At 45.0% G+C, this 106,829-nt stretch overlaps 2 long non-coding RNA genes across 5 annotated transcripts in view; both read right to left on the minus strand.

Moving 5' to 3' along the window:
• Positions 1-7,874, minus strand: part of LOC137375963 (uncharacterized) — a 174,368-nt gene extending 166,494 nt beyond the window's left edge. The window contains exon 1 of one of the 3 annotated variants that reach the window (XR_010976105.1): positions 7,651-7,874. This is a non-coding gene — a long non-coding RNA (uncharacterized lncRNA). The remainder of the gene's footprint in view (positions 1-7,650) is intronic. The other 2 variants (XR_010976104.1, XR_010976106.1) reach the window with 2 other exon arrangements.
• Positions 7,875-36,046: 28,172 nt separating this feature from the next.
• On the minus strand, positions 36,047-106,533 carry LOC137375639 (uncharacterized). Of its 2 annotated transcripts, none has more exons than XR_010976053.1 (3): positions 106,384-106,533; positions 89,705-89,814; positions 36,047-36,206 (listed from the first exon to the last, which is right to left on the minus strand). It is a non-coding gene; the product is annotated as an uncharacterized lncRNA (long non-coding RNA). The 2 variants fall into 2 exon arrangements; XR_010976052.1 differs by lacking the exon at positions 36,047-36,206 and adding an exon at positions 88,214-88,314.
• Positions 106,534-106,829: the final 296 nt, after the last annotated feature.

Raw genomic sequence — 106,829 nt, forward strand, 5'->3', positions numbered from 1 at the left:
CGCTGGTCTCCCGCGCTGCTCTCCCCGCCCCCCGCGCTGCTCTCCCCGGCCCGCTCCACTCTCTCACTCCGGCCATTGTATTCTGCCACATGTTTGTTAGGTTTCATCTCTGTGATTCTTTGAGCAGCGCCATCTTTAGTCCTGGCAGCTGCTACAGTCGCAAGTTGTGACGTTTTCGTGGCACATGCTGTATTTGCGCATGTGCCAAAACAGCGCCACCTACCGATCGCGTTGTCAACAATTGCGGTCATATTAAAATGTTATCACTTTTTTTTCTCTTCTGTATTGAGTATCTGATTGGATAGGTTATGATAAAGTCTTGGCCGGTAGGATTAAGGAAAATCCCAAGGCGTTCTACACTTACGTGAGGAACAAGAGGATGGCCAGAGTGAGGGTAGGGCCGATCAGGGATAGTGGAGGGAACTTGTGCCTGGAGTCGGAGGAGGTAGGGGAGGTCCTAAATGAATACTTTGCTTCAGTATTCACTAGTGAGAGGGACCTGATCGTTTGTGAGGACAGCGTGGAACAGGCTGATATGCTCGAACAGGTTGAGGTTAAGAGGGAGGATGTGCTGGAAATTTTGAATGATATGAGGACAGATAAGTCCCCAGGGCCAGACGGGATATACCCAAGGATATTACGGGAAGCGAGGGAAGAGATTGCTGCGCCTTTGGCGATGATCTTTGCGTCTTCACTGTCCACTGGAGTAGTACCGGATGATTGGCGGGTGGCAAATGTTGTTCCCTTGTTCAAGAAAGGGAATAGGGATAACCCTGGGAATTATAGACCAGTCAGTCTTACGTCGGTACTGGGCAAATTATTGGAGAGGATTCTGAGAGACAGGATTTATGATGATTTGGAAAAGCATGGTTTGATTAGAGACAGTCAGCATGGCTTTGTAAGGGGCAGGTCATGCCTCACAAGCCTTATTGAATTCTTTGAAGATGTGACAAAACACATTGATGAAGGAAGAGCAGTGGATGTGGTGTATATGGATTTTAGCAAAGCGTTTGATAAGGTTCTCCATGGTCGGCTCATTCAGAAAGTAAGGAGGCATGGGATTCAGGGAAAGTTGGCTTTGTGGATACAAAATTGGCTGGCCCATAGAAGTCAGAGGGTGGTAGTAGATGGAAAGTATTCAGCATGGAGCTCGGTGACCAGTGGTGTTCCACAAGGATCTGTTCTGGGACCTCTGCTCTTTGTGATTTTTATAAATGACTTGGATGAGGCTGGGTTAGCAAGTTTGCTGATGACACTAAGGTTCCTGGAGTTGTGGATAGTGTGGAAGGCTGTTGTAGGTTGCAACGGGACATTGACAGGATGCAGAGCTGGGCTGAGAAGTGGCAGATGGAGTTCAACCTGGAAAAGTGTGAAGTGATTCATTTTGGAAGGTCGAATTTGAATGCGGAATACAGGCTTAAAGACAGGATTCTTGGTAGTGTGGAGGAACAGAGGGATCTTGGGGTCCATGTCCATAGATCGCTCAAAGTTGCCACCCAAGTTGATACGGTTGTTAAGAAGGCGTATGGTGTGTTGGCTTTCATTAACAGGGGGATTGAGTTTAAGAGCTGCGAGGTTATGCTGCAGCTCTATAAGGCCCTGGTTCGACCACACTTGGAATATTGTGTTCAGTTCTGGTCGCCTCATTATAGGAAGGATGTGGAAGCTTTAGAGAGGGTGCAGAGGAGATTTACCAGGATGCTGCCTAGACTGGAGGGCATGTCCTACGAAGAAAGATTGAGGGAGCTAGGGCTTTTCTCATTGGAGCGAAGAAGGATGAGAGGTGACTTGGTAGAGGGGTACAAGATGATGAGAGGCATGGATAGAGTGGATAGCCAGAGACTTTTTCCCAGGGTGGAAAGGGCTATCACCAGGGGGCACAATTGTAAGGTGATTGGAGGAAGGTTTAGGGGAGATGTCAGAGGTAGGTTCTTTACACAGAAAGTGGTGGGTGCGTGGAATGCGCTGCCAGCGGTGGTCGTCGAAGCAGATACATTAGGGGCATTTAAGCGACTCTTGGATAGGTACATGGATGATAGTAGAATGAAGGGTAGGTAGTTAGTTTGATCTTAGAGTAGGTTAAAGGTTCGGCACAACATCGTGGGCCGAAGGGCCTGTACTGTGCTGTACTGTTCTATGTTCTATGTTCATATAGCAATTCAACAAGCTATATTAATTGTCATCAGCTGTCTAGTCCCTAAGCTCTGGAATTCCCTTCATAAACTTCTCTACCATACCACCTCTCTTTATTCCTTTAAGATGCTCCTTAAAACCTAACTCATTGACCAAGCTTTTGGTCACCTGTCCTAATGTCTCCTTCTCTGGCTCAATCTCAATTTTGCTGGTTAATTACACTCCTCTCAAGCACCTTGAGCTGCTTTACTATGTTAAAGGCACTATATAAATGGAAGTAGTTGTTATTGTTGAGGGGACAAGAAGCCATTTAGTACTGAGGAAAATCATATTTTAAATGCTGAATCAGCCTTACAATCTCTCTTGTACGTCCCTAAAATGCTCTTCCCTTCCAATCCAGTATTCATCCAGAATAATTCACCAAATATTTTTCTTATTCAGTTTGACAAAACCTCTTTGGCAAAGCCAACAAAATTTCCAGAATTAATACAGAATAATTTTTGCTCTGTAAACTCCAGATTTCAAATGAAATACAAGCCATCTGTGAGGAAGACCCTGATGCATCACATGTCACAATCAATCCTAGGAGTTACAACCAACCGGACCTATTGTAGAAACAGTATATGCAAAGCGTTCCCATTCTATATTTCCTTTTTAAAAATTTATTCTTTTGTGGATGTGGGTGCCACTGGCAAGGCCAGCATTTGCCCATTCCTAATTGCCCTTGAGGAAGTCATGGTGAGCTGCGTTCTTGAATTGCTGCAGTCCGTGTAGTGAAGGTACTTTCACAATGCTGTTAGGTAGGGAGTTCCAGGATTTTGACCCAGTGATGATGAAGGAATGGCGATATATTTCCAAGTCAGGATGTGGCATGGCTTGGAGGGGAACCTACAGGTAGTAGTGTTCCCATGTTCCTGCTGCCCTTGTTCTTCTAGGAAGTAGAGGTCACGGGTTTGGAGGATGCTGTCTAAGGAGTCTTGGTGAGTTACTGTGGTTCATCTTATAGATGGTACAACTGCAACCATGGTGCACTGGTTGCGGAGGTGGTAAATGTTTAAGGTGTTGGATGGGTTACCAATCAAGCGGGCTACTTTGTCCTGGATGGTGTTGAGCTTCTTAAGTATTGTTAGAGTTGCACTCATCCAGGCAAGTGGTGAGTATTCCATCACACTCCTGATTTGTGCCTTGTAGATGGCGGAAAGGCTTTGGGAAATCAGGAGATGAGTTACTCACCACAGAATACCCATCTTAGGACCTGCTCTTGTAGCCACAGTATTTATGTGGCTGGTCTAGTCAAGTTTCTGGTCAATGGTGACCTCCCAGAATGTTGACTGAATGTCAAGGGGAGGTGGTTACATTCTCTCTTGTTGGAGATGGTCATTGCCTGTGTGATGAAAATCACACCTGCCAAGAATAAGGCATATTAATTTTGTCATATGGGACATCAGTTTTAAACTGTTGCTGGACTGAAAAGATGACTTGTTTAAACAGATCACAGCAGTGGCTGAAAACATACTGCTCATTTGCATTCTGGGAGACAGTTGCCTGGAGAACACAATGGAACTGCTCCCTGGTTCAATTAACCAGATGGATTTTGATCACAAGTCATTGACTGTGTGAAAGTCAGCATTCCATCCCCCTACTGACGATGTCTCCTAAGATTGAAAGAATCCACAAAACCGCTGGGCAGGTTGTTTAAAAAAATGCTAGTCAGATGACTGGCCTGCTGGCCTAGGTTTGGTTTGAATTGTGTTCACAGAACAGTTTGGGTTAGACTGCAACTGAACGTGAAGGAAGACAGCATCTCCGTCTTGCTCTCTCTCTGTCTTACAAAAAGCAGAGATTGCAACTGGGTTTCAAGAAGACAGAAAACCATGGAAACAAGTTTGAAAGTGTGCACTGGGCCCCAATGAGATGGCAAGATTTAAATGCAATCAAAGACTCTACATTGAACTCAAAAGACAGTAAATAAACTCCAGTTATTGCTTCAAACCTTTCCCCTTGATACTGTGTCCTTTTCTGTCTCTATCTGCATGTGTGTTCATCGTGTATGCATGCTAGCATGGTCGTGTCGTGTTTTTTTAGTAGTTTTAACCAAATTAGAGTTTTAAGGTTAATAAGTTTAGACCTTTCTTGTTTTAATCTAAGAAAACCTGTCTGGTTGATTCCTTTGATTTCAATTGGAGAGCAGTGAACAAGGATTCACTGAAGGGAAGCTAAAAACACAATGTTTTAAAAATTAAATCCTGTTACGGCCAAACCAGGAAAAGGCTGAGAGGGAACCCCTAGACCCCTTTCTCACCTGGTCGTAACACCTGGCATTTGCATGGTATGAATGTTTCTTTCCACTTATCAACCCAAGCCTGAATGTTGTCCAGGTTTTGCTGCATGTGGACACAAACTGCTTCATTATCTGAGGAGTAGTGAATGGAACTGGAAACTGAGCAATCCCCACTACGGATCTTATGAGGGAAGGAATGTCATTAATGAAGCAGCAGAAGATGATTGTGCCCAGGACACTGGCCTGAGAAACTCCGGCAGCTTTGCAATAATGGATATAACTGCCTTACTTCATTGCACTTGTGTTGTATGCTTAAATATATTGGATGAATATCGCCAAACATCAGGGATCACCTCGATCTACAATACATACAGTTTTTAGTCTATTGTATGAATTAAGTGAGCGATGTTATCACCTCTAAGTCACACTATAGGGACAAATTAAACTTTGCCCGCTCGTTTTAAACAAAATGGGCAGACAGTTAGAATTGCCCATGTGACTCACCTGTCGACATTCCACAACGGCCCTGCAGGTTTTGGTTTTATCCTGCTTTTTTTAGTAAGTGAGTATGACGCCCACTGGAGACCAGTCGGGCCCTTATTTAAATACACACAACGGGCTCCGATGACAGCAAGTGTTATTTTATTCGCGGGTAAGCGGTTGTGTTTTTGCTGCCAGATCCACCCAGCAGGAAGAGGCGTCGAGTTGAAAAGAGGCCCAAACAGATAAGTCTCTGTATGCTTTTCTACTTTCCATTTGGAAGCAGGAGTACTCCTCCAGGTCCCATAAAGAAAGTCAGGGCCTGCCTTGCTCAGCGCAACCCCTCCATCATCAATTTACTGAGTGCTAAGGACAGTTCATTCGATCCTGCCCACCTGCTAGCTGCCGCTTCCCATTGGTTTCAGGCAGGAAACTGACTAGGGACACGCAGACGATAAAACATTTGACAACTTTTAACCGATCACTAATCAAAGGATGAGCAGTGTGAACTTTAAAAGAATTAGTAGCAGAGAAATCCTGCACAGTGGTGCTGCAGCACTTTCACCTGCCATTTACACCTGCTGCTGACCCTGTCCCAAATCTTACCGACAGGGGAATTTGATCAATAGGAATGGTTGTCCATCTTAGCATGGTAACAAGAGTGACCAGAGCATAGAACAAGCACACACTAGGCTGCCTTGAGAGAAGACAGAAGCTCAGAATGGGTCAAAGTTTAAGACCTGAATTTTTAAACTGTAACAACATGTAGCATGTGGATCGAACAATGGCAATGAATCATTCTCATATCAATTCCTGTTCATCTTGCAAACTTTGGCTCCACTTTACGCCACTGGGTCAATGGGGCGCATTTGTGAGGATTCGCTAAGTAGCCCTGGAAATGCCCCAAATTGTTAATTGATTGTAGCATGGAACGCTTTTGATATGCTGCAATATTGATAAAAGAATATGGTCATTCTATTGAAGTAAGTACCTGAAGCAGCCAGGAATAACTGCTCTGAAAACTTTTGCCATACTGTCAGAATAAATTCACACTCCAGCGGATTCCATGCTTGTTGCATGATAACTTTGGTTAATTATTACTTAAATGATGCAGTAAATGATTGGTCATTTAGATGGGTGGTATGCTATCATGCCATTAGTAAACCTGTCAAAGCATCCTGCAAGACGTTGACAGAAAACAAAGCCCTTTCAAATCATCTGAAGCTTGTAAGCATTTTCACAATTTTTTTTAGAGATCATCATGGTGGTACACGGTGATGTTCTATAAAGTGGTGAGAACAGTGGAAGCAGATTCAATAGTAAATTTCAAAAGGGAATTAGACAATTATTTGAGAAGGAAGAATGTGAAGGTTACGGGGAGAAAGCGGGAGAATGGAACTGAGTGAATTGCTCTTTCAGAGAGCCAGTGCTGACACGAAGGGCCGAATGGCCTCCTTCTGCACTGCAAAAATTCTGATTCGGAGGAACATAGAGACAGATTAGGCCATTTAGTCTCTTGAACCTGGTTCCCCATTCAATGACTGATGTGGATATATTCTTGAAATGTAAAATTTTGCAGAGCTCTGGGGAAAAAGCAGAGGAATGGGACTAGTTCTTATAAAGAGCTAACACAGGCATGATGGGTTAAATAGCCGCCTTCTGTAACAGCCCGCTTTGTGCTGTTAATTTCCATCATTCTATGAATATAAATGGTAGACGGCAACCTTGACTGTGCAGTTTCCCAGCATAGCAAGGTAACGATGTTCAGGTTTTCCACTGGGAAAAGTGTTGAGCAAAGACGCTGAAGGGAAATAAAAATTCGGGTCGACTACCCCCGCTGCCGCATTCGTGCATTTCCCAACAGCTGGACTAAACCTAGCCTTTATATAGAGACCCCAGAGTGGCTACTATCTCAACGGAGAAGTGTGTGATAGAGGAAAACCTACTGACGACTAAGAAAATGAAATACGTTAAAAAGTAGGAATCACAGAACAAAATGTAAATGTTGGAGTGGGTTGGAATCTGAATATGTTTCAAGGTGAACACTAAGGTGTCGATTTGAGCTTACAATCATCGGCGTTTAGTTTGCAGTCTCAGCCATGTTTCTATGAAGACATAGGAAAATCAGAAGCAGATGGAAACACAAACCTGCAGGATGCGCAGTGTGGAGGAATAGAAAGTGGGGAGGACATTAGTTCAGAGGGGAATCTATATTTTTATTTCGTTTATTGACAGGAGTTAAAATCTCACTACACAAATTTGGCCATTCTTATTTCGCATTTAGAATCTGGGATCTTTCTAAATCGAAGGGACCAGCTCAACAAAGCGAGGAAGCATCGAGCACAGAAAGTGAAACTGAAAGGAAATAACATATACATGAAAAGAATAGAAAATCTTCTTAAATTGTGAACTTCGAGATCCCCCCCCCCCCCACCCCCCCAGAACAATTTCACCATTTTGAGTTACTCCTATTGTTTCCGTCCTCCTACCTACATGAATTCATTCCGCTTTTATGCCCATCGTCAAACAATTTACATACCTTGGTACTTCCAAGGCGAAACAATAATGGATCCCGACCCATCGAAAGGAAACATAGTTTTCCGTTTTGCTCCCGACAAAACAAAATGAGCATGTGTTACTAACCAAACCTGTACATAAATACTGGGTCATATAAAAAAGCTAGAAATACATCAAATTGAGTAAGGAATCTCGTCACTTTACTTTCAGTGCAGAGCACTGAAAACGACGTCTTTTACCTTTCTGTAAACCTTTGCGCTTTAATCTCACATCATGGAGCGACATGTCCCTTTATCCATATCAACATGCGTAATTCCAAACGCGCTGTTACATAAATCCCAAAGCGTTTGCACGGATCTTCTGTAAAATTTGTAACTGGCGAAACAGAATAGCTGCCTTGTACTTTCCAACAGACCTAACGTCTAATTCTACTTTCACTTCCACTCTTTAGCCTGTTCACAACTTTCACTTTTGCCCTCCTGCATAACAAAGACAGTCGGGGCTGCGCTTGAACGCATTGTACGTGCATACGTTCTGTATCAATAAATATCACTTTATTTATGCATCAATTAAGATCTCGTTAAGAAGAAAATCAAAAAGGGACAAGGGGCTAAATTGGATAGACCACGAAAAAGGACGCAGGGCCTGGGTATCCCTGGAGAAGGTGCATGCAGTGTTCACCTGTAGGCTTGAGGCCTTCAGAGGGTCTGGAGTGCATCATCACGACTGAGAATGATATTAGTTTGATAGTTAAGTTTCCTTTATAGTTCATTTTTTGTTACCATATGGTACTGGTGTCCTTTCATTAGGGATATCGAGTCCCTTCCTTTAATTTATTTGGTGTTTCAAAAGAGGTAGAAAAAAAAGGCATGGAGGTCTGATGCCGCTTGCTCATGTCAATGATGCAGCCAGCACTAAACGTGCTGTGGAGTGGCTACATGCATCATGGGAGACCTCAAATCATAACTTGCTAACACCAATTAAAGCTAACAAGCACATCTGAAAGGGGAGGTGAATTATGGCTGGAGGAGGCCTGGCAGTCATACTGGAAGTGAATTTGACCTGGGAAACGGTGAAGAATGACATAACCTGGCAGAGAACGGACTCCACGGTTTTCAGACACTGCACTGGAGGCCTTGGGTGATGGAGGTGGACAGGAGGAGAGATGTCCAGTATCCCCAGGGTGTCCTCCAGACATATGCTCAGAAGACACTGAGAGCAGATAGCCACAGAGGTCAATGCCAGGAGTCTAGCCCTGAGAACCTGGATGGAGTACTGCAAGAGGTTCAATAGCACCAGACGAGTAGTCAAAATAGGTGAATGTTATCTTCAAATATCCTAGCAACTGCACCTCTGGCCTCATACTGCTCAATTCACCACACCCCACCACTCATCTACCACATGTCTCTAACAGGTCTCATATCTAACATTCATATGCCTTATACTCACACTCTTAGCACTGTTGCAAGCTTCATACCCACATCTCACAGCTTGCACACACTACCAGCTATTCAAACATGATATCCACATGACCCAAACAGATTGCACAGTACACGCTGACACACCTCCCCCTCCCTGACAGGAGAAGGTGGTGCTTAACCAGAGGCAACAGGGCCTAACTGGCGGGGCACATGGAAGAGATGGTGCTGCCATTATTAGAATGTCCATTGCTGAGGCTGTGGCCTGTGAGAGGGTGGAAACCATTGAAGATAATGGTATCCTCACACCAAATCTTCCTCTCACACCCCACTTTCTCCTCATCCAACAATCTCTCCTGATTTATAAGCTGCAGATGGTGTAAGTAAGCACGTCATACTTTTCTAAAAGCAGAATACTGCGGATGCTGGAAATCTGAAATAAAAACAGAAAATTAACTCTGCTTCTCTCCACACAGATGCTGCCAGACCTGCTGAGTATTTCCAGTATTTTCTGTTTTTACCTCTTACTTTTCCCCGCTTTCCTCACCACAACTTTACCCTTGCGCCGTTCTCTTTTCAGATACCCAAGAAATGCAACCTGGCCAAGCAGTGGAGGTATGGCAAGAAGACAGTGATGATGAAGATGCACTATCTCTTGATTTCACACTCGCTGCGAGTAGCTCAGTTACTGACAATGCGTAATTCAGAGGATAGCATAGAGGCAGGATTGGTATGAGGTGAAACACTGGGCAAGAGTAGGCTGCAGCCATGGGTAGAGGACAAGGATAACACAGGTGACAACACGCCAGAGGGCAAGTACACACATGGGTTCTTCCACTTCAATGGGGCCTCCGACAGAAGAAGGCTGATAGATATGCACAACAAAATGCTTGGTGCATTGGGACGCCTGCCAGAAAGGCTGTTGTCAATGTCATGAAGCATGAAGGAGTCCAGGACCAACTTGGCGCAAAGCTTGAAGCCCATCCTCTCCTGGATATGGTGGCCATCTCAATTTGCACACTTGTGGACACAACCACGATATAGCATCTGATGGGCAATGTCACAGCTTCCATTACAATACAAGCAGCAGCCACCCAATGTCGGAATACTGCAGTGGAAGCTCAGACTACTGTCATGCAGGCCCAATTTCCTGCCATACAAACTCAGACTGAGTGGGAACGGCACAGTTTAAAAGTGCAGCAGCAGCGGGAAGGAGCGATACTGAGTGATACCGGCACAGTTTAAAAGTGCAGCAGCAGCGGGAAGGAGCGATACTGAGTGAGACTGGCACAGTTTAAAAGTACAGCGGCAGCGGGAAGGAGCGATACTGAGTGGGACCGGCACAGTTTAAAAGTGCAGCAGCAGCGGGAAGGAGCGATACTGAGTGAGACCGGCATAGTTTAAAAGTGTAGCGGCAGCGGGAAGGAGCGATACTGAGTGAGACCGGCACAGTTTAAAAGTGCAGCGGCAGCTGGAAGGAGCGAGACTGAGTGAGACCGGCAGTGTTTAAAAGTGCAGCAACAGTGGGAAGGAGCGATACTGAGTGGGACCGGCACAGTTTAAAAGGGCAGCAGCAGCTGGAAAGATCGAGACTGAGTGAGACCGGCAGAGTTTAAAAGTGCAAAGGCAGCGGGAAAGAGCGATACTGAGTGGCACCAGCACAGTTTAAAAGTGCAGCGGCAGCGGGAAGGAGCGATATTGAGTGAGACCGGAAGTGTTTAAAAGTGCAGCAGCAGTGGGAAGAAACGATACTGAGTGGGTCTGTCACAGTTTAAAAGTGCAGCGGCAGCGGGAAGGAGCGATACTGAGTGGGACTGGCACAGTTTAAAAGTGCAGCGGCAGCGGGAAGGAGCGATACTGAGTGGGACTGGCACAGTTTAAAAGTGCAGCGGCAGCTGGAAGGAGCGATACTGAGTGGGACCGGCACAGTTTAAAAGTGCAGCGGCAGCTGGAAGGAGCGATACTGAGTGGGACCGGCACAGTTTAAAAGTGCAGCGGCAGCTGGAAGGAGCGATACTGAGTGGGACCAACACAGTTTAAAAGTGCAGCGGCAGCTGGAAGGAGCGATACTGAGAGGGACCAGCACAGGGAGCGGAGTTTTGAAAAAAAAGTCAACAGTGCCATCAGAGGAAAGCTGCAAGATGATTGGTTGGTGAGTAACTGCTGTTATGGAATAGCTTTAAATAGCTGGCTTAGTAACTAAGGTAAGAAAGGTCTACAGTTTATTTTCAGATATAGTAAGTAGTGTTTTTTAGGGAGTTCTGTAGTAATGAGGACCAGGGAAGAAGGGCCCTAGAGTAATTGATATTATTTGATATTAAGCATCTTCCAAAAGGTTTAATTTAAAGGGTTAAGTCATGGCAGGAGAGCTCAAAGCCGTGGTGTGCTCCTCGTGCTCTATGTGGGAAGCCGGGAACAATTCCAGTCCCCGGGACCAACACGTGTGCGGGAAGTGTCTCCAGCTGCAGCTCCTGGAAGCCCGGGTTTCAGAGCTGGAGCAGCGGCTGGGGACACTGTGGAGCCTCCGCGAGGCGGAGAGTATTGTGGATAGCAAGTATAGAGAGGTGGTCACACCGCAGGCTCAGACTCCACAGGCAGGAAGGGATTGGGTGACTACCAGGCAGAGTAAGAGGACTAGGCAGGCAGTGCAGGGATCTCCTGTGGCTATTCTCCTGCAAAACAGATATACTGCTTTGGATAGTGTTGGGGGGAATGGCCTCTCAGGGGAAAGTAGCAACAGCCCAATTCGTTGCACCACAGTTGGTTCTGCTGCACAGGGGTGGAGTAAAAAGTGTGGGAATGCAATAGTTATAGGGGATTCAATTGTAAGGGGAATAGATAGGCGTTTCTGTGGCAGCAAAAGAGACTCCAGGATGGTTTGTTGCCTCCCTGGTGCTAGGGTCAAGGATGTCTCAGAGCGGTTCCAGGACATTCTGAAGGGGGAGGGTGAACAGCCAGTGGTCGTAGTACACATTGGTACAAATGACGTAGGTTAAAAAAAAGGATGAGGTCCTAAAATCAGAATATAGGGAGTTAGGAAGTAAGTTGAAAAGTAGGACCTCAAAGGTAGTGATTCTCAGCATTAATACCAGTGCCACGTGCTAGTCAGATTAGAAATAGCAGGATATATTGGATGAATACATGGCTGAAGGGATGGTGTGAGGGGGAATGTTTTAGATTTCTGGGACATTGGGACCGGTTCTGGGAGATGTGAGACAAGTACAAACTGGATGGATTACACTTGGGCAGCACCGGGACTGATGTCCTAGGGGGAGTATTTGCGAGAGTGGTTGGGGAGGGTTTAAACTAAAATGGCAGGGGATGGGAACCTTTGCAAGGAGTCAGAGGAGGGGAGAATCAAAGACAAGAACAAAAGACTGTTAGGGGAATAAGAAAAGTGATAGGCAGAGAAATCAAGTTCCAGAATCAAACAGGGCCACAGGGAAAATTGTGGGAAGGGGACAAGTAATGTTAAAAAGACAAGCCTTAAGGCTTTGTGTCCTAACGCGTGGAGCATTCGCAATAAAATGGATGAATTAATCGCGCAAATACATGTAAACAGGTATGGTATAGTCGGGATTATGGTGACATGGCTGCAAGGTGACCAGGAATGGGAAATGAACATCCAGGGGTATTCAGTATTTAGGAAGGATAAACAAAAATTAAAAGGCAGTGGAGTTGCATTGCTGGTTAAAGAGGAAATTAACGCAATAGTGAGGAAGGATATTAGCTCTGACAATGTGGAATCTGTATGGGTAGAGCTGAGAAACATTAAGGGGCAAAAAACTTTAGTGGGGGTTGTATATAGAACCCCAAACTATAATTGTGATATTGGGAATGGCATTAAACAGGAAATTAGAGATGCATGCGATAAAGGATCATCCGTAATTATGGGTGATTTTAATCTGCATATAGACTGGGCAAATCAAATTAGTCACAATACCATTGAGGAGGAATTCATGGAGTGTATGGTTTTCTGGACCAATATGTTGAGGTACCAATGAGAGAACAGACCATCCTAGACTGGGTATTGTATAATGAGAGAGGAATAATTGACAATCTAGTTGTGCGAGACTCCTTGGGGATGAGCGACCATAATAATGTAGAATTCTTCAAGATGGAGAGTGACGTAGTTGATTCTGAGACTAGGGTCCTGAATCTTAATAAAGGAAACTACGAAGGTATGATCAGCCAGTTGGCTGTGATGGATTGGGAAACATTACTTAAAGGGATGATGGTGGATAGGCAATGGCAAACATTCAAAGAGAGCATGGATGAACTGCAACAATTGTTTATTCCTGTATGGCGCAAAAGTAAAACGGGAAAGGTAGCCAAACCATGGCTTACAAGGGAAATTAGAGATAGCATTAGATCCAAGGAAGAGGCATACAAATTTGCCAGAAAAAACAACAGACCTGAGGATTGGGAGCAGTTTAGAATTCAGCAAAGGAGGACCAAGGGATTGATTAAGAAGGGGAAAATAGACTACGAGGATAAGCTTGCGGGGAACATAAAAAGTGACTGTAAAAGTTTCTATAGGTATGTGAAGAGAAAAAGATTGGTGAAGACAAATGTAGGTCCCTTACAGTCAGAAACAGGGGAATTTATTATGGGGAACAAAGAAATGGCTGACCAACTAAATGCATACTTTGGTTCTGTCTTCACAAAGGAGGACACAAATATCATACCAGAAATGTTGGGGAACACAGGGTTTAGTGAGAGGGAGGAACTGAAGGAATTCAGTATTAGTAGAGAAATGGTGTTGGGGAAATTGATGTGATCGAAGGCCGATAAATCCCCAGGGCCTGATAATCTACATCACAGAGTACTTAAGGAAGTGGCCCTAGAAATAGTGGATGCATTGGTGATCATCTTCTGGACTCTGGAACAGTTCCTGCAGATTGGAGGGTAGCTAATGTAACCCCACTATTTAAAAAGGGAGGTAGAGAGAAAGCAGGGAATTATAGACCAGTCAGCCTGACGTCAGTAGTGGGGAAAATTCTAGAGTCCATTATCAAAGATTTTATAGCAAAGCACTTGGAGAACAGTGGTAGAATCGGGCAGAGTCAGCATGGATTTACGAAAGAGAAATCATGCTTGACAAATCTACTAGAATTCTTTGAGGATGTAACTAACAGAGTTGATGTGGACAGCCAGTGGATGTGGTTTATTTGGACTTTCAGAAGGCTTTCGACAAAGTCCCACATAAGAGATTAGCATGTAAAATTGACGCGTATGGGTTTGGGGGTAGTGTATTGTGATGGATAGACAATTAGTTGGCAGACAGGAAACAAAGAGTAGGGAGAAATGGGTCTTTTTCTGAATGGTAGGCAGTGACTAGTGGGGTACCGCAGGGATCGGTGCTAGGACCCCAGCTATTCACAATATATATGAATGATTTAAATGAGGGAACTAAATGTAATATCTCCAAATTTGCAGATGACACAAAACTGGGTAAGAGGGTGAGTTGTGAGGAGGATGCAGAGAGGCTTCAGGGTGATTTGGAGAAGTTGAGTGAGTGGGCAAATGCATGGCAGATGCAGTATAATGTGGATAAATGTGAGGTTATCCACTTTGGTAGCAAAAACAGGAAGGCAGATTATTATCTGAACAGCTATAAACTGAGAGAGGAGGATGTGCAATGAGACCTGGGTGTTCTCGAACACATGCTGCTGAAGGTAAGCATGCAGGTGCAACAGGCGGTAAAAAAGACAAATGGTATGTTGGCCTTCATAGCAACAGGAGCAGGGATGTCTTGCTGCAATTATACAGGACCTTGGTGAGGTCATACCTGGAATATTGTGTGCAATTTTGTTCTCCTTATCTGAGGAAGGATGTTCTTGCTATCGAGGGAGTGCAGCAAAGGTTTACCAGACTGATTCCTGGGATGGTGGGACTGATGTATGAGGAGAGATTGAGTCGGTTAGGATTATATTTGCTGGCGTTCAGAAGAGTGAGGGGGGATCTCACAGAAACCTATAAAATTCTAACAGGACTTGACAGGGTAGATGCAGGAAGGATGTTCCCAATGGCGGGGGAGTCCAGAACCAGGGGTCATAGTCTAAGGATACGGGGTAAACCTTTCAGGGCTGAGATGAGGAGAAATCATTTCATCCAGAGAGTGGTGAACCTGTGGAACTCGCTACCACAGAAAGCAGTTGAAGCCAAAACATTGTATGTTTTCAAGAAGGAATTAGATATAACTCTTGGGGCAAAAGGGATCAAAGGATGTGGGGGGAAAGTGGGAACAGGTTACTGAGTTGGATGATCCACCATGATCATAATGAATGGCGGAGCAGGCTCGAAGGGCCAAATGGCCTACTCCTGCTCCTATTTTCTATGTTTCTATGTTTCACATGACTGTATATTACAGTGTGCAAAGGGGCTTGCAAGTTGTCACAGCAGTCCAGCAATCTTTTCTCTAGCAGATTACTACAATTGCTGAGGCACCACCCCAGGGAGAGTGGCAGTGGCTCCATGGAGCATGAACCTGCTGTCCTGTCTCAGGAAAATAGCATTCATCCTCTCGCCTCTGCTGCTCCGCCATTGTCCTTGCTGTTGAACTTGACTAATTTTCAGGGTTATGGTAATGAACTGGGATGTGGGATTAAAAGCAGTCCGCCTCAACTTTCCTGCTGTTTTGGTGCCATCCCAGGCTTCACTTCCTCTTAGATAAGACGACAGCTTCCCTCTGTGCCTCCCTTGGCTTCTTCAAAAAAGGCGCATTGAGGGATTTGGTGCAGGCTTCTTATGAGCAACAACTCCAACTGCCTCATCCTACTCCCTCACTGAATGCATCGCTCGGGATAATCTTGCCAACCTCCTTCTCATTCAACTCACCCCTCCCATTGCTGACCCTGTGGAAACTGCCAGTGAATCAGCTCCCATCGCTCTTCTCCGTATCTCGTTCAAGAATATCCGTTCACTTGTGGACAAGGATCTTGCCATCCGTGAGCTTATTGTGGATGATTACATCAACATAATGGCATCAATGGAAAGCTGACTGAAGAGGGATGACACTTTGCCCCTAACTGAAACCTCCCCACCTGGCTATACCTTTAACCACTTGCCCCGTCAAGACCACTGTGCTGGTGTAGTGGTGCCTCTCACCAAATCACACCTCGGTTTGCCCCTTACTGCTCAGGCAATTTCTCCACCTTTGAACATCTCAGTTTGTTCCATCCCTCACCTTTCATTTAAAATCCTCATTCTCTATCACCCCACCAGGTACGATAAAGATTTCCTCACTGAGATATCTTCACTGTTTTCCTCCCTCGGCCTCTGCACCGAATGACTTCTCATCTTCGGTAATTTCAGCCACCATCTCAATTCATCATGCCGTCTCTCTTCTGCTATCACAGCCCTCTTAACTTTGCTTAATCCTCCTCCATGTAAACTCCCTAACTCATATTCAGACCCACCCCATTGATCTTGCCATCTCATATGGCCTTGCTACTCCTAACATATCAATCTCAGATAACACTATCACTCTCCATGCACATCCCCCTCCCAACCTTACCTTCTTCTGTGTCCACCCCTCGAAAAAAACTACCCCAAATTGACCTACAACTGCACTTTCAAAATCACAACAGCCTAGCTATTGGCCCTCTGTTCACTACAACATTTCAGCAGCTGCTAATTTTCTCAACTGCACCCTCACCTTCACCTTTGATGCCCCAGTCTTCAATAAAACCATTACTCTCTTTCACCCTGGCTACTCTCCCTGGTATGGCCCTCATTTCCACTCCCTTAAGTCCATGGGATGCAGACTTGAATGAATATGGTGGACAACTGATTTAGCCATTCATTGCCAGATCTGGCTGGACCACATAAAGGACTAGACTTCTTTTCTCTACCGCAAACCATCTTCTTAAACTCCTCTCCCCATCTCCTCCACCCTCACCTCTAACAATAAGTGTGAAGAGCTCATGGACTCCTTTGTCATTAAGATTGAGACCAATCGATCAACTGCCTCTGCTTCTGCCACTTCCCTCCCGTCCATGAGTCCACCTGGCCAAACTTCCACTAAAGCACCTCCCGGATCTAGAACTAAAGTTGCATATTTTTCTAGTTTCCCTTTTATCTTCCCTCATGCCCTCTCTGAGATCATCTTGTCATAAGACACACCTCCTGCTCACTTGACCCTATTCCTGTCAACCTGAAAAAGACCCTTTTATTTAGGTTTAAAACACTGGTCTTAGATCCACACTTCACTCCTTCAAACTGAACATGAAATTCTATCATGTTATGATCGCTGTTGCCTAGAGACTCCTTTACCATGAGGTTATTGATTAATCCTGTCTCATTGCACATTACCAGGTAAAGAATGGCCTGCTCCCTCGTTGGCTCTAGCATGCACTGCTCTAAGAAATTATCCTGAATACACTCTATGAACTCATTTTCCAGGCTGCCTTTGCCAACCTGATCTGCTCAATCTACATGTAGATCAAAGTCACCCAGGACTATTATGGTACCTTTCTTACACACCCCATTTATTTCTTCCTCTATACTCTGTCCTACAGTGTAGCAATGGTTAGGGGGCCTATAAACTCGTCCCACAAGTGCCCTCTTACCCTTCCTACTACTTATCTCTACCCTAACTGAATTTATATCTTGCTCTTCTGAGCTAAGGTCATCTCTCGCTACTGTACTAATGATATCCTTAATTAACAAAGCTACCCACTACTTTTTCCTTGCTTCCTGTCTTTTCAAAATGTTGATCAATATTCAGGTCCCACTCTTGGTCATCTTGCAGCCATGTCATACATACTTATTTCTAGCTGTGTGTCTCTAGTCTCACTAAGATTTTTGTGTTGGTCAATTTCACAGTAGGGGGTTCAACCTGAGAATTTTCTCGGTTCCCTTCTTCCCCTAGTTCCACTTCACCATTGTTTCCATCCTCCACTGCTCTCACAACCTGGCATATATTCATTGGTTTGTCCTGTTCCCAATCATTATATTTCTTCAACATGTTGTTATGAAAGTGATTCTGTTTTGTTAAAAAAAATTTTTTTTAAAGGAATTTATAGTTAAATTAAATAAATGTTAGATCATTTTTTTTAAATCAAGGGGACAGTGAGGGAGCCGGATTGGCAACAGTGTTGCTGGTTGCCACATGGCTCGGGTTAGGCTTCAAACAGAAATCCTGGCAATTGGGGCACTCCTTTGATTGGACAAACCCAGTAGCAGGAAGAGCACACCTGGGATGGGTAGGAAAAACATGTCACCAAACTTTTTGGTTGTTAACCAGTGCGTGTGTGTTACTTTGTGGAAGGAGTTAAAAATCAAGTCTGCTGCAGGAGGAGAGAATCCCAAGGAAGAACAGAAGACTACAAAGCAGCTCGCTTTAAAACAATTCCCTAAAAGATTTTGTGACGTTCACTGTTTCGATTCATCGAGAAAGGTGTGCTAAATTACTTTCAACACCACCTGAAGAGAACTGTTCTGGAAGTGACCTGACTGCGTGTGCTCGGAGGTTGGGCTGTGTGCCAGTTTGATCATCTGCTATTTTTCCAGGGGTGGGCAAGTGATCTGCCCGGGTGTGTTTCTTTTGTCTGTAATAGAGCTCCAATTTAAAAATCTTTTTTTCGGTTAACTGGTGTATATGTGGGTGTGTGCGTGTGAAGGGACTAAGCTAAAAAGGCACTTTAAAATTTGGTTAAGGTCGAAAGGGGACTTTTAAAAATTTAATGTTGAAACTTTAAAAATTCGATCTGTGTGTTTATGTTTACGTTATTACTAGTTAAGCAGTCTGATTTTTCTCCTTTGTTTTATCATCACGAAGATCCAATGGAATCCTGCCCTTTTCCCAGCAGGCCATGAAAAACTCATGGAGCTTGGTGTATCGGCAGGGCCACCATGCTTCAAGGCTTCGAGTGCAATTCCATTGACTCTGGGGGCTTTGTTTTCTTCATCTGGTTGATGGCAGTCACAGTTTCCTCCAGAGTTGGGCTCTCATCCAGTTCTTCTTTGACAGGCTGTTGTTGGATGCGATTGATGGCAGTATCATGCACTGTGCACTTGGCACTGAAGAGAGTTTCAAAGTGCTTCGACCAATGATCCAGGACTGCCTCCTTTTTGGTGTGTAGGGTCTTGCCATCGGCGTTCATCAAGGGGTTTTGGGTTTGATGTGCTGGTCCATAGACAGATTTTAGTGCTTCATAGAAATTTTTTATGTCGCTAGTATCAGTGTACAGTCGAGTTTTTTCCACAAGTGCGATGCACCAGTCATTTTGGATGTTCCTCAGTTTACATTGAAAGATGCTGCATTCTTTATGGTAGGCTGTCTTTTTCTCCAGGTTGGCCGGCTGAGCTGATGAGCTGATAAAGGAGCAAAATCAGACTGCTATAATTAACGTGGGATCACCTTCCTTTCTATTGCTGGGAAGATCCTGGCTAGAATACTTCGGAACAGGCTTGTGCCTACCATTGCGGAAGAAAACCTCCCAGAGAGCCAGTGCGGTTTCAGAAGAAACAGAGGCACTGCAGACATGGTATTTGCACTCAGACAATTACACGGAAAGTGTTGTGAGCAAAACAAAGGCCTGTACATCACTTTCATAGACGTCACCAAGGCATTTGACACTGTGAGCAGCGATGGCCTTTGGAAAATCCTTATAAAACTTGGATGCCCACCCAGGTTCCTGGTCATGGTGAAGCAGGTTCATGAAAATCAGTATGGACAAGTCATGCAAAACAGCAACCTCTCGAGTCCCTTCCGAATCTCCAATTGTGTGAAGCAGGGATGTGTGCTGGCCCCCACTCTATCCACCATCTTTTTTAGCATGATGCTGCAGCAGGCAACGGAAGACCTTAAGGAGGAAGTTTACATAGACTTCTGGACTGATGGAGGCCTTTTCAACCTCAGGCGTCTTCAGGCTCACACAAAGACACAAGAAAAACTCATCTGTGAACTTCTTTTCGCTGATGACTGTGCTCTCCTGGCCCACAGTCAGTCAGACCTGCAACATATAACAACACATTTTTCCAAGGCGGCACAACTCTATGGACTAAAAATCAGTTTACAGAAAACTGAAATCCTGCATCAGCCTGCACCCCAAGAGGAATATAGACCACCAAGCATTGTCATTGAGGGAACCGAAGTGAATGCTGTCAAGTAATTTACTTATTTGTGGAACGTCATTTCGTTTGATGCCACCATAGACAAGGAAGTGGACAATAGGCTTTCAAAAGCAAACAGTACATTCGGCAGACTCTACAAGCATGTGTGGAGCAACCACAGCCTCAGAGCACAGACCAAACACAAAGTGTACAAAGTCGTAGTCCTCACCACCCTTCTGTATGGCACCGAGTCATGGGTCCTATACCACTGTCATGTACGCCTTCTGGTGCTCTTCCATCAGCACTGCCTCCGCAGCATCCTCAAGGTCCACTGGCAGGACCGCATCACAAACATTAAAGTCCTGGAAACAGCCAACATCACCAGCATCAGGGCCATCCTCCTGTAAAACCAACTGCGTTGGGCGGGTCACGTTGCTCGGATGGATGATAATCATCTGCCCTGACCTCTTACTCCATCTTGTTTTGCAGCATAAAGGTGTCAGTTTTGAATTCAATTCATCAATTCATTTTACAGTTCATAATTTCTCCTAGTGTCTCTACCTTTCTTTCCTCCTTTAAGAAGTTCCTTATAATCTACTTCTTTGACCGAGCTTTTGGCCATCTTCCCTTTTAACACCTTATGTGGTTCGGTGTAAAATTGTGCTCTATAATGGCCCTGTGAAGTGTCTTGGGATGTTTTATTATGTTCAAGGTACTTTATAAATACAAATTGTTGCTGTTGTTGTACATAGCTCATTAAATGATGGGCTGCATGGCCTCCTGTGTTGTGACTTACTTTCATTCTATGAAATGCTGTAGTTCGCAATGTTTCCAGAATTTAAGCAACTTCGGTCTTAGGAGCTAGCTTGGTTGAGATGGTTGTCTCATTTTCCTCTGGGATTACAGTTTTATCTAGGTGGGACTTCGGGGTGATGATCTTCCATCTGCAGAGGTGTTATTCATTCTTTTTTGACCTGCTGCTTCTAGGTAAATTCAGCATACATGCTAGTAACTATCTGGTCCAGTTGTCTTAAATCTCACTTCATTTGATTTCAGGGGGAAAACAAATGCCACACTTATATCTACCTGTATCTGGATGGTATAGGTATACAATTTTACTGCTGTAACCTCTCTCCGTGTTAGAGAAATTTTTTCTCCCTTTTACAGAGTTACCCCTCTACACATTCTAGACAGGGAACACCTCCTACCAGTTATGACAATGACAACTAAGAGATTGAGAACTAAAGATGAAGTAGGAAAACCAAGAACTGAGTCAAACTGGAGTTTCAGTGCTAAAACACCATCTGTGCAAAATTGGGCTCATAGTGCTGCTGGCTGTCAATGCCACAGGAACTCAGAGCTCCAATTATGGTGGCTGATCCATTTCTGCCCATTTCCGAGGCTATCCATGCATTGCATCATCATGAGGGCAGTAATGCAGATGTACCGTGCATGTGCCAGAAGCATGCAGAGTGGGAAGATCGTGACTTCACTCAGTGTCTGACTTGCCATTTTGGGCCTTGCACGCCCTCAAACACCAGCTGCATACGGGACCCTTCACTAGCATTATTTAAAAGGCTCACCATGGGACTTTTGACTTTCTTTTGCTATTGCAGAGTTAGTGCAAGTGCTATGTAGTATGTTGTTGGGGAAGTTCTGAAATGTTGTTGGAATCAGAAGGCAGTGGTGATGGACTTTAGCAAGGAGTTCAGAGGAGTTTGAAGGCCTGTCATCAGAAAACTCACTATCACTCGTGGAGGCTATAGTTTTAGTCCCTCTTGGGCTGCAACCTGACAGGGAGTTGGAGCAGAAGCAGCAGAGAGGGGACAAAAGCAAAATACTTCAGATGCTGGAAAATTGAAACAAAAACAGAAAATGCTGGAAATACTCAGCCGGTCAGATAGCATCTGTGGAGAGAAAAACAGAGTGAGGACAGGGGAGCTTTGCGCAGAGGGAGGAGATGGAGGGCTCTCAATAGAAGGCCATACACACCAAAAGAACACTTCTGCTACCTTCACCTCAGCCAGGCGCAATGTCTGAAGTGGCTAAGATTCACAAAGGAGGTGGTCACTGAATTGTGCCACCTCCTCCAACTGGCTCTGCAGCCACAGAGTAGGGTGAGGACAGCATTGCCAGTGGAGATCACAATGGCCCTCAGCTACTACAACCCAGGACCCTTCCATGTTGGAACCAGCAAAATCACAAGCAAGGGTTATCACTCCCTGAACATGCAGTTGGTGGGCAACCGTGCACAGAGCATCATGTTAATGAATGCTGGTTATCCTGGCCACAGCCATGATACTTTCATCCTTTGCCAGTCAGCCATTCCCACCATATTTGAGTGCCACAAAAAAAAGAGAAGGCAGCTGCTTATTGTCAAGGGATATGGCTCATGACACCCCTCCACCACTTGACCACATGTGGACAGTGGGTGTACAATGAGAGCCATGCTACTGCCAGGAACATCGGGGAGCAAACCATTAGCATTCTAAAACAAAGGTTCCACTGCCTGGACCACTCGAGGGGTGCTCTACAATACACACCAATGCTTGTCTGCAAATTCGTGGTGGTCTGATAAGTAGTACAAAACCTGACTCTCATGCGGGTGCAGCCCTTGCTACCAAGCTTTCAGCCTTGGCAGGAGGAAGAGGGGGTGGAAGAAAGGTAAGAGTAGGAAGGGAGGTGGCATCAGGACCTGACTGCTGTCTGCGAGTGGCTAATCAGGCTTCAATTCCTCAAAAATTAACCCCACATCACTGCTGTGCCACAATTCCCCACCTTTCCATCCTTCTGCTATGCACCATCACAGAGTCCTCCTGGTTAGCACTGCAGCCTCACAGCTCCAGCGACCCGGGTTCAGTTCTGGGTACTGCCTGTGTGGAGTTTGCAAGTTCTCCCTGTGACCGCGTGGGTTTCCGCCGGCTGCTCCGGTTTCCTCCCACAGCCAAAGATTTGCAGGTTGATAGGTAAATTGGCCATTGTAAATTGCCCCGAGTGTAGGTAGGTGGTAGGAGAAAGGTGTGGATGTGGTAGGGAATATGGGGTTAATGTAAGATTAGTATAAATGGGTGGTTGTTGGTCGGCACAGACTCGGTGATCCGAAGGGCCTGTTTCAGTGCTGTATCTCTAAATAAATAAATAAATAAAATCATGAAACAAAAGACACCATTAAAAAATTCCATAACAACTTTATCCAACAACATTTCCAATAATACATATAAAACTGAACTATCCACTCTTGTGTGCATTCCCTTAGTGCCTGTCTTGTGTGTGTCTTTGCCTGGCCTAATGCTTCTACACAGTGCTACCTCAGTGGTTGAAACATGGAAGGCTGCTACCTTTCAATTGGGGAGACTGAAGATGGCCCAGCAGGATGCCCTTGAGCAGCTCTGGGACTTGAGGGCCAGGCTTCATACTGCACCACCTTGGCATAGGCGGCAGCAGTCTGGGCTGGTTGGCTGAGAGACATCAGCAGGGACACTGGGAGAGTAGCAGTGTTGGGAGCATGACTACTGTCCTCATGAGAGAGGGCAGCAGGCTAATGCTTAACAAAGATACTGCCATGCCCCCTCCCCCATGGCGGTGGCTTAGCAATCCTGGTAACCTGCTGGAGCACAGAATGCTGTACAGCAGTGAGATCCTGCAAGGCCCTGTGAGCACTAAGGTCATGATGCCTGCATGGCACCAACTGATTTTGCACGACAACAAACATGAATGTCAGTCTATGCTTCCATTGCAGCACTTAGAAACTGGGTGGCTTCTGTCTGTGCTACAATGGAAGCTGAGACATCGGCCATCAGATGCTGCATCACGTTTGGTCCATAAATAGTGTTATGAAGTTGGCCACTGTTACAACTGACCACTCCAGTCAAAGCCCCCAATCAAAATATACAATTCTGATTGTGGTGGGAAGAACGCACTGATAATTCAATCCCATCGCTCCACAGATCGCCTAACATATCATTTAAAACTTTCCAAATTAAAGAAAGACCCAGCCAAATTGTACCATCTATTAACCCCCGAATGAGGCTAACCAAACCAGGTGTCTTTAAATCAACAAATTAACTCTTTAATTAGAAGAACTAAATTCTTAAACACTATGAAGATATAAACAACATTTAAAATAGAAAAAATTAGAGTCCTTGCAAATTTACAGTCCAATGTTGTTTGAAATCCTCACAGAATGTTGCTTGAAGTCCTCACAGAATGTTGCTTGAAGTCTTCCCAGTTATCCGATGCGGGAAGAAAGGTTCTTCCACAGTAGAACAGTCCATAGTCTAACTTCAGCAGTAGGCGATGCTTTCCTTCTGCAACGAATTTCAACAATTAGCGACTTGCAGACACTTTCAATAGAATCAAGCTGACTTTAGAGTTTTTGAGGGATAAAAGATTGTCGTAGACTAACTTCCCTTTCTTCCATTTAAATTGCCAGAGATCTCTGTTTTGGCTTGATTTTTTTTAGAATTTTGAGAGATAATAATTAAACAGACTAAATTCTTATTCCTTCAGTTTAAATGGTTGAGAGCTCTCTTTCCAGGTGCTGTCACCACAGCTGTCTGTGTCCTCTGTGTCTGTGTTCTGTTAGAACAAACTGTCTTCAACTAAAAAGCCAGTTCAATATTGAACTGTAACAAATGTATCGCTTAATACTCACTCCCAGTGGTTGTATCTATGGTAACGAGAATGCACTCTTTGAATCGCAGTCTCCAATGGCTGTTTCCAAGGCAATGAAAATGCACCTTCCTATAACTCCTGAGGCTTGCTGGTCCTTAAAGCAATACTGATCATTTGCAAGCCTTAAATGCAAACCGCATATTCCCGGAAGAAAAACCACAGGACCATGACACCTCCGCTCCTAGCGGAATGAAATGCCATTCCTGAAATGCGTCTCATTACAATGGGTGAAAAAAAATACAAATTGAAAAAAACGCTAACTTTTTTTCACGCATTACAGATATACACTTTCTAAAAAAAAATGTTTAGACTACAGGAACAACATCCACCAGAACATTTTGGCTTTAAATTTTCAAAAGGTTGTTCCAGTTAACCCATTTCAAATTTACAAGCATAGTCTTCCAATTGTTTAGTGTTTTCCTTCCAAGTGCCCATATTGTCCATCACCTCAGCCAGGTGAGCTGCACAGCTAGGAGCACTGACCACTATTCTCTATTCACTATTCTCTGAGAAGTTTCTCGAGTACCCCTTAATCTATGTGGCATCACTTGACACTGGAAAACCCTGTCCAGTGTAACAAATGCTGATTTTATTTTTTACTCTAGGGTGTCAAAGGAATTTGACAGTATCCTTCCAACACATTTGTCTCTTCAAGACACAGTGTGTTGCCCACTCTGTCTATACAGTCCTTTAAATGAGAATTTGGGTAGGAGTCTGCCTTCTTTACCACAGTGACCTTTCTAGGGTCTATGCAAGTTTGAGCCGTCCCACCAGGTATAGTCATCAAGACCATCTGCGAATTCCAGTTGTCCTGACTAGGTTCATCTAAATGGCCCTTCAGCATGCATTGTACCTCTGCTTCCACTTGGGCCTGTCTGTCTGGATCTAAGCAGCAAGGATGTAGTTTTAAAGGAATGGTTCCCCCTATACCCACATCATGTGTGTCTAAGGTTGTACATCCTGGCTTATCCCGACAAACTTTTTGAAACGTTGTGACAACTCTGGTTAGGACTTCATGCTGTTTTGCCTCTAAATGTAAAAGCCTATTGTTTAATTTTCCTAGTCATTCTGTATTCACTAATCTGATAGTTGGAGGTTCAAGCTGAGAATTTCCTAGGCCTGCTTCTGCCTCATCCTCACTATCCATTTCCTTCTCCACAGTCCCAATTACCTGACATACCTGCACTGGCTTCTTCTCCTCCCTGTGGTAATATGGTTTAAGAAAATTAATGTGACAAAACCGGTTCTTCATCCAGCGATCAGGGGTATCAATCAAGTAATCTACCTTACCCACCCTTTTGATCACTCTATATGGGCCACTGAAGCATGCTTTCACTGGTTCTCCCTGTGATGGTAACAACACTAATACCTCATTGCCTGGTTTTATGGTAGGTTGTAGTTTTCCCACCGTTTGACAGGTGTGGCATGCCCTCCAAAATTGTGTCACATTCTTTGTAAGACCTGGCCAGTATTAATGCTTGCTTATGTGTGATTTGGTCTTCCAAATTCCCCTATGTCCTGAAAAGGGAATGTCCTGTGCTAACTTTAATAATCCTTGTCGCTATTTAGGTGGTACCACTATCTGTTCAACAACTGTCCAGTCTTCGTCGGCAGGTCTATGAGGCGGTCTCCATTTCCTCCTCAAAACCCCGTTTGCCATATAATAGCCTTCCAGAACTCCTTTCACCTCAGCTTCTGACAGAGCCGTCTGTGTTATTTTGTAGATCTCTGGATCAGCTTGCTGCGCTGCAACGATAGATGATCTGTTAAACATCTCATTTGGATTATCTAAATTCCCAAATAAGGTTTCAGATACTTGACTATCTATTTGTGGTTCCCTTTTTACCTCCGACAATGGATCCTGTTTAGCCATTGCTCAGGTAACTACACACACAGGAAATATTCCCGGAACTTGTTCCTGTAATTGCTCCGTTTCCTTAATTTCACTTGATTCCTCGGTAACTATAGGAGAAACTGATATTTTTGATCCTGCCAAATCATTTCCTAGGAGTAGATCAATTCCCTTTACTGGTTAACTGTGGACAACACCTACAATTACTATCCCAGATATTCAGTCACTCTCTAGGCATACTTTATACAAAGGTATGATATATACACCCTGCCAATTCCATTAACTAAAACTTTAGCGTTCAAGGTGCTCTCTGGTAGAAACTTCATATCTTTCCCCAGCAAGAGTGTTTGGGTTGCTCCTGCATCCCTGAGTATAATGATAGGGTTTCCTGCCTCAATTACAGGATACGGAGTTACTCTCCCCTTTGACAGAAAATCATTATAACTCTCATTATTCTTAACCTCTACACTCCTTTCAGTTTTAGTATCTGGTTTTACATTCACAGCTGTCATTAAAGCTGTAGCCTGGTCTGCTATACTCTCAGTCAGAGTCTTTTTCTCTGCACTAACTTTGCATACCCCAACAAATCGTATGGGTTTACCTCACGATTTCCAGCACTCTGAACGAAGATGACCCATTTTGTTGCAATGATAACACTTTGGCTTGCGAACCTCACTTCTACCCTCAGCACCTTCCTTTCTGACCTGAGGAGGTGATCCTGGGGCATTCCCAGCTGTTCTTTCTTGTCCTCGGCTACTTGCCTTCCTTTCACTCTCCCACTTGCTATCCTTCTCGGGTTTATGGGGGTGGCGGACAAAATAATTTGGCTTATTCACAAGCTCAAAATCATCAATAACCTCTGCTGCTTGCCTAGCTTTCAAAACTTTCAGGTTATCTATATGAGTTCTCACTACTGAACGAATGGAGTTTTTAAACTGTTCTAAGAGAATCAATTCTCAAAGGTTCTCATATGTGGTTTCTATCTTTAATGCCCGTATCCAATGGTCAAAATTCATTTGCTTCACCCTCTCAAATTCCAAATATGTCTGTCCAGTATGTTCCGAAACTTCTGACGGTAAGCTTCAGGGACTAACTCATACGCAGAGAGAATAGCCTTTTTGCCATCTCATAATCTGCAGAAGCCTCTTCAGAAAGCATGGCATACGCTTCATGAGCTCTGCTGACCAGCGTGTCCTGCTTGAGCAATGTCATGTCCAGCTTTCTTTCGGTCATTTCATCTGTTTGGCTATTTTTTCAAAAGATGTGAAAAATGCCTCTACGTCCCTTTCCTCGAACCTAGGAAGAGCCTGTATAAATTTAAACAACTTCTCACTGGGTCCTGATCTAAATTCAGATTCTTCCTGACCCGAATTTTCCCTAGATTTAATACTACCCCATTGTCTCAGTTCCATCTCTTTTAATTTAAATTCCCTCTCTTCTCTTTCACTCTCTCTCTGAAGTTTAAGTTTTCTTAATTCTTTTTCTGCCTCAAGTTTTTTCATTTCTAACTGAATCCTAGCCAATACCACTACATCACTCGGACCTACTACCTTCTTGTTCCTTGTATTGCCCTTCATCTGTATCATCATCATCATCATCTTCTTCTACTAATTCCAGATGTTCGGCTATTGTGTCAATTATCTCTTTTTTTGGCACCTGATTTCAATTGCAACCCCAATTTCACTGCCAATTCTTTTAATTTGCTCTTAGTTAAAATTATCAAGTTACTCAGGAAAATATTCTGCTTTCCCAAAAATTCTGCTACAAACATGACCAAAACTCTTGCTACAACCAAGAGCGAGACCGGGCGGACCTGCGAGGAGACAGGCACCGGTGAGCGGGAGTTCCAGCAGTTTAAAAGAGGCTGCGAGAAACCAGGGAAAGGGAGCGAGACCGAGGGTACCTGCGAGGAGACAGGCACCGGTGAACGGGAATTCCAACGGCTCACATACTGTCACAGACTCTCACAGGGACAGCGAGAGATTTCCACGACTGACATCACAGTTCAGAAAGTGATGCGTTGCAAGGGGAGGCTGCTGATTGGTAAGTAGGAACAGGTGAGTATTTCTACCCTTTTTTACTACTTTCAATAGCCGAAGTAAAAGTAAAGGTAGGGAATTTAGATTGTAGTAGGTAGTGTTCGTAGTAGAGTAGTAGGAGTAGAATAAAGTCCCTAGTGTAATTAGTACTCTAAACTAAAGGGAGTAACAAAGGAGCTTAATCTAAGGCTAAGTCAAGGCAGGAGAGCTCAGCCCCCATGGCATGCACCTCCTGCGCTATGTGGGAAATCAGGGACACTTCCAGTGTCTCTGGCAACCATGTTTGCAGGAAGTGTGTCCAGCTGCAGCTACTGGCTGACCGCATTGCACAGCGGGAGCTACGGATGGACTCACTGTGGAGCATCCGCGATGCTGAGGACGTTGTGGAAAGCACATTTAGTGAGGTGGTCACACCACAGGTAATGGCTGCAGAGGCAGAAAAGGGATGGGTGACCACCAGGAGGAGTAGTAGGTGCAGGCAGGTAGTGCAGGGGTCCCCTGTGGTCATCCCTCTCTCAAACAGATATACTGCTTTGGATACTGTTGGGGGATGGCCTCCCAGGGTAAAGCAGCAACAGCCAAGTTCGTGGAACCATGGATGTCTCTGCTGCACAGGAGGGGATGAAAAAGAGTGGGGGAGCCATACTGATAGGCGATTTAATCGTAAGGGGAACAGACAAGCGTTTCTGTGGCCACAAACGAGATTCCAGGATGGTATGTTGCCTCCCTGGTGCTAGGGTCAAGGATGTCTCGGAGCAGCTGCAGGACATTCTGAAGGGAGAGTGTGAACAGTCAGAGGTCGTGGTACACATTGGTACCAACGACAGAGGTAGAAAGAGGGATAAGGTCCTGCAACAAGAATTTAGGGAGCTAGGTAGCAGATTAAAAAGCAGGAACTCAAAGGTTGTAATCTCTGGATTAAACATAGAAACATAGAAGATAGGAGCAGGAGTAGGCCATTTGGCCCTTCGAGCCTGCTCTGCCATTCAATATGATCATGGCTGATCATCCAACTCAGGAGACTGTTCTGGCTTTCGCCCCATACCCTTTGATCCCTTTAGACCCAAGAGCTATATCTAACTCCTTTTTGAAAACATACAATGTTTTGGCTTCAACTGCTTTCTGTGGGAGCGAATTCCACAGGCTCACCACTCTTTGGGTGAAGAAATTTCTCCTCATCTCAGTCCTGAAAGGTTTACCCCGTATCCTTAGACTATGACCCATGGTTCTGGACTCCCCCACCATAGGGAACATCCTTCCTGCATCTACCGTGTCAAGTCCTGTTAGAAATTTATAGGTTTCTGTGAGATCCCCCCTCATTCTTCTGAACTCCAGCGAATATAATCCTAACCGACTTAATCTCTCCTCATACATCAGTCCCGCCATCCCAGGAATCAGTCTGGTAAACCTTCGCTGCACTCCCTCTATAGCAAGAACATCCTTCCTCAGATAAGGAGACTAAAACTGCACACAATATTCCAGGTATGGCCTTACCAAGGCCCTGTATAATTGCAGCAAGACATCCCTGCTTCCGTATTCGAATCCTCTTGCTATGAAAGCCAACATACCATTTGCCCTTTGTATCGTCTGTTGCACCTGCATGCTTACCTTCAGCGACTGGTGTACAAGAAAACCCAGGTCTTGCTTCATATTCCCCTCTCCCAGTTTATAGCCGTTCAGATAATAATCTGCCTTCCTGTTTTTGCTACCAAAGTGGATAACCTCACATTTATCCACATTATATTGCATCTGCCATGCATTTGCCCACTCACACAACTTGTCCAAATCAACCTGAAGCCTGTCTGCATCCTCCTCACCCTCTTACCCAGTTTTGTGTCATCTGCAAATTTGGAGATATTACATTTAGTTCCCTCATCTAAATCATTCATATATATTGTGAATAGCTGGGGACCTAGCACCAATCCCTGCGGTACCCCACTAGTCACTGCCCACCATTCAGAAAAAGACCCATTTCTCCCTACTCTTTGTTTCCAGTCCGCCAACCAATTTTCTATCCATCGCAATACACTACCCCCAATCCCATGCACTTTAATTTTACATGCTAATCTCTTATGTGGGACTTTGTCGAAAGCCTTTCGAAAGTCCTAATAAACCAGATTTACTGGCCCCCCTTCATCAACTCTACTAGTTACATCCTCGAAGAATTCTAGTTGATTTGTCAAGCATGATTTCCCTTTCGTAAATCCATGCTGACGCTGTCCGATTCTACCACTGTTCTCCAAGTGCTCTGCTATAAAATCTTTGATAATGGACTCTAGAATTTTCCCCACTACCGACGTCAGGCTGACTGGTCTATAATTCCCTGCTTTCTCTCAACCTCTCTTTTTAAATAGTGGGGTTACATTAGCTACCCTCCAATCTGTAGGAACTGTTCCAGAGTCTATAGAATCTTGGAAGATGACGACCAATGCATCCACTATTTCTAGGGCCACTTCCTTAAGTACTCTCGGATGCATACCATCAGGCCCTGGGGATTTATCGGCCTTCAATTCCATCAATTTCCCCAACACCATTTCTCTACTAATACTGATTTCTTTCAGTTCCTCTCTCTCACTAAGCCTTGTGTTCCCCAACATTTTTGGTATATTTGTGTCCTCCTTGGTGAAGACAGAACCAAAGTATGCACTTGGTTGGTCAGCCATTTCTTTATTCCCTATAATAAATTCCCCTGTTTCTGACTGTAAGGGACCTACATTTGTCTTCACCAATCTTTTTCTCTTCACATACCTATAGAAACTTTTACAGTCAGTTTTTATGTTCCCTGCAAGCTTGCTCTCGAACTCTATTTTCCTCTTCTTAATCAATCCCTTGGTCCTCCTTTGCTGAATTCTAAATTGCTCCCAATCCTCAGGTCTGTTGTCTCTTCTGGCAAATTTATATGCCTCTTCCTTGGATCTAATGCTATCTCTAATTTCCCTTGTAAGCCATGGTTTGGCTACCTTTCCCGTTTTACTTTTGCGCCAGACAGGAATAAACAATTGTTGCAGTTCATCCATGCGCTCTTTGAATGTTTGCCATTGCCTATCCACCATCATCCCTTTAAGTAATGTTTCCCAATCCGTCGTGGCCAACTTGCGCCTCATACCTTCATAGTTCCCTTTACTAAGATTCAGGACCCTTGTCTCAGAATCAGCTACGTCACTCTCCATCTTGATGAAGAATTCTATAATGTTATGGTCACTCGTCCCCAAGGGGTCTCGCACCACCAGATTGTCAATTATTCCTTTCTCATTACACAATACCCAGTCTAGGATGGCCTGTTCTCTAGTTGGTTCCTCAATGTATTGGTCCAGAGCTTTGAGCTTTCCTGCCATGACTTAACCCTTTAAATTAAATTAAACCTTCTGGAAGATCTTCATGTCCAATAATGCCAGTTACTGTAGGGCCCTTCTTCCCTGGTCCTCATTACTACAGAACTCCCTAAAAAAAAATCACTACTTACTATATTTGAAATAAACTTTCAACTTTTAAACTTTTCTTACCTGAGGTACTTACCCAGCTATTTAGAGCTATTCCCTAACAGCAGTGACTCGCCAACCAATCACCTTGCAGCTCTGCTGTGACATCACTGTCCGACTGCTCTTCGCTCCTGAAGGTAAGAGACTGGGCCTCGATCCTCGGATTTGATTTATAGGCTCCGCTGTCAGCGTTCTGCCCACAGGTCTGCTCTGCTCCTCTCCGCTGCACTCCTGAAGGTAAGAGACTGGGTCTCGATCCTCGGGATTGATTTATAGGCTCCGCTCTCGGCGTTCTCCCCACAGGTCTGCTCCGCTGCTCTCCACTCCACTCCCAGAAGGTAAGAGACTGGGCCTCGATCCTCGGGTTCGATTTATAGGCTCCGCTCTCGGCGTTTTCCCCACAGGACTGCTCTGCTCCTCTCTGCTCCGCTCCCAGAAGGTAAGGTAATTACTCCCAGTGCCACGTGCTAGTGAGTATAGGAACAGGAGGATAGAGCAGATGAATGCGTGGCTGAGAAGGTGGTGCAGGAGGGAAGGCTTTAGTTTCCTGGATCACTGGGTCTGTTTCTGGCAAAGGTGGGACCTGTACAAGTTTGACGGGTTGCACCTGAACTGGAACGGGACCAACGTCCTGGCTGGGAGGTTTGCTCTTGCTGTTGTGGGGTGGGGAGGGTTTAAACTAATTTGGCAGGGGGATGGGATACAGAGTGGAGTCACAGTAGGGGGTGATGCACAGTCAAAAATAGAAGAGAAACTGAGTCAGTCTGGAAGGCAGAGCAAATATAGACTTGTTAAGGCACAAGTGAAAAATGCAAGGCTGGATTGCATCTATTTTAATGCAAGGAGTCTTACTAGTAAGGCAGATGAATTGAGGGCATTGATTAGCACATGGCATTATGAATTATTGCTATCACAGAGACATGGGGTCGAGGGAGGGGCAGGACTGGCAACTCAATATTCCAGGGTATAGAACCTTCAGGCATGACGGGAGGGGATAAAAGAGGAGGTGGCATTGCACTGTTGATCACGGAGTCAATTACTGCAGTAAGGAGGGATGATATCTCAGTAAGTTCCTCAAATAAGGCCACATGGGTAGAACTTAAAAACAAAAAGGGGGCAATCACTTGGCTGGGAGTGTACTACAGGCCCCCAAACAGTTCGGGAGAGATAGAGGAGCAGATATGTAGGCAAATCTCAGAGAGGTGTAAAAGTAATAGGGTAATAATGGTAGGGGATTTCAACCTCCCCAATATCAACTGGGATAGTCATAGTGCAAAAGGCTTAAAGGGGGCGGAATTCTTAAAATGCATACAGGAGAGCTTTTTGAGCCAGTACGTAGATAGTCCGACAAAAGAAGGGGCAGTACTGGACCCAATCCTAGGGAATGAAGCCGGACATGTGGTAGAAGTATCAGTGGGGGAACATTTTGGGGATAGTGACCTTAACTCTGTAAGATTTAAGGTAGTTATGGAAAAGGACAAAGATGGACCGGAAATAAAGGTACTGAATTGGGGGAAGGCTGATTTTAAGATGATAAAACAGGATCTAGCAGCTACTTGTAGGAAAGTCTACATCAGATCAGTGGGAGTCATTCAAAGAGGAAATAGTGAGAGTTCAGAGCCAACATGTACCCATTAAGGTGAAGGGTAGGACCAACAAGTCCAGGGTTCGTTGGATGTCAAGGGATATAGAGGATTGGAAAAGGGAAAAAAAGGAGGCTTATGGCAGATTCAGAGCGCTGAAAGCAGTGGAGACACTAGAGGGGTATAGAAAGTGTAGGGGGGTACTTAAAAAAGTAATTAGGAAGAGCGAAGAGGGGACATGAAAAAACTCTGGCGGGCAAGATGAAGGAAAAGATCAGGGAGGGGGACTGTGATATACTTGAACATATTAGCATTGAAAGGGAGGAAGTATTAGCTGTTTCAGCGGGCTTAAAAGTGGATACATCCCCGGGCCCAGATGAGATGTATCCCAGGCTGCTATGTGAGGCAAGGGAGGAGATTGAAGGGGCTCTGACACAAATTTTCAAATCCTCTCTGGCCACAGGAGAGGTACCAGAGGACTGGAGGACAACCGATGTGGTACCATTATTTAAGAAGGGTAGCAGGGATAAATCAGTTAATTACAGGCTGGTGAGTCTAACATCGGCGGTTGGGAAACTATTGGAAAATATTCTGAGGGACAGGATTAATCTCCATTTGGAGAGGCAGGGATTAATCAGGGATAGTCAGCATGGCTTTGTCAGGGGGAGATCGTGTCTGACTAACTTGATTGAATTTTTTGAGTCGGTGATGAAATGTGTAGATGAGGGTAAAGAAGTTGATGTAGTCTATTTGGACTTCAGTAAGGCTTTTGATAAGGTCCTGCATGGGAGATTGGTTAAGAAGGTAAGAGCCCATGGGATCCAGGTCAATTTGGCAAATTGGATCTAAAATTGGCTTAGTGGCAGGAGGCAGAGGGTAATGGTCGAGGGTTGTTTTTGCGAGTGGATGCCTATGACCAGTGGTGTACTGCAGGGATCGGTGCTGGGACCATTGCTGTTTGTAGTGTACATTAATGATTTAGATGTGAATATAGGAGGTATGATCAATAAGTCTGCAGATGACATGAAAATTGGTGGTGTCGTAAATAGTGAGGAGGAAAGCCTTAGATTACAGGACGATATAGATGGGCTGGTAAGATGGGCGGAGCAGTGGCAAATGGAATTTAATCCTGAGAAGTGTGAGGTGATGCATTTTGGGAGGACCAACAAGGCAAGGGAATATGCAATGTATGGTATGACCCTCGGAAGTAAAGAGGGTCAGAGGGACCTTGGTGTACTTGTCCATAGATCACTGAAGGCAGCAGCACAGGTAGATAAGGTGGTTAGGAAAGCATATGGGATACTTGCCTTTATTAGGCGAGGCATAGAATATAAGAGCAGGGAGGTTATGATGGAGCTGTATAAAATGCTAGTTCGGCCACAGCTGGAGTACTGTTGCCTGGGCTGGAGCATTTCAGCTATGAAGAGCGACTGAAAAGGCTAAAGTTGTTTTCCTTCGAGCAGAGAAGGCTGAGGGGAGATAAGATTGAGGTGTACAAAATTTTGCGGGACATTGATAGGTTAGATATTTCCCTTAGCGGAGAGGTCAATAACCAGGGGGCATAGATTTAAGGTAAGGTGCAGGAGGTTTAGAGTGGATTTCAGGAAAAATATTTTCACCCAGAGGGTAGTGGGAATCTGGAACGCACTGCCTGAAGAGGTGGTAGAGGCAGGAACCCTCACAACTTTTAAGGAGTATTTAGATGAGCACTTGTAATGCCATAGCATACAAGGCTAGGGGCCAAGTGCTGGAAAATAGGATTAGAATAGTTCGGTGCTGACCGGCACAGACACGATGGGCCGAAGGGCCTGCTTCTGTGCTGTATAACTCTATGACTCTATGACACTAATGCCATAACAATGGTATAGACTGTACTTTATTATACAAGAGATCTGGTTCTTTTAATTTCTTTGTAATTGGTGTCGGATTTAGATCCCAACAATCGAGTTTCCAATTGATGAGATCCCAGACTTGAGAGCAATTAATGTGATACCAAATGTAAGACCCCAATTTAAATATGTTATCCCAGAGACGAATAATTACTAGAATTCCAAATGCGAGCCCTCCAAATTTGTCTGATTCAGAACCCGGACACATGCCACCGAATTAAATATGATTCAACTGCAAGCGAGCCCCCAATTAAGATATGATTCAAATCCCGAGAAACCCAATTAATATGTGATTCAAATCTTGAGTGAGCCCCCTATTAATATGTTATTCAAATCCCGGACGAGCCCCCAATAAATATTTTACGACCGACCACTCCGGTCAAAGCCCCCAATCAAAATATACGATTCTGATTGTTTTGGGAGAAACGCACTGATAATTCAATCCCGTCGCTCCACAGATCGCCTAACATATCATTTAAAACTTTCCAAATTAAAGGAAGACCCAGCCAAATTGTACCATCTATTAACCCCCGAATGAGGCTAACCAAACCAGCTTTCTTTAAATCAACAAATTAACTCTTTAATTAGAAGAACTACATTTTTAAACACATTTAAAATAGAAAAAAATAGAGTCCTTGCAAATTGACAGTCCAATGTTGCTAGAAGTCCTCATAAAATGTTGCTTGAAATCCTCACAGAATGTTGCTTGAAGTCCTCCCAGTCATCCGATGTGGGAAAAAAGGTTCTTCCACAGTAGAACAGTCCATATTCTAACTTCAGTAGTAGGTGATGCTTTCCTTCTGCAGCGAATTTCAATAATTAGTGACTTGCAAACACTTTCAATAGAATCAAGCTGACTTTAGAGTTTTTGAGGGATAAAAGATTGTCACAGTCTAACTTCCCTTTCCTCAATTTAAATTACCAGAGATCTCTGTTTTGGCTTGACTTTTTTTTTTAGAATTTTGAGAGATAATAATTAAACAGACTAAAATCCTATTCCTTCAGTTTAAATGGTTGAGAGCTCTCTTTCCAGGTGCTGTCACTACAGCTGTCTGTGTCCTCTGTATCTGTGTTCTGTTAGAACAAACTGTTTTCAACTAAAAAGCCAGTTCAAAATTGAATTGTAACAAATGTATCGCTTAATACTCACTCCCAGTGGCTGCATCTATGTTAACAAGAATGTACCCTTTGAATCGCAGTCTCCAAATGGCTGTTTCTCAGGCAACAAAAATGTACCTTCCTATAACTCCTGAGGCTTGCTGGTTCTTAAAGCAATACTGATAATTTGCAAGCCTTAAATGCAAATCGCATATTCCCATAAAAAAAGACTATGGGACCATGACACCACCACTTCCACAGTGGAAAGGATGGGCTCCAAGCTCTATGTGAATCCCTTTGCAAAGTTGCAGCTGGACTCCTTCATGGTCCTTCACAGTGACAACAGGCTCTCTGGCAGGCCTACCAGTGCACCAAGCATCTCTGTGCATGCCCATCAGTGTTCTCCGGTACGCTGCCCCATCAAAGTCCTCATCGAGGTCCACTTCAGCAGGACCCGTTGCCACCTCGTTTTCCAGGGAGCTGGCACACATTCTATCCTTTCTTACTGACCTGGTTGCAGCCGACTCATGTCTGGTGATCATGTGCAGATCCTGCCTCTATACTACCCTCTAAATCCTGCACAATGCCAGTCTCTGTGCTGCTGGCTGTAAGTGTCAGATCAACTGATGGTGGTTCTTCACGAGACGTGTGCCCTTGCTCGCACCCTTCATTGTGTGACTGCACTGACTGGTCAGGCAGCAGTTCTTGGGTATCTGCAAGCATAAATGCAGACGTGGAGGGTGGTGTGAGTGAAGGGGAGAGGTGGGGTGGAAAGCATGTGGTCCATGATTACTACATCTGCAGCTTGCACTTCAAGTCAGATATTTTGTAAGAGAGAGGGAAGAATGTCAGTGTTTGTGTTGCAAGGTATTTGAGTGATGTGCCTGTCACAGCTGAATAACTGAAGGTATGTGGAAGCTGTGAGATGTGGGTCTGAGGATGGCAGCAGTGGTAAGTGTGTGAGGGTGACGTGGAGCATCTGAATGTTAGGCATGAAGCCTAATTGCTACAGGTTGCTGATGGCTGCATGATTGGGCTGTGGTGTACTGAGCAGCATGTGAGGTTGGTGATATGGTGGGGACAGATGGCATTTGAAGATTCATTCACTGCCCTGGACACTCATGTGAGGTTCTTTATCTTTTTGTGGCACAGTAGGCAGATCCTGGGGGCCACACAATATGAGCCTGGAGGGCCCCCTGGCCCCCTGAGGAAACATGAATTCTTTTCTCCTTCCTCCCTCCTGGACTAAGGCCTCCAGCATCGCATCAGAGCACCTTGGAGTCCTCTCTCTAACCTGCTGCTGTATTGGTCGTGTTATTCCTGCTCTGAGACATGTTTTGATACAGTTCCAACAGTTGCTGCAGCCTGAATGCCTTTATGAAGTGCAGGCTAGCTGTAACTAGAGCTAGCCACGCAAACAGCTGGGCCCCATACTGAACAAGCAGCCAGCAATCACATATCGTGATTCCCAAGCCTGAAAATTGGCACTATCGAATTTTTAGCCTCTTTTCTATATCTTTAATTTTTAATGAAACTTCATCAATTCCACTGACCAAACTACGTGACACATGGTGGAAGAATTTTCCTCATTTTTGTATCAGTTACCTCACACAACCATGTTGGTATCCTGAATGACTTCTGGTTATTTATATGTCAGTACCCAGACTTGTCAGGTGACACTTCCACTCTTTTCACTTTGAGGGGGTGATTTTTACAGCGTGTTCAGGCGCTAAAGAGCCTTCCGAGGTGGCTAAGATGGAGGTCTTGAGCTGAACCATCTGTTTAGCCCAGGTTTAGTGGAAGAAGTCATCTTGATAAGAGAATTTAAGCCTGAGCTAAGATCACGCAGAAGCTTGTTAAAAAGCTAATTACCACTTAAAATGCATACTGGCACTCATTAAAGAGGCTGCACAACATTTTGGTACGTGGGCGGCACAGTGGTGCAGTGGTTAGCACCGCAGCCTCACAGCTCCAGCGACCCGGGTTCAATTCTGGGTACTGCCTGTGTGGAGTTTGCAAGTTCTCCCTGTGTCTGCGTGGGTTTCCTCCGGGTGCTCCGGTTTCCTCCCACAGCCAAAAGACTTGCAGGTTGATAGGTAAATTGGCCATTATACATTGCCCCTAGTATAGGTAGGTGGTAGGGGAATATAGGGACAGGTGAGGATGTGGTGGGAATATGGGATTAGTGTAGGTTTAGTATAAATGGGTGGTTAATGGTCAGCACAGACTCGAAGGGCCTGTTTCAGTGCTGTATCTTTAAATCTAAAATCTAATGCTTGTCCTAATGTCCTCTTCTAACAGTGGTCTGCTGTTTGGGAGTAAACATGACTGATGTCGATTTCAACTGCTATTTAAAGGGAAACTCACCATTTCATGTCCACTTGCCGTCAGAGCTGTGAAGAGGATCGCAGAACCACATCAGAAGACTTTCTGGGACACATTTTCAAGACCTCATCAAATTTGAACAATATCTATTCCAGAAATTCTTTGAGGACTTCAGCTAAAAAGAGTAAGTGCTGAGCTACTCCATTGGATACCTTATTGGAGTCACCAGGAGAAAGGGAGTGCTTGGTCATGAACATCTTGCCAGGGGTCTCCCTTGGTATAGGTGAGAAATGGGAGTAGGACAAGAGGTCAGGCAGAGCAGCAGCACCTGCTGTAGGAGAGAGGGATGGGCGGGCGAGGTGGTGTCCTTCGCTCTGTGGGTAGAGGACATCCCTCCTCCTCTGGATCCACCACCAGGACCTCCAGTCCGAGAACCTGTGTGCCCTCTCACTCTGTCCCTAAGCCACCCTGCAATGTACTTCTGTTTGTCGGATAGTGCACTCCCCACCTTTAGTAGAAGTGGGTGTGAGGAACCCACATCTACTGCTCCACAAAAATTGCATCTATTAACACTTAAGTACTAAACCTGCAAGTGTCTGGTTTAGCAGTTCCAGACAAGTTTAAATTATGATAATCAGCAATTAGAGCCAAAAGTGTGTGCCAAAACGAAACTTTCAATCAGGCATTTATTTGCACAGCACCCATTTAGTGCCTGTTTTCACCCTGCGGCTGACTTTCACTAGTGCCACTGGGCTGGAATAGGGCAATAACACCTCAAATATTGTGGGGTTGAATTTACAGCCTTGTTTTAACTCCCAATATGCCTGTTGCAATTTCATTTTGGGCCTTGCGAAGAACTGCTAGAATGCCTGCCTCTTTCAGATATGTAAGGTATGTAAATCGAAATCCTATAATTACATAGGAAGCTGACAGAATTTCGAGGTACCAAAGAATGTAGCGTGTGAAATCTAACCAGCAATCCTTATAGGGACCACTGCAGGCTGCTCAGAAAAATGCCAAAGATAAATTAAATATTTTATGGGGCTAGGAAGAGCCATCGAAACTCTAATTGTCACGCTGCCTCTCCACGATCTCTCTCGATTCCTCCACTGCCTCTGTGCCATCAGACTGCTTGTCCAACAACCAATCTTGGATGAGTCATAATTTGTTCCAGCTAAATATCGGAGAAACCAAAGTCATGGGGCCATAATGTAGCCAGCGAACAAATGGCACCTGCCGTTTGTCAGGCATGCGTGTTTAATTTCCATGAGACTTTACACTACAAACTGCTATAAATGGGAGATCAAAATGGTACAGCACCCTCTACAGGGCATTTGGGATCTGTGTGAATAGGGCAAGCAACTTTGTATCTCCTTAACCAATCAGATTGAAAGATAGAGGATTGCACAGGATAGAGTTTTAACTAGGAAGGGTAACTTAAAATAACCAATTCAATATCAAATCAGGTGCAGAAAGCAAAATAAAGAGATGCAAAGAAAGATTGGATTAAAGAAGAGAAAAAGGAGACAGAAAGAAAAAGTTTAAAAAACTCCAACAACATGCTACCCTCATCGATCTTCCTTGTTACCTCCTTGAAAAATTCAATTGAGTTTGTCAGACATGACTCCCTTAACAAGTCCATGCTGACTGTCATTGATTAATCCTTTCTGTCTGATGATTTATACTGCCCCTCAGAATTTTTTCCCCATAATTAACACACCACTGAGGTTAGGCTGACTGGCCTCTAATTCCTCAGTCTATCCCTTCCTTTTTAAACAACAGTACAATGTTAGTGATCTTCTTGTCCTTTGGCACCACATCTGTAACCAGAGATGATTGGAAAATGATGGCCACAGTCTCTGTTATTTTCTCCCTTGCTTCTCTTAGCAGCCTGGGATTCATTGCATCTATTTAAGGAACATAGGACTTGGGAGCAGGAGTACGTCATTCAGCCCTATGAGCTTGTTCTGCCATTCGATAAGATCATAGCTGATCTGGTTATGGTCTCAACTCTATTTTCCTGTCTGGCCCCCATTTCTCTGACCTTTGTCCCTGCACAGCAAGTGAGAATCTGGCTTCTTTGGATTGAGGTCTATTCCCTGCACACTTTGCTCATCTCAGAAATCCATGCTTGCCAGTCTAACTGCAATACAATCAGATCCATGAATCAGTTAGTCCCTTCATTAAGAAGACTACTGGTATGCTCAAGCAATGATTTCACTGCCTGCACTGGTCTGATGGTTTCCCCAAATGCAGCACAGAGTGTCCCATATTGTAATGGCTTGCTATATGCTACCTAACTTTGCTGCGCAACTGAGGCAATACATGGAGTCACCATTGAGTGAGGAATGTTGTATTATTGCCTTTAAGAGTGATGTCCCTTTTGTTGCAGCAGCTTTTTCGGAAGCAGAGATAGTGCGAGCGAGTTAACAGCTGGGAAGTCAGTTTCAGCTTAAAGTAGATTACCTTTTGTTTCAGCGGACCAGGGGACTGCTGGGTAAGTAAAAACCTATATATTTGGGCAGTGGCTGAACCCGAGACACTACATGTGTAGTGTCTCCCACCCGCCCTCCTCCTCTAACCAAAAAAAAAGGACTCTGGTGTGTTGATAAGGTAAGCTTTTTTATTTCTTCTGTATCGTGTGATTGGTTAAAAATTTACTTTTTTTTTTACTTTTCTTTTTTTGATTTATCTATTAATTGGTTATTTGAAAAAGACCATAGCAGAGAAGTATCAGAAAGTATTTAACTCATAAATTTATATAAAGTAATAAAGTAATTAACTAAGTAGAGATGGCTGGGCAGGTGATGTGCTGTAGCTGTATGATGTGGGAGCTGGCTGTCCCCATTGTGAACAGCAGGGACCACATCTGCAGCAAGTGTTGGTTGCTGGAAGAACTCTGGCTCAGAGTTGATGATCTGGAATCTGAGCTTCAAACACTGCGGCACATCCGGGAGGGGGAGAGTTACCTGGACGTTTTGTTTCAGGAGGCAGTTACACCTGGTAGATTAAGTAATTCAAATTCAGTTAGTGATCAGGGACAACAGGGTGTGATTGCAAGTGAGGCAGGCAGGGGGATCCTGAGTTCAGGAGTGGAGGAGCCTCAGCCTTTGACCTTATCCAACAGGTACGAGATACTTGCTCCCTGTGTGGATGAGGAAAAGGGCTGCGGGGAGGATGAGCCAACTGACCATGGCACCATGGTGCAGAAGGCCATTCAAGAGGGGGGAGCAAAAAGACAAGTGGTAGTTATAGGGGATTCTATAATTAGGGGGATAGATAGTATCCTTTGCAAGCCGGATCGGGAGTCCCGCATGGTGTATTGCCTGCCCTGTGCCAGGGTGCAGGACACCTCTGACCGGCTTGAAAGGATATTGGAGCAAGAGGGGGAGGATCCAATTGTTGTGGTCCACATTGGGACTAACAACATAGGCAAGGCTAGGATGGAGGACCTGTTTGGGGATTATAAAGCACTAGGAACGAAATTAAGGAACAGGTCCTCGAGGGTCATAATCTCCAGATTACTGCCCGAGCCACGTGCAAATTGGCTTAGGAATAAGAATATTAGGGAAGTAAACACGTGGATAAGGGAGTGGTGTGGGAAAGAGGGGTTCCATTTCATGGGGCATTGGCGTCAGTTTTGGAACCGGGGGGATCTGTACCGATGGGACGGTCTCCACCTGAACCGATCTGGAACCAGTGTTCTAGTGAAACGGATGAATAGGGTGGTCTCTAGGACTTTAAACTAGTGACCCGGGGGGAAGGGAAAGGGAAAACGACAGGGAGTATGATGGTAAATATATAGGTAAGCAGCAGGTTAACATGTGCGCAGGAGGGTTTAAGTTCAAGGCAGACTATGAAAGAAGCAGAAAGGAAGGATAACTCAGGAGTTATTATTAGAGATGCTGGAAATCATGAGGGTAAGAAAGCTAGCATAAAGGCACTTTACCTGAATGCTCGGAGCATTCGTAACAATGTTGATGAGTTAACGGCACAAATCATCGCGAATGAATATGATTTGGTAGCCATTACGGAGACATGGTTACAGGTTGGTCACGACTGGGAGTTAAATATCCAGGGGTACCAGACTGTTCGGAAGGACAGACAGGAAGGTAAGGGAGGTGGTGTAGGTCTGATATTCAAGGACGACATCAGGGCGGTGCTGAGATTTGATATAGGTTCTATGGAGAATGAGGTTGAATCCATTTGGGTGGAAATTAGAAACTCTAAGAAGAAAAAGTCATTGATAGACGTAGTCTATAGGCCACCAAATAATAACATCACATTGGGGCGGGCAATAAACAAAGAAATAACTAATGCCTGTAAAAATGGTACGGCAATTATTATGGGGGATTTTAATCTACATGTAGATTGGTCGAACCAGCTCAGTCAGGGTAGCCTTGAGGAGGAGTTTGTTGAGTGTATCCGTGATAGTTTTCTTGAACAGTATGTCATGGAACCGACGAGGGAGCAAGCTATCCTAGATCTAGTCCTGTGTAATGAGACAGGAATAATTAATGACCTCATAGTTAGGGATCCTCTTGGAAGGAGTGATCACAGTATGGTTGAATTTAGAATACAGATGGAGAGTGTGAAGATAAAATCCAATACCAGGGTCCTGCGCTTGAACAAGGGGGACTACAATAGAATGAGGGAGGACTTGGCTAAAGTAGACTGGAAACAAAGATTTTATGGTGGGACAGTTGACGAGCAGTGGAGGACTTTCAACGCAATTTTTCAAAGTGCTCAGCAAAAGTATATTCCAGTGAAAAGGAAGGACTGGAAGAAAAGGGGTAATCTGCCATGGGTGTCGAAGGAAATAAGGGAGGCTATCAAATTGAAAGAGAAAGCATACAAAGTGGCCAAAAACAGCATGAAACTAGAAGATTGGGAAAACTTTAAAGGTCAACAGAAAGCCACAAAAAGAGCTATAAAGAAAAGTAAGATAGAACATGAGAAAAAACTAGCACAGAATATAAAGACAGATAGCAAAAGTTTCTATAAATATATAAAACAAAAAAGAGTGGCTAAAGTAAACGTTGGTCCTTTAGAGGATGAGAAGGGGAATTTAGTTATGGGATATGATGAAATGGCCAAGGCATTGAACAGGTATTTTGTATCGGTCTTCACAGTGGAGGACATTAATAACATGCCAGTAATTGACAAAGAGACGAACGTAGGTGAGGACCTGGAAACAATCATTATTACGGAAGAGGTAGTGTTGGGCAAGCTAACGGAGCTAAGGATTGATAAGTCTCCTGGCCCTGATGGAATGCATCCCAGGGTACTAAAAGAGATGGCGGGAGAAATAGCAGGTGCACTGGCGGTAATTTTCCAAATTTCGCTGGACTCTGGGGTAGTCCCAGCAGATTGGAAAACAGCAGATGTGACGCCACTGTTTAAAAAGGGAGGTAAACAAAAGATGGGGAATTATAGACCGGTTAGCTTAACCTCTGTAGTGGGGAAGATGCTTGAGTCTATTATCAAGGAAGAAATAGCAGGGCATGTCGATAGAAATTGTCCCGTTGGGCAGACGCAGCATGGGTTCATGAAGGGCAAGTCATGCTTGACAAATCTTTTGGAATTCTATGATGACATTACAAGCAAGTTGGACAGTGGGGACCCAGTGGATGTGGTGTACCTGGATTTCCAAAAGGCCTTCGACAAGGTGCCGCACAAGAGGCTGCTGCATAAGAGTAGGATGCATGGCGTTAGGGGTAAAGTATTAGCATGGATAGAGGATTGGTTGACTAACAGGAAGTAGAGAGTGGGGATAAATGAGTGCTATTCTGGCTGGCAATCAGTCACTAGTGGTGTGCCTCAGGGATCGGTGTTGGGACCGCAATTATTTACAATTTATATAGATGATTTGGAATTGGTGACCACGTGTAGGGTGTCAAAGTTTGCAGATGACACTAAGATGAGTGGCAGAGCAAAGTGTGCAGATGACTGTGAAACTTTGCAGAGGAACATAGATACATTGAGTGAGTGGGCAAAGGTCTGGCAGATGGAATACAATGTTAATAAATGTGAAGTCATTCATTTCGATAGGAGTAACAGTAAAAAGGATTATTACTTGAATGGTAAAAAGTTGCAGCATGCTGCTATGCAGAGGGACCTGGGTGTCCTTGTGCATGAATCGCAGAAGGTTGGTCTGCAGGTACAGCAAGTAATTAGGAAGGCAAATGGAATTTTGTCCTTCATTGCTAAAGGGATTGAGTTTAAAAGCAGAGAGGTTATGTTGCAGCTGTATAAGGTACTGGTGAGGCCGCACCTGGAGTACTGTGTGCAGTTTTGGTCTCCTTACTTGAGAAAGGATATACTGGCACTGGAGAGGGTGCAGAGGAGGTTCACTAGGTTGATTCCGGAGTTGAGGGGGTTGGCTTATGAGGAGAGACTGAGTAGATTGGGATTATATTCATTGCAATTCAGAAGAATGAGGGGGGATCTAATAGAAACATATAAAATTATGAAGGGAATAGATAAGAAAGAAGTAGAGAGGATGAATCCACTCGCAGGTGAAGCTAGGACAAGAGGGCATAGCCTCAAGATTAGAGGGAGCAGATTTAGGACTGAATTAAGAAGGAACTTCTTCACCCAGAGGGTTGTTAATCTATGGAATTCCTTGCCCAGTGAAGTAGTTGATGCTTCTTCAGTAAACATTTTTAAAGCTAAGGTAGATATCTTTTTGAACAATAAAGCAATTAAGGGATACGGTGAGAGCACGGGTAAGTGGATCTGAGTCCACGAAAAGATCAGCCATGATCTTATTGAATGGCGGAGCAGGCTCGAGGGACCGGACGGCCTACTCCTGCTCCTAGTTCTTATGATCTTATGAAGATCTTAGTATGCTAATGAGCCATGTCCCAGGATGCAGTCATGTGACTACAAGCCAGAGCCACTCTGTAACTGTAACACCTAAAGGCAGGTCCTGTAAATAGTTAGCTCTGTGCTGCTTCATCAATGACCTTCCTTCAATCATAAGGTCAGAAGTGAGGATGTTCGCTGATGATTGCACAATGTTCAGCACCATTCTTGATTCCTCAGATACTGAAGAAGTCCGTGTAGAAATGCAGCAAGACCTGGACAATATCCAGGCTTGGGCTGATATGTAGCAAGTAACATTCGCGCCACACAAGTGCCAGGCAATGACCATCTCCAACAAGAGAGAATCTAACCATCTCCCCTTGACATTCAACGGCATTACCATCGCTGAATCTCCCACTGTCAACATCCTAGGGGCTACCATTGACCAGAAACTGAACTGGAGTAGCCATGTAAATACCGTGGCTACAAGAGCAGGTTAGAGGCTAGGAATCCTGAGGCGAGTAACTCACCTCCTGACTCCCCAAAGCCTGTCCATGATCTACAAGGCACAAGTCAGGAGTGTGATGGAATACTCTCCACTTGCCTGGATGGGTGCAGCTCCAACAACACTCAAGAAGCTCGACACCATCCAAGACAAAGCAGCCCGCTTGTTTGGCACACCATGTACAAACATTCACTCCCTCCACCACCGACACACAGTAGCAGCAGTGTGTACCATCTACAAGATGCACTGAAGTAATGCACCAAGGCTCCTTAGACAGCACCTTCCAAACCCGCGACTTCTACCAACTAGAAGGACAAGGGCAGCAAATACATGGGAACACCACCACCTGCAAGTTCCCCTCCAAGTCACACACCATCCTGACTTGGAACTATTTCGCCGTTCCTTCACTGTCGCTGGGTCAAAGTCCTGGAACTCCCTTCCTGACAGCACTGTGGTCTACCTACCCCAAATGGACTGCAGCGGTTCAAGAAGGCAACTCACCACCACCTTCTCAAGGGCAATTAGGGATGGGCAATAAATGCTGGCATATCCAGTGACGTCCACATCCCATGAATGAATAAAAAAAAAGTTTAGCTGTAAATAAACCTGTTTGAGATCTTCAACCAACTGGACTCCACACATCTCATTTATGTTGCATCAGACAACATCAAAAGAACTTATTATATGGTGGCAGCGGTGGTGAGAAGACAGAATTAAAGATTGAAGACCACAGGTAAAACAGCTTTAAAAACCACCTTCCTACAGCTAACAGAAAGAAAGTTAAATGAAAAACTGGCCCAAACAGGGAAAGAAGAAAACATTTACCTCAAGCTGTAGAAGACAGAGCACTGAATGACAGGCTGCAAATCAATCACTGTGATCGGACGAGTCATTGTCCCGATGCCCCAGGAATTCCCGTTGAAAAAAGCTTTGACGTGCTTGTAAAGTTGACTTTTTAAAAAACTCAGTAAAAGAAAAAAGCAGGAAAAAACTAAATCCTGGGCCAGAATTTTATGCCACCCCAATGAGCCAGATGGTGGTGGGGAGGGTGGCATAAAATGGAGGCTTTCCCGACGCGCTCCCACCATAGCTCCCCACTTTACGTAGGGCAGAGGGGTTGGGCGGGATGAAAAACGGCCCGCCCGCCCCAGGCCCATCAAGGCCCTTTAGTGGCCACCTAATGGCCACTTAAGGACCTTCGCCCGCCTCCACGCGGATTTTACGCATGGAAAGCAGGCGTCCTGGAGCTGGGAAAAGCCGCCTGGGAAAAGCAGGTGGCTTCCGACCACAGGGTGCCCGATGGAGGGCTGCCCCCGCTACCCCATCCACCCTCAAAACCCAACATGCCCCCCCTTCCCCCCAAACGATCACCCTTGCCTTGCTAGGGCCCGACCTATTACCCCCGGCGAGGCAACCAAAACTTACCTGCCTTCCCGGCTCCCAGGTACCTTCTGTGCATAAATAAAAACAAGAAACGCTGAAAATACTCAGCAGGTCTGGCAGCATCTGTGGAGAGAGAAGCAGAGTTAATGTTTCAGGTCAGTGACTCTTCTTCAGAACTGGCAGATATAAGAAATGTTAAAGATTTTAAGCAAGTAAAGTGGGGGTGGGGCAAGAGATAACAAAAGAGAAGGTGTTGAGAGGACAAGATCACAGAATAGCTGACCAGAAGGTCATGGAGCAAAGGCAAACAATATGTTAATGGTGTGATGAAAGACAAAGCATTAGTACAGAGAGGGTGTTAATGGACTGAAGACTGAACAGCCACAAGAACAAACATGAAAAAAACACAGTGGGTAGGCACAATAGAAACAAACTGAACAAACTAAAATAAAATAAACATAAAAAAGAAAAAAGATAAAAGAAAAAATAGCTAACAATAAAAGTAAAATGGGGGGCCCATCATGCTCTGAAATTATTGAACTCAACATTCAGTCTGGCAGTCTGTAGCGTGCCTAATCGGTAAATGAGATGCTGTTCATTGAGCTTGCGTTGATGTTAACTGGAACACTGCAGCAATCCCAGGACAGAGATGTGAGCATGAGAGCAGGGGGTGTGTTTTGAAATGGCCAGTAACCGGAAGCTCAGGGTCACGTTTTCGGACTGAACGAAGGAGTTCCGCAAAGCGGTCACCCAGTCTGCGTTTGGTCTCCCCAGTGTAGAGGAGACAACATTGTGAACAGCAAATACAATATACTACATTAAAAGAAGTACAAGTAAATCGCTGCTTCACCTGAAAGGAACGTTTGGGGCCTTGGATAGTGAGGAGAGAGGAGGTAAATGGGCAGGTATTACACCTCTGTGATTGCAGGAAAAGGTGCCATGGGAAGGGGATGAGGTGGTGGGAGTCAATCACAGAATCACAGAATCATACAGTGCAGAAGAGGCCCTTTGGCCCATCGAGTCTGCACCGATGCATTAAAGACACCTGACCTGTCTACCTAATCCCATTTGCCAGCACTTGGCCCATAGCCTTGACTGTAATGACATGCCAAGTGCTCATCCAGGCACTTTTTAAAGGATGTGAGGTAACCCGCCTCTACCACCCTCCCAGGCAGTGCATTCCAGACCGCCACCGCCCTCTGGGTAAAAAAGTTCTTCCTCAAATCCCCCTTAAACCTCCTGCCCCCCCCCACCTTAAACTTGTGTCCCCTCGTAACTAACCCTTCAGCTAAGGGGAACAGCTGCTCCCTATCCACCCTGCCCATGCCTCTCAATCTTGTACACCTCGATCAGGTCACCCCTCAGTCTTCTCTCCAACAAAAACAACCCAAGCCTATCCAACCTCTCTTCATAGCTTAAATGTTCCATCCCAGGCAAGATCCTGGTGAATCGCTTCTGCACCCCCTCCAATGCAATCACATCCTTCCTATAATGTGGCGACCAGAATTGCACACAGTACTCCAGCTGTGGCCTTACCAAAGTTCTATACAACTCCAACATGACCTCCCGGCTTTTGTAATCTATGCCTCGATTGATAAAGGCAAGTGTCTCATATGCCTTTTTCACCACCCTATTAACCTGCCCTTCTGCCTTCAGAGATCTATGGACAAACACGCCAAGGTCCCTTTGTTCCTCGGAACTTCCCAGTGTCAGGCTATTCATTGAATACTTCCGTGTCACATTACTCCTTCCAAAGTGTATCCCCTCACACTTTTCAGGGTTAAATTCCATCTGCCACTTTTCTGCCCATTTGACCATCCCATCTATATCGTCCTGTAACTCAAGACACTCAACCTCACTGTTAACCACTCGGCCAATCTTTGTGTCATCTGCAAACTTACTGATCCTACCCCGCACATAGTCATCTATATCGTTTATATAAATAACAAACAGTAGGGGACCCAGCACAGATCCCTGTGGTACGCCACTGGACACTGGCTTCCAGTCACTAAAACAGCCGACTGTCATCATTCTCTGTCTCCTAAGGCGAAGCTAATTTTGAATCCACCTTATCAAGTTACCCTGTATCCCGTGTGCATTTGCTTTCTTGATAAGTCTCCCATGTGGGACCTTGTCAAAGGCTTTGCTGAAATCCATGTAAACTCCATCAACTGCACTACCCTCATCTACACACCTGGTCACATGCTCAAAAAATTCAATCAAATTTGTTAGGCATGACCTCCCTCTGACAAAGCCATGCTGACTATTCCTCATCAAATTTTGCCTCTCCAAGTGGAGATAGATTCTCTCCTTCAGAATTTTCTCCAATAGTTTCCCTACCACTGACATGAGACTCACTGGTCTGTAGTTCCCTGGCTTATCTCTACAGCCTTTCTTAAATAATAGGACCACATTAGCTGTTCTCCAGTCCTCAGGCACCTCCTTTGTGGCCAGAGAGGAATAAAAAATTTGGGCCAGAGCCCCTGCAATCTCCAGCCGCACCTCCCACAGCAGCCTGGGACACAAATCATCAAGACCTGGAGAGTTGTCCACTTTTAAGCCTGCCAAAACTTCCAATACATTGTTACTCCCTATGACAATTTGCTCAAGAACCTCACAGTCTCTCTCTGAATTCTATATCTACATCCTCTTTCTCTTGGGTGAAGACAGATGTGAAGTATTCATTCAACACCTTACCAATGTCCTCTGGCTCCACCAACAGATTTCCCCCTTGGTCCCTAATAGGTCCTACTCTTTCCTTGATTATCCTCTTCCCATTGATATACTTATAGAATATCTTGGGATTATCCCTACTTTTACCAGCCAGAGCTTTCTCATATCCCCTCTTTGCTCTCCTAATTGCTTTCTTAAGCTCCATCCTACACTTTCTGTACTCCATTAATGCTTCTGTTGATTTGCTCTCCTTGTATTTGCTAAAAGCATCTCTTTTCCTTCTCATCGTACCCTGAATGTTTCTGGTCATCCATGGTTCTCTGGGCTTGTTGCTCCTACCTATTACCCTAGAGGGAACATGTTGGGCCTGGACCCTCCCCATTTCCTTTTTGAATGCCCCCCACAGCTCTTCTGTAGATATCCCAAGAAGTAATTCTTTCCAGTCTACCTTGGCCAGATCCTGCCTTATTTTACTAAAATTCGCTCTCCCCCAATCCAAAACCTTTTTTTGCAACTTGTCTATTTCTTTCTCCATAACAAGCTTAAATTGTACCATATTGTGGTCGTTATCACCAAAATGCTCCCCCACCTACACATCAACCACCTGTCTGGCTTCATTCCCCAGGATTAGGTCCAGCACTGCACCCTTCCTTGTTGGATCCTCTCTATATTGAGCTAAAAAGTTCTCCTTTATACATTTTAAGAACTCTACTCCATCTAAGCCCTTAACACGATCACTATCCCAATTAATGTTGGGAAAGTTGAAATCACCGAATATAATTACCCTATTATTATTTTTACACACCTCTGCGAATTGCGCCCATATTTGCTCCTCAATTTCCTGCTGATTATCTGGGGGTCTATATTAAACACCTAGCAATGTGGCTGTCCCTTTTTTATTCCTAAACTCTACCCATAAAGCTTCATTTGATGCCCCCTCCAAGATATCATCTCTCCTTACTGCAGTAACTGACTCCTTAACTAATATTGCAATGCCCCCTCCTCTTTTACCCCCTCCTCTGTCTTGCCTGAAGATTCTATATCCTGGGATATTGAGCTGCCAATCCTGCCCCTCCCTCAACCATGTCTCTGTGATGGCTACTATATCACAATTCCACATGTCAATCCTTGCCCTTAACTCATCCATTTTACCTGTAATACACCTGGCATTAAAGGAGAGTCCATCCATCCTGGTCTTACTCCCTTGAAACTTACTTCTGCTGTATTCTCTCTGACTTGTTTGCTTTCCTGTGTTTAGCTGTGTGCCTATTCTGCTAGGAGTCTGCGTCCCCTCCCCCTGCCAAATTAGTTTAAATTCCTCCCAACAGCACTAGCAAACCCGCCAGCAAGCATGTTAGTCCCCCTCTGGTTCAGATGTAGACTGTCCCACTTGTACAGGTCCCACCTGCCCCAGAAACGGTCCCAGTGGTCCAGGAATCTAAAACCCTCCCTCCTGCACCAACTCTAAAGCCATGCATTCATCTGTGCTATTCTCCTATTTCGATACTCGCTAGCACGTGGCACTGGGAGTAATCCAGAGATTACAATCCGAGAGGTCCTGCTTTTTAGTCTACTGCCTAACTCCCTGAATTCTTGATGCAAGACCTCATCCCTCTTTCTACCTATGTCATTGGTACCAACATGTACCATGACCTCTGCCTTATCACCCTCCCCCTTCAGGATGACCTGCAGCCGTTCAGCGACGTCCCGGACCCTGGCACCAGGGAGGCAACATAACATCCTGGAGTCACGTTGACGGCCACAGTAGTGCCTATCTGTTCCCCTGACTGTAGAATCCCCTATTACTATTGCTCTTCCTCTCTTTCCCCCTTCCTGTGCAGACAGGCTGCTTGTGGTGCCAGAAGCTTGGCTCTCTCTGCACTCCCTGGAGGAACCAGCCTCATCAGCCTCCAAAATGGAATACTGATTTGTAAGCAGGACCCCAGGGGACTCCTGAACTACCTGCCTGTTTCTCTTGGACTGTCTGGTGGTCATCCATTTCCTTCCTTCCTCTCTAAACATGCTATCCACGATGCTCTCAGACTCGCAGATGCTCCACAATGTTTCCAGCCGCCGTTCCAGCTCTGAAACCCGAGCTTCCATGAGCTGCAGCTGGACACACTTCCTGCACACATGCTGGTCCCGGGGTCTGGAAATGTTCCTGGATTCTCACATGCAGCAAGAGGAGCAAACCACGGCTTTAAGCTCTCCTGCCATAATCATCACAGTCGGCACATTGGCGCAGTGGTTACCACTGCAGCCTCACAGCTTCAGGGACCCGGGTTCGATTCTGGGTACTGCCTGTGTGGAGTTTGCAAGTTCTCCCTGTGACCGCGTGGGTTTTCACCAGGTGCTCTGGTTTCCTCCCACAACCAAGGACTTGCAGGTTGATAGGTAAATTGGCCATTGTAAATTGCCCCTTTCATATTGTCATGGAATGTGGTGATGATACTTAGTAGCTTTGGTGGGCAGCCAATCTTTTCTAGTAGTCTGAAGAGACCACGTCTGCTGACGAGGTCAAAGGCTTTGGTGAGATCAATGAAAGCCACGTAGAGGGGCATCTGTTGTTCGCGGCATTTCTCCTGTATCTGACGAAGGGAGAACAGCATGTCAACAGTCGATCTCTCTGCACGAAAGCCACACTGTGCCTCAGGGTATACGCGCTCAGCCAGCTTCTGGAGCCTGTTTAGATTGACTCGAGCAAAGACCTTCCCCACTATGCTCAGCAGGGAGATTCCATGGTAGTTGTTGCAGTCACCTCGGTCACCTTTGTTTTTATAGAGGGTGATGATATTGGCATCGCGCATGTCCTGAGGTACTGCTCCCTCGTCCCAGCACAGGCATAGCAGTTCATGTAGTGCTGAGAGTATAGCAGGCTTGGCACTCTTGATTATTTTAGGGGTAATGCTGTCCTTCCCAGGGGCTTTTCCGCTGGCTAGAGAATCAATGGCATCACTGAGTTCCGATTTGGTTGGCTGTATGTCCAGTTCATCCATGACTGTTAGAGGCTGGGCTGCATTGAGGGCAGTCTCAGTGACAACATTCTCCCTGGAGTACAGTTCTCGGTAGTGCTCAACCCAGCGGTCCATTTGTTTGCGTTGGTCAGTGATTATGTCCCCTGATTTCGATTTGAGGGGGGCGATCTTCTTGATGGTTGGCCCAAGAGTTCTCTTAATGCCATCATACATTCCTCTGATGTTTCCGGTGTCTGAGGCCAGCTGAATATGACTGCATAGGTGTTGCCAGTAGTCGTTTGCGCAGCGCCTGGCTGTTCTTTGTGCAGTGCTTCTGGCTGCTTTAAGTGCTATGGATGTTAACTCGCTGGGGGCTTTCTTGTAGTTCAACAGTGCAATGACAATATGAAAGGCACAATTCAACATGGTGGCTCCTCATCAGACCCCTTCCCTATCCTGAGTGGCGTGAAACAGGGCTGTGTTCTCGCACCCACACTTTTTGGGATTTTCTTCTCCCTACTGCTTTCACATGCGTTCAAGTCCTCGGAAGAAGGAATTTTCCTCCACACAAGATCAGGGAGCAGGTTGTTCAACCTTGCCCGTCTAAGAGCGAAGTCCAAAGTACAGAAAGTCCTCATCAGGGAACTCCTCTTTGCTGACGATGCTGCTTTAACATCTCACACTGAAGAGTGCCTGCAGAGTCTCATCGACAGGTTTGCGGCTGCCTGCAATGAATTTGGCCTAACCTTCAGCCTCAAGAAAACGAACATCATGGGGCAGGACGTCAGAAATGCTCCATCCATCAATATTGGCGACCACGCTCTGGAAGTGGTTCAAGAGTTCACCTACCTAGGCTCAACTATCACCAGTAACCTGTCTCTAGATGCAGAAATCAACAAGCGCATGGGTAAGGCTTCCACTGCTATGTCCAGACTGGCCAAGAAAGTGTGGGAAAATGGCGCACTGACACGGAACACAAAAGTCCGAGTGTATCAAGCCTGTGTCCTCAGTACCTTGCTCTATGGCAGCGAGGCCTGGACAACGTATGTCAGCCAAGAGCGACGTCTCAATTCATTCCATCTTCACTGCCTCCGGAGAAGACTTGGCATCAGGTAGCAGGACCGTATCTCCAACACAGAAGTCCTCGAGGCGGCCAACATCCCCAGCTTATACACACTACTGAGTCAGCGGCGCTTGAGATGGCTTGGCCATGTGAGCCGCATGGAAGATGGCAGGATCCCCAAAGACACATTGTACAGCGAGCTGTACATCGGCCATCCATGTCTCCGTTTTAAAGACGCCTGCAAACGCGACATGAAATCCTGTGACATTGATCACAAGTCGTGGGAGTCAGTTGCCAGCGTTCGCCAGAGCTGGCGGACAGCCAAAAAGGCGGGGCTAAAGTGTGGCGAGTCGAAGAGACTTAGCAGTTGGCAGGAAAAAGGACAGAGGCGCAAGGGAAGAGCCAACTGTGTAACAATCAAATTTTTCCGCAGCACCTGTGGAAGAGCCTGTCACTCTAGAATTGGCCTTTACAGCCTCTCCAGGCGCTGCTCCACACACCACTGACCACCTCCAGGCGCTTACCCATTGTCTCTCGAGATAAGGAGGCCAAAGAAAGAAATTGCCCCTAGTGTAGGTCAGTGGTAGGGAATATGGGATTACTGTAGGGTTAGTATAAGTGGGTGGTTGTTGGTCGGCACAGACTCGGTGGGCCGAAGGGCCTGTTTCAGTGCTGTATCTCTAAAAATAAATAAAAATTTAAAACTTTAGAAGACTGTTATAATAAAAAAAAGGTAATGAAGGAGTGGACCAGGAGGGAACGATCCCTTCGGAATGCTGACAGGGGAAGGGAGGGGAAGATGCCTTTGGGAGTGGCATCACGCTGGAGGTGGCGGAAATGGCGGAGGATGATCCTTTGGATATGGAGGCCGATGGGGTGGAGAGTGAGGACAAGGGGAGCCCTGACGCGGTTCTGGGAGGGAGGGGAAGGGGTGAGGGTAGAGGTGCGGGAAATGGGCCGGACACGGCTGAGGGCCCTGTCAACCACAGTGGTGGGGAATCCTCGGTTGAGGAAAAAGGAAAACATATCAGAAGCGCTGTCATGGAAGGTAGCATCATCAGAGCAGATGCGTCGGAGGCGGAGAAACTGGGAGAATGGAATGGAGTCCTTACAGGAGGCAGGGTGTGAAGAAGTGTAGTAGAGGTAGCTGTGGGAGTCGGTGGGCTTATAATGAATATTAGTAGACAGCCTATCCCCAGAGATGGAGACAGAGAAGTCGAGGAAGGGGAGGGAAGTGTCAAAGATGGACCATGTAAAGGTGAGAGAAGGGTGGAAATTAGAAGCAAAGTTGATAATGTTTTCCAGTTTGGGGCGGGAGCAGGAAACGGCACCGATACAGTCATCAATGTACCGGAAAAAGAGTTGAGGGAGGGGGCCTGAGTAGGACTGGAACAAGGAATGTTCGACAAATCCCACAAAAAGACAGGCATAACTAGGGCCCATGCGGGTACCCATCGCAACACCTTTTACTTGAAGGAAGTGAGTGGAGTTGAAGGAAAAGTTGTTCAATGTGAGAACAAGTTCAGCCAGGTGGAGGAGGGGGACTGGTTGGGCCTCTGTTCAAGGAAGAAGCAGAGCGCCCTCAAACTGTACTGGTGGGGGATGGAGGTGTAGAGAGATTGGACGTCCATAGTGAAGCGGAAGCAGTTGGGGCCAGGAAACTGGAAATTGTCAAAATGACATAGGGCGTCAGAAGAGTCACGGATGTAGGTGGGAAGAGACTGGACCAGTGGAGAAAAGATAGTCAAGATAGGAAGCAATAAGTTCAGTGGGGCAGGAACAGGCTTACACAATGGGTCTGCCGGGATAGTCCTATTTGTGAATTTTGGGAAGGAGGTAGAAGCGGGCTGTCTGGGGTTGCAGGACTATGAGGTTGGAAGCTGTAGAAGAAAGATCTCCAGAGGAGATGAGGTCAGTGACAGTCCTGTGGACAGTAGCTTGATGTTTGGTGGTGGGGTCACTGTCCGGGGAAGTAGGAAGAAGTGTCTGAGAGTTGCCGCTGAGCCCCTACAAGGTAGAGGTCGGTACGCCATACAACAACAGCACCACCCTTGTCTGCAGATTTGATGACAATGTCGGGGTTAGACCTGAGAGTACGGAGTGCGGCAGGTTCAGAGGGGGACAGGTTAGAATGAGTGAGGGGGGCAGAGAAATTGAGATGACCAATGTCTCGCCGACAGTTTTCAATGAAAAGATCAAGAGCAGGTAGGAGGCCAGAGGGAGGGGTCCAGGTAGAGGGAGAATGCTGGAGGCGGGTGAATGGGTCTGCTGATCAGTGGAGGACTCCTGGTCAAAGACGTGAGCCCGGAGGCGGAGGCGACGGAAGAAGAGCTCAACGTCATGCCGAGTGAGAAATTCATTGAGGTGGGGGCGTAAGGGGATAAAACTGAATCCTTTGCTGAGTATAGAGCATTCAGTGTCAGAGAGAGAGAGGTCAGAGGGTATAGTGAATACATGGCAAAGGGTCAGATCAAAAGGGGTGGGGTAAGAGGGAAGTGAAGGGGAAGAAGGATCTGGAGGGGCATTAGTCCCCATCAGCTGCTGGAGCTTGCGTTGCTTGACACCTGAAAGGAAGAAAAAAGGTTTTTTGATAATGCGTCGGATAAGATGAAGGATGAAATGAAACTGCGGAGCAGAACAGCTTTGAGATAAGATGAGGTGGTGCTCCTGGAGAGAGAGGTCCAGTGTGTACATGTAGCGGCGCATAGCACTGAGTGTGAATCTCAGGATGCAGCGAGAACAGCAGTCCGAGGAACGTTGTATTTCTCAGAGAAACTTGTGATCCTGAGTGGATTCAAAACAGGATGGGTGAAACTACACCTTCTGTGCATGCTGGGCTGCAGTCTCAGCAGTAGCCACCACTCCTGGTGGCGCTGCTGGGACTAAGAGGTGCCGACCCGCTGATTGGCCGGCAATTCAATGAGGTGGGACTTCCTCCCTCAAACCAGTGGAAGTATCGCCTCAGAACAATTAAAGCCTGGGGACCCGTAAAATATGGGGTCGGATCCACAGACGAGGTGGAAGCGTATTCGCCACACTGACTTTTCAGTCGGTGGCCGGCTCCTGTCCGCCCAACGTGAAATCTCGCCCCTATCCCAGGCTGAAAGATTCTTTTCAAAGGCTCTCCTCCCAGGTTGATTGAAATTGGCACCATTACAGGAGGCGCCTGACAGTAAAAAGTGTGGGAATCCTCCATTCACACAGCGCGCAGCTAAAGCTATAAAAAGAAACCATTAAACCACTCCAATGCTGCGCAGCCTTCACTCACTCAGCCAGTTTTTTTTTATTTAACTTTCTTTCTGTTAGCTGTAGGAAGGTGGTTTTTAAAGCTGTTTTACCTGTGATCTTCAATCTTAAATTCTGTCTTCTCACCACCACTGCCACTACATAATGAGTCATATTTATGTTGTCCGATGCAACATAAATGAGATGCATGGAGTTTAGTTGTTTGAAGATCTCAGACGGGTTTATTTACAGCCAAAATAGTTTTTCTTTAAAGGGGAAACAGTACAGACTCATAGAACAAGTCTCAAAGCAAGTTTTAAAGCAAAAGAGCAGGAGAAAAATGGATACCAAATGCCTCAGCATGAACTGGAAGGCCATGGATATCCTATCTGAGTTCCAGCTTTTCAAACAGTTATGCTTCACAGACCAAGTAATTGTAGAACCAGAGAAGCATGCTGTAAAAATACTAATAGCAATTGGAAATTAGGTATTATACAGGATCAATACCTCCGGCTTTTCTGATGAGGACCAGAAAGATCCCACAAAGATATGGAAAGATCATCTCAGATTAAGAGTGAATTTTAGAATTCACCACCTGTAATTGAAGTCCTACAGGCAACAGCCACAGGAATCAATAGTCTAGTTCATCAGTAGATGCTGTAGTAAGGGCAACGAGTGCAATTTTTCAGAAGCTGAGCTGTCAGACAGAATAATGGAGCTGGTGATTGTATCAACACCCATTGAAGCGTTTCAGGAAGATGGCAGGAAATATAAAGCCAGTGTAGCTGGACAACAGCACTTGCAAGCACTAGGTGCAGCCAACAGTATCGGCACCATAACCAGGTCAAAAAGAGCAAGCAAGCTGTGTGGTAAATATGGTCTGCACCACTCATGTTGAAATTACCCTGCATTTCGAGACCTGTGCAAAATGTGTGGTGTAAAAGGACACTGGGTCTGCCTATGCATGAAATCTGCCTCTGATGACACAGCCAGAAGTCACAGTAGGGCACAGACAAACAGACGACGGGTGCAGAAACAGAAAAAGGGTGCAGCAAGAAGACTGGGGTAAACACAAGCCGATACATGCAGTCCATGTGAAAGAGACCTGAGACAAGACCCAGAGGGAAGTAATTCTCAACGAGAAGACGAACAGGTGTTTACCTGACACACTATGTTGATGAAGTCTAACAACTGGAAGCTTTAGCCACTTTTAACATCATGTGCCCAAAGAAATTTGGCAAACACACACTCAGGGTCAAGATTGACACCGACGGTAGTGTAAATATCTTACCAGTCCAAATCCTCGAAGATATGTACTGGAGTCATTGAAAATCAGTGATGTAACTGACAACTGCCAAATTATCTGCATACAACAGGTCACCCGTCCCTTGCAGTGGTACACTGACAATGCAATGCAACTATGGCAAGTCAGCATGGAAACCAAAAATGTTCTACTTGGTAGACACGAGTGGATCAGCAGTGGCTGGAACTATCAGCATGTAAGGACCTCAACATCATTACTATTCATGACAGCATTGCCAAAGGGAAATCTCCAAGGACCAGAACCTGCTCAGAGACTCTGGCCAGCATCAAACAGTGCAGTCTGGAAATCCAGCAATTGCACAACTATACTGCACCTTCACTTCTGCTATCCAGAGAACTGCCACCTCCAACATGGGCCAGAACAGACAGGTACTGCCATGAGGCCAAGTACTCCTCCCCCAACAAGTCCTCGACCTTGAGCCCCAAGCCTTCAGACGTGGAGGATGTGGAGAGGCGAAGGACACGCAATGTGCTGAGGAGGCAGAGGAGGGGTGAGTTGAAGCATTGTCTGTTGTATCTTCCAGATGAGGTACCAGAACGTTCCAATAATCACAAGGCCCCAAGAGTGGTCATCTTGAGAAAAGCAACAGAGTATATTAGCAGACTGAAGGCAGAGAGGGAGAAACCTCAGAAAGAAAAGCAACAAATGAGATGGAAATTCCTCAAGCAAGAGGTGTCAAACCACCGAGATGATATATGGACTTTTGAGCCTCTATATTTGTAAAGTTGATAATTTCTATACCTGTGTAAATAATTTTGATGTTATCTAATGTTACTTGTTTTCACTTTTAGCAGATGAGACGTATCTTTGGAAAGAAGGGGGATGTTGTTTGATTGCCTTTATGAGTGATGTCCCTTTAAGATATTCGAATGCTAATGAGCCAAGTACCAGGACACAGTCATGTGACTACACGCCTGAGCCACTCTGTAACTGTAACACCTAGAGACAGGTCCTGTAAATAGTTAGCTCCGTACTGTGTATAATAGTTTAACTGTAAATAAACCTGTTTCAGATCTTCAACCAACTGGATTCCATGCATCTCATTTATGTTGTGTCAGACAACATAAGAAGTACACATTACAAGGACCTTCAATGAAATGATGACGACAACACAGATGACAGCATCAGCTCATTGCCCAGCACTTCAGCTGAACAATCTCTGCCCTCCTGTATTAACGTCATGTTTAACATCTGCCCCAGTCCTTCCATGCTCTAAAAGACCACTTCTGCCCAATAACCTGGAGACGTACTGGCAGCTACTTTTCAACAATAGTCCAAAATGCCCTGCAGCTAGTGACCATTATTGTAGCTCATCCCTGGGTGGTATGCACCTAAGAGCACCGCCTGCTGAGAGCAGGATATGACTACATGCAGGTGGTCTTGCATAGCCAGGGTGGGATTGATAAGGCACTGAAACCCAATTCAAAAACATTACCTTATATGTCAAGGCCAGGGTTTAGAAAGGGGTATAAAGCCACAGCTCACAAGGACATTGTTGCTGCAGCCGGGAAGTGTGACTTGGTCAGTCACAGGAAGTCATGCAGGAGAAGTCATTCAGTGGACCTGACCACCTGGGAATGAGCCCTGTACGCGGGTCTACTAAGCAACTGGTGTTGTAAGTATAACTATTGCTTGGTAAGTTAATAAAGGTATTCTCCACATAAAGTGGAAATCGTATCCAATATCTGTTTCATACAATTGATACTTAGTACGGGGTCAGGACCTTAGAGGGAAGTGAGACCCCCTTTTTAAGAGCCTTACAGATTTCTGGTGACCACGATCAGGGACCCTGAAAGGCAAAGAAATGGCAATTTGGACTTTGGATGGGCTTATTACCAAATGCGTGGCAAGGCAATTACCTCTAAAACACAGGTGGGTGTAGGTCATCCTGGAGGGGGTGAACCGGTATACGGGGCTGAACAGTGGACAGAGGGGTCCAGTTGTAGGCGAGCCTTGGAAACAGAAGTTTGATTCGATTAGAGATACAGCACTGAAACAGGCCCTTCGGCCCACCGAGTCTGTGCCGAACATCAACCACCCATTTATACTAATCCTACACTAATCCCATGTTCCTACCAAACATCCCCACCTGTCCCTATATTTCCCTACCACCTACTATCAGGGCTGATACTATCAGGAGTTATGAGGCCAAGACAGTAAACGTTAGTCAGGAGCTTGATGAGAGAGATATGAAGCTTAGTGGTTGTGAGATGGTTGTGAAGGGGTTAATAACAAAGCTAGAGGAAGAGAGAAAGCCGAAAGCCCCAGACGGTAAGGAGGAATAGGGGATTGGAGGTTTCTGTAAAAGAAAGATAAATGCAGTTGAAGGAAAGAGGAATCAAAACCACTAATGTCATTAATTTTCGTGCTTCTGTTTGAGTTCTGCCTTAAGTTTCATGTTGTCAAGACAATGTTGTAAGAATGGAAAATGCAAAGGAAGCTTACGGTAATAATGTATGCGTGTGAGTTTTAATGTGTTCTTTGGCACTTTGAGTTTATAACTCATTATAGGAGTCCATATGGGTGTATGGGGATAGGAAAGTGTGCATGTGATTATTGAGTGTGCCTGTGTCAATTTAATGTTCTGTAAAGTTAAGTTGTGAATCTATAGGAAGCAATTAGTGTTGAGAGTTTATTGTGTTATTACATCTCCCAGGTAAAAGAAGAGAGCGGCAGTGAAATGTAAGAAGTCCAAGTGTTCTGTCCCTTTAAGAACTCATGAGTGCAGGCTGCAAAGGCTTTTGTGTGCAAGCCGGCTTCCTTTTATTTTGGACTAAACTCTTCAAGGTGTTTCTCGGGAATTAACCTTGTTTGTAGTTTTAATTATAGGCACTTCAGAAATTTAAGGAAAGAATATAAGTAATGTATTTTTTTTCTAAAATGCACATGCTATTTTTCTCTGCTTGTGTGTGGAATAAATTGATTTTTTGTATGCATGATGTTTTGTGTGCTTCAAGCTTCAGTGTTTTCTTTTCCCGAAATTGTGATTTTGTGGTAGTAGTTTCAGCAAATTAAGTTTGAAAACTCACAGGAAAATTCTGAGATGGATTGGAAGGGAAATTTAAGTTAACTGAAGTAGTTATTTCAAGTTATGAGATTTGAGATGCGATTGCTGGCCAGACTTGAATGGGGTTTATTGAACATGTAGGGATTTTAATCCGGATACGAATTCACACATGTTAATAAGGGGTGGTTTCAATATTAAACAGTGTAAATTGGAATTTGGATTGTAGACTTTTTTCACAAAAGTTAAAACTTTTTTTTGGGAACCATTGGAGTTCTGGCTCTGATACAATTGGGAAAAGGAATTGGTAAAAGCTGGTGGAAGGGCTGGCAATGTGGCGAGGAAGGCATCGGGTGGGGTGCCTGACATCTTCCCGCTGCCATGCCATATTGTCAGTGGCAGGAAAAGTGGCAGCATGGCTGCCTGTTTGGCAGCCAATTGAGCCATTTAAGTGGCTAATTAGGGCCACTTGCTTGCCCCATGGGCATTTTTCTGGATTTAGGGGACCTGCCGCCACATGTGGAGACCACCAGGTAAACCCTGGTGGCCTCCCAGCGAGTTCTGGGGGACCCTCCTTGATGGGCACTCCACGACCCACGGTGGGGCCCCTCGGCGGCAATGGCGCTGCCGGTACAATACGACCTCACTCCCGATCACCTGCCTGGCCTCAGTGCTCCCAACCCAACTCACTTGGCCTCTGGCATTCCCCAACCCAACTCACCTGTCTTTGAGGGTGCACTGCCACTGAGGCATCCTCTCCATGGAGTTGTAGCCTCAGCACTGGCCACTGCTAGCAGTGGGACTGCTAAGGCTGCCGAGTTGCTGGCCCTCTGATGGGGCTGGCAGTTGTTGTGGGCAGGCCGCCTTCCTTAATTGGATGGTGGTCCTGGCAATGGCCTCTTAATTGGCCACTGCTGGTAATATGCCGCCCCAGGGTCAGCTTCCGCTTTCGACCCCGATGGCGGGACCTCACCATCAATGAGAAAATTGAGTTCAATATCTCAGGTCAATAACCCTTTGTCGGAACTGGGCGTGCTTGGAGATGTAGCAGTTTTTAAGCAAAGCAGGGAAAGGGGAGGGGGAGGATAAAATAAAAGGGAATATTGATGATTGGGTGGAAGGCAGGAGTGATTAAATGACAAATGGGAAGATGGTGCAAGACAAAACTGGATGTAATGGGATGAGTAAAGAAACAAAAGATGTGTCTAGAGGAATTATAAATCGGAAAAGCAGAATCGATACCAACAGCTGGCGTCTAACAACACATCACATAAAAAATTGGAGTCAAGCTTATGATCTGAAATTGAGTCCTTATTGCTGTAAAATGCCTAGTTAAAAGATGAGGTGCTGTTCGTTGAGCTTACATTGAACTTCATTGGAACACTGTAGGAGGTCGAGTACAGAGACATGAGAGTGGGAGTGGGGCAGAGAATTAAAATGACAGGAGACTGCAGGCTCGAGGTCACACTTGCGGATTGAATGGAGGTCACCCAATCTGCAATTGGTCTCTCCAATGTAGAGGAGACCACACTGAGAACAGCAAGTACAGTTTACTAAATTTAAAAAATGTACAAGTAAATCGTTATTTTACCTGAAAGGAATGTTTGGTGCCTTTGACGGTGAGAAGAGAGGTGGTTTTCCATTGTTTACTGTGAGTCTAATCCTTTCTCATGTTCATAGCGACACCTTTATCTGGTACATGCAAGGACACAGAGTCTGCTAGCATCTTTGCTGTTCCCCTTTCTACCCAACATCCCCCCCCTCACCCCGCCATGTTTCGACACACTGCGTAATTATGTGCAACTAGCCCTTTGTTTCAACTAAGTTCTTATATGTTTTTACTGTATGTGTTTTTACTGGGTCTACAGCAATAAACTCTAATCATGGGTTAATTGTTTAAACTGGCCACACAAAGCTATACCTGGGGGAGTGTAAAGATGTAGGTTTCAGTCCATAAGGGATTTGATCTGGTTATGGAAATTACCATCTAGTCAGAAATAAAGATAAAATTGCGAACAAAAAACTTGAACAGTAACAGGGGTCTGGCACATCATTGCACATTTCCATATAAGAACATAAGAACAAGGAGCGGGAGTAGTCCATTCGTCTCCTCAAGCCTGTCCCACCATTCAATAAGATCATTTCTGATCTGTCCTAGACCTCAACTCCTCTTTCATGCCAGCTCCTCATAGCCCTCAATTCCACAATATTTCAAAAATTTGTATACCTCCTCTTTAAATACTTTCAGTGATCTAGCCTCCACAACTCTCTGGGCTAGAGAATTCCAGATGTTCATGACCCACTGAGAGAAGAAATTCATTCACAACTCAGTTTTAAATGAGCGTCCCCGTATTCTGTAACTATGTTACTGCACAAAGAACAGCAGGCGATGTGCAAATGACTACTGGCAACACCTATACAGTCGTATTCAGCTGGCCTCTGACACCGGAAACATCAGAGGAATGTATGATGGCATTAAGAGAGCTTTTGGGCCAGCCATCAAGAAGATCGCCCCCCTCAAGTCTAAATCAGGGGACACAATCACTGATCAATGCAAGCAAATGGACCGCTGGGTCCTAGAACTACCTAGAACTGTACTCCAGGGAAAATGTTGTCACTGAGTCCGCCCTCAATGCAGCCCAGTCTCTGCCAGTCATGGATGAGCTGGACGAACAGCCAACAAAATCAGAACTCAGTGATGCCATTGATTCTCTAGCCAGTGGAAAAGCTCCTGGGAAGGATGGCATTACCCCTGAAATAATCAAGAGTGCCAAGCCTGCTATACTCTCAGCACTCCATGAACTGCTTTGCCTGTGCTGGAACGAGGGAGCAGTACCACAGGACATGCACGATGCCAATATCATCACCCACTATAAGAACAAGGGTGACCGTAGTGACTGCAGCAACTACTGTGGAATCTCCCTGCTCAGCATAGTGGGGAAAGTCTTCGCTCAAGTCGTTTTAAACAGACTCCAGAAGCTGGCTGAGCGTGTCTACCCTGAGGCACAGTGTGGCTTTCGAGCAGAGAGATCCACCATTGACATGCTCTTCTCCCTTTGCCAGCTACAGGAGAAATGCTGATCTATGTTGCTTTCATAGATCTCACCTTTGACCTCGTCAGCAGACGTGGTCTCTTCAGGCTACTAGCAAAGATCGGATGTCCACCAAAGCTACTAAGTATCATCACCTCATTCCATGACAATATGAAAGGCACAATTCAGCACAGCGGTGCCTCATCAGACCCATTTCCTGTCCTGAGTGGTGTGAAACAGGGCTGTGTTCTCGCACCTACACTGTTTGGGATCTTCTTCTTCCTGCTGCTCTCACATGTGTTCAAGTCTTCAGAAGAAGGAATTTTCCTCCACACAAGATCAGATGGCAGGTTGTTCAACCTTGCCCGTCTAAGAGCGAAGAGCAAAGTACGGAAGGTTCTCATCAGGGAACACCTCTTTGCTGATGATGCTGCATTAACATCCCACACAGAAGAGTGTCTGCAGAGACTCATCGGCAGGATTGCAGCTGCCTGCAACGAATTTGGCCTAACCATTAGCCTCAAGAAAACGAACAGCATGGGACAGGACATCAGAAATGCTCCATCCATCAATATCGGCGACCACGCTCTGGAAGTGGTTCAAGAGTTCACCTACCTAGGCTTAACTATCATCAGTAACCTGTCTCTTGATGCAGAATTCAACAAGCGTATGGGAAAGGCTTCCACTGCTCTGTCCAGACTGGCCAAGAGAGTGTGGGAAAATGGCGCACTGACACGGAACACAAAAGTCCGAGTGTATCAGGACTGTGTCCTCAGTACCTTGCTCTATGGCAGCGAGGCCTGGACAACATATGTCAGCCAAGATCAACATCTCAATTCATTCCATCTCCACTGCCTCCGGAGAATCCTTGGCATCAGGTGGCAGGACCGTATCTCCAATGCATAAGTCCTCGAGGCGGCCATGAAGTCCTGTGACATTGACCACATGTCATGGGAGTCAGTTGTCAATGATCGGCAGAGCTGGCTGACAGCCATAAAGGCGGGGCTAAAGAGTGGCGAGTCGAAGAGACTTAGCTGTTGGCAGGAAAAAAGACAGAAGCGCAAGGGGAGAGCCAACTGTGTAACAGCCCCGACAACCAATTTTATCTGCAGCGCCTGTGGAAGAGTCTGTCACTCTAGAATTGGCCTTTATAGCCACTCCAGGCGCTGCTTCACAAACCACTGGCCACCTCCAGACACTTACCCAATGTCTCTGGAGACAAGGAGGCCAAAGAAGAAAAAGAAGAAAAAAAAGAAAATGTCCCCTAGTTCGAGATTCCCCCGTTAGTGGAAGCATCTTCTCAACATCTACCCTGTCAAGCCAACCTCAGAATCTTGTATGTTTCAGTAAGATCACCCCTCATTCTTCTAAACTCTAATGAATAAAGACCTAACCTGTTTAGCCGTTCTTGATAAATCAACCCCTTCATCCCAGGAATCAGCCTAGTGAATATCTTTTGAACTGCCTCCAATGCCAGTATATCCTTTCTTAAATATGGGGACCAAAACTGTACAAAATACTCCAGGTGCAGCCTCCCCAACACCCTCAAGAGTTGTAACAAGACTTCCCTATTTTTAAACTCCAACCCCCTGGCAATAAAGGCCAAAATTCCATTTGCCTTCTTAATTACTTGCTGCACCTGTATGCTCACTTTTTGTGTTTCATGCACAAGAATACCCAGATCCCTCTGTGCTGCACTTTTTTGAAGTCTCTCTACAATTAAATACTAGTCTGCCTTTTGATTCTTCCGACCAAAGTGCATGATCTCATACTTTCCTGCATTAAACTCCATTTGCCACGTTTTTGCCCACTCACTGAACCGATCTATATCCCTTTGCAGATTCCTTACGTCCTCATCACAACATGCCCTCCCACCTATTTTTCTATCATCAGCAAATTTGGATATATTACACTCTGCCCCCTCCTCCAAGTCATTAATATAGAGAGTAAATAATTGAGGCCCTTGGACAGATCCTTGTGGCACTGCACTAGTTACGTCTTTCCAACCTGAAAAAGACCCATTAATCCTGACTCTCTGTCTTCTGTGAGTTAACCAATCCTCAATTCATGCTAATACATTACCCCAATACCGTGAGCTCCTATCTTGTGCAATAATCTTTTATGTGGCACCTTATCGAATGCCTTCTGGAAATCTAAATGCACTACATCTACCGGTTCCCCTTTATCAACTCTGCTTGTTATATCCTCAAAGAACTCTAGCAAATTTGTCAAACATGATTTCCCTTTCACAAAATCATGTTGACTCTGTTTGGTTGCGTAAAGCTTTTCTAAATGTCCTGCCATTTCTTCCTTAACAATGGACTCTAGCATTTTCCCCATGACCGATGTTCGGCTGACTGACCTACAGTTTCCTGCTTTTTGTCTCCCTCCCTTCTTGAACAGGGGCACCACATTAGTGGTTTTCCAACCCTAGTGAAGTGATGTGATTCATATTCCTGAGACAGCACTTCCCCTTGAATGCCCAGATTATCTGTTTTAATCCTGTATGAGGGTCACTGATGCAGTAGCTTGGGCATTGGGTTGTTCTTGCTGCTGTGCTTCCTGTGAAGTGACTTGGGGTGTTTTACTGCATGAAGGTGCTCTATAAATGCAAGTGGTTGTTGTTGTTGACAGCACAGATAAATCATGACTGCAAGAAGTTCCCTCAAAAGCAATTCTTAAAAATTAGCAAGGCAATTGGCTGTTCTTGCTTATTGTCTAGCACTAAACTGAAATAACACAGCAGCTAGTTACCTACCCATGGGAGGTGAAGTTGACACAATTGCTGGCCGTGGCAAACAGGCCACAGTCACCTGTCTCGTATGTTTGTGGTCCGCTGACTGGGAGATCCTGGCTATGTCTCCAGCAGAGCCCTGGAAGGATCTGGAGGCTAAAAGATTGAGGGCGATGTTGACAATGACAGTCTTTGGTAATGCGTGGCCAACAGGTCCAGCAGGCAGCTGGTGTTTTTCTAGGAGGCTACAGATGTCTGCCACCACCTGACGCGACAACTCGAGTCTATACTCACAATGTCGCAGTTGTACATCCTGCGAGCTACACGCTTCTGCTACTCCCTCTCTGCTACTCCCCTCTCTGCTGCTGCCTTCTGCTACTCCCTCTCTGCTGCTGCCCTCTGCTACTCCCCTCTGCTGCTGTCCGCTCTGCTGCTGCCCTCTGCTACTCCCCTCTCTGCTGCTGCCTTCTGCTACTCCCTCTCTGCTACTCCCATCTCTGCTGATGTCCTTTCTGCTACTTCCCTCTCTGCTGCTGCCCTCTGCTACTCCCCTCTCTGCTGCTGCCCTCTGCTACTCCCCTCTCTGCTGCTGCCTGCTGCTTCTCTCCACTCTGCTGCTGCACTCAGCTACTCCCCACTCTGCTGCTGCCCTCTCTGCTGCTGCCCTCTCTGCTGCTGCCCTCTTGCTACTCCCCACTCTGCTGCTGCCCTCTCTGCTGCTGCCCTCTCTGCTGCTACCCTCTTGCTACTCCCCACTCTGCTGCTGCCCTCTGCTGCTGCCCTCTCTGCTGCTGCCCTCTTGCTACTCCCCACTCTGCTGCTGCCCTCTGCTGCTGCCCTCTCTGCTGCTGCCCTCTCTGCTGCTGTCCGCTCTGCTGCTGCCCTCTGCTACTCCCCTCTCTGCTGCTGCCCTCTTGCTACTCCCCACTCTGCTGCTGCCCTCTCTGCTGCTGCCCTCTCTGCTGCTGCCCTCTTGCTACTCCCCACTCTGCTGCTGCCCTCTGCTACTCCCCTCTCTGCTGCTGCCCTCTTGCTACTCCCCACTCTGCTGCTGCCCTCTCTGCTGCTGCCCTCTCTGCTGCTGCCCTCTTGCTACTCCCCACTCTGCTGCTGCCCTCTCTGCTGCTGCCCTCTCTGCTGCTGCCCTCTTGCTACTCCCCACTCTGCTGCTGCCCTCTCTGCTGCTGCCCTCTCTGCTGCTGCCCTCTTGCTACTCCCCACTCTGCTGCTGCCCTCTGCTACTCCCCTCTCTGCTGCTGCCCTCTCTGCTGCTGCCCTCTCTGCTGCTGCCCTCTTGCTACTCCGCTCTCTGCTACTCCCCTCTCTGTTACTCCCCACTCTGCTGCTGCACTCTGCTACTCCCCTCTCTGCTACTCCCCTCTCTGCTGCTGCCCTCTTGCTACTCCCCACTCTGCTGCTGCACACTGCTACTCCCCACTCTGCTGCTGCACTCTGCTACTCCCCTCTCTGCTACTCCCCTCTCTGCTGCTGCCCTCTTGCTACTCCCCACTCTGCTGCTGCACACTGCTACTCCCCACTCTGCTGCTGCACTCTGCTACTCCCCTCTCTGCTACTCCCCTCTCTGTTGCTGCCCTCTTGCTACTCCCCACTCTGCTGCTGCCCTCTGCTACTCCCCTCTCTGTTACTCCCCACTCTGCTGCTGCACTCTGCTACTCCCCTCTCTGCTACTCCCCTCTCTGCTGCTGCCTGCTGCTTCTCCCCACACTGCTGCTGCACTCAGCTACTCCCCACTCTGCTGCTGCCCTCTCTGCTGCTGCCCTCTTGTACTCCCCACTCTGCTGCTGCCCTCTGTTACTCCCCTCTCTGCTGCTGCCCTCTTGCTACTCCCCTCTCTGCTGCTGACTTCTCTGCTACTCCCCTCTCTGCTGCTGCCCTCTGCTGCTGCTGCCCTCTCTGCTGCTGCCCTCTCTGCTGCTGCCCTCTGTTACTCCCCTGTCTGCTGCTGCCCTCTTGCTACTCCCCTCTCTGCTACTGACTTCTCTGCTACTCCCCTCTCTGCTGCTGCCCTCTGCTGCTGCTGCCCTCTGCTACTTCCCTCTCTGCTACTGACTTCTCTGCTACTCCCCTCTCTGCTGCTGCTGCCCTCTCTGCTACTCCCCTCTCTGCTGATGTCCTCTCTGCTGCTGTCCTCTGCTACTCCCCTCTCTGCTACTGACTTCTCTGCTACTCCCCTCTCTGCTGCTGCCCTCTGCTACTCCCCTCTCTGCTGCTGCCCTCTGCTGCTGCTGCCCTCTGCTACTCCCCTCTCTACTACTGACTTCTCTGCTACTCCACTCTCTGCTGCTGTCCTCTGCTACGCTGCTCTCTGCTGCTGCCCTCCTGCTACTCCCCACTCTGCTGCTGCCCTCTGCTACTCTCCTCTCTGCTACTCCCCTCTCTGCTGCTGCCCTCCGCTACTCCCCACTCTGCTGCTGTACTCTGCTGCTGCCCTCTCTGCTACTCCCCTCTCTGCTACTCCCCTCTCTGCTGCTGCCCTCTTGCTACTCCCCACTCTGCTGCTGCACACTGCTACTCTGCTCTCTGCTGCTGCCCTCTTGCTACTCCCCACTCTGCTGCTGCACTCTGCTGCTGCCCTCTGCTACTGTATTCTCTGCTACTCCCCTCTCTGCTGCTGCCCTCTTGCTACTCCCAACTCTGCTGCTGCCCTCTTGCTACTCCCAACTCTGCTGCTGTCCTCTGCTACTCCCCACTCTGCTGCTGCCCTCTTGCTACTCCCCTCGCTGCTGCTGCCCTCTTGCTACTCCCAACTCTGCTGCTGCCCTCTTGCTACTCCCCTCTCTGCTGCTGCCCTCTTGCTACTCCCAACTCTGCTGCTGCCCTCTTGCTACTCCCCTCTCTGCTGCTGTCCTCTGCAACTCCCCTCTTGCTACTCCCCACTCTGCTGCTGCCCTCTGCTACTCCCAACTCTGCTGCTGCCCTCTTGCTACTCCCAACTCTGCTGCTGTCCTCTGCTACTCCCCTCTCTGCTGCTGCCCTCTTGCTACTCCCCTCTCTGCTGCTGCCCTCTTGCTACTCCCCTCTCTGCTGCTGCCCTCTTGCTACTCCCCTCTCTGCTGCTGTCCTCTGCTACTCCCCACTCTGCTGCTGTCCTCTGCTACTCCCCTCTCTGCTGCTGCCATTGGCTTGGGAATGATTAAAATGTAACACCCCACCTTCCACAAATGATCATCGAAACATAGAAAATATAAGCTGTATTAGGTCATTTGGCCCTTCGAGCCTGCTCCGCCATTCATTATGATCATGGCTGATCATGCAACTCAGTAACCTGTTCCTGCTTTCACCCCATACCCTTTGGTCATATTGATAGAGATCAATATTTTGCAAATGAACAAGAAAAATTATAAACATTAGGTTTGGAACTCTTAAATCCGTAAGAATACTTTTTTTGCATACAAATAACCTTTTGCTGCATTGTATTCATTTTCTGCCTTGATTTTAATTGGAATTCTGAAACCCTAAAATCTGGAAATGAGTGATTTCATCATCTTAGCTATATCTGCTTTCTGGCGACAGTTTTGAGTGATGTGTTGCTCAGCACAATAATCAGGTGCATATTCCAGCAGCAGCAGCACTGCTTCCTTGTGGTTACTCAGAGTAATTCATTGGCAAGCAATTATCTACTAAACAAGGTATTTGAGAAAATCTGACCTCATCTTTCCCTGCCAAGGAAATTCCGATTATCTTGACAAGGTGTACTAGTCCCACAAGCATGACAATGTGTAAGCCAACTACTCATCCATTGAAAGAATGAGACTGTGCTGTGTTTCATTGTCAGGTACTGCTGCTAATCCATTATGAACTGTGACTAGCTGATTAACTCATATTCAACATTTTTGAAACCAATCATGATGAATATTACATAATTAAGAACAATTGGTTATATTTAATTCTCTTTTACACCTGTGTTTAAGGACCTTTCAGAGCCACCAGTTAAGCTGTGTGCAGGCTTGATTTTTCTGAATGCTGCTGGTTGCCTCAGAGCATATCAACTTGACATTTGTGCTACTGTCCAAGATCGTGGAGAGTTAAAACTGATAAGCATGTCAGTGCATCAGGAAGCCAGCTCCACCTCACCGACTTCCGCAATTGGCTGGAGCCCATTAGGCAGCTTGCAACCCTCTTGAGGGAGGCAGGTTGCCTATTTACAGATGTTAATCATTCAATTCGCGTGATAGTTCAACAGACTTTTAAATCTAACGGCACATCCATGGGTTTCCCGGGCTTCCTGACACAATGGCAATTGAGGGGGCTGGATTAATCTCATGGAAATACTGCAATACTCAGTACTCACAATTGTTTTCTTAGTTGCTAGCAGGAAAGGGTTTGCTCACAGCTCTTTTGCTGAGAGTTTACTTTCTACACTTTGGTGGTTTTCTGGAACAAGCAGGATGGGTGGTGCTTTGGTTGCCTTAGATTGGACCTCAGACGAGGACCAAGACACCAGTATCAGCTGTAGCCTGATGTTCATGGACTTGCAGCTGGACAGCAACAGATAGGGGAGTAGCATAGAGGGCAGCAGCAGAGGGCAGCAGCAGAAAGGACAGCAGCAGAAAGGACAGCAGCAGAAAGGACAACGGCAGAGAGGGGAGTAGCAGAGAGGAGAGTATCAGAGAGAGGAGTACCAGAGGGCAGCAGCAGAGAGGGGAGTAGCAAAGGCAGCAGCAGAGAGGGGAGTAGCAGAGAGGAGAATATCAGAGAGGGGAGTAGCAGAGGGCAGCAGCAGAGAGGGGAGTAGCAAAGAGGAGAGTATCAGAGAGGGGAGTAGCAGAGAGGGGAGTAGCAAGGAAGAAGCGGCGAGCCCTCAAACTGTCCTGGTGAGGATGGAGGTGTAGAGAGATTGGACGTCTATAGTGAAGAGGAGGCGGTTGGGACCAGGAAACTGGAAATTGTCAAAATGACGTAGGGCGTCAGAAGAGTCACGGATGTAGGTGGGAAGAGACTGGAATAGCGGAGAAAAGATAGAGTCAAGGTAGGAAGAAATATGTTCAGTGGGGCAGGAGCAGGCTGACACAATGGGTCTGCCGGGACAGTCCTGTTTGTGGATTTTGGAAAGGAGGTAGAAGCGGGCTGTCTGGGGTTGTGGGACTCTGAGGTTGGAAGCTGTAGAGGGAAGATCTCCAGAGGAGATGAGGTCCATATACCTGTGCGTATCTGTGTCTATGTCTGTGATCCGTATACCTGTCTTTTGTCCCATGTGCCAAAATGTTAGAACTACACCACTGAATTAAGTACCGCACGAGGGTGACACGATTATTTCTTAATTTAAACTGTAGTCTATGATCTCTGTGATCACAGCAAACATATTGAGCCCATTAGCGTCATTCTGCAATCATCTGAGGTGGGTTAATTTAGCAAACTTGCCTTTGCCAGTTTTTCGGCGAGGAGCAACATAAAAGCCTAAAGAAATCATGGAGTGCCGTTACATAATGGCTGAAAATGTATGTGCCATAATTTCCTCGGAGTTTGGCACTATAGATAGGACCCTGTGGTGGTGATGCACCATCATAATCGCCATGAAATTCTGGTCCGGAGCATATATCAAATATTCCTGCAGATATATATTGGCTGTAATAAAAAAAATGAGCATGCTGTACCTATCTGCTTCAGATACTGAACATTCCCTTCAATATCACATTTCACCCTGTAGATGGGATCCATATGAATTTTCACAATGAACTGTATTGTCCTTTGACAGGAGGAAATCACAACAATATTTAACTGAGATACAAGTAATATATTTGGTGGGTAGAAGGCACTTTCTACACCATTTGCTGTGCAAATATCTATTTCATTGTAAAAGACTTTTCCTGTAAATGGGCTGGTTCTATGACGCAGATTTCAGGAAACTATTTCTGAATAGTGAGCTACAGTCAAAGGCAATGACACCCAATTATTTATTTCAAGGGGAGGGGCTAAACTTATTATTGTAATGTCATGCTTTACTCTGTACTGTTTTCTGATAAACCAGGTGAGTGTGGTTTACATCTGAATGAAAGTATGCAGACAAGCTTGTTCTGTTGTCCTGTTACACCCTTTTCACCAGGTCTCTCTAACCTAGCAAGTTTGTCATATTTTATAGATGAACATTGACCTATCATTTGTTATTATAAGCCAGTCAGTAATAAATGACAAAAACATCAGAGCTATTAAAAGTGTTCCTTGCCATTCAACAATCTTAACTATACACTGCAGACATCATTCAAATAAGCAACTTAAAGGTCAGAAGGAATAGTCAAGGAAGTTCCTATACTTCACTACTGACACACATCTCAAGTCATCATTGATAGAATTTTTTTAAATTTTTTTTTTATTTCCAAAATATACTTTATTCATAAAAATCTGTAAAAATTACATTGCCAAACAGTTTCCAAACAGCACGAAAAAATACAAACATTGCAAAAGAGATCAGTTTCTTTCAATAATGTCATGAGTTTCTTCCCAACCCTTCCGTTTCACAATTGTCATGTCAATTACAGTTTTACATTTACAGCAATTGAGAATATTAACGATACAGTTCGAGGGGTTTCCCATGGATCCAGCCCCTCAGTTCAGCTTGGTGGGGGAACCTTACACTGTGGTCTTTCCCCATTGAGCCTTTGCTGCGGCTGCCCCAAGCTTTAGTGCGTCCCTCAGCACGTAGTCCTGGACCTTGGAATGTGCCAGTCTGCAACATTCGGCGGTGGACAACTCTTTGCGCTGGAAGACCAGCAAGTTTCGGGCAGACCATAGGGCGTCTTTCACCGAATTGATAGTCCTCCAGCAGCAGTTGATGTTTGTCTCGGTGTGCGTCCCTGGGAACAGCCCGTAGAGCACAGACTCCTGTGTTACAGAGCTGCTTGGGGTGAACCTTGACAAAAACCACTGCATCTTTTTCCACACCTGCTTTGCAAAGGCACATTCCAGGAGGAGGTGGGCGACCGTCTCTTCCCCACCATCATTGATAGAATAGGCAAGCATTCAGAACAGTGGACTGTGGATGACATAAAACTGCAAGCATCCCCCTCCTCTCCCATCACCTGTTCCCCTCCCCTTCTTGGTCAATGTTGTCCCATAGAAATCGTTAACTAACCACAGACGTGCCTCCAGTGACACCATTTTTTCCACATGCACTAATTACATTAGAAAATACTATATGCACAATACAGGAAAATATGCGTCCTGTGTATGATCGACTGCCATTCATTGGAGTCTTTCGTTTTTGCTAAAGTTTATAATTCTGGAATTGATTTATATGACACTGCAGATCTCACTGCATCATCCAGGTTTTTGTCTAACTGTTGTGAACAGTACTTTGACTTCATCAGAGCGGTTGCTGAGAACATTGGTCTGGATTTTATTCCGGCGACGGGGCTCCCGGCTGAACTAGTTAAAATCAGAGATTGAAAGTTCCTACATTTGATCACTTGTGTCTGCTCATTTTGCTGATCTTAGCCAGGGTAGTGATAGGGGTACTAATTTGGCATTGGGTGCAGAAAATGAAGAAAGATTCAGCATGAGTTGCCTTTTTTATGTGGGTAAAGAGTGATTGGTTGTTGCAAGCTGCTTTTATGGTGGAAAATCCACACAATTAATTTTCCCCTGGGGATGACACAAAGATTACCACTCATGTAGCACTTCCCACAAGAAACATTTTGCCCTTATTAAGCAATAAGGGTGGTAAGGTGTGTGGGTAGTTCCCACTGTTCACCTCCCAACTGACAGCAATCGTGTTTTGTTTAAAAGGATATGTTGATAGGCTGAGATGAATTAAAGTGGAAGGATGCTTGAGTGGAGTATAAATATCGGTATAGACCTGATGGGCTGAATGGCCTATTTTAATGTTGTAAATTCTATGTAATTCAATATTACATGGTAGCATATCAATACATTGGCACTATTTGCCTCATTGAGAAATAATCCATAAAATTCATTACAGCCATCTGTCAATCAAACTTTTTGAATTCTTCTGATTGGATATGTGCCTCACCTATGTCTTACCTGATATAAACTGTTTAATCATACCTGCACTGACAGCCAGTTTTGCACTTCGCAAACAGCCAGGAAGCTGCTTAGTTAGTTTGGAAATGTAAAATTCATCGGTGTCGTATTTGACCTTGAGATGACCTTCAAACCACATATCCGCTCCATCACCAAGACCACCTACTTCCAACTCTGTAACATCAGCCAACTGTGCCCCTGTCTCAGCTTATCTGCTACTGAAACCCTCATTCATGCCTTTGTTCCCTCCAGACAATTTCAATACTCTCCTGGCCAACCTACAATCTTACCCCACCATAAACTTGAGCTCATCCAAAACTCTGCTGCTCATATCTTACATCGCACCATGTCCTGTTCACCCATCACCCCTGTGCTTGCTGATCTATGTTGACTCCAGGTCCAGCATGCCTCAATTTTAAAACTATCATCCTCGTTTCAAGTCCCTCCCTGGTCTTGCCACTCCCTAACTCTGTAACCTCTTTCTGAGATATCTGCACTCCTCCAGTTCTGTGCTCTTGCACATCTCTGATTTTAGTCAGTCCACTATTGGCCTTCAGCTGCTTTCAGCTGCATAGGCTCTAAACTCTGGAATTCCCTCTCTAAGCCTCTCTACCTCTCTTTCCTCCTTTAAGATGCTGTTTAAACCCTGCATCTTTTACCAAACTTTTGGTCATCTGTCCAATTATCTCCTGATGTGGCTTGGTGTCAAAATTTATTCGATAACACTTCTGTGAAGTGCTTTGGGACGTTTTGCTACAGTAATGGTGCTTTTTAAATGAAAGTCATTGTTATTGGTCATGGGCAGGAGCTTTATAATGGAGGCTTCTGCTGGGTTTATAAGTATGCTAATGGCAAGAGGATAACCAGGGAAAAAGTGGGGCCCATTAGGGATCAAAGAGACAATCTATGTATGGAGCTGGAGGACACAGGTGAGGTTTTGAATGATTACTTTTCATCTATGTTCACTATGGAGAGGGTCGATGTAGGTATAGTAATCAAGGAGAGGGGTTGTGATATAACTGATTAAATTAGCATTGAAAAGGAGGAAGTATTAGCTGTATTAGCGGGCTTAAAGGTGGATATATCCCCAGGCCCAGATGAGATGTACCACAAGCTGTTATGTGAGGCAAGGGAGGAGATAGCAGGGGCTCTAACACAAATTTTAAAATCCTCTCTGGCCACAGGAGAGGTACCAGGGGACTGGTGGATGGTGAATGTGGTACCATTATTCAAGAAGGGTAGCAGGGATAAACAAGGTAATTATAGGCCTGTGAGTCTAATGTCAGTGGAAGGGAAATTATTGGAAAAAATTCTGAGACAGGATTAATCTCCACTTGGAGAGGCAGGGATTAATTAGGGATAATCAGCATGGCTTTGTCAGGGGAAGATCGTGTCTAACAAATTTGATTGAATTTTTCGTGTAGGTGACTAGATGTGTAGATGAGGGTAAAGCAGCTGATGTAGTCTACATGGACTTCAGTAAGGCTTTTGATAAGGTCCCGCATGGGAGATTGGTTAAGAAGGTAAGAGCCCATGGGATCCAGGGCAATTTGGCAAATTGGATCCAAAACTAGCTTAGTGGAAGGAGGCAGAGGGTGATGGTCGAGGGTTGTTTTTGCGATTGGAGGCCTGTGACCAGTGAGGTACCACAGGGATCGGTGCTGGGACACTTACTGTTTGTAGTGTACATTAATGATTTAGACATGAACATAGTAGGTACAATTAGTAAGTTCGCAGATGACACGAAAATTGGTGGTGTCGTAAATAGTGAGGAGGAAAGCCTTAGATTACAGGACGACATAGATGGGATGGTAAGATGAGTGGAGCAGTGGCAAATGGAATTTAATCCTGAGAAATGTGAGGTGATGCATTTTGGGAGGACTAACAAGGCAAAGGAATATACAATGGATGGTAGGACCCTAGGAAGTACAGAGGGTCAGAGGGACCTTGGGGTGCATGTCCATAGATCACTGAAGGCAGCAGCACAGGTAGATAAGGTGGTTAGGAAGGCATATGGCATACCTGCCTTTATCAGCTGAGGCATAGAATATAAGAGCAGGGAGGTTATGATGGAGCTGTATAAAATGCTAGTTAGGCCATAGCTGGAGTATTGTGTACAGTTCTGGGCACCACACTATAGGAAAGATGTGATTGCACTGGAGAGGGTGCAGAAGAGATTTACCAGGATGTTGCCTGGGCTGAAGCATTTCAGCTATGAAGAGAGGCTGAAAAGGCTAGGGTTGTTTTCCTTAGAGCAGAGAAGGCTAAGCGGGGACATGATTGAGGTATACAAATTTATGAGGGGCATTGATAGGTTAGATAGGAAGAAACTTTTTTATTTAGCAGAGGGGTCAATAACCAGGGGGCATAGATTTAAGGTATGGGGTAGGAGGTTTAGAGGGGATTTGAGGAAAAATGTTTCACCCAGAGGGTGGTTGGAATCTGGAACACACTGCCTGAAGGGGCAGTAGAGGCAGGAACACTCACAACATTTAAGAAGTATTTAGACGAGCACTTGAAATGCCACAGCATACAAGGCTACGGGCCAAGTGCTGGAAAATGGGATTAGAAAAGTTAGGTGCTTGATGGCTGACATGGACATGATGGGCCAAAGGGCCTGTTTCTGTGTTGTATAACTCTATGACTCTATATGTGTTTATAAGTTCTGATGCCTGTGAATGAGTTTGTGCTGCTGTGCCGTGGCTGGGATGGCAGCTGCAGCCCAAGCTGTAGTTGAGGGAATAAAAACAGAAAGTGCTGGAAATACTCAGCAGGCCAGGCAACATCTGTGGAGAGAGAATCAGAGCTAATGGACTGAATTTTGTTCTCTTGTCAGAGGCGAGTTTCGTGGCATGTTGGGGGTGAGGACGGTGGGTGGTGGGGGTGGGGGGGGGGGAGGGGGTGCGGAGAATCCCGCGGAGCTGCCTGCCATGAAACCCAGCGTGGTACCGCAGTGTGCCAATTTTGTTGGAGGTGGGAAAGTAATGTGGCAGTACTAACGTCTCGACACGACGACATTGTCATTTCAATGTTGCAAATGCTGCTTTAAGTAAATTTGAAGCTAATTCGTTGTGATCCAACAAAGATTTCTCAATTTTCTGCTTGACCTCAGCTTCACGACTTTGAAAAGCTGACGCCACCAAGGCAAGAGTCCTCAGTGCCGTGAAAGCGAAGGTAACCTAAGTAGAGTAGCATAGGTGAAGTGGGGTTTACAGTGACCATTGCTGCTATGCTGAGTTCTCAAGGAGTTTGTGTGTAATGGGGGATCTCTGCAAGGGGCTTCCGTGTGACCGGGGGGAGCTCTGCAAGGGGCTTGTGTGCATGGGGAGTGTAAATGCAGGTCTGGCCGGCTTTTAAAGATAGTGCCAGCACCTGCTCCAACATCAGGTGATGCCATGAAAGACAGCCCCATTGCTACCCCGCTACATGATTGGGGAGGAGGGTGTGAGAGACGGATGGTGTCATTATGCAAAGCGGTCATTCACCACATAATTGCGGCATCATGGCCACTGACATCACAAGCGGGACTGCCGCTATTTTACACACCTGCCACTGCTGCTGGCAGTGGGATCATAAAATTCAACCCAATGTTTCAGGTCAATGATCTTCCAGAATCCATAATTTTGCTTTTAGTTTACTTCAGTTGGTCAACCTGTTGAATCTACCTTAGAGGGAGCTTGTAAGTGAGTGGCACAGTTGGTGCCAAGCAGTGGCTTGGAGGAACAGGGATAACAATTGTTGGTATGAAGAATATATGTGCAAGAATAGAAAGAGGCTGCTTATTTGAATTTGAGGCTTCTTGTTTTATTCCCAGTGCAGTTAGAGGAAATCTGGGTTCACAGCTCTCTGACATTTATTTGCATAAAATTTACATTGCTGCACTCTCTTCAGAAAAATCATAGGGGATTTTGAATGCAGAGTTATTCAAGATCAAAATGGGAACAGGGAATTAGTGTCTATCTTTCAGACACTACTTGGAAGCAGGCCAGAAGAAAAGCTGGCCTTGTGATTTTTACTCTCACAGTAGTTTTATTTTAATTTTATTTAGAGATACAGCACTGAAACAGGCCCTTCGGCCCACAGAGTCTGTGACGACCATCAACCACCCATTTATACTAATCCTACATTAATCCCATATTCCTAACACATCCCCCCTTTCCCTCAATTTCCCTACCACCTACCTATACTAGGGGCAATTTATAATGGCCAATTTACCTATCAACCTGCAAGTCTTTGGCAGTCACAGGGAGAACTTGCAAACTCCACACAGGCAGTACCCAGAATTGAACCCGGGTCGCTGGAGCTGTGAGGCTGCGGTGCTAACCACTGTTTAGTTCTGTAGAGTACTAGTCTCCAAAAAAAGCTCTTCTTTTGGCTACATATTTAGCTAAGAGCTAGAAACAACTTGTTAAATATGGAGACAAGTTGAAAGAACACAAAGAAAACATTAAGAGCATGTAAAGTTATCTCAGGCACTTGGGTGTACAGGACACAATCTCAAAATTTGCAGATGACACAAAACTTGGAAGTGTTAGGAACTGTGAGGAGTATAGTGGTAGACCTCAAGATGACAGAGAGAGGCTGCTGGAATGGGCGGACATGTGGCAGGTGAAATTTAATGCAGAGAAGTGTGAAGTGATACATTTTGGTAGGAAGAATGAGGAGAGGCAATATAAAATAAGGAGTACAATTCTAAAGGGGGCGCAGGATCAGAGGGACCTGGGGGTATATGTCATTAGACAGGTTAGTTTTACCCTACTGATGATGTGTTGTTGCAATAGTAATCCTGCTCAGTACGAGAGGAACCACAAGTTCAGACATTTGGTGTATGTGCTTGGCTGAGGAGCCAATGGTGCCAAGCTACCGTCTGTGGGATTATGACTGAACGCCTCTAAGTCAGAACCCCCCCTAAACAGAGTAGATAGGGAGAAACTGTTCCAATTGGCATAATAATCGAGAACCAGAGGACTCTGATTTAAAGAGATTGGCAAAAGAACCAGAGGTGATATGAGGATAAACTTTTTTTAGTGTACCAATCAGAATTGTGTGAAAAGGAGATAAATAGACATAAAATATAGTTAGGGACTGTCTTTTCAATTAAAATCCTCATTTTACACACACACACATATATATATTTATACTCCCGTTTATGTAACTCAAGCTTTAAGAAAGTTCTAAAATAAAAGCTAAATACCGCAGATGCTGGAAATCTGAAATAAAACCAAAAAGTGCTGGAAATATTCAGCAGGACTGGCAGCATCTGTGGAGAGAGAAGCAAAGCTAATGTTTCAGGTCAGTGACCTTGCATCAGAACTGGCAAAGGTTAGAAATGTAATAGGTTTTCAGCAAATAAAGTGGGCATGGGGCAAAAGAAAACAAATGGGAAGATGTCGGTAGGACAAAGGGTCACAGAGAATAACTGACAAGGAGGCCATGCGGCAAAGGCAAAGTCAAGGAGTGTGTTAATGGTGTGGTGAAAGACAAAGCGTTAGTACAGAGAGGGTGTTAAATGACAGAATAATGAAAGCCCTAGCCACAAGCAAAAACATGAAAAAACAGTAGGCAGACACATGGTAAAAAAAAAGTAATGATGAAACAAACTAAAATAAAATGAAATAAAAAAAAATACAATGTAAAATTTAAAAAAAAGGGAGGGCCAGTCATGCTCTGAAATTATTGAACTCTATGTTCAGTCCTGTAGACTGTAGCATGCTTAATCGGTAAATGAGGTGCTGTTCCTCGAGCTTGCGTTCATGTTCACTGGAACACTGCAGCAATCCCAGGACAGATATGTATGCATGAGAGCAGGGGGCGGGGTGTTGAAATGGCAAGCGATAGGAAGCTCGGGGTCATGTTTTCGGACTGAGCGGAGGTGTTCTGCAGAGCGGTCCCCAACTCCAATGTAGAGGAGACCACATTGTGAGCAGCGAATACAGTATACTAAATTGGAAGAAGTACAAATCAATCACTGCTTCACCTGAAAGGAGTGTTTGGGGCCTTGGATAGTAAGGAGAGAGGAGGCAAAAGGGCAGGTATTACACCTCCTGCGATTGCATGGGAAGGTGCCGTGGGAAGGGACGAGGTGTCGGGGGTAATGGAGGAGTGGACCAGGGTGTCATGGAGGGAATGATCCCTTTAGAATGCTGACAGGGGAGGGGAGGGGAAAATTCGTTTGGTGGTGACATCACGCTGGCCGAGGCGGAAATGGCCAGCGTGATGATCCTTTGGATGTGGAGGCTAGTGGGGTGGAAGGTGAGGACAAGGGGAACCCTGTCGCAGTTCTGCAAGGGAGGGGAAGGGGTGAGAACAGAGGTGTGGGAAATTGGCCAGACACAGTTGAGGGCCCTGTCAACCACAGTGGGGGGGGGGGAATCCTCGGTTAAGGAAAAAGGAAGACATATCAGAAGCGCTGTTGTGGAAGGTTGCATCATCAGAGCAGATGCGTTGGAGACAGAGGAACTGGGAGAATGGAATGGAGTCCTTACAGAAGGCAGGGTGTGAGCAAGTGTAGTCAAGGTAGCCTTGGGAGTCGGTGGGCTTATAATGGATATTAGTAGACAGCCTATTAATTGGGGAGGAGAATAAATGGAATAATGAAACATACCCAATATTCTTTATTTAAATTAGAGTCAAGTTCAAGAGCTGGCTCCTATGTTTTGAAAGACTTGTGGGATTTTACAGGGCATGGGAGAATCGTGCCCTTGATTGGCCCATTCTTAAAAACTCAACTGAACTTAAGCAATTTGATAAGTCGACCTGTAACTAGATTAAATAGGGTGACGTACAAATAAAGTCATACCACTACCCTCAAGAAATGATAAGAGTTGAATATACACATGTAGGGATGACTGTAAAACTCAAAATGTTTGAATTCAGTAAGAGACTGTTCTTGGACACTAACCCTCAAGAGCTGTAGCAGAGGGCCTGTGCCCTGAGCAAAGAATCATTACACCACTAATTCCTTTAATAACTCTGTGCCTTTTTAAACTCCATCTGAATGTATTAATTCTCTCCCTTCAGTAGCTATTTTATTTGATTAGTCTCTCTTCATTTAATAACTTGTTGTCACAGATTATAATATCACTTCAGTTCTCTCCTTGTAATGCGATGCAGACTGTTTTTCTGCATTTAATCCACAGATCATTCCTCATGTACCAATTTCCAGGCAATGCTACATATTTATTATTTTGTCCAGAGAAGGAAAGAAGAAGGAAAAGAAAGAAAAATAAATTTCCAAGTGTTACTTTTTAATTTATTGAAAGCATCTACAAACATCACTAAAGGTTGAAAATTCATCGGCTGATGCTGGTTGCAACTTCCTAGATACCTTAAGGTTTAAATACAATGCCACATATTCAATGACATACATAAAACTTGTTGTATTTTGGCAAGGATAAATTCTAGAAAAGTATTTTTACAGAACGATATTTTGCTTTAATCTGCATTTCAGCCTGATTTGGTTGCTATCAATAGTCAATAGTGCACCAGAAGTGGTTAATTAGTCCTACATGTATTGATGAGACTAGAGACATTTGTCTTTCTCATCTAATGTTCCTTTCAATTATCTTTCTGTATTCTTTCTTTCCTGAGGTCAGTGACTGATGCTGGAATTTCATTCTTTGGGAGGTAGATATAACCCTCTGATATTTCACCCACTTGAATAGCTAATGGCCTATTGAACTGTGTGGGCCAGCAAAGCCATTTGGGTTAAGGATTTAGGTCATTTATGTACATAAGAAGCAATAGAGGTCCATGAAGTGACCCCTGCAAAAACAGATAAAATATTGTATCTAACCAGAATTAGAGAAACAGTACTGCTGAGATTGTTACTACATTTGAAAAGAAAACATGGTAATAATTTCCATGCATCAAAATTTTAGGATCTTACCAGGTTGTCATATATGCAGATTTGTCTCTTTTTAAAAAGTCTATTCCTTACAGTCCTATTTTCTGGCTGGTTCATTACTTCCTTTTAGACTTGATAGAGGATATGTTATTGAGGACAACCAAAACCATATTCAAACAGGAAATGCAATTTCTTTCTTACTTGAATGCAGTACAGTTATATCTGTGAGATTCTGTGTGTACCTGTCTGTGTGGGTGTTGGGGTTGGGGAAGATATATGCACCAGCATGGGGAGATCAAAGCAAGACTGAAATTGAACTGCATTCTTGTCCTTTAATCTTTTCTTTAAATCAATGAGCATTATTGCATAATTTCAACTGCAACAAGAGGAAAGAGAACAAGAAAATAGAATCCCATGCAAAGTAATATTAGAGTAATAATAACATCTGGGGACTTGGGCCAAAACTGGGAGAGCTGTCGCACAGACTAGTCAAGCAACAGCCTGACATAGTCATACTCACTGAATTATACCTTACAGCCAATGTCCCAGACTCCTCCATCACCATTCCTCGTATGTCCTGTCCCACTGGCAGGACTGACCCAACAGAGGTGGCAGCACAGTACAGTCGGAAGGGAGTTGCCCTGAGAGTCCTCAACATTGACTCTGGACCCCATGAAGTCTCATGACATCAGGTCAAACATGGGCAAGGAAACCTCCTGCTGATTACCACCTATTGCCCTCAGCTGATGAATCAGTATTCCTCCATGTTAACCATCTGGAAGAAGCACCAAAGGTTGCATGGGCACAGAATGTACTCTGGGTGCGGGACTTCAATGTCCATCACCAAGAGTGGCTCATTAGCACCACTACCGATGGAGCTGGCTGAGTCCTCAAGGACGTATCTGTCAGACTGGGCCTGTGGCAGGTGGTGAGTGAAGCAACAAGAAGGGAAAACCTACTTGACCTCGCTCTCATGAATCGACCTGACACAGATACATTTGGCAACGCAGTGTTGGCAGGAGTAACCACCGCACAGTCCTTGTCGAGACGAAGTCCCATCTTCACACTGAGGATACGCTCTATCATGTTGTGTGGTACTACCACCGGGCTAAATGGGATAGATTCAGAACAGATCTAGCAGCTCAAAACTGGGCATCCATGAGGTGCTATGGGCCATCAACAGCAGCAGAATTGTATTGAACGATAATTTGTAACCTCATGGCCTGGAATATGCCTCATTCCACCATTACTATCAAGCCAGGGGATCAACCTTTGTTCAATGAGGAGTGCAGGAGGGCATGCCAAAAGCAGTGCCGGGCATACCTAAAAATGAAGTGTCAACCTGGTGCAACTAAATAGCAGAAGCAGCATGTGATAGACAGAACAAAGCGATTCCACAGCCAACATATCAGATCAAAGCTCAGCAGTCCTGTCACATTCAGTTGTGAATGGTGGTGGACAATTAAACAATTAACGGGAGGAGGAGGTTTCACAAACATCCCCATCCCTCAACAATGGGGGATTCCAGCACATCAGTGCAAAAGACAAGGCTGAAGCATTTGCAGACATCTCCAGCCAGAAGTACTGAGTAGATGATCCATCTCGGTCTCCTCCTGAGGTCTCCAACACCACAAATGACAATCTTCAGGCAATTTGATTTACTCTGCATCATATCAAGAAATGGCTGAAGGCATTGGATACAGCAAATGCTAAGGGCCCTGACAACATCCCAGCTACAGTACTGAAGACTTGTGCTCCAGAACTATCTGCACCTCTAGCCAAGCTATTCCAGTGCAGCTACAACATTGGCATACACCAACAATGTGGAAAACTGCTTAAGTATGTCCTGTCCACAAAAAGCAAGACAATCCAATCCGGCCAATTTCCTCCCCATCAGCCTACTCTCAATCATCAGCAAAGTGATGGAAGGGGTCGTTAACAGTGATATCAAGCAGCACTTACTCAGCAATAACCTGCTTACTGGCATTCAGTTTGGGTTCCTCCAGGGCCAGTCAGCTGCAAACATGGACAAAAGAGCTGAACTCCAGAGGTGGAAGTGACTGCCTTTGACATCAAGGCATCATTTGACCAAGTGTGGCATCAAGGAGCCCTAGCAAACTTGAAGTCAGTGGGAATTGGGGAACAACTCTCCAGTGATTGGAGTTACACCTAACAAAAAGGAAGATGGTTGCGGTTGTTGGAGGTTAATCATGTCAGCCCCAGGACATTGCTGCAGGGTAGTGTCCTAGGCCCAACCATCTTCAGCTGTTTCATCATGACATTCCCTTCATTGTTGGGTCAGAAGTGAGGGTGTTCACTGGTGATTGCACAGTGTTCAGCACCATTTGTGACTCCTCAGATACTGAAGCAGCCCACACAGAAAAATCTGCTAACATTCAGGCTTGGGCTGATAATTGAGAAGTAACATTCACACCACACAAGTGCTAGGCCATGACCATCTTCAACAAGAAAGAATCTAACCATCTTCCCTTGACATTCAATGGCAATGCCATCGTTGAATACCCCACCATCAACATTCTGGGGGTCACCATTGGCCAGAAACTTAACTGAACCAGCCATATAAATACTGTGGCTCCAAGAGCAGGCTGAAGGCTGGGAATTCTGTGACACATAACTCACCTCCTGGCTCCCCAAAACCTGTCCACCATCTACAAAGCACAAGTCAGGAGTATGATAGAATACTCTCCATTTGCCTGGATGAGTGCAGCTCCAACAACACTCAAGAAGCTCAACACCATCCAGGACAAAGCAGTTCACTTGATCAGTACCCCATCTATCACCTTAAACATTCACTCCCTCCACCACCGGTCCACAGTGGCAGCAGTGTGTACCATCTACAAAATGCACTGCAGCAACTCACCAAGGCTCTTTCGACAGCACCTTCCAAACCTACAACCTCTACTGCCTAGTAGTCGAAAGACAAGGCTGCAGATGCATGGGAACACCACCATCTGCAAGTTCCCCTCCAAGCCACAAACCATTCTGACTTGGAGCTATATCGGCATTCCTTCACTGTTGCTAGGTCAAAAACCTAGACCTCCCTTCCTAACAGCACTGTGGGTGTACCTACATCACATGGACTGCAGTAGTTCAAGGAGGCAGCTCACAACCATCTTCTCAAGCACAATTAGGGATGGGCAACAAGTGCTGGCCAGCAATACTCATACCCAATGAAAGAATAAAAAAAAATGTAACTGTCCTGTGTTGATTTATGTAGTGTGCAGGTGGGGTGTAGCTGGGAGTTTTATTTCTAAAGTTGAAGAGCTGCAAAAGGGCTCAAATACCAGAAGTTCAGTGATGGAGATCTGCCAATATTTTTTTAAGTTATATTTAGATATGTAAAAGACGACATGCCTAAATGTTATCTACTGGTATCTATTGTTTAATAACCATGGAAACAAATGTGCATACATAATATGCAATGTTATACATGTCATCAAAGGAAGAACATATTTAACTCTAAAATGATTGCAGTTTCCCAGAAATTATAAACAGGACAGTATTTGCAATAAGATTCTTGCTTTCACATTCAGCTAAATTACTTGATTTGCAAAATAATGATTTTTTTCAATGTCTACTACCAGTTCTTAACATTGGAACATCAAAATGTCAACTGAACCAGCCACATAAATTTAGTTTAGTTTAGAGATACAGCACTGAAACAGGCCCTTCGGCCCACCGAGTCTGTGCCGACCATCAACCACCCATTTATACTAATCCTACACTAATTCCATATTCCTACCACATCCCCACCTGTCCCTATATTTCCCTACCACCTACCGATACTAGGGGCAATTGCTAATGGCCAACTTACCTATCAACCTGCAAGTCTTTGGCATGTGGGAGGAAACTGGAGCACCCGGAGGAAACCCACGCAGACACAGGGAGAACTTGCAAACTCCACACAGGCAGTGCCCAGAATTGAACCTGGGTCCCTGGAGCTGTGAGGCTGCGGTGCTAACCACTGCGCCACTGTGCCGCCCCACAAGCACGGGGCAGAGGCTGGGAATTCTGTAGCGAGTAACTCATCTCCTGACACCACAAAATCTGTTAACTAACTACAAGGCACAAGTCAGGAGTCTGATGGAATACTTTCCACCTGCCTGTATGAGTGCAGCTCCAACAACATTCAAGAAACTTGACACCATCCAGGACAAAGTGGCCCTCTACATTGGCACCGCATCTATCCCCTTAAACATTCACTCCCTCAACGACCACTGCACTGTGGCAGCAGTGCATACTGTCTAAAAGATGCACTGCAGCTACCTGCCAAGGCTTCTTTAACAGCACATTACAAACCTGCGACCTCTACCACCTAAAAGGAAAAAAGCAGCAGGTCCATAGGAACATCACCACCTGTTAAGTTCCCCTCCAAATCACACACCATTGTGACTTGGAAATTAAAGATACAGCACTGAAACAGGCCCTTCGGCCCACCGAGTCTGTGCCGAACATCAACCACCCATTTATACTAATCCTACACTAATCCCATATTCCTACCAAACATCCCCACCTGTCCCTATATTTCCCTACCACCTACCTATACTAGTGACAATTTACAATGGCCAATTTACCTATCAACCTGCAAGTCTTTTGGCTTGTGGGAGGAAACCGGAGCACCCAGAGAAAACCCACGCAGACACAGGGAGAACTTGCAAACTCCACACAGGCAGTACCCGGAATCGAACCCAGGTCCCTGGAGCTGTGAGGCTGCGGTGCTAACCACTGCGCCACTGTGCCGCCCATATATTGCCATTCCTTCACAGTCAAAATCCTGAAACTCCCTCCCTCACACCACTGTGGGAATACCTTTAGGATAGGGACTGCAGTGGTTCAAGGAGGCAACTCACCACCACCTTCGCAAGAGCAGTTAGAGATGGGCAATAAATCCTGTCCTTGCCAGTGATGCCCAAATCCTATGAATGAATACAGAAATCATACTTATTTTAGATTAAATAGGGGGGAGAAACAATTTTTTCTATTCAGAAATATTGACAGTTTCTTTAGGTATTGTGGTGAGACTGGTTATCTTTATTTTAAAATTTATAGGGGCCTTTTCAAACTCCTTAAAATCTTAAAGATACTGAAAGGAAATGATTAGGATCAAACTGGCTGCTCCCATCTGCCTGTATTTCCCGGTACTGCTCCCTCCTCATGCTTATCTGCAATCTTTAGTTTGGAAGGAATGTCAGTAATGTACAGTTGAATATATATCAGCCAATTTGAATTGCATGAAGTACCATGGTGGTGGGAAATATCCCACTGAAAATTTTACATGAACTGACTATTCTACCCCTGGCTCCCACTCAATATGGTTTGCTGCTGAAGAATATTCCTAATTCTTAATTACTATGGAGTGAGTTGACATCTTCACACTGAGCCTACTTCTTTTTCAGATGGTGTTTTCAGCAGCTGAAGTGATTCCAGTTCCCAAAGCTCCTCATAGCATCAATCCCACCTATAGGATCCACCTTTTTATTTCCTTTGAAGACTCAGTAAAGGTAGCAAAAAAGAACAATTTGCTGCTTCTTTTCTGTTTCCTTATATGTACAAGAGAGGTCACCACTTTAATGAGTAAGTTCATACCAATGAAGATTTTAAGTTTCAAATAAATATAACCATTTGGTACAAGTGGAATTTCGGTTCAAGACGGGGAAGGATTTAAGATTTTGTCCAGTGTTTAGTGCTTAATGTAAATTAGTGTGTAGCAAAGGGAAAAAAAACTTGCAACAAACTAAAATGTAGGTATAAATAATATAGATTAAGATAGCAGAGCAAGTCTGTGTCTGAACTACTGTATGTGGAGGTTTGTGGACAGTGAAACTGTCGTGAGTGAATATACCTGCAGTAGATGTCTCCGTCTCGAATCTCTCCAGACCAGACCCATTGAGCTGGAGTGCAAGTTGGAGACACACTGACACATAAGGGAGGGGTAGCAGTTTCTGGACAGTTTGCTTCAGAGTTTAGTCACTCCTGGTAGGGAGGCGTAGGTTCAGAATGGGGTTGTTGTAACCGATAGTGTACAGAGTAAGAGGAACTCAGGTGACATAGAGAATGAGAATCCACAGAAACTGATCTTATCCAACAAGTACAGTGGGCTGGATTTTGTGTGGGCCTTGACATCGGGATCCGTGGGGTGTAGGGGGGGCATGAAAATTGCCCCGGATGAGGCCCACCACAGACCTCAACGCTGGCAGGGCCCATCCAGATCTTGCCGGCGGCAGCGAGGCCTTGTGGCGGCCCCACCCCCACCCCCGCCACTCAACGGCAGGGCCGCAATTTAAATATGTAAACTAATTAACTTACCTGCATTAATGAAGTTCCCGTCACCTCCTGATGTGCCGCCACGATCTTCATCCTGGTGGCTGGCACCGACATACCTTCAGATCCCTGTCCAGGGAAACAAGGCGCGACACCTGAGGGGAGCGGAAGGAGATAAGCTTCTCAGTGCAGGAGGGGGTGAACGGGGTCAAACTTACTTGATTGGTCTAGTGGGTGATGGGAAGGGATAAAGTTAAAAGTTTCTGACCTTTGGGGGGGGCGGGGTGGAAAGGTCAGGTACAGAAGGTGAGTATTTTGGGGGGGGAGAGGACAAGGGATGAAATGTAAATTTATTGGGGAGTTGGGAGGGGGACTGGGATCATTTATTTCATTATCAGTAATACATTTTAAAGTAATGTCCCTTTAAAAATGTAAATGTAGTAGCTGGAATCCCTTTAAAAATGGCGCACGTGCCTGCGCAGTGGTGCCAGATGCCGTTACTCAGGATGGCTCCTCTGCCACCTCCACATCATTGGGGGGGGGGGGGTGCAGACCGCCCCAGCCATGTTAATGAGCCGCCATCTATAACATCCCAGTGGCTCCGCGGAGCAAAAGCCGTGCGTGTGGGCCACCATCTTTTACGGCCGCCACTGCACTCAGAGGGCGAAACATAAAATCTAGCCCAGTGTACTTACTACCTGTGAGGATAAGAATAAAGATTGTCACAAGGCCAGCTAGAATACAGATCATGGTATCTTGGAGCAGGAGGCCATCCAAAGGGGGGAGGTGGAAGAAGAGGAAAGTGTAATGTGGTAGTTGTAGGGGATTTTATAATTAGTGGGACAGATGGCATCCTTTGTAAGGAGGATCGAGAGTCCCACATGGTATGTTGCCAGTCTGGTGCCAGGGTGAGGGACATCTCAAACCAGCTTGAAAGGATATTGGAGAGGGAAGGGAAGGATCTAGTCATCGTGATCAGTGTTGGGAAAAGTAGGCAAGAGGTTTTATTTGGAGAGCACCAAGAACTAGGAGCTATATTGAAAAGCAGGATCTAAAGGGTCTCTGGATTATTACCTGAACTATGTGCAAATTGGCATGGGGATAAGCAGATTAATGAGCTGAACACATGCTGAAAGAGTAGTGTGGGTAAAAGGAGTTCCATTTCACGGTACACTGGCATCAGTATTGGGACAGGAAGGAACTGAACTGTTGGGATGGGCTTAACCTGAACCAAGCTGGGTCTAGGATTCTAGCCGAAAGGGTGAATAGGGCAGTCATAAGGACTTTAAACTAGTAAATGGCAGGGGATGGGGTGGAGGATGGCTCAGGTGGAATAGGTAGTATTAATACTAGTCCAAAAACAAACAAAAATGAAGAGAGTAAAGCAACAGTCAGAAATTGTGCTTTGGGCACTACAGGCAAAGTAAAAAAAACTTGGGTAAAGGGAAAACTAAAAGATGTGAAGTGATTAAACCAGGAGAGAGAAATAAGAAACATGTAAGTAAAATATTAGAGCTGAAGGGCAGGTTAGGGTGTGTGGCCTAAATAAGTTTTCGTTATACAAATGCATGGAATATAAGCAAGAAATTGAATGAACTGCAGGTGCAAATTCAACTTATGGTTTATGGCATGGTAGTCATTACTGAGCATGGCTGCATGATGGTGAGAACTGGGAGCTAAATATACCAGGTTAGAAGGTGGACAGGAAAGACAGGGAAAATGGTAGAAGGGAGGAGTAGCCTTATTGATTAAGGATGAAATCACTTCAATGATAAGAGAGGATATGGAAGGTAAGTAGGCAGTGAAGACTTTATGGGTAGAATTAAAAAATAGAAAATGATTTAGGACTGCAGTGGAGGTTGTGTATAGGCCTCCTGGTAGCAGCTGTGAAGTGGTAGATTGCATGAATGCAGAGATTATACAAGCATGCAGTAAAGGCAGAGTGGTTTTAATGGGGGATTTTAACTTTCATGTAGATTGGGATAAACAGACTAGTACATGTCAGAAAGGTAGTGAATTTTTTGAGTATGTCTGGAATAGTTTTCTATAACAATATTTCCTAGAACCAACAATGGAGCATGCCAAATTAGATTTAATAATGAGTAATAAGCCAGATTTAGTTAACATCCTAATGATGCATGAACATTTATCTAATAATATGATTGAGTTCAATGTAGCATGTGGAAGGGAGAAACTTGAAATATCTACCAACTACTGACTTCAAAATGATGAGACAGACTGCCCATAGTAAACTGGGCAAATCTGTTAATGGGTAAGATATCAGAAGATCAGCAGGAGGTGTCCAAATTTAGTGTGATTCAGAACCAGTTAATACCCCTAAGGAGCAAGAGCTCTATATGTCAACAAAAATATTAATGAATGACTGAAGGTATAAGAGACAACATAAAGTTAAAAGAAAAAGCAAGCAAAAATGCTAAAATATCAACAGCTCCTGAAGAATGGGAAAAATACAAACAGCAGCAAAGGGCAACAGAACCAATAGCAAGAGCTACAAAAGGGGAGTATATTAGGAAAAATTGGATGGTCGGGAGCAACGTGGGCCCCTTGATGGCTGATAATGGTGATATTGTCAGTGGAAATAAGGAAATAACAGGCATGTTGATTAATTACTTTGTGTCAATATTTACAGTCGAGAAAGAGGCCAGCATTTTGAAAATCCCAAGGAAACTCATATTGAATCCGGGACAGAGACTCACCAAAGGCAAATTATAGACCTGGTTAGGAAATTGGTTAGTGGCAGGAGACAAGGATTAATGGGAAATTAATTGGCAAGATATGACTAGTCGTGACCCACAAGGATCTATGTTGGGGCCTCAACTTGTCACCATATTTATTAACAACTTAGATGATGGAGTAGAGAGCTACATATCCAAATTTGCCAAGAGCACAAAGATAGGCAGCATTGTAAGCATGTGATGGAAGCATAAAATTACAAAGAGATATTGATAGATTAAGTGAATGGGCAAAATTGTGGCAAGAAGATTTCAATGTAGGCAAATATGAGGTTATCCACTTTGGACCTAAAAAGGATAGAAGAGAATACTTTCTAAATGGTGAAAAGTGAGTAACAGTGGAGGTCCAAAGAGACTTAGGTTACCAGGTACAGATATCATTAAAATGTCATGAACAGGTATAGAAAATAATCTAAAAAGCTAATGGAATGCTGGTCTTTATATCTAGCGGACTAGATTATCAGGGGGTAGAGATTATGTTTCTGCTAAACACAGACTTGCTTGGACCACACCTGGAGTACTGTGAGCACCATTAGCCTGAGAGGGTGTTCCATGTGGGTTTACCAGAATGATGCCTGGATTCCAAAGGTTAAATTACAAGGAGAGGCTAAGCAAAACAGGTTGTATTTCCTGGAAATTAGAAGGTTAAAAGTCAATTTGATCAAAGTTTTGAAATTTATTAAGGGACGAGATCGGGTAGATAGAGAAAAACTAACTGTTGGCTGGGTAGTTTAGTACTGGTAAGCATAGTCAAAAAATTAGTCAGACCTTTCAGGAGAGAAATTTGGAAACACTTCCAAATGAAGGGTTGGCAGAAATAAAAACAAGAAATGCTGGAACCACTCAGCAGGTCTGGCAGCATCTGTGAAAAGAGAAGCAGAGTTAACGTTTCGGGTCAGTGACCCTTCTTTGGAAGAAGGGTCACTGACCCGAAACGTTAACTCTGCTTCTCTTTTCACGGATGCTGCCAGACCTGCTGAGTGGTTCCAGCATTTCTTGTTTTTATTTCAGATTTCCAGCATCTGCAGTATTTTGCCTTTATTTTAAGGGTTGGCAGAAGTTTGGAACACTCTCCGCAAATAACAATTGATGTTAGATTAATAGTAAATTTTAAATCTGAGAATGATAGACTTTTGTCAACCAAAGGTATTAATTAAGGAATATGGGGCAAAGGTAGGTACATGCAGCTGAGTCACAGATCAGCCATGATCTCATTGAATAGTGGGACAGGTTTGAGGGGCTAAATGGCCTACTCCTGTTTTTATGTTCCTAAGTTTCTGCAACAGAAGAGGATTCAAAATGAACGTAGGACCATCAGTCCAGTTCAACTTTTTCAACAATTAAAATGATCAATTAAACTGTTGCTTTGAGCACATGGAGGTAGTGAACTATTCTGGTGAAACTGCCTATAGTAAATCTGAGTAAACCAAAATCTCTACTGTCAAATGAAAAATCAACTTTTATCAGTAACATTATCATCAACATCAGCTTCACTGGGTTAGACACATTCCATGAACACAAATGAAAAACAAGTAAACATTAATGCATTGTACCAAACCCTTGCTGGGAAACAAATGTTTTATTCATTCATAGTATGTGGGAATCACTGGCAATGCCAGCATTTGTTGCCCATCCCTAATTGCTCTTGAGAAGATGTAGTAAGCCGCCTCCTTGAGCCACTACAGTCCAGGTGGTGTAGGTACACCTACAATGCTGTTTGGAAGGGAGTTCCAGGGTTTTGATCCAGCAAGAGTGAAGGAACGGCAATAAAGTTCCAAGTCATGATGGTGTATGGCTTGGAGGGGAACTGAACACTGGACAATCACCAGCAAACATTCTCACCTCTCACCTTATGGGAGGGAAGGTCATTGATGAAGCAGCTGAAGATGGTTGAGTCTAGGACACTACCCTGTGGAACTCCTGCAGCAATGTCCTGGGGCTGACATGATTGGCCCCCAACAACCACAACCATCTTCATTTATCTTAGCTATTACTCCAACTGGAATTTTCCCCCAGGTTCCCATTGACTTCAATTTGCTAGGGCTCCTTGATAGCACATGCGGTCAAAAGTGCTTTGATGTCAAGGGCAATCACTTTCACCTCACCTCTGGAGTTTAGCTCTTTTGTCTATCTTTGAACCAAGGCTGTAATAAGGTCTGGAGCCAAGTGGCCCTTGTGGAACCCAAATTGAGCATCGTTGAGCATGTGGTTGCTGCGTCAGTGGTGCTTGAAAGCACTGTTGACACCTTCCATCACTTTGCTGATGATTGAAAGTAGACTGGTGGGGCAGTAATTGGCTGGGTTGGATTTATCATGCTTTTTTTTGTGGACAGAACATAGGTGGGTAATTTTCCACATTATTCGGTCGATAGCAGTGCTGTAGCTGTATTGGAACAGCTTGGCTAAGGGCATGACCAGTTCTGGAGTAAAGCCTTCAGTACTAAAGCAAGATGTTTTCAGCGCCCATAGGACTTGCTGTTTCCAGTGTCTTCAGCCATATCTTGATAGCACCTGGAATGAATCGAATTGGCTGAAGACTGGTATCTCTCAGGCGGAGGCCGAGATGGATCATCCACTCAGTACTTCTGCTAAAGCTGGTTGCAAATGCTTCAGCCTTGGCTTTTGCTCGTTCTCGTTAGCATCCAGGATGGGAATGCTTGTGGAGCCTCCTTCTCCCATTAGTTGTTTCATTTTCCACCACCATTAATGACTGGATGTGGCAGGACTGCAGAGATTTGATCTCATCCATTCCTTATGGGATCACTTCACTCTGTCTATCACATGCATCTTCCATTGTTTAGCATGCATGTAGTCTTCTGCTGCAGCTTCATCAGGTTGGCACTTCATTTTTAGGCATAGCTGGTGCTGCTCCTGGCATTTCCTCCTACACTCCTTGAGCTAGGTTTTATGGGCCCCCCGAGGCGAGTTTGGGGGTGGTGCCCATAGATTCGTGATGGGTGGTAGGCGCAGGAGAGCCTGTCACGCCCTGTCACCAATTGATCATGCCAGAGGTGGGATAGGCCAAATGCGGCCTTCCTGCCCAAAGGCCAATTGAGCCTCTTAAGTGGCCTATTTATGGCAACTTAAAGGCCTCGTTCTGCCACCACTGGGATCTAACCGTGTCAAATGAGGCACCCTCCCTGCGGACTTGGGGGTGGGGGAGGGTTCCCTCCTCCCTGAGCAATCTGTGGCCCACAGAGGGCCCCAGACAGGAACCAATGCATTTCCCAGGACCCCACCTCCCCTGGACTGACAACCGGCCCCCCAACCCCGCTCACCGGGGCCTTCTGGACTTGCCCCAGCAACCCGCCTTACTTACCCGCAGTGCTGGGTTCCAGCGCTGGGCCTGGGCCCAAAGCCTCTGCATTATTGGCAGTGGTTATCGCTCCCGGTGGCGCTGCCGATACTGCTGAGCTGCCGGCCCTGTGATTGGCCGGCAGCTCTTGGAGGCGGGATCCCCGTCTTTAAAGGAATGGGGATCCCGATGCGGGAAATGTGGACAGAAAAACGACGGAGGATCGGTCCGGGATGGGGACACGATAAGGCCAAGATGGGGTTTGCCCTGCCTTTTCGGCCCGGTGCCGAGAGCCCCGCCTCCTCCACAAAATCCAGCCCCTCATTGAACTCATTAAATTCATGAAATTCTTTCCTAGATCGATGCGTGATGAATTGAAGTAACTATTTGAAACTGTTGGAAATGATGCATAGATTCCTGAAATAAAGATGCAATATTTTGCACAATATCGATCACCATAATATCATAATATCATAGTACACTACAGTATCGCATTACAGAAAATATATTTTGTAATTGTGGTGCATTTGACAGTAGCACTACAGTGTGTCAGTGATCCAACATATTGGGCTGGACTCTCTTTTGAAGTGCGACACATTTTGGGATTTTGGGTGTAGATTTGGGGCATAAAGTGGAATAAAATGAGTTCTTAAAGGCTACCGTCTGAAAATCGCTGCTTAAACATGGCAGCAGAATTATGCTCCCACAAGAATCACCAATGGGCTACTGGAAACCCAGCCATCAGAATATAAGTAAGAGCAAAATACTGTGGATGCTGGAACTTTGAAATGAGAACTGAAAGTGCTGGAAATACTCAGCAGGTCTGGCAACATCTGTGGAGAGAGAAACAGAGTTGACATTTCAGGTAAGTGATTTTTCATCAGAATATCAGAATATAAATGAAGGACCAAAGGCTGGGCAGTGGGAGTTTGAGAGTCATGTTGAATGTGACTTGGCAGACAATTTTATCCAAGGGTGGTAGAAAGCAAGTGGGGTTGAAAGATGTATGTGGTGAAGAATACAAGGAAGTCCGGAAAGGGAATAGAGAGACCACTGCAGAAGGAGATTCAGTGGGCAGTTGTGATATGGGTTGGTAGGTCTATATGGAGAGAAACATTGAGGGTGATGAATTTGGAGGAGAGGGCAAAGAGAACTGAGATGGAGATTGCAATCACCAATCACCTTTGTACCAGTCAGTACAAAGGCTGAAGGAAAAAAGGAGAGAGAAATTCGCAGTAGGGTTTGGGAGGGTGATAGACAATGAAGGTTTTTAAGGAGAAGCAAGAAGGAAGGAAAAGAGTGAGGTACTCAAAGGAGCAGAAGTTGCCAGGGCAGTAAGAGTAAAGACCAAATTTTGACCTGGTGATAGGAGCTATGCCGCAGTGTTTTTCTTGGCAGTGTGGAAATTATAGCAAGGTGATGAAGCTTCAGTTAAGGGGGAATGTGCCAATATGAACATTTACATACGGTCATGGATAGCAAGAGCCTTGTGTGAGGTATTCTGAAGGGAAATATGGAGAGGGACATTGATTGTTAAAAAATTGGCAAAGTCCAGGTGGGTGGTGTGGGGTGTGGTAAGTAGGATGGAAAAAGATTGGCAAGTTTAGTGACCTGTAGGTGCAACTGTTCAGAATATGAGCAAAAGAAAAGAATGGGGCTATTAAGGAGGCAGTGACAAGTGTCATGGTGGATCTATCAGAAAATGCTGAGAGGCGCAGAGAGTAATCATGAGCCTTGGACAGTGGCAGGAGAGAAAGAAGGAAGAAGAGTACTGAGAGATTGAGACATGGATCAGGCAGCAAAGAAGTAGCAAAGGTAAAGATAGATATGGTTTATAGGTAAATAATTAGTTTAGCAAAATGGTTACCATGATGAAAGACTAAAGGGATAAGTGGATAAAAATAAATAAGCCAGAAAAATATCTTCCGGATTGTTTAAAAAATGCACCAGGTTCACGATTATCCTTCAGGGAAGGAAATCTGCTGTCTTTACCTTATCTAGCATATAGGTGACTCCTGACCCACAACAATGTGGTTGATGCTTAACTGCCCTGTGAAGCTCATTCAGAACAAACTGCTACAAAAAGGTCTATTAAGAATAAAATCTGGCATTGACCTAGGCACCAGACATGACAAAGGCACACCCTGCAAAGCCCTCCTCACTAACATCTGGGAATATGTGCCAAAATTAGGAGAGCAACTAGGAGAGATAGTCAAGCAACAGTCTGACACTGTCATACTTACAGATTCATATCTTTTACCCAATATCCCAGATTTCTCCATCACCATCCTCGTCCCGCCATCAGATCCACCAGAGGTGGTGGCACAGTGGTATACAGTCAGAAGCGAGTGGTCTTGGGAGTTCTCCAGACCCCATTAAGTTTCATGTCATCAGGCTAAGGAAACCTTCTGCTAATTACCGCCTATCACCCTCCCTCAGCTGATGAATCAGTGCTCCTCCATTTTGAATACCACTTGGAAGAAGCATTGAGGGTAGCAAGGGCACAGAATTTACTCTGGGTGGGGGACTTCAATGTCCATCACCAAAAGTGGCTCGATAGCATCACTACTGACCGAGCTGGCTGAGTCATGAAGGACATAGCTGCCAGACTAGGCCTGTGATAGGTGGTGAAAGAATCAACACAAGGGAAAAAAACTACTTGACCTCGTCCTCACCATTCTATCTATCACAGATGCATCTGTCAATGACAGTATTAGTACAGGAGTGACCACTGCACTGTCCTTGTGGAGAACTGAGGACACGCTCCGTTGTGTTGTGTGCCACTACCAGGAATAAATTAGTGGTGGTAAATAATTAAATGGCTAACGGGAGGAGGAGGCTTCATGGACATCCTCAATGATGGTAAAGCCCAGGACATCAGTGCAGAAGACTAGTGTGAAGCATTTGCAACCATCTTCGGTCAGAAACCTGAATGCATGATTGAACATGGCCTCCTCCTGATGTCCCTATCATTACTGAAGCTGGACTTCAGCCAACTCAATTCACTCCACATGATATTAAGATATGACAATGTGTTGCATTGCAGTGATGGTTTTGTTGTGGATTGTTCTGGGCCATCAAACCAACTGAAAAACTCCACAACTTTTTGCTTATCATCTTTGTCTAAATGAGATAATAGGCATGAGTTCAATACAAGACTTATTTTTCTCAAATATTAAGTATCTACCCAAATGACAAGTGGATAAAAGCACTGCCTGGTGCAATATTAAACCTGACAAATAAGGAAGGTCTCAGGTTCAATTCCCAATCCATCATCTGTGGTTGACTAAAACAGTTAAAAATGTATAAAACTGTAAGAAAAAGCCTATAATTGCGCAAAGATGAGAGACAGGTCAGAAGATTGGACAGAACATAAAAACAGCAAAGAATGACTGAAAGATTGATAAGGAAGGTAAAATTAGGGTACGAGAGAAAGCTACCTAGAAATACAAAGACAGCTATTAAGAGTTTCTATAGATTTTTAAAAAAAGAGTTAACAAAATGAGCATTGGTCCTATAGAAAGTGAGTCTGGGGAATTAATAATGGATAATAAGGAGATGGCAGATGAATTGAACAGATATTTTGCATCGGCCTTCACTATTCAGGATACAAGTAACATCTCAGTATTAGCTGTAAATCAGGAAATGGAAGGGAGGAACTTAAAAAAATTACAATCACCAGGTAAGTGGTACTGAACAAATTATTGGAGCTGCAGGCTGACAAGTCCCTGGGTCCTGCTGGACTTCATGCTACGATGTTAAAAGAAGTGGCTTGTGAGATAATTGATGCGTTAGTTTTAATTTTCCAGAATTCCTTAGATTTGGGGAAGATTCCCCTAGATTGGAAAATAACGAATGTAACTCCTTTATTCAAAAAGGGAGGGAGACAGAAAGCCGGAAACTACAGGTCAGTTAGCTTAACATCTGCCTTAGGGGAAATGTTAGAAGTTATTATTCAAGTCATTGTAGCAGGGCATTTAGAAAAATTCAAGGTAATCAGGCAGAGTCAACATGGTTTTGTGAAAGGGAAATCATGTTTAATTAATTTATTGGAGTTCTTTGAAGGAGTTCATGTGCTGTGGTTAAAGGGGAATGGGTGAATTTATTGTACTTAGATTTCCAGAAGGCATTTGATAAGATGCCACATCAAAGGTTACTGCAGAAAATAAAAGCTCACAGTGTAGGTGGTAACATATTGGCATGGATGCAAGATTGGCTAGCTAACAGAAAACAGAGTAGGCATAAATGAGTCATTTTCTGGTTGGCAAGATGTAACGAGTGGTGTGTCACAGAGATCTGTGCTGGGGCCTCAACTTTTTACAACTTATATAAATGACTTAGATAAAGGGACCGAAGGTATCGTCGCTCAGTTTGCTGATGACACAAAGATAAGTAGGAAAGTAACTTGTGAAGGGGGACATAAGGAGGCTACAAAGGGATATAGATAGGTTAAGTGAGTGGGCAAAGACCTGGCAAATGGAGTACAATGTGGGAAAGTGTGAAATTGTCCACTTTGGCAGGAAGAATAAAAGAGCAGCATATTATCCAAATGGTGAGAGATTGCAGATCTCTGAGATGCAGAGGGATTTGGGTGTCCTAGTGCATGAATTGCAAAAGGTTAGTATGCAGGTACAGCACGTAATTAGGAAAGCTAATAGAATGTTATCATTTATCGTGAGGGGAGTTGAATACAAAAGGATGCTTCAGCTATACAGGGAATTGGTGAGACCACATCTGGAGTACTGGGTACAGTACTGGTCTCCTTATTTAAGGAAGTATGTAAATGTGTTGGAGGCAGTACAGAGAAGGTTTACTAGACTAATACCTGGAATGGGCGGGTTGTGTTATGAGGAGAGATTGGACAGGCTAAGCTTGTATCTGCTGGAGTTTAGAAGAGTAAGAGGCAACTTGATTGAAACATATATGATCCTGAGGGGTCTTGACAGGGTGGATGTGGAAAGGATGTTTCGCCTTGTGGAAGAATCTAGAACCAGGGGTCACTGTTTAAAAATAAGGGGTCGCCCATTTAAGACAGAAGTGAGGAGAAATTGTTCCTCTCAGAGGGTCGTGAGTCTTTGGAATTCTCTTCCTCAAAAGGTGGTGGAAGCAGAGACTTTGAATATTTTTAAGGCAGAGGTAGATAGATTTTTGATAAGCAAGGGGGTGGAAGGTTATCGGGGGTAGATGGAAATGTGGAGTAATCAGTTCAGCCATGAACTTATTGAATGGCGGAGGAGGCTCGAGGGGCCGAGTAGCATACTCCTGCTCCTAATTCATATGTTCGTATGTTTCAATGGTGCTGAGCAAGGGGATAGCAAAATCAGCTGAAAATCTTCTGATCATTGTTGAGTGCCTGTTGGAACAGGGATAAATGTTGGCTGTGATGTTTCCTATAATTAAATAACCTGGCAACACTTACTTTATGTTTGATGAATACACTCAGCGAGTTAATGCTGTTCTTGGAAATGCACCCAAGTGTGAGTCAGCATCTCCAGGACAAGAGAGGCGAAATGGAGAGACAGTAGGTTCACAATCATTACTTAACATTACATCCCTTTGCTCACTTACAAACTTTTATAATGATGCTTTGGTATAATTAATGGATTGGAAAATTCATTCTTGAAAACAAATTTAAAACCAGCAAACTGTAACTTTAATGCTTGCATTTAGTGAATAACTTCCCATGGAAGTATGAGAGCAATGTATTGTAACAAGAGGAAAGCCCCTGAAACTGTGCAGGGCCCAGCCTATTCCTGTAAATCATGTGCATTTCAGAAGGCTTGCCTTTTGGACGCTGGCCCAGTTTTTTTCAGTAGCAGCCTTCACCCTGTAACCAGTGCTACAGCACGTCCCCAGGCATGACACAGCTGCTGGCAATCTTTTACTGATTACTTGTGTTACAACAGAGGCTGTAGACAGCAGGAGACCATTTTCAATATACAGCCAAATGAGTTTCATACTGGAATTGGTTTTGAAATTCGAATTTGTTTAAGCTGTTTCAAAGCAGGCTGTTGTAACCAGACAAACTGCAGCGGAGGCTAGAAATTCTGCATGCCGAGGGGTGGATCAGGGGTGCAATTCTGGTTGAGGAAGGTGCAAACTGGGGGAAGATCTATCAGGTTTTTGTCCCTCACAAATTATCTCATGAATTATGCTCAGAGAGCTGCATGGGCAGGTAATTTCTCTGTCCATTCCAGTTACATTGAAAAATAACTCTCGGGGCATGTCTTAGAGAGTTTTGGGCTACAGTTTTGCCCACCTGCCACTGATAGGCCCAGAGGAGCTTAAGCCTGCTGAGAGCAATTCTGGGCCTGCAAAAGGCCACAAGAAGAAAATAAAACAAAGGTAATCATACCTTTCCAAAGCTAGACCTCTTGTATCTGAGGGATATTTCAAAAAATAATTGGCTATTTTCAATATTCAGCTAAATGAGTTTCATACTGGAATTGGTTTTGGAATTCGAATTTGTTTAAGCTGTTTCAAAGCAGGCTGTTGTAACCAGACAAACTGCAGCGGAGGCTAGAAATTCAGCCTGATTTTGACCACAGGTGCCTCATTTCAGATTGGCAAAGTGCTGCTCTGATCTCCTCAGTGGGATGAACACCTCTTATGCCACTACTTCCAACCCAAACGGTCTATGACTCCATCCTCAGTATTTAGAATTGAGCCAACAGCAGGGAAAATTGGCAGGTTGAAGTTTCTTCACATTGCACACACCCTCCCAAAAAATCTGCAGAATTTCCACCTTTTGTTTTAACCACCACTTTAACTCTTTCTGCCTGTACCTTATATTTTTGTTGTCTAGTTACTGTCTGGCCAATCAATGGAAATACCTTATCCCTCTTTACCTTATCATAAACATTCATAATCTTGATTATCTTTAGAGATACAGCACTGAAACAGGCCCTTCAGCCCACCAAGTTTGTGCTGACCAACAACCACCCATTTATACCAACCTTACATTAATCCCATATTCCCTACATCATCCTCACCATTCTCCTACCACCTACCTACACTAGGGGCAATTTACAATAGCCAATTTACCTATCAACCTGCAAGTCTTTGGCTGTGGGAGGAAACCAGAGCATCTGGCGGAAACCCACACGGTCACAGGGAGAACTTGCAAACTCCACACAGGCAGTACGCAGAACTGAACCCAGGTCGCTGGAGCTGTGAGGCGGCAGTGCTAACCACTGCACCACTCTGCCACCCACACATTCTCAGCCCTGGTGAAAAGACCCTAACATCGCAAATCCTTTCACAGCCACAATTCCTCATTTTTGGTTATATCCTAATTAATACATATTGCACTAGTTTTGATATCCTTCCTATAACAGAGTGTCCAAAAGATGAATGCAATGTTCCAAATGTGATCTAATTAAGATCCTGTACAAGTTTAACATGACTTTGTATTTTAGGCCTCTTGATACAAAATCAAGGGAGTCAGCCTTTAGTTTAGTGTTAGCATTCCTGCCTCAAGTCAGAAGGTGAAGGGTTTGAGTCCCACGGCAGACAGCCTAGCTGAATGGAGATTAAAATGTTCGGTTGATGCCTGCCTGGAGTGACTTTTGGCTTAATGGTAGTATTCCTGCCTCTGAGTCAGAGAGTTGGGTTTAGGCCCACTCCAGACACCCTGGCAGTAGACCCTCACAACCTTTCAATACTGGATTGACACCCAACAAGGTTAATTACATCAGATTGGTGCTGATACACCCCTCCCATTGCAAAGGGTAGCTGGGGCTCTTTAGCCTTGGCTGTAGCCCCATTAGGAGAAGCTAATCTGATGAAGAAGGCAATGGGAAACCACCTGTGTTTTATTTCAAGAAAAGAGTATTATCGTCACACAAAGGGCATGACAAGTTACTAATAATAAGATATTGTTTAATGACAGATATGCTGTATTTAAATCTACGAGTGGATTGAGAAATGACAATAGCAAAGCATGGTGTGAAAGGTTAAGTATAACATGGGCTTTGGCAGGTTTGTGGAAATGACTTCCTGGATCACGAGCTCCATTGCCAGAAGTCTGGAAGGCCTGGACACTGTCACATGGCACAGTGAGTTGTAAAGAGAAATAACAACTGATCTTAACAATGTCAGGAAAATAAACATCACAAAAACCTCAGCACAAAAATGGCAAAAAAATGTGAAGGGAAAACAGTACCTCTGGTTGAGAGAAGAACCATGGGTAAGTTCCTTTCAAAGTCAAAAATTGAAGATAAAATTTCATATCTGTGCATTTCTTTTTGAAACATTCAGGCATGAAGTGCCCAGTTTTGGAATAATGGATCAATTAACAATTCCTGGTGAATGACTGGAAACTCTAACTGACATGCTTTGAAACTATTTTAAAAATTGAACATAGTACAGCACCATCTGCAGAAATTTAGTTGAACTTCATAAGTTGTAAGTGAAAATCAACATGTGCTGGAAATCTGAAATAAAAATAGAAATTGCTGGAAACACTCAGCTGAGCAGTTAGCATCTGCTTAGAGTTAAAACTGTTACGTTAAGATTTTTCAAGTGTATGCCCTTCGTCGGGTGTAAGTCCTATACCTGAAATGTTAACGTTCTGTTCTCATCACCGATGCTGACTGACCTGCTGAGTGTTTCAGTAAGAACAGCAACTTGTATCTGTACACCTCACCAGGTATAGAAAATGTTCGAGTTCTTTACAAGGGAGGATGCCAAGCAGGAGTCAGGAAGGTGTGAGGGAAAATCTGAAGGCTGTCTGACTATGTAAATGGCTCACTGTTGGCAGATATTACTGAGTCACTTGTATTGGAAGCTAAAAAAAAAGGCTGTCTAAGATTATTGAGGTTAAAAAAGTTGATGGTTTGTGAATGCACATAAAAATTTAATACTTTATATTATATTGTATAGTATAGTGTATGATGCCTGCGAAAGTTTTTATTGTGCTACCCACGCCAACGTGTAAAATAAGTTAAGGAAACTAAAAGTCTGTTAAAAAAAGACTGAGTTTTCTAAGATTCCTAAAGAGTTAACATACATTTGCCATGCAGTATGAACTGATCAGAGAAACTCAACATGGGTGTGCCAAGGGTAAATCATGTCTGACTAATTTAGTTGAATTGATTGAGGAGGTCACGACCATTATGCTACCTATATAGACTTCCAGAAAACATTTGATAAGATTCAGTTAAAAACATTAGCAAAATTGAAAGAACATGGAAGTGGAAGCAATTGGAGATAGGGGACAGTAGGGATAAAGGGGATGTTAGTTCTATATTGTGTGTTTAATTGCATACAGGTGGAGGGCATTAATTGGGGTTTCACTTGAGCATGTATAAAGAGGCACTTATTGAAACTTTGGGGTGGTTGAGTTAGGAGGTGTATGCTTGTAGTGTTACTGTAAGTAAATGTAAGACTGAGTAAAAGCAAAATACTACAGATGCTGGAAATCTGAAATAGAAACAGAACATGCTAGAAATACTCAGCAGGTCAGGCAACATCTGTGGAGACAGAGTTAATATTTTAGGTCAATGATTTTCATCAGTTAACTTGGTTTCTTTCTCCACAGATGCTGCCAGGCCTGCTGAATATTTCCAGCACGTTCTGTTTTAATTTAAGACTGAGTAAAGATTGGTACCAGTATCAACCTTCACTAACTGGCTTTCCTAATTAAAACAGAGAATGCATTCTGATTGGTGGGATGTACCTTGGTAAGCTGGACTGATGCCTTAGCTTTTTACCATATTTGTCAATGACTTGGATAAAGGATTACAGAATTATATATCCAAGTTTGCAAATAACACTGAATTGGGTGACAAAGTAAGTTGAGCAGATGGGAGTTCAAAGTTACAAAAGCCAGATTAAGTGAGTAGGCAAAGCTGTGGAAGATGTGGGGAAGTGTGATGTCATCCACTTTGAATCCAAGAAAGACAAATCAGAGTATATTCATAATGGTGAGAAACTAGGAACTAAGGAAGAGCCAAGAGATGTGGATGCTCAAGCACGCACATCACGAAAAGCCATTAGACATGTAAAAATAGTGTTCAGAAAGACTAATGGAATGTCGACCCTTATTGCGAGAGGGCTGGAATAGAATGGGGAGGAAGTTATGCTTCAGTAGTGTAGAATGTAGGTCAGACTCCAACTGGAGAACTGTGTAAAGTTCCAGCCATCACACATCAGGAAGGATATATTGGCTTTGGAGTCGGTACAGCACAGATTCACCAGAATGATACCAGAGCTTAAAGGGTTAAATTCTGAACCAAGGTTGCATAAACTTGGCTTGAATTCCCTTGTGTATCAAAGGTTGAGGGTCAATCTAATCAATATTCTTAAAATGACAAAAGAATTTGATGGGGTCGATACAGAGGGCAAGAAATGGGATTCGTTAGCACCCGTTATTTGGGCATTAGGAGTGCCCTTCGAACTCCATAGTAGCATCCCTGGCATGTGGGCACATACTTTTTGGGCAAAACAATATACAATATTGGTGAGGGAGTTAGCGTGTGCATAATGAATGTTCACCGAAAGTGTGCAGAGCAGGCAAATCATTGATGTTAATCAACGTACAACACTGATTTAACATCAGTGGTGCCATTTTGGAGCTAAGCACTCCAGCCTCTCTTATCCTTGCCCAGCTGAACACACATTCAGCAGCAGGAAGGACACACCGTCGCTATTTAAAGGGATCATCAGCTACTTACAGGTTAGTTGCTGGTTGATTTCGTCTGGTTGTTGCTATGATTTTATAAGTGCTGGCATTTTCTATAGTTGTTTCAAAGTGGAAGAGGTTACAGGAAGTGGTGTAGCAGGTGCTGACGAAGTTTTTGCTGACTTCAAGGCTTCTGCAGAAACCAGTTGCACCCAATGATCTGCACCCCACCCCATCTCCTGCCCGCCACTGGGAAACTTTCCCAGCCACAGGACAGCGTCGAGAAGCTGTCCCGACTTGACTCCCACTATTTTACTGGTTCCCTCGCCTCCGCTCCCGCCACACAGGGGCTGGTAAAATTCAGCTCAATGTGTCAGATGTCTGCAGAGGATATCTGTAAGGAGGGTGGGGTCACTGAGTCTCTCTATCCATTGGGAGCTAACTACATTTCATTCTCTCTTGTCAGCAACAAGCAGGCGGCTTAGCAAAGATTACAGG

Source organism: Heterodontus francisci, chromosome 12 (genome assembly GCF_036365525.1).
Source record: "Heterodontus francisci isolate sHetFra1 chromosome 12, sHetFra1.hap1, whole genome shotgun sequence".
Lineage (NCBI taxonomy): Eukaryota > Metazoa > Chordata > Chondrichthyes > Heterodontiformes > Heterodontidae > Heterodontus > Heterodontus francisci.